This window comes from Salvelinus alpinus, chromosome 8, assembly GCF_045679555.1.
Source record: "Salvelinus alpinus chromosome 8, SLU_Salpinus.1, whole genome shotgun sequence".
Taxonomy (NCBI): Eukaryota; Metazoa; Chordata; class Actinopteri; order Salmoniformes; family Salmonidae; genus Salvelinus; species Salvelinus alpinus.
Genome location: NC_092093.1, coordinates 41,417,421 through 41,532,098, shown reverse-complemented (window position 1 = coordinate 41,532,098; position 114,678 = coordinate 41,417,421). Strand labels below are relative to the sequence as shown.

Below are 114,678 nucleotides of genomic sequence, written 5' to 3'. Positions count from 1 at the left end.
TTCATGCCGTCCCTAGGAGGGGTGCGTCACTTGAGTGGGTTGAGTTACTGACGTGATCTTCCTGTCTGGGTTGGCGCCCCCCCTTGGTTTGTGCTGTGGTGGAGACCTTTGTGGGTTATACTCGGCCTTGTCTCCGGATTGTAATGTTGGTGGTTGAGGATTTCCCTCTAGTGGTGCGGGGGCTGTGCTTTGGCAAAGTGGGTGGGGTTATATCCTTCCTGTTTGGCCCTGTCCGGGGGTTTCTTCGGATGGGGCCACAGTGTCTCCTGACCGCTCCTGTCTCAGCCTCCAGTATTTATGCTGCAGTAGTTTATGTGTCGGGGGGCTAGGGTCAGTTGGTTACCTGGAGTACTTCTCCTGTCTTATCCAGTGTCCTGTGTGAATTTAAGTATGCTCTCTCTAATTCTTTCGTTCTCTCTTTCTCTCTGAGAACCTGAGCCCTAGGACCATATGTCAGGACTACCGGGCATGATGACACCTTGCTGTCCCCAGTCCTCCTGGCCTTGCTGCTATTCCAGTTTCAACTGTTCTGCCTGCGGTTACGGAACCCCTACCTGTCCCAGACCTGCTGTTTTCAACTCTTAATGATCGGCTATGAAAAGCCAACTGAGATTTATTCCTGATTATTATTTGACCATGCTTGTCATTTATGAACATTTTGAAAATCTTGGCGCTCTCTAATTTTCTCCTTCTCTCTTTCTTTCTCTCGGAGGACCTGAGCCCTAGGACCATACGTCGGGACTACCGGCCGTGGTGACTCCTTGCTGTCCCCAGTCCGCCTGGCCTTGCTGCTATTCCAGTTTCAACTGTTCTGCCTGCGGTTATGGAACCCCTACCTGTCCCAGACCTGCTGTTTTCAACTCTTAATGATCGGCTATGAAAAGCCAACTGAGATTTATTCCTGATTATTATTTGACCATGCTTGTCATTTATGAACATTTTGAAAATCTTGGCTCTCTCTAATTTTCTCCTTCTCTCTTTCTTTCTCTCGGAGGACCTGGGCCCTAGGACCATGCGTCGGGACTGCCGCCCGTGGTGACTCCTTGCTGTCCCCAGTCCGCCTGGCCTTGCTGCTATTCCAGTTTCAGCTGTTCTGCCTGCGGTTATGGAACCGCCACCTGTCCCAGACCTGTTGTTTTTCAACTCTTGATGATCGGCTATGAAAAGCCAACTGAAAATTATTCATGATTATTATTTGACCATGCTTGTCACTTATGAACATTTTTGAACATCTTGGCATAGTTCTGTTATAATCTCCACCCGGCACAGCCAGAAGAGGACTGGCCACCCCTCATAGCCTGGTTCCTCTCTAGGTTTCTTCCTAGGTTTTGGCCTTTCTAGGGAGTTTTTCCTAGCCACCGTGCTTCTACACCTGCATTACTAGCTGTTTGGGGTTTTAGGCTGGGTGTCTGTACAGCACTTCGAGATATTAGCTGATGTACGAAGGGCTATATAAAATAAAATTGAATTGAATCTGATGTCACCTATCCTGGGATAGTGATTGACCTAGAGGCTCACTCCCCACAGTGAGCTTGTCTTAGGAGTGTGGTCAAGGAGGGGTTTTACTTGAGATGGGCGTATCTGGAGTTGACAATTGATATATGCCATAACGTTTGTTGGTTTTTCTGTGCTATGAAGTACCAGGAACGAGATCAGAGCCTCGTCTTGGGGGCCAAACTCTGTCAAATAAGAACAGTCTTCAAAGCAGATGATATCTGGCTGGGTGATACTCCTTTCTCATTTATCAAGTCTCACCTTGTGACCCATTCCACAGTTCTGTTGTTTGTCATGTAGACTAAAGGGGTGTATCTTGGCTATAAAAGATCTTTGCATCCTTTGTCTCAGGACTCTCAACGAATCATCTGAGGTTGTTTCGTTGACCAGCCATCGCTATTGCAGAGCTCTCACTAATAAAGATGCAGTTTAAGTATAACTCTGACTTGTGTGATACGTTTTTCTCTCCTCAATTGATGATACAGAAATTAACCACCACACCCCAAACAGCCCCAGAACAGCAACACAATTAGACCCATCCAAATCATGAGAAAACAAAAAGATAATTACTTGACACATTGGAAAGAATTAACAAAAAAACTGAGCAAACTAGAATACTTTTTGGCCCAAGACAGAGAGCACACTGTGGCAGAATACCTGACCATTGTGACTGACTCAAATGGAAAGCTTTGACTATGTATAGATTCAGTGAGCATAGCCTTGCTATTGAGAAAGGCTGCCATAGGCAGACCTGGCTCTCAAGAGAAGACAGGCTGTGTGCACACTGTCCACAAAATGAGATGGCTACTGAGCTGCACTTCCAAACATCCTGCCAAATGTTTGACCATATTAGAGACACATATTTCCCTCAGATTACACAGATCCACAAAGCATTAGAAAACAAACCCAATTTTGATAAACTCCCATGTCTATTGGGTGAAATATCACAGTGTGCCATCACAGCAGCAATATGTGTGACCTGTTGCCACAAGAAAATGGCAACCAGTGAAGAACAAACACCATTGTAAATACAACCTATTTGTATGTTTATTTATTTTCCCTTTTGTACTTTAACAATTCGCACATGATATGACATTTGACATGTCTATTCTTTTGGAACTTTTGTGAGTAATGTTTACTATTAATTTGTGTTAATTTCACTTTTGTTTGTTATCTACTTCACTTGCTTTGGCAATGTTAACATATGTTTCCCATGCCAATAAAGCCCTTAAATTTAATTAATTAATTAATTAAGAGAGAGAGGGAGAGAGAAAAAAGTCCAACGAACATGGTCCATTAGGGAGTGGACAGCAGGTGTGAGATGGAGCATATTGCCTTTTTTCTTCTCTTATGTATTTTTATCTTCATTTTTCCCCCTCCTTGTTCGGTCCACATTTAATGAAAGGGGTTGTTACAGTATATCTAAAAAATAATGTTAGCTAGCTGATTTACTGAGTGTGTGGTTGATAATGGGTACTGTGTGTGTAGAGGCAGTGTTCTTCAACCGCAGCGTGTGTAGGCTTTTGTTCCAGCCCAGCGCTAGCAAACTCGCCTGACGCCTGCACACCCTGTGGGTTCCCCCGGGACCAGGGTTGAAGAACATTGGTTTGGTTCTATTGCAGTTCTCAATGGTTTGATCACTGGCTTGCCTGTTGCACTGTGGTTGACTGTTGCACTGTGGTTGACTGTTGCAATGTGGTTGCCTGTTGCACTGTGGTTGACTGTTGCAATGTGGTTGCCTGTTGCACTGTGGTTGACTGTTGCAATGTGGTTGCCTGTTGCACTGTGGTTGACTGTTGCTGACAGTAGTTGGAGGGGACAGAGCTCTTCACTCCTCTTGACATGAATGACGTCCGACTCTTTTAGAAAAAGCACAAAGGAAGAAAAGGATTAAGGAGGGTGGGAGAAGGACGGATGGAAAAGAGGAGATGGAGGAGAGAGAGAGAGAAAAGAGAGGCTAAAGAGACAGGCAAGAGAGGAAGGGATGGGAGAGAAGCGCAGGGGAGGGAGAGAAGTGAAATGGAAAAAAGGAATGGTGGTACACTCTTAGAAAATGAGGGGCTTTCTAGAACCTAAAAGGGTTATTTGGCTGTCCCCATAGGATAACCCTTTGAATCATTATTTTGGGTTGCAGGTAAAACCCTGTTCGATTCATGGAGCCCGAAGGTTATACATAGAACAAAAAACGGTTATCCTATGGGGATAGCAAGATAATCCTTTGGAACCATTTTTCCTAAGAGTGTAGAGTGAGAGAGTGAGAGAGAGAGAGATACACACTGACAAACAGGTGCAGCAGGGAAACAATACAGTCAGCAATAAAATGCTTAATAAAAACACATTTTCAAAGCCTTACACAGACCTTGTCTATGGCCCAAATGTCACCATATTCCCTATTTAGTGCACTACTTTTGACCATAGGGCCCTGGTCAAACGTAGTGTACTAAATAAGGAATAGGGTGCCATTTGGGATGCAGCTATTTTCCATTGGCTTTCAAACTGAATTGGACTCAACATGAGAAACATTACTATTCAAATGAGAAACGAGATCAAATTACTCACAAGAGCGGAGGCACAACACAAGCTCTTTCATGATTGTAAGTGAATTCCCGTTTTTGATTCCATTTAATTATAAATCGATTATGTCAAACAAAGCTACGGTGGCGATTTAGTCATTCAGCCCGTTGCCCTTTGAACTCACCCGAGAGGAGGCAGGGACTATTTGCTCTCGGTGCTGAAGTCGTTGTCATGGAAACAGGAGAAGGCTGGAGATTGGGGTGGTACACTCGTCTAGTATAGGGCGGATAGAGGGAGATAAGAAATGTGTAAGAAAAACAATACAGTATCTGGAGAGCAGCAGGTTGCAATATGCTACCTTTTCTTGTTACTACACTCAATAACAAAAAAAGGTGCTAGTTATTACCAAAAAACGGTACCTTTTTTTTCTTCCTTACATTGTTAAAAACTTCCTGGCTACTGATTGCAGTGGAAGTATACAAAAATGGTAAGTATACAAAAAGTAACTGTATTTTTGGAGCTGGATTGAGGAATTATTCTTGTAAGGGACAGTATGCTGCTTTATTCTGATTACTTGGGAGAGAACCTCACTTGGGATTTGAACTCACTACCTCTCGATTGCCAGCTAACTGAATTTCCAGCAGCGCCAGAGAATGAGTTTGACACGTGCTGTAGGGGAACCCTTTTGAGTTCCATTTAGAACCCTCATAAACAACCCTCTGGTTCCAGGTAGAACCAATGGAAGGTTCTACAGTTATACCCATAGGATACTTCAGATGTGCTAATGGCACACACTGTTAGGTACTCACACGGTACTGGTCAGTACATTTAAGGGTACTGACCAGCGCAAAAAAATGATTTTTTAAACCTCCCGTCTTGGTATTGATGTGTCACTGTGTAGTTCATACAAGCATAATCTATGAGCAGAATTACTGTTTTATCTCAATTAGCCAATATATCCCTAGTTTGAAAGCAACTGTTCTACTGGAAGCTGTGCTGCCCCATTTTCACCCATGTAGGCAAGCCCCCTAGCAATTTGAGTTCTAGCCAATAAGCTTCAGCCCCTGAACACACCATCACACCTCCTCCTCCATGCTTCACGGGGGGAACCACACATGCGTAGATCATCCGTTCACCTACTCGGTGTCTCACAAAAATACGGCAGTTGGAAACAAAAATCTCAAATTTGGACTCATCAAACCGAAGCGCAGATTTACACCAGTCTAATGTCCATTGCTCGTGTTTGTTGGCCCAAGCAAGTCTCTTCTTATTATTGTTGTCCTTTAGTAGTGGTTTCTTTGCAGCAATTCGACCATGAAGGCCTGATTCACGCAGTCTCCTCTGAACAGTTGATGCTGAGATGAGTCTGTTACTTGAACTCTGTGAATCATTTATTTGGGCTGCAATCTGAGGTGCAGTTAATTGCCAATTTCTGATGCTGGAAACCCTAATGAACTTATCCTCTGCAGCAGAGGTAACTCTGAGTCTTCCTTTCCTGTGGCGGTCCTCATGAGAGCTAGTTTCATCAAAGCACTTGATGGTTTTTGCGACTGCACTTGAAGAAACGTTCAAAGCTCTTGACATTTTTTGCATTGACTGACCTTCATGTCTTAAAGTAATGGACTGTTGTTTCTCTTTGCTTATTTTAGCTGTTCTTGCCATAATATGGACTTGGTCATTTACCAAATAGGGCAATCATCTGTATACCAACCCTACCTTCTCACAACACAACTGATTGGCTCAAACAAAGGAAAGAAATTCCACAAATTATCTTTTTACAAGGCACACCTTATAATTTAAATGCTTTCCAGGTGACTACCTCATGAAGCTGGTTGAGAGAATGCCAAGCGTGTGCAAAGCTGTCATCAAAGCAAAGGGTGGCTACTTTGAATAATCTAACATCTAAATATTTTGATTTGTTTAACACTTTTTGGGTTACTACATGATTCCATAGGTGCTATTTCATAGTTTTGATGTCTTCACTAGTATTGTACAATGGAGAAAATAGTAAAAAATAAAGAAATTAGTAGGTGTGTCCAAACTTTTGACTGGTACTGTAAGTATTCACACCCCTGAGTCAATACTTTGTAGAAGCCCCTTTGGCAGAGTCTTTCTGGGTATGTCTCTAAGAGCTTTCCACACCTGGATTGCGAACATTCAACCATTATTCAAGCTCTGTCAAATTGGTTGTTGATCATTGCTAGACAACCATTTTCAGATCTTGCCATAGATTTTCAAGCAGATTTAAGTCAAAACTGTAAGTCGGACACTCTGGAACATTCACTGTCTTCTTGGTAAGCCACTCCAGTGAAGATTTGTGTTTTAGCTTATTGTCCTGCTGAAAGCGAAATGAATCTCCCAGTGTCTGGTGGAAAGCAGACTGAACCAGTTTTCCTCTAGGATTTTGCCTGAGTTCCATTCCGTTTCTTTTATTTATCCTGAAATACTCCCCAGTCCTTAACAATTACACGCATAACATGATGCAACTACCAATATGCTTGGAAATATGGAGAGTGGTATTCATGAATGGGCTCTATTGGATTTGGCCCAAATATAACACTTTGTATTCAGGACAAAACGTTAATTGCTTTGCCACATTTTTTTGCAGTATTACTTTAGTGCCTTGTTCCAAACAGGATGCATGTTTTGGAATATTTATTTTCTGTACAGGCTTCTTCCATCTTTTCACTCTGTCAAATAGGTTAGTACAATGTTGTTGTTGATGTTGTTGATCCATCTTCAGTTTCTCCTATCACAGCCTTAGCATGAGGTTGTAATAACAAGAAACTTTACCAGGACATAGACATATCTGATATTGGCAGAAAGCTTAAATTCTCGTTAATCTAACTGCACTGTCCAATTTACAGTAGCTATTACAGTGAAAGAATACCATGCTATCATTTGAGGAGAGTGCACAATTTTGAACATGAAAAGTTATTAATAAACAAATTACAGTGGCTTGCGAAAGTATTCGCCCCTTGGGCATTTTTCCTATTTTGTTGCCTTACAACCTGGAATTAAAATGGATTTTGGTGGGGATTGTATCATTTAATTTACACAACATGCCTACTACTTTGAAGATGCAAAATACTTTTTATTGTGAAGCAAACAAGAAATAAGACAACATTTTTTAAACTTGAGCATGCATAACTATTCACCACCCCAAAGTCAATACTTTGTAGAGCCACCTTTTGCAGCAATTACAGCTGCAAGTCTCTTGGGGTATGTCTCTATAAGCTTGGCACATCTAGCCACTGGGATTTTTGCCCATTCTTCAAGGCCAAACTGCTCCAGCTCCTTCAAGTTTGATGGCTTCCGCTGGTGTACAGCAATCTTTAAGTCATACCACAGATTCTCAATTGGATTGAGGTCTGGGCTTTGACAAGGCCATTCCAAGACATTTAAATGTTTCCCCTTAAACCACTCGAGTGTTGCTTTAGCAGTATGCTTAGGGTCATTGTCCTGCTGGAAGGTAAACCTCCGTCCCAGTCTCAAATCTCTGGAAGACTGAAACAGGTTTCCCTCAAGAATTTCCCTGTATTTAGTACCATCCATCATTCCTTCAATTCTGACCAGTTTCCCAGTCCCTGCCTATGAAAAACATCCCCACAGCATTATCCTGCCACCACCATGCTTCACTGTGGGGATGGTGTTCTCGGGAGGTGCTGGGTGTGAGCCACACATAGCTTTTCCCTTGATGGACAAAAAGCCACATTTTAGTCTCATCTGAGTACCTTCTTCCATATGTTTGGGGAGTCTCCCACATGCCTTTTTGGCAAAAATCAAATGTGTTTGCTTATTTTCTTCTTTAAGCAATGGCTTCTTTCTTGCCACTCTTCCTTAAAGCCCAGCTCTGTGGAGTGTACGGCCTAAAGTGGTCCTATGCTGTGGAGCTGTGTAGGTCCTTCAGGGTTATCTTTGGTCTCTTTGTTGCCTCTCTGAATAATGCCCTCCTTGCCTGGTCCGTGAGTTTTGTGGGCTGCCCTCTCTTGGCAGGTTTGTTATGGTGCCATATTCTTTCCATTTTTTAATAATGGATTTAATGGTGCTCCGTGGGATGTTCAAAGTTTTTGATATTTTTTATAACCCAACCCTGATCTGTGCTTCTCCGCAACTTTGTCCCTGGCCTGTTTGGAGAGCTCCTTGGTCTTCAGGGTGCCGCTTCCTTGGTGGTGCCCCTTGCTTAGTGATGTTGCAGACTCTGGGGCATTTCAGATGTGTATATATATACAGGTGTATTGTTAAACGGGTACAACAACTCCACTGACAGTTGGCACAAATACACAACAGTCAGTAACTTGTTGTTGTTTACCATACTTTCACTGCAACTAGTAGCCTGTAATGTACCGTACAATTACAGGAACTTTTTAAGAGTGTAGAGTGTCATGGCATAACGGAAAACATGGTGGAGAGTGAAAGGACAGGATGGTTATTCACAACCAACACAGCAGCAAAGAACACTCCCAGAAAAATGTGGTGAAAATGGTTACACATATCACTCTCAACCCTGAAAAGAACTCCTCAAGAACCACAACTGTCTTTCTGGATAAAAGCATCTTGGAACTGACAAAAATTAAACTGTAAAATGAACGTGTCACTTGATCTTCTACTTCAGGTGTTAATTGTTCAGTATTTTTGAGTGTAGAGGTGGTTGCTAGAACAGACTATGATGGACAGGGTGCAAAGTAGTGTACTGATATACTGTAGGGGGTTTAAAGAAGGAAGAGTATTGAGAAAGGAAATTAAAATGAGGGAAACATGATGACAAAAGCAACAGGAGATCCATCTATCTTGTTGGTGCGTATGTGTGTGTGCGAAGGGAGGGTCTGAGTGCAATGTGCAACACAGACATGAACACACACATACACACACACACAGTTTTGTATTGCTATCCTTGTAGGGAGCAAATAATTTATTCCCATCCAAAGTCCTATTTTCCCTAACCCCTAACCCTAAATCTAATTCTAACCTTAAACCTAAATCTAACCTTAACCCCAAACCCCTAACCCTAAAACTATACCTAACTCTAGCTCCTATACCTAAACCTAACCATAACTCCTAACCATAACCTTAATTCGAACCCTAATTGCAACCCTAACCCTAAACCTTAACCATATGCCGAAAATAGAGTTATCCTCATGGGGACCGGCAAAATGTCCCCACTTGCCTGAATTTTCCTTGTTGAGGAATTATGGTACCCACAAGGATAGTTAAACAAAAACACACACACACACACCTCCCCCCAGACATGATCCCGAGACACCTAATATAGAATAACTGATCAGTGAGAAGCACACCTTGGGACAGACAAGTGACAGCAGTTTCCTTCCGTACACGTCCATATTCAGAACCCCGGCGCAACCTAGCAATTCTCGTTAAAAATATCCTCTGAGTAATTTTGGGCCACAGTGTCTTGGCTTCGTCAGCACCACAACACTGTTCAGACAGCTCACCCACATAAATGAAACTCAATCTCAATTCATTTGTCTCCTCAGTTGAAGTGTGTGCGTTCACGTACAGTTGAAGTCGGAAGTTTACATACACATAGTTTGGAGTCAATAAAACTTGTTTTTCAACCACTCCACAAATTTCTTGTTAACAAACTATAGTTTTGGCAAGTCGGTTAGGACAGCTACTTTATGAATGACACAAGTCATTTTTCCAACAATTGTTTACAATTTCACTTAGAATTCACTGTATCACAATTCCAGTGAGTAAGAAGTTTACATACACTTAGTTGACTGTGCCTTTAACCAGCTTGGAAAATTATGTCATGGCTTTAGAAGCTTCTGATAGGCTAATTGACATCATTTGAGCCAAACTCAAACTCAGTGCCTCTTTCTTAAAACTCAGTGCCTCTTTGCCTGACATCATGGGAAAATCTAAAGAAATCAGCCAAGACCTCAGAAAAACAATTAAAGACCTCCACAAGTCTGGTTCATCCTTGGGAGCAATTTCCAAATGCCTGAAGGTACCATGTTCATCTGTACAAACAATAGTACGCAAGTATAAACACCATGAGACCATGCAGCCATCATACCACTCAGGAAGAAGACGCATTCTGTCTCTTAGAGATGAACATACTTTGGTGCGAAAAGTGCAAATTAATCCCAGAACAACAGCAAAGGACCTTGTGAAAATGCTGGAGTAAACATGTACAAAAGTACCTATATCCACAGTAAAACGAGTCCTATATCGACATAACCTGAAAGGCCGCTCAGCAAGGAAGAAGCCACTGCTCCAAAACCGCCATTAAAAAGCCAGACTACGGTTTGCAACTGCACATGGGGAAACAGATCGTACTTTTTGGAGAAATGTCCTCTGGTCTGATAAAACAAAATAGAACTGTTTGTCCATAATGACCATCATTATGTTAGGAGGAAAAAGGGGGAGGTTTGCAAGCCGAAGAACACCATCCCAACCGTGAAGCACGGGGGTGGCAGCATCATGTTGTGGGGGTGCTTTGCTGCAGGAGGGACTTGTGCACTTCACAAAATAGATGACATCATGAGGGAGGAAAATTATGTGGATATATTGAAGCAACATCTCAAGACATCAGTCAGTAAGTCTCAAAAGGGTCTTCCAAATGAACAATGACCTCAAGAATTCTTCCAAAGTTGTGGCAAAATGGCTTAAGGACAACAAAGTCAAGGTATTGGAGTGGCCATCACAAAGCCCTGACCTCAATCCTATAGAAAATTTGTGGGCAGAACTGAAAAAGCGTGTGCGAGCAAGGAGGCCAACACACCTGACTCAGTTACACCAGCTCTGTCAGGAGTAATGGGCCTAAATTCACCCAACTTATTGTGGAAAGCTTGTGGAAGGCTACACGAAACGTTTGACCCTAGTTAAATAATTTAAAGGCAATGCTACCAAATACTAATTGAGTGTATGTAAACTTTTCACCCACTGGGAATGTGATGAAAGAAATAAAAGCTAAAATAAATAATTCTCTCTACTATTATTCTGACATTTCACATTCTTAAAATGAAGTGGTAATCCTAACTGACCTAAGACAGAATTTTTACTCTGATTAAAATGTCAGGAATTGTGAAAAACTGAGTTTAAATGTATTTGGCTAAGGTGTTTGTAAACTTCCGACTTCAACTGTACGTGTGTGTTTATGTTGAAGGAGGGGTCTTCTGAGTCCTTGTGAAATATTTGAATATGTCTTCTGATTTTATTGACATGTGATTTCATCCAAAGAAAAGTGAATATCTAGTGACCTGTGCTTCATTGGGTTTCTGTTTTGTATTTGTCTCTTGAGGGCTTTTCGCACTAAACCAAGGCGAGCCAAACCATGCATTACTGAGCTACCCTGGTTACGCCTCCAACATAATTGCTAATAAGCACAATGTCAGCATGGTAGTGTGAAAATGTTATGAGATTCTTTCTTGCCTTTCAAATTGTGCTTGTAGCAAAATGTGCACATTTTGTGTAGAGGAGACAAAATAATCCTCAAAACAATGGCCTGAGCATGCAACTGATCTTGGAGAAGAGGCTTTTGGTCAAAATAAGAGATATGTTATGTGGCATGTGTCATCTATCTGTTAGTCAGAGATGGATTATGAGAGACGTGTGGCCTTAGTGAAAATCTCTGGGTGAATCTTATTTCAGCCGAATGCTCGTCGACATTACAGTGGAGTTCTCAAAGTGTCTGCAGTTATGAATCTCTCTGGCAATGATTCTAAAAAGCTCAAGTCGTCACTCGTTTCAGCTAACTGGCATTCCTCACTATACCCATGTGTCACATACCCATGTATTCCATGTCATGTTCCAGGTCCGCATTCATATGAGTAACACTGAGCAACTCATATGAATGAGTGACAGCCCCAGTACTCACCGTGCCAACCAAGGGGTAGAGAAAACCAGCACCCAAATTGGCATGGATGTCCCTGATGGGCAAGGTAAAGCCGGTGGGCACCCCTTTCCTCTCTGGGTCGTGGGACAGGGACAGGTGGGTCTTTGCCATGCAGATGGGCAGGTTGCCCAAGCCCTGGGGGAGAGACGGAGAGACAATGTGGTTAAGTTGCATTCACCCTGGTATCAGTTTATTTGCATCACATCGTGAAGCTTTCATCGGCGTACAATGGCCAGTCCAGTGAAGTCTTAGCTAGGAATTCACCATTTGTTGTAGATGGCATTCATACAGAATCACAGCCTTTCTTGTAGGGCAGTCTATTTTTTGTTTATTTTACAGTACCAGTCAAAAGTTTGAACACACCTACTAATTTTTCTTTATATTTACTATTTTCTACATTGCAGAATAATAGTGAAGACATCAATACTACGGAATAACACATATGGAATCATGTAGTAACCCAAAAAGTGTTAAACAAATCAAAATATATTTTCGATTCTTCAAAGTAGCCACCCTTTGCCTTGATGACAGCTTTGCACACTCTTGGCATTCTCTCAACCAGCTTCATGAGGTAGTCACCTGGAATGCATTTCAATTAACAGGTGTAGGTTAAAATTTAATTTGTGGAATTCCTTTCTTTCTTAATGCATTTGAGCGAATCAGTTGTGTTAGGGGTGGTATACAGAAGATAGCCCTATTTTGTAAAAGACCAAGATCAAGTCTCTTCAAGTGCAGTCACAAAAACCATCAAGCGCTGTGATGAAACTGGCTCTCATGAGGACCGCCACAGGAAAGGAAGACCCAGAGTTACCTCTGCTGCAGAGCATAAGTTCATTAGAGTTAACTACACCTCAGATTGCAGCCCAAATACAGTGGAAAGAAAAAGTATGTAAACCCTTTGGAATCACCTGGATTTCTAAGTCACAACAATAGACACATTCAGTGTGCTTAAAATAAAACACAATTGATTGTATTTTTCTTGTCTATATTGAATACATAATTTAAACATTCACACTGTAGGTTGGAAAAAGCATGTGAACCCCTAGGCTAATGACTTCTCCAAAAGCTAATTGGAGTCAGCTAACCTGGAGTACAATCAGTGAGACGAGATTGGAGATATTGGTTAGAGCTGCCCTGCCCGATAAAACACACAACATTTGAGCTTGCTTTTCACAAGAAGCATTACCTGATGTGAACCATGCCTCGAACATAAGAGATCTCAGAAGACCTAATATTAAGAATTGTTGCCTTGCATGAAGCTGGAAAGGGCTACAAAAGTACCTCTAAAAGAAAGTCCACGGTAAGACAACATCTCTGTTGACGAGTCTACAATACATAAAACACTAAACAAGAATGGTGTTCATGGGTGGACACCATAAAAGAAGCCACTGCTGTCCAAAAAACCATTGCTGCACATCTGAAGTTCGCAAAAGAGCGCCTGGATGATCCACAGCACTTCTGGCAAAATATTCTGTGGACAGATTAAACTAAAGTTGAGTTGTTTGCAAGGAACACACAACACTATGTTTGGAGAAAAAAAGGCACAGCACACCAACATCAAAACCTCATCACAACTGTAAAGTATGGTGGAGGGAGCATCAGGGTTTGGGGCTGCTTTGCTTCCTCAAGGCCGGGTCAACTTGCTATCAACGGAAAAATTAATTCCCAAGTTTATCAAGACATTTTGCAGGAGAATGTCAGACTATCTGTCCGCCAATTGAAGCTCAACAGAAGTTGGGTGATGCAATAGGACAATGACCCAAAACACAGAAGTAAGTCAACAACAGAATGGCTTCAACAGAAGAAAATACGCCTTCTGGAGTGGCCCAGTCAGAGTCCTGACCTCAACCCGATTGAGATGTTGTGGCATGACCTCAAGAGAGCGGTTCACACCAGACATCCCAAGAATATTGCTGAACTGAAACAGTTTTGTAAAGAGGAATGACCCAGAATTCCTCCTGACTGTTGTGCCGGTCTGGTCCGCAACTACAGAAAACGTTTGGTTGAGGTTATTGATGCCAAAGAAGGGTCAACCTATTATTAAAATCAAGGGTTCACATACTTTTTCCAACCTGCACTGTGAATGTTTACACGGTGTGTTCAATAAAGACATGAACAATTATAATTGTTTGTTTGTTATTAGTTCAAGCAGACTGGGTGCGTCTTATTTTGACTTAAATGAAGATCAAATCAAATTTTATGACGATTTTATGAAGAAATCCAGGTAAGTCTAAAGGGTTCACATACTTTTTCTTCCCACTGTAAATTAATCACAGACTTCAAGTAACAGACAGCTCAACATAAACTGTTCAGAGAAGACTGCATGAAATCAGGCCTTCCCATGGTCAAATTGCCACAAAGAAACCACTACTGAAGGACACCAATAAGAGGAAGAGACTTGCTTTGGCCAAGAAACACTAGCAACATTAGACCGGTGGAAATCTGTCCTTTGAGACCAAATTTGAGATTTTTGGTTCCAACCGCCGTGTCCTTGTGAGACGCAGAGTAAGTGAGTAAGATAAGATGATCTCCGCATGTGTTGTTCCCACCGTGAAGCATGGAGGAGGAAATGTGATGTGTGGGGGTGCTTTGCTGGTGACAATGTCAGTGATTTAATTAGACATCAAGGCACATTTAATCAGCATTGCTTCCACAGCATTCTGCAGCGATACACCATCCCATCTGGTTTGCGCTTAGTGAGACTATAATTTGTTTTTCAACAGGAAAATTACCCAAAACACACCTCCAGGCTTTGTAAGGGCTATTTGAACAAGGAAAGTGATGGTGCTGCATCAGATGACCTGGCCTCCACGATCACCCAACCTCAACCAAATTAAGATTGTTTGGGATGAGTAGGACAGCAGAGGGAGCAGGCAACAAGTGCTCAGCATATGTGGGAACTCCTTTAAGACGGTTGGAAAAGCATTCCTCATGAAGCTGGTTGAGAGAATGCCAAGAGTGTGCAAAGCTGTTTTCAAGGCAAAGGGTGGCTATTTGAGGAATCTAAAATATATTTAGATTTGTTTAGCACTGTTTTGGTTACTACATGATTCCATATGTGTTATTTCATAGTTTGATGTCTTCACTATTATTCTACAATTTAAAAAATAGTAAAAAATAAAGAAAAACCCTTGAATGAGTAGGTGTGTCCAAACGTTTGACTGGTACTGTTGTTATTTTCAGGAAGGAATAAAGCACAAATGGAAGTAAAGGATAGGATGAAAATAGTAGATGAAAAGAATTCTGGATTTCTGGATTCTGGATTTTTTGGAATGAGTGTTTGTCTGGTTTGTCTGGTTTAAGATATTGACGAAGTTGCCCCTTTCCACGGATCTACGATTACCTCAGACCAAGAACCTTAACCAATTGCAGTTTACCTTAAAATATCTGACCCTGGACCAGCGGTTAGAGGCAAATTTTTCCAACTCTGTTGAGCTGTCTAACACAAAGGTTGTCCTGTTGCATTGGGTGTGGACTCACTTGTTTTGAGAACAGTGCCACCTTCTGTTGGGCCTGAGGAAGGAGCTCCACATCATCCGCTCCATACATTGACTTGGCTATTGCTCTGATTTTGTCGTCAATGGGCATCTGAAAAATATACAGATTTTCTCAGTGAGTGTTGTCATGCTACAAGCTATGTGTTGACGACACCAACAAGACACTGACTTTATTTGCAATGGGGTAACCAGCAGTACTGAACAATTAACACCTGAAGTAGAAAGCTTGTGACACATTCATTTTACAGTTTAAATTTAGTCCGTTCGAATATGTTTTTATCCAGAAAGACAGTTGTGGTTAATGCCAATGCTATGTTCTTTTCAACAGGGTCATCATGTTCATCAGGGCATGCAACAAAAACTGTTTTAAAACATGTTGGAATACAATGGCAAGAAAAAGTATGTGAACCCTTTGGAATTACCTGAATTTGTGCATAAATTGGTCATAAAATGTTATCTGATCTTCATCTAAGTCACAACAATAGACATACACAATATGCTTAAACGAATAACAGAAAAACAAAAAACAAATGTTTTCATGTCTTATTGAACACACCGTGTAAACATTCACAGTGCAGGGTGAAAATCCAAGAATGCGAACCCTTGGATTTAATAACTGGTTGACCATCCTTTGGCAGCAATAACCTCAACCAAACGTTTTCTGTAGTTGCGGATCAGACCTGCACAACAGTGCATATTGCTGTTTCAGTTCAGCAATATTCTTGGGATGTCTGGTGTGAACCGCTCTCTTGAGGTCATGCTACAACATCTCAATCGGGTTGAGGTCAGGACTCTGACTGGGCCACTCCATAAGGCGTATTTTCTTCTGTTGAAGCCATTCTGTTGTTGATTTACTTCTGTGTTTTGGGTCATTGTCCTATTGCATCACCCAACTTCTGTTGAGCTTCAATTCGCTGACAGATAGCCTGACATCTCCTGCAAAACGTCTTGATAAACTTGGGAATTCATTTTTCCGTGGATGATAGCAAGCTGTTCCGGCCTTGAGGCAGCAAAGCAGCCCCAAACCATGATGCTCCCTCCACCATACTTTACAGCTGGGATGAGGTTTTGATGTTGGTGTGGTGTGGAACCTCCAGGTGCTCTTTTGTGAACTTATCGTAGACTCGTCAACAGAGATGTTAGCATGTTCCAGATATTTTTGTAAGTATTTAGCTGACACTCTAGGATTCTTCTTAACCTCATTGAGCATTCTGCACTGGGCTCTTGCAGTCATCTTTGCAGGACGGCCACTCCTAGGGAGAGTAGCAACAGCGCTGAACTTTCTCCATTTATAGACAATTTGTCTTACCGTGGACTGATGAACATCAAGGCTTTTAGAGATACTTTTGTAACCCTTTCCAGCTTCATGCAGGTCAACAATTATTTATCTTATGTCTTCTGAGATCTCATTTGTTTGAGGCATGGTTCACATCAGGCAATGCTTCTTGTGAATAGCAAACTCACATTTTGAGAGTGTTTTTTATAGGGCAGGGCAGCTCTAACCAACATCTCCAATCTCATCTCATCGATTGTACTCCAGGTTAGCTGACCCCTGACTCCAATTAGCTTTTGTAGAAGTCATTAGCCTAGGGGTTGTAAGAACATGTTATATAAGATTGAATTTAAGAAATTTTGCATAATAAAATTGGATACATTTTATGGTGTTTCTATTCCAAGAAAAACGAAAAATGAAAACCTCAGGACAATATGGCGCTTTGCAACGTGACAGTCGGGACTAGGCTACAGTACTAAGATCATAACATTTCCACACCTTAATTGTAGTCTAACCAATACCCAAACGGAGATTCAGTGAAAATAAAATTCATTGATTTTTCCAACAGCGTCACATCTGTAATGGGGTAGTTGATGATAGAGTACAGTTTGAGCTCCAGGATGAATGTTCCCAATGGTACAGATGCAGGAACTGGAAAATGCTAAAACTGACCCAAGATCAACATCTCGGGACAACTTACCCCTACGCCATAGCTGATAGTGGGAGCTTTTTACCTCCAGGTCATACAGGAAGTTCATCTGGTGTGGTGTCTCAGCTGCCCTCTGTACCGCCTGACCCAGCGCCACCGCTCCGGCACCCCCTTCAGCCCAGTGTGAGCATGGCACCGCCTCCAAGGCCCCCGCCAGTTTAGCCTGCTCACAGACCAGGCCCAACTCTGCATCGGTGTCGGTGCTGTTATAATCAGGACAAATACACCAATGAGTCTGATGCAAGGCTGGGCAGTAAGAAATGTTTAGCCCGTGACAGCAGGAACGAAAGTGTGCAGGTTCTCTTGAGTTGTGGTAAATTCCATTTAGAATTCCTCTGAGGACCACTGAACTCTGAACTCTGACTGAATTGAAATAGAAATAATCAGATCCCAATCTCGGAAATGACCCCACGGGAAATGGAAATAGCCCAATGGAAATGACCTCAGTCTTCTCGATCAGACGAGGAAATACACGTTTATTGAAAAGGTCTGTAAAGAGTCACTAGCTCTTGAATAAGGTAAAGTCAACTTTTTAATTGGACTGAAAATCCACACCAGACCAATACCCTGAGACCATTCAAGACAGTGACACACACTGTGTGTGTTCAGTGATGTTTTTACAATCCCCTGACAGACACCCAAACAGCAGTCTGGAATAGGAACACTGGAGATAATGGCCTACCTGAAGGTGTTAATGGCTACAACGACAGGTAAGCCAAAGGCCCGGGCATTCTCCAGCTGCCTCTTCAAGTGGTTGCAGCCATTTTCCAGTAACGTCAGGTTCTGCAAACAAACATTGTAGAGACAGACCAACTCAAAGTGATTCTGACCCAACTTCCATTGATGTGTGACTGTCCTAATATGGACACCGTACAGTACTCTTTTTCCTCTTGATGGCTTGAAGCACATCTCAACCACAGGAAACAACGTCAACAGCAATAACAGCAAAAAGTAATTGGAAATCTAATTTCTATCTATCTCCAGTCCAACCACAACAACCTCTTTCCTCTACAATTCTCATTGAGGTTTAGCTCTGACAGAAAATCTCTAAACCTCCACTATATAAATAAGTTGAATTGTGTCAATGAAGGTTGTTTTAAAAATCTCCACAGAGTGAAAATAAATCCTGTATCATTTCGAAGGGGGAGAGCCTGATACATATTTCAGCAGCTTGTCTGTGTGTGTATGTGTGTGGGTTCCGGTGGGTGGGTGAGTGAGTGAGTGAGTGAGTGAGTGAGTGAGTGAGTGAGTGAGTGAGTGAGTGAGTGAGTGAGTGAGTGAGTGAGTGAGTGAGTGAGTGAGTGAGTGAGTGAGTGAGTGAGTGAGTGAGTGTGGCTGGCTGGGAAGCCATGGGGAAATTACCTCCGTTGAGTACTCCTTCGGCATGGCTGAACCTGCTGTGACCTGTGGAAAAGAAGAAGAAAACCAATAGGGACATTACGTTTAGTGTGCACGGCCACTGCACTGTTAGGTGTCTGTCACTTCTCTCTCCCACTCTCTTTTTTGCCTTTCTCCTCGCTTTGATGTATTGGGTTGTTGGGTTGGAAAATGGTCTGGGTTGCTCTCTCACTCTCCTTCTTTCTGCTTCATTCTGGCACCCATAGAGACGTGCCATCAACAGTCCACTGTTTATTTTCTCTCTCTCTCTCTCTCTCTCACTGTATCGCTCTCTTTCGCGCTCCCTCTCGTTTTCTTTCAATCTCTCTCTCTCTCACACCCCTCAAGAAGCAGGCACCACAGAAGCAGGCACAACATAAAACAATTTATCTTAATTGTTCAGTTTAGATTATGAGAACACACATTGACTTTATTTATTCAGGGCACTACCCCTGTGTTTTGGACAATTAGCATGTCAAATGACATTGACTACAACAACTCCTGTACGGCTTTACCTCCCCAGTGTACGCACTCAATGTACCCTGAGCGTCTGTTCAATGAATAAATATCACATGTAAGAATAAATGTGTGACCATGTGTTTCATTAACGAGCGCTCAGTCCTTGAAGAGTTAGAGAGCTCGAGAGACGTTACACGGTGTGTGTGTGTGTGTGTGTGTGTGTGTGTGTGTGTGTGTGTGTGTGTGTGTGTGTGTGTGTGTGTGTGTGTGTGTGTGTGTGTGTGTGTGTGTGTGTGTGTGTGTGTGTGTGTGTGTGGTGTTGATGCTAGAGACATCGATGCCACCCAGTGGTGTCCATTAGCACGTTAAATAATTAGACACCTCTGTGTCGTTGCCCAAAATGGAGGCATGTGTGATCTGTGACAGTAGAGGCTTCATGAAGACTGTATGGGCTTGAAGTTTACATTGTACTCTTAGAAAAAGATTGTTCAAAAAGGGTTCTTCGGCAGTCCCCGTAGTTTAACCTTTTTGGTTCCACGTAGAAACCATTTTGGGTTCCATGTAGAACCCTCTGTGGAAAGGGTTAAACCTGGAACCAAAAGGGTTCTACTTGGAACCAAAAAGGGTTCTTCAAAGGGTTATCATATGAGGACAGCCGAATAACCCTTTTAGCCTCTAGATAGCACAAAGAGTGTATGTGTGGTACAGATGACTTTTCCAATGTGCAAACTCGGTTTTAAGTTCAATACAGTGTCCCAGTTCAATTCAATTATGTTATTTTTAATTGCAACGGCAGCTTCAGGTTTAGTGCACGCTGTCATGAGAGTTCACACCCATCGCATTTATCAACAGCCGATATCTGTGCGAGGTAGGTTGCCCTTATACACAGATCTAGGATCAGATGATCTTTTCCCCAATCTTCATCTAAACCATAAGGGATTGAAAACATATCCAACCTTGTATCAGTGGATAGTGGCAATTTAAGTCTAATCTTATAGTATGTTTGCGGTGAGAAATGATGATGGATGAGGTCGATCAGTCGATTAATCATTGATATCTAATGAATCCTCAGGGCAAGAAACTTTACGTTAAAATGGCACCCTATTTCTTATATAGTTGGCTACTTTTAACAGAGCCCTATGGGCCCTGGTCAGAAGTATTGCACTACATAGGGAATAGGGTGCTAATTTTGGAGGCAACCATATCCAGAAGCCACTTGCCAGATGTTCTTAGATCTTCAAAGGGAGTGCGTGAGAATGAGAGGGGACAGTGTTTAAAAAATAAAGTCTCATTTTTATGTCGTCCATGAAGTGCGTTCAGACCCTGGCTCTTTCTTAATTGCATGAAAAATGTTTCCTCAACTCGCCTCCTGTCCTTCATTGCGCTGATCTAAAAGGACTGACGACAGTAGGTGAGACTAATGATGAGCTTCTAGCATTTTCTTTTCACCTGTCAAGTCTTTTCAAATCAATGCAGATGAAGTGAAAGTGACAGATAGAAGACAGATTTTTAAGCAATTGAGATAGAGCACTTATCCAATTGACTGACTGGTATGTTCTACTCTCCTCCCTTACTAGCACTCCCCCTAGTGGTAGCTCACCGCAGGTCCACCCCCATGCATCTTCAGGGCAGGAACTGAAGCCACCATCACCACCACGTCAGGATGCAGGCCCGAAGAGCGACACTTGATGTCGAAGAACTTCTCCATGCCTAATTCAGCACCTCCTTCTGCCTCGGTGACTGGGGGGAAGTTTTATTTGTGCGTGTGTGTGTGTGTGTGTGTGTGTGTGTGTGTGTGTGTGTGTGTGTGTGTGTGTGTGTGTGTGTGTGTGTGTGTGTGTGTGTGTGTGTGTGTGTGTGTGTGTGTGTGTGTGATGTTACATTGGTAAGGGGATGTAGGGTGAAGAGAGGTGAGACACAAACAGCAGAATCATTATATATTCATAAGTATATGTGACATTTATGTAACATTACAAAAATTGATTATTTTATTGAACAGAAACAAAACCCTGGTCTAATATCCTTTCACTTTACTTTTTCAAACTGACTTTTCTAAACTTTCCCTCTATAATCAGATCTTATGACTTTGTGTCTATGCCAGCTAGTGACCATTCTGCAGAGCTGCCTCCCGTAAACGAGTCATCCCATTTCATGTAAAAAATCACACAAAGTGCATACTAAAGTGCATGATACAGTTAGTGTGTCATATGTGTTAAAGGCCCAATGCAGCTGTTTTTATCTCACTATCATATCTGGGTAACAGTATCTTACTGTAATAGCGATCCATTAAAACTGTCAAAAATAAACAAAAATAGATTAATCGCCCCAAGAACTTTCTCAAGCAATATTTTTGCTAGGACTGTATGGGAGTGAGGGGTCTCATTGGAGGGGCCTAATGCGAGGGATATGTACGCTGAAAACGAGCTGTTATTGGAAGAGAGGCTTGGAACTGTTGATGTCACCAAGCAAGCCAAAACTCCACCCATTCAAAACCCGCTGATTTAGAAGGTCCTGTGTAAAATTACATTTTCAACCATCAGGAAGTAAAACTTTTATTTACACTTTTACAGTGTTTAGTTTCATCACCTGTTTTACAATATGATACAAAACACAGGAAAAACAATCATTTTGGCTGCACTAGGCTTTTAACAGCATTTTACTTACCCACAAACCCCTCTGGGCCCACCAGCTTTAAGGCGATCTGGTCAGCCAGGATGGACGAGTTGCCCTGGGCAATATCTGACAATGGACAGGTGTGGACAAACACAGGTGTCCCCTAGAGAGAGAGATAGATAGAGAGAGGGGGGGGGGGGGGGTGGAGAAGGGAAAGAGAGTCAACAGTAAAAAACCTAAGACACAGAACCTAACCCTCAATCATTTAGCAACAACAATATTAAGAATTTATGAAGCAATTGATATCTGGGCCTCACGGCTGTATGCTCTCCCTCTATCCTTTCCTCTGTCGCTCCCTCTATCCTCCCCCTTCCTTTGTCTGTGTCCTACGTGCTTGGCTGATTTCAAGGTTTTACTGCTAACCAACAAAGCATTACATGGGCTTGCTCCTACCTATCTTTCCGATTTGGTCCTGCCGTACATACCTACATGTACGCTACGGTCACAAGACGCAGGCCTCCTAATTGTCCCTAGAATTTCTAAGCAAACAGCTGGAGGCAGGGCTTTCTCCTACAGATCTCAATTTTTATGGAATGGTCTGCCTACCCATGTGAGAGACGCAGACTCGGTCTCAACTTTTAAGTCTTTACTGAAGACTCATCTCTTCAGTGGGTCATATGATTGAGTGTAGTCTGGCCCAGGAGTGTGAAGGTGAACGGAAAGGCTCTGTAGCAACGAACCGCCCTTGCTGTCTCTGCCTGGCCAGTTCCCCTCTCTCCACTGGGATTCTCTGCCTCTAACCCTATTACAGGGGCTGAGTCACTGGCTTACTGGTGCTCTTTCATGCCGTCCCTAGGAGGGGTGCGTCACTTGAGTGGGTTGAGTGGGTTGAGTCACTGACGTGATCTTCCTGTCTCTGCCCCCCCTTGGGTTGTGCCGTGACGGAGAACTTTGTGGGCTATACTCGGCCTTGTCTCAGGATGGTAAGTTGGTGTTTGAAGATATCCCTCTTGTGGTGTGGGGGCTGTGCTTTGGCAAAGTGGGTGGGGTTATATCCTTCCTGTTTGGCCCTGTCCGGGGGTATCATCGGATGGGGCCACAGTGTCTCCTGACCACTCCTGTCTCAGCCTCCAGTATTTATGCTGCAGTAGTTTATGTGTCAGGGGGCTAGGGTCAGTTTGTTATATCTGGAGTACTTCTCCTGTCTTATCCGGTGTCCTGTGTGAATTTAGGTATGCTCTCTCTAATTCTCTCTTTCTCTCTTTCTTTCTCTCTCTCAGAGAACCTGAGCCCTAGGACCATGCCTCGGGACTACCTGGCATGATGACTCCTTGCTGTTTCAACTGTTCTATGGAACCCTGACCTGTTCACCGGACGTGCTACCTGTCCCAGACCTGCTGTTTTCAACTCTCTAGAGACCGCAGGAGCGGTAGAGATACTCTTAATGATCGGCTATGAAAGGCCAACTGACATTTACTCCTAAGGTGCTGACTTGCTGCACCCTCGACAACTACTGTGATTATTATTATTTGACCATGCTGGTCATTTATGAACATTTGAACATCTTGGTCATGTTCTGTTATACTCTCCACCCGGCACAGCCAGAAGAGGACTGGCCACCCCTCATAGCCTGGTTCCTCTCTAGGTTTCTTCCTTTAGAAAGGTTTTGGCCTTTCTAGGGAGTTTTTCCTAGCCACCGTGCTTCTACACCTGCATTGCTTGCTGTTTGGGGTTTTAGGCTGGGTTTTTGTACAGCACTTTGAGATATCAGCTGATGTAAGAAGGGCTATATAAATACATTTGATTTGATTTGTCAGACAAACATACAGTTGCCTGGTGGATATATACAGTACCAGTCAAAATTTTTGACACACCTACTCATTCAAGGGTTTCTTTATTTTTACTATTTTCTACATTGTAGAATAAAAGTTAAGACATCCAAACTATGAAATAACACATATGGAATAAAAAAGTGTTAAACAAATCAAAATATATTTTATATTTGCGACTTTTCAAAGGAGCCAATTTTTGCCTTGATGACAGCTTTGCACATGCTTGGCATTCTCTCAACCAGCTTCACCTGGAATGCTTTTCCAACAATCTTGAAGGAGTTCCCACATATGCTGAGCACTTGTTGGCTGCTTTTCCTTCACTCTGCAGTCCAACTCATCCCAAACCATCTCAATTGGGTTGAGGTTGGGTATTGTGGAGGCTAGGTCATCTGATGCAGCACTCCATCACTCTCCTTCTTGGTCAAATAGCCCTTACACAGCCTGGAGGTGTGCTGGGTCAGTGTCCTGTTGAAAAAAATTATAGTCCCACTAAGAGCAAACCAGATGGGATGGCGTATTGTTGTAGAATGCTGTGGTAGCCATGCTGGTTAAGTGTGCCTTGATATCTAAATAAATCACTGACAGTGTCACCAGCAAAGCAGCCGCACACCATCACACCTCATCCTCCATGCTTCACGGTGGGAACCACAAATGCGGAGATCATTCATTCACCTACTCTGCGTCTCACAAAGACACGGCGGTTGAAACCAAAAATCTAAAATTTGGACTCATCAGGCCAAAGGACAGATTTCCACCGGTCTAATGTACATTGTTTGTGTATCTTGGCCCAAGCAAGTCTCTTCTTCTTATTGGTGTTCTTTAGTAGTGGTTTCTTTGCAGCAATTCAACCATGAACTCCTGATTCACGCAGTCTCCTCTGAACAGTTGATGTTGAGATGTGTCTGTTTCTTGAACTCTGTGAAGCATTTATTTGGGCTGCAATTTCTGAGGCTGGTAACTCTAATGAACTTATCCTCTGCAGCAGAGGTCACTCTGGGTCTTCCTTTTCTTGTGGCGGTCCTCGTGAGAGCCAGTTTCATCATAGGGCATGATGGTTTTTGTAACTGCACTTGAAGAAACTTTCAAAGTTCTTGACATTTTCCGCATTGACTGACCTTCATGTCTTAAAGTAATGATGGACTGTTGTTTCTCTTTGCTTATTTGAGCTGTTCTTGCCATAATATTTTGACGTGGTCTTCTATATATCACCCCTACCTTTTCACAACACAGCTGATTGGCTCAAATGCATTAAGAAGGAAATACATTTCACAAATTAACTTTTAAAAATGCACACCTGTTCATCGAAATGCATTCCAGATGACTACCTCATGAAGCTGGTTGAGAGAATAGCAAGAGTGTGCAAAGCTGTAATCAAGGCAAAGGGTGACTACTTTAAATAATCTCAAATATATTTTGATTTGTTTAACACTTTTTCGTAGTTTAGATGTCTTCACTATTATAGTACAATGTAGAAAATAATCCAAATAAAGAAAAACCCATGAATTAGTATTTTATTAAATGTTTTACCTTTATTTAACTTGGCAAGTCAGTTAAGAACAAATTCTTATTTACAATGATATCCTACACAAACCAAACCCGGATGACGCTGGTCCAATTGTGCGCCGCCCTATGGGACTCCCAATCACGGCTGGTTGTGATACAGCCTGGATTCAAACCAGGGTGTCTCAAGTGACTCCTCTAGCACTGAGATGCAGTGCCTTAGACCGCTGTGCCACTCGGGAGCCCAAGTAGGTGGGTCCAAAGTGAAGCGCTGAGCCGAAACTCTGACGTCATCTATAGCATGTTACTGTATAGCCACTGCATTCCAATTTAGCCATTTATCAGTGCCCAAATCTGTCATTTTGAACCCGTATATGGGTACGAGTGTAAAGTACTACGATACTCTTTAAAGAGGTATAGATTCAGATGTTTTCGGGGGGACTCCACTGTCCTGACATTAAGGGAAAACTTGTTCCACCATTGGGGTGCACACACACACACACACACACAAAAGACTTAAGGGTCTAATACGAAATATGAATCATACATTAATCTCATAGATCGGTCTGGGTGTCTGGGTCTCTCACCTCCATGGTCTGCATTAGACTGGGCTTCACAGCATCTCTCATCAACGTGGCCAACACTCCACTAATACCCTGTTGGATGAACACAGCAAGAGACTAATAACATGTTATTCACTCGGAAACAATAACAATAGCACTCGCTCCTGTTGCACACCATGATTGGAAATTATATAGAACAAGCGCCATAAGTGGACACATGTTCGTCCGCAAATCATTATTTGCACACTTGCTAACGCATATCGTAAACGCTTTCTCTTCTTTTCAAATACACATGTACACACACACACACACACACACCACACACACACTCTGACCATGTCCTCTGTTGTGACTGGCTTCCCCTTGCGGCTGTAGGCCACCACCATCCTGGCCAGGCGGCGCGTCATGTCTCCCAGACTGGTACTGAGGGCCAACACCGCCATCATCTCACTGGCCACAGATCCACTCAGCTGTTTGGAACAAGTTTATTAGATAGAACCTTAAAAATATACCTATTGGCCTACCTACCCGCAGAGAGGTAAGGTATGTGTATACCTTACCTACCAAGGCAGCAGCTTCTCTTCCTGGAGTCCAGCAAAATTAAGGAAGATATACAATTCTAAAAACATTACAATACATTCAACACAGAATTCACAACACACTAAGTGTGTGCCGTCAGGCGACTACTCCACTACCACATATCTACAACGCAAAATCCATGTGTACGTGTGTGTATAGTGAGTATGTTATCATGTGTGTGCATAGTGAGTATGTTATCATGCGTATGTTATCATGCATTTGTGCCTATGTTTGTGTTTCTTCACAGTCTCCGCTGTTCCATATGGTGTATTTTTATTGTGAAGAGACCTCCGGGGGCATGTCTTGTGGGGTATGGGTGTCCGAGCTGCGTGCTAGTAGTTTAAACAAACATCTCGGTATGTTCAGCTTGTTCACCCCTTACAAAAACAAGTAACGAGGAAGTCAATCTCTCTTCCACTTTGAGCCATGAGAAATTGACTTGCATGTCATTAATGTTAGCTCTCCATGTACTTTCAAGGGCCAGCCATGCTGCCCTGTTCAGAGCCAACTGCAATTTTCCCAAGTCCCTCTTTGTGGCACCTGACCACACGACTGAACAGTAGTCCAGGTGCGACAAATCCAGGGCCTGTAGGACCTGCCTTGTTGATAGTGTTGTTAATAAGGCAGAACAGCGCTTTATTATGGACAGACTTCTCCCCATCTTAGCTACTGTTGTATCAATATGTTTTGACCATGACAGTTTACATTCCAGGGTTACTCCATGCAGTTTAGTCATCTCAACTTGCTCAATTTCCACGTTATTCATTATGAGATGTAGTTGAGGTTTAGGATTTAGTGAATGATTTGTCCCAAATACAATGCTTTTAGTTTTAGAAATACTTAGGACTAACTTATTTCTTGCTACCCATTCCGAAACTAACTGCAGCTCTTTGTTAAGTGTTGCAGTCATTTCAGTCGCTGTAGTATCTGATGTGTATAGTGTTGAGTCATCCGCATACATAGACACTCTGGCCTTACTCCAAGCCAGTGGCATGCCGTTAGTAAAGATTGAAAAAAGCAAAGGGCCTAAACAGTTACCCTGGGGAATTCCTGCTTCTACCTGGATTATGTTTGAGAGGCTTCCAATAAAGAACACCCTCTGTGTTCTGTTAGACAGGTAACTCTTTATCCACATTATAGCAGGGGGTGTAAAACCGTAACACATATGTTTTTCCAGCAGCAGACTATGATTGATAATGTAAAAGCTGCAATGAAGTCTAACAAGACAGCCCCCACAATAATTCGATCATCAATTTCTCTTAGCCAATCGTCAGTCATTTGTGTAAGTGCCTGTAACGGCAGCCTTCCCTCTCTTCACTAGAAGAGAGAGTATAGCAGGGATCGGACCAACACGCAGCGTAGCCAGTGCTCAACATGTTTAATAACACTAATAAACAGTGAACACTTAACACTTAAATAACAAAATAACAAAATGTGGCAGCTCATGACTGAGTGGCAGCTCATGACTGAGTGGCAGCTCATGACTGAGTGGCAGCTCATGACTGAGTGGCAGCTCATGACTGTAGGGCAGCTCATGACTGTAGGGTAGCTCATGACTGTAGGGCAGCTCATGACTGGAAGGCAGCTCATGACTGGAGGGCAGCTCATGACTGGAGTGCAGCTCATGACTGGAGTGCAGCTCATGACTGGAAGGCAGCTCATGACTGGAAGGCAGCTCATGACTGGCTGGCGGCTCTGGCAGCTCCTGACTGGCTGGCGGCTCTGGCAGCTCCTGACTGGCTGGCGGCTCTGGCAGCTCCTGACTGGCTGGCGGCTCTGGCGGCTCCTGACTGACGGACGGCTCTAGCGGCTCCTGATTGACGGACGGCTCTAATGGCTCGGGACAGACGGGCGGCTCTGAAGGCTCGTGGCAGACGGATGGCTCAGATGGCGCTGGGCAGACGGATGGCTCAGACGGCGCTGGGCAGACAGATGGCTCAGACGGCGCTGGGCAGACAGATGGCTCAGACGGCGCTGGGCAGACAGATGGCTCAGACGGCGCTGGGCAGACAGATGGCTCAGACGGCGCTGGGCAGACGGATGGCTCAGATGGTGCTGGGCAGGCAGGCAGCTCAGACGGTGCTGGGCAGACGAGCAGTGCAGGCAGCTCTGGGCAGACGGCCGACTCTGACCTGCTGAGGCGCACAGTAGGCCTGGTGCGTGGTGCCGGAACTGGTGGTACCGGACTGGAGACACGCACCTTAAGGCTAGTACGGGGAGCAGGAACAGGGCACACTGGACTCTCAAAGCGCACTATAGGCCTGGTGCGTGGTACCGGCACTGGTGGTACCGGGCTGAGGGCACGCACCTCAGGGTGGGTGCGGGGAGAAGAAACAGTGCGTACAGGGCTCTGGAGACGCACAGGAGGCTTGATGCGTGGTGCCGGAACTGGAGGTACTGGGCTGGAGACACGCACCACAGGGAGAGTGCGTGGAGGAGGAACAGGGCTCTGGAGACACACTGGAAGCCTGGTGCGTGGTGTAGGCACGGGTGGTACTGGGCTGGGGCGGGAAGGTGGCGCCGGATATACCGGACCGTGCAGGCGTACTGGCTCCCTTGAGCACCGAGCCTGCCCAACTTTACCTGGTTGAATGCTCCCCGTAGCCCGTCCAGTGCGGGGAGGTGGAATAACCCGCACTGGGCTGTGTTGGCGAACCGGGGACACCATGCGTAAGGTTGGTGCCATGTACACCGGCCCGAGGAGACGTACTGGAGGCCAGATATGTAGAGCCGGCTTCATGGCACTTGGCTCAATGCTCAATCTAGCCCGGCCAGTGCGGGGAGGTGGAATAACCCGCACCGGGCTATGCACACGTACAGGAGACACCGTGCGCTCTTCCGCATAACACGGTGTCTGCCCGTACTCCTGCTCTCCACGGTAAGCATGGGAAGTGGGCGCAGGTCTCCTACCTGACTTCGCCACACTATCCTTTAGCCCCCCCCCCCCCCCCAATAAATTTTTGGGGTTTCTTCACGGGCTTCTTACCGCGTCGTCGTGCTAACCTCATTCGCCGGTATCCCTCTGCACATTGCTCCATCGAATCCCACGCGGGCTCCGGCACTCTCCCTGGGTCAACCGACCACCTGTCTATTTCCTCCCAAGTGGTGTAACCCAGATCCGGCTCCTGCTGCCGAGCTAGCTCCTCGAAACGCCGCTTCTCTGCTTTTGCTGCCTCCAGCTCTGCTTTGGGGCGGCGATACACCTCTGGCTCTGCCCAGGGTCCTTTTCCGTCCAGCTCGTCCTCCCATGTCCATTTCTCCTGGTCCCGCTGCTGCTGCTGCCGCTGCTGCCCGTTGCTACGTTGCTTGGTCCGAGATTGGTGGGTGGTTCTGTAACGGCAGCCTTCCCTCTCTTCACTAGAAGAGAGAGTGTAGCAGGGATCGGACCAACACGCAGCGTAGCCAGTGCTCAACATGTTTAATAACACTAATAAACAGTGAACACTTAACAAATAACAAAATAACAAAATGTGGCAAACCGATAACAGTCCTATCTGGTGCAGAACACAAACACAGAGACAGGAAACAACCACCCACAATCCCCAACACAAAACAAGCCACCTATATATGATTCTCAATCAGGGACAACGATTGACAGCTGCCTCTGATTGAGAACCATATTAGGCTGGACACAGAAACAGACGAACTAGACACACAACATAGAATTCCCACCCAGCTCACGTCCTGACCAACACTAAACAAGCAAAACACATAAGAACTCTGGTCAGGACGTTACAGTGCCGTGCTTGTTGAGTGTTCTTCCCTATATGCGTGCTGAAAGTCTGTTGTCAATTTGTTTACTGTGAAATAGCATTGTATCTGGTCAAACACATTTTTTCCCCCAATTTATCTCCAAATCCATTGATCTTTAGTCAATCATGCTTATTCACAGTTGTTTTAAGAGACATTCAGTATCTCTGTGTGTTACATTCAAAATGTCACGGTATACAGTCGCTGATGGAAGAATACTTGTGAATGGATGTTAATGAGGGAATAATTAGTACTCATGTAGCCTGGTCCCAGATCTGTTTGTGCGTTCTTGTCAACTCTTATCATCATTGTCACGCAAATGATCAAACAATAGGAGTTGCCAAGACAATATAAACAGATGTGGGACCAGGCTACACCTCATGATAAGTGACATACCGTCTTGGTCTCTGGATCAATGTCCAAACGGATAAATCGGTGTATCTCCTCTGGTTTCAGGGTTTCTGGTTTCTCTATACCCAGTCTCTACAAACACATCACAAGGCAAACAATCATCTGCAAGAATGACAAGACCCCCTCCCCCCTCCCCCAACAAAAAGAATGAGCCCTTTAAACATGTCCCCCCACGGCCCATTTGTGGGCTGCTATTCGATTTAAACCCTACATTAAACCCTACATTCGAAGTAAACTCTTTACATTAAACTTGTACATTCACTATTCCTTCGTTGTTTTTTCGACAATGGTCTACACCCTTGACATTTTCTGTAAGGCACTTACAGTATTTTTCTTTACAGAGATGGCCCCTTACGCAAATTTGCTTTGAGATGTCTGCTTTGAAACAATACTTTGTAATAACCACATCAATAAAGAGAGGAAGATGTTCCACTTGCCTTCAGCCTATTGAGTTGGGACAGGGAGAACTTCCTGTGACCGTCCCTCAGTGGCACCAGCCAATCAAAGAGAGCCTGTACGGGCAGGGTCAAATTAAAATCGCACCCTGTCACGAATTACACACAACTTGATTAACAGCCATTCCTCCTCCAATATATTTTGGTTTTACAATATGCTACTCATCTTGTATCTACAGTGCCTTCAGTATGTATTCACACCCCTGGACTTTTTCCACAATTTGTTTGGCGGCGTGAAGTGAAGGAGGCTTTGTTGCGAAATAGGAAGCCGAATCTAGATTTAATTTTGGATTGGAGATGCTTAATATGAGTCTGGAAGGAGAGTTTACAGTCTAGCCAGACAAATAAAATAAAATACATTTGGTTAGCAGATGTTAATGTGAGTGTAACGAAATGCTTCTAGTTCCGACCATGCAGTAATATCTAACAAGTAATCTAACAATTTCACAACAACTACCTTATACACAGAAGTGTAAAGGAATGAATAAGAATATGTACATAAAAATCTATGGATGAGCGATGGCCGATCGGCATAGGCAGGATGCAGTAGATGGTATAGAGTACACTATATACATATGAGATGAGTAATGTAGGGTATGTAAACATTATATAAAGTGACATTGTTTAAAGTGGCTAGTGATACATTTATTACATCCAATTTTTAATTATTAAAGTGGCTAGAGATTTGAGTCAGTATGTTGGCAGCAGCCACTCAATGTTAGTGATGGCTGTTTAACAGTCTGATGGCCTTGAGATAGAAGCTGTTTTTAAGCCTCTCGGTCCCAGCTTTGATGCACCTGTACTGACCTCGCCTTCTGGATGATAGCGGGGTGAACAGGCAGTGGCTCGGGTGGTTGTTGTCCTTGATGATCTTTTTGGCCTTCCTGTAACATCCGGTGCTGTAGGTGTCCTGGAGGGCAGGTAATTTGCCCCCGGTGATGCGTTGTGCAGACTTCACTACCCTCTGGAGAGCCTTACGGTTGTGGGCGGAGCAGTTGCCGTACCAGGCGGTAATACAGCCTGACAGGATGCTCTTGATTGTGCATCTGTAGAAGTTTGTGAGTGTTTTTGGTGACAAGCCGAATTTCTTCAGCTTCCTGAGGTTGAAGAGGCGCTGCAGCATCTAGGTATTTGTAGTTGTCCACATATTCTAAGTCAGAACCGTCCAGAGTAGTGATGCTAGTCGGGCGGGCAGTGATTGGTTGAAGAGCATGCATTTAGTTTTACTAGCGTTTAAGAGCATTTAGAGGCCACGGAAGGAATGTTGTATGGCATTGAAGCTTGTTTGGAGGTTTGTTAACACAGTGTCCAAAGAAGGGCCAGATGTATACAGAATGGTGTCGTCTGTGTAGAGGTGGATCAGGGAATCACCCGCAGCAAGAGCAACATCGTTGATATAATGTCAAAGTGGATTTTCGTTTTTTGAATTTTGTACAAATTAATAATTCATTAAAACTGAAATGTCTTGAGTCAATAAGTATTTAACCCCTTTGTTATGGCATGCCTAAATAAGTACAGCAGTAAAAATGTGCTTAACAAGTCACATAATAAGATGTATGGACTCACTCTGTGTGCAGTATTAGTGGTAACATGATTTTTTAAAGACTACTCATCTCTGTACCACAAAGACCATGGAGGTTTTCCAAAGCCTCGCAAAACAGGGCACCTATTGGTAGATGGGTGAAAATAAAAAAAGCAGACTGAATATCTTGAGTATGGTGACGGTATCAATTACGCTTTGGATGGTGTATCAATACAATTCCTAACTCAGTTGCCAAAGACAAAGGACACCACTCGGGGATTTCACCATGAGGCCAATGGGGACTGTTAAATAGTTACAGAGTTTAATGGCTGTGAGAGGAGTAAACTGAGGATGGATCAACAACATTATAGTTACTCCACCTAACCTAAAGGACAGAGTGAAAAGAAGGAAGCCTGTACAGAATAACAGTCTTTCAAAACATGCATCCTGTTAGCAATAAGGCACTAAAGTAATGCTGCAAAAAATGTGGCAAAGAAATTGAGAGAATGCCAAGAGCGTGCAAAGCTGTCATATCAAGAAAACTAGGTGGTGACTAGCGTGACTAGGTGGTGTTCTAGGTCAATATTTCTATGTTGGTGTTTTGTATGGTTCCCAATTAGAGGCAGCTGGTATTCGTTGCCTCCAACTGGGGATCATATTTAGGTAGCCATTTTTCCCACCTGTGTTTGTGGGATATTGTTTGTGTTTGTGCTTGTAGCACCACTGAGGTTACGTTTCGTTGCTTGTTTATTGTTTTGTTTGAAAGTTTCACTCAAATAAAGACGTGGAACTCAACACACGCTGCGCCTTGGTCCCGTCTTTATTACGAACGTGACAGAATATCCCACAAAGCAAGGACCAAGCAGCGTGTGAAGGAGATAAAGGAGTCTTGGACCTGGGAAGAAATCATGGGAGGTTGTGAGACCCGTCCTTGGAAGGAGACACCAAGGAAGGTGGAAGGACAGCGACGACGCCGGGGACCACAGCCACAGACACCCCAAGATTTTTTGAGGGGGGCACATGGAGCTGGCGGCTGAGCAGCGGGAAGAGCCAGAGACCGTCAGGTAGGCGATGGAGAAGTTGGGAAAGAGAGAGAGGAGAGAAATGTTATGTAGGTGTGTTCTGCACGGCATCCGACCTGACGGGCCTGTCAGCAGTCTGGTGAGTCCTGTGCCAGCTCCCTGCACTCGCCCTGAAGTGCTTGTCACCAGTCCGGTGCCACCTGTGCCGGCTCCACGCACCAGGCCTCCAGTGCGCCTCCCCAATCCGGTACGTCCTGTGCCAACTCCCCGCACTCGCCCTGAAGTGCGTGTCACCAGTCCGGTGCGACCTGTGCCGGCTCCACGCACCAGGCCACCAGTGCGCCTCCCCAGTCCTGTACGTCCTGTGCCAGCTCCCCGCACTCTTCCTGAAGTGCGTGTCACCAGTCCGGTACCACCTGTGCCGGCTCCACGCACCAGGCCTCCAGTGCATCTCCCCAGCCCGGTATGTCCGGTGCCAGCTCCCCGCACCCGCCCTGAAGTGCGTGTCACCAGTCCGGTGCCACGTGTGCCTGCCCCATGCAACAGGTCTCTAGTGCGCCTCCCCAGTCCCGCTCTAGGCCGGAGCCTTCCTCTGCGCTGGTGCCCAGTCCAGGCATGGTGTCCAGTCCAGCTCCAGGGCAGGAGCCTTCCTCTGCGCCGATGCCCAGTCCAGGCACGGTGTCCAGTCCCGCTCCAGGGCAGGAGCCTTCCTCTGCGCCGGTGCCCAGTCCAGGTACGGCGTCCAACCCAGCTCCTAGGCCGGAGCCTTCCTCTGCGCCGATGCCCAGTCCAGGCACGGCGTCCAGTCCCGCTCCAAGGCCGGAGCCTTCCTCTGCGCCGATGCCCAGTCCAGGCACGGCGTCCAGTCCCGCTCCAAGGCCGGAGCCTTCCTCTGCGCCGGTGCCCAGTCCATGCACGGCGTTCAGCCCAGCGCCATGGCCGGATCCGGGGTCTGGGCGGGGGCTACGACCTGCACCGGAGCCGCCACCGACACTAGTCATCCCCCCTACCCCCCCATTTGGTTTCAGGTTTTGCGGCCGGAGTCCGTATCTTTGTGGGGGGGGGGGGGGGTACTGTCCCGCCCTGATCATAGAGAGCCCTTGGTTCTTTATGGTGTAGTAGGTGTTCTAGTTCAATATTTCTATGTTGGTGTTTTGTATGGTTCCCAATTAGAGGCAGCTGGTATTCGTTGCCTCCAACTGGGGATCATATTTAGGTAGCCATTTTTCCCACCTGTGTTTGTGGGATATTGTTTGTGTTTGTGCTTGTAGCACCACTGAGGTTACGCTTCGTTGCTTGTTTATTGTTTTGTTTGAAAGTTTCACTCAAATAAAGATGTGTAACTCAACACACGCTGCGCCTTGGTCCCGTCCTTATTACGAACGTGACAGGAAAAGGGTGGCTACTTTGAAGAATCTCAAATATAAAATATATTTTGATTTGTTTAATACTTTTTTGGTGCACCACATGATTCCATATGTGTTATTTCATAGTTTTAATGTCTTCACTATTATTCTACAATGTAGAAAAGAGTAAAAATAAAGAAAAACCCTGGAATGAGTAGGTGTGTCCAAACTTTTGACTGGTACTGTAAATTGGTTTGAAAATCTATGGCAAGACTTGAAAATGGCTATCTGGCAATGATCAACAACCAATTTGACAGAGCTTGAAGAATTTTTATTAGAATAATGGGCAAATATTGTACAATCCAGGTATGCAAAGCTCTTAGAGACTTACCCAAAAACACTCACAGCTGTAATAGCTGCAAAAGGAGATTCTAACATGTATTGACTCAGGGGGTTGAATACTTATCTAATCAAGATGTATTTTTCATTAAATTGTTTTCCACTTTCACATGACATATTGTGTGTGGATCATTGACAAAAAAAGCATAATTAAATAGATTTTAATCCCACGTTGTAACATAACAAAAGGTGTAAAAAGTCAAGAGGTGTGAATACTTTTTGAAGACAATTCTATATTAAAATAAAACATTCTATAATGAATCCCTTTCGTTTTTAGTGTGAGTAATGTAAAGGAGCACTTTTACATGCCATTTTAAATCATGCCGTTTTGCAAGTTTTCCCTTTTGAAGTAACAGAAAGCACACATACCACATCATTTCCTAGTAAACAAAGTAAAGAACAATTGAAATAGGATTTTTGAAATAGAGAGACCAAATAATATCGGGACTAACATGATGTTTTTTTATTACCTTATCTGACTGTGTTGACTCGGATAACACGCGTGCATTGACGGTGTCCACCACCAGGCTACTGGCTGCCATGACAGCTTGTGTGTCACTGCTGAGGTGGAGACTGACCTGGAATCAGTGAGGTAGAACAGATTAAAAAGACTGCACTCAAATGTGAACATAGATGTATCTAAAGGAGGAAGTGCTTACCTCTTCCATAGGAATGACCTGGGAATAACCACCTCCAACAGCACCACCTACATAGAAGTTATAATCAAAGTACATGTTATAATTGTTTAAACATGTGTGTATAACTGTCTTTACAAATAATGGAGTAATTATTAATAAATCATTAACAAACTATTTACATATCCATAAATAATGATTTATGACAAGGGGTATACAGAGTACATTTTGAGGGCCGAAACTAAACATGCAAACACGTGGTTCACTTTAAGTTTTGCATAAATAATGTGCTTTTTATATGTGGAAGATTTGTGCATGTGTATGAGACTACACAACAACAACTGAGTATGCTTTCTTGTGATTATTTTGATTCGTCAGTTAAAGGCTTGTGATTTGTCAGATAAATTAGTTGGATCGATATATTTCTTAAAACAAATTAACAACTGGGTAATCCAGTGGCAAAATAATTTCAAAGACAGAAACACCAAGCAGTATGTTTAGTAAAAAAAACTCACCTTTGACCCCAAAGTCTGAGCCCCGGCTAGGTTGGCGCACACAGGCAAAACTGTTGACATGAAGGTGTGCCCCTAGGGCCTGTGCCAACCCCAGGGTGGTGGTTGTCGTTCCCTCACCCAGTGGCGTGGGTGTGATCCTGCCAGGCGGAAGTCAAAGGACTTACAGATACGATGCTGTGCCATTTGCCATAAAACATTTGCCATTTCCGGGCACAGAGGCCAGGGCATAATGACCTTTCCGTGCCAATGTTAATTGGTACACATACTGTGATGTGACCTAGAGTATTGCATACTGTCCCATTGGGCCCAGTCTTTCAAGTTTTACTACCCTTACCCTTACCCTGTGACCACCAAATATTTCCCATCAGGCTGTGTCTTGAGGCGGTTCAAGGCCTCCAGACGAACTTTGGCTCGGGTCGTCCCGTAGGGCTCCACCTCCTCTGAGAAGAGGCCAACCTCCCGGGCCAGACGGCCAATTGTCTTTGGCGTGAAGGAGTGTGCGATCGCGGTGTCACTGAAAAAGGTCACACTAGCTACAGCATGTAGAGAGCTTCTTTGATCTCATAAATGACATCATACTGATGTAGGCCTACAGTGATGCCAATTCTCCAAATTCTCTTTACTAATGTGGTTGTGTCCTTGTGGCCACTACTGTTAGGACTTGACCCTTAGTTATTGTCAAATTGGCTGACTGACTGACTAAATGGCTGACTGATCGATTCATCATTTAATTTACTGATTATCACGGGGTCACCTATATGAAACATAAATTCATTTGAGAGAAGCGTAAAAGGCACAACTGTGGATGGCAAGTCCTCTAAATTGTGTGAAGATGTAGCAAGGATATCAAGTCTATACCTGGGTTGAGGTTTCTGTGGCTTTAGCTTGGTGTAGGAAATGTTCCACTTTCCTGGCTGGTACGTCTTGAGAAAGCGCTTTGCACTCTCGACAGTGTTCTAGAGATTACAAAGAAAGAAAACACGAGATTAAATAGTTAACAGTTGTTGTTTTTATTTAATAGGGATAGCCCCCATTTTTTCAATTTTCGCCTAAATGACATACCCAAATCGAACTGCCTGTAGCTCAGGCCCTGAAGCAAGGATATGCATATTCTTGGTACCATTTGAAAGGAAACACTTTGAAGTTTGTGGAAATGTGAATTGAATGTAGGAGAATATAACACAATATATCTGGTTGAAGAACATACAAAGAAAAAAAACAACCAGTATTTTTTTACCACCATCTTTGAAATGCAAGAGAAAGGTCACTCTTATAGCCATCACTCTGGTTGTAATTCCGATAGTGTCCACAAGATGGCAGCAGTGTATGTGCAACGTTTCGGATGGATAACTTCAAGTATGACTGAACCTCAAAACTTTTAGTGTGAAGTCACCAGGTACATTTGGGCAAATCGCAAAGGAGACATTCACATTCATATTCCATTTTTATGCAAGAATATCGTCAGATCTGTATACTTGGACTTTGATTTAGCTTCCAAGTATTAGTAGCCGTGTTATAAGTTCCACATTTGCAACACAACCAGTTTTCATAACTACATAACTCTGAATATCCTTATAATTGTCCCAAATGAAAAGGCATGCTGTCGTACAAGGTTAAAAACTACATTTTACGACATATACATGATTTCCCATATACATGATACTCCCGTAAAGCCCAGCTCATTGGCTATCTAGCTAGCTTTGTTTGACCCCGATTGGTGCTTATTTGACAAAGATACAGTCGTTCAAGATATGGCCGCCGCATCACTGGGATGGCGCCATGAAGACGTCGCTCTCTGACCAAATATGGTGTCCTATAGGATATACTACACCCCTAATGAAATAATGAAGTCTTGTTAGCTTCTAGGATCTGTGAGGAATAGATTCGAAAGTGATTTGACTCATTCAAACAACGTTTAGGGTGAGATTTTCACAGATTCCTTTCTTTGCAAAATGAACAAGTGGAAATATAAAAATTAATTGTGCATGCTATATGGACCTTTTTAGGATATGACAAATGATTTTATCTAACAAAACAACACTTCATGTTATCTCTGGGACACTTTGGATGATAAATCAGAGCAATATTTCAGAATGTAATTACACATTTCACCTATCAAACCTATCACGATGAAAAAGCTGTTTTGTTGTTAGGCGCTCTCCTCAAACAACGGCATGGCATTTTTTCGCAGTAATAGCTACTGTAAATTGGACAGTGCAGTTATATTAACAAGAATTTAAGCTTTCAGCCGATATAAGACATTCCGCATTTACCGACATTTGTTGTTTATCAAAAAATCTGTGATCTTGACATAACACGCTGCGTGATTTACAACTGTCCCGTTGACAGGACGCCGGTCCTTAAGGTTAATTTAAAAAATCCCCAAAAGATAAACATCCTCATTTAAAACTACACAGAGAAAAAAGGGCTTTTTTTTGTAACTATAGGTGAACATTGAACATTATAGCGGTGTGATCTTGACATAACCATTACAACTGAATGAGAAAACAAGAATAAAAATACTCCCTCAAAAGCAATGGAGAAAGACAGCGATGTGTTCTAAAATGGCACCTTATTCACTATTTTGAGCACTACTTTTGACCTGGTCCCATAGGGATCTTTTCAAAAGTAGTGCCCCATATAGGGAATAGGGTGCCATTTGGGATGTCGCCAGTAAGTGCATAACTAGGGCCTCCATTTTAATTACATTAACCAATAATAGATTTACTTCTATGTTGTTGGCAACATGACACAAAAGAATAGCTACAAGCAGCCATGGCAGGGTCCAAGCCAAGATATTTATGTGGTAATGCCTATAAAATAGACTGGCAAGGACATGTACGAACAAAAAAAAGTAATATCTATTATTTTGTATTGATTTAGCATCTTTATCGTAGAGAGGAAACTAAAACAATTTAATCAGAAAGGTTCATTGTCCCCCTTGGCTCAAAATGAGTGTCTGTGCATTATAATATAGCCAAAATTTGTTTCAGATACATTTTTTGAAAACCAAACTTATATCTACACAATTGCAAAAAGCCAAAATAAGTCTGTTTGACGTTCATGTGGGAAAGTAAATTGAATGCACTTTTTAGCCCGAAAAACACTCAAAAGTAATATAATTGAATTCATGACAGCCTACCTCCATGAGCATAGCAACGGTCATTGGTCCCACTCCCCCGGGCACAGGGGTAATAAACCCAGCATTCTCCTTGGCAGAGGGGTAATGCACGTCCCCCACCACTCGCATCCCATTGGCTTTGCTGTCATCTGTGGGGGTCAAATGGTCAGGGTCAAAGTTCAAAAGGCTGAAGTCGAGGGTCAGTGAGAACCCAAGCAGTAGCCTGGCTACTGGACTTCCTACATTCAACATCATCACATCGTTACATTAGTGACAAGCTGACTAAAGCAGAAACAGACTACCACCAGACAAGGAAGACAAGCTTCGTTCTAAAAGTGTTAAATGGCTTCCTCTCCTCCTCTCCTCCTCTCCTGTTCTTCACCACCAATGATCGGTATGGACACTGGATGCTATTCAAGACTACTGGGATGTAGCCCATGGGTTGTGATTGAGAAAACAGTTGTTATACATACCTGGGATGTGGTTGATGCCACAGTCGATAACCACAGCGCCCTCCTTCAACCACTCGCCTTTCACCATCTCCGCCTTGCCTGCACCCACCACCAATATGTCTGCCCTTCCTACCTGGAAAAGGGTTCAAATGTCATACATTCACGTAGATTTTGACCTTTTAACTCTGTCTTATTGTTATAGGTTACATCTTTACATCTTATAAAATATGTTTTAACCAGGGGTTGGAACCGAAATTATTTTCCAACCGTTTTGCTCTGAACATAACCATTATTATTTTTGTTCTGTTCCACAGTTCAGACCAGCATGTCACGTGCCTGACCTTATTTCCTTTGTTTAGCCTTGTTTAGTTGGTCAGGATGTGAGCTGGGTGGGCATTCTATGTTATGTGTTTCTAGTTGGGTTCATTGCATTAGCCTGATATGGTTCTCAATCAGGGGCAGGTGTTTTACGTTTCCTCTGATTGAGAACCATATTAAGGTAGGCTGTTCTCACTGTTTGTTTGTGGGTGATTGTTGCTGTGTCTGTGTTTGTTCGCCACACGGTACAGTTTCGTTTCGTTTTGTTTCGTGTCCGTTCGTTCCTTCCTGTTCGTGCGTTCATGTTTATGTTCTCAAGTTCAGGTCTGTTCACGTCGTTTTGTTATTTTGTCAGTGTTCTGTTTAGTTGGATAATTCATTAAAATTCTACATCATGAACATTCACCACACTGTGCCTTGGTCCTCCTCTCTTCCACCGAAAGACGAGTGTTACACAGCAGTTCCACATTTAGCTCAATATTAAATCACTTCACCAATCAGTGTGGATAAAGCAGCTTCTATAGTTGTTTGCATTGGGCAGACAAGTTTAGGGCAAGAGATGCGACTGGAATTGTGGGGGGAGAGCGAGAGAGGGTGGAGAAGGAGGCTTGGTTTGAAGCATTGTGCATCTTGTTATGGTGTGCATTATCTGAAATAGGCTCGCAGAATTATACGTACGGAGGAGCCGCTTCTATGGAGGAATTTTGACTGTCTTTTAACTATCGAGTTTTGGCTTAACGTTGGACCAAAGCAAGCTAACAAGATTGTGTGTGTAAAGCGGCACCCAAATTAAAATAAAGACAGGTATTACCTTTTTGTAATTAATAAATCCAATAGGAAAAGTGTTAACTGTAGTATCCTTAACTAGAATTGAAAAAGTTAATCCATTCTTCTCTAATTACAAATCTCTCCATCACGTTTGTAAAGTGAGTAGGCTACAGTAGTCTATGCTACGGCGGGGGAGGGACAGGAATCCTACATACGCTCACACACTGGCAAAGCTGTTCAGCTGGTAGGCAGACACTGAAATAAGTTTCTGAGTGACAGAATGAGAGCTTTGCATAGGCTCTTTGTTGATTTTTTTTTTTTTTTTTTTTACTACAGCACAACGTATATATGGAGCATAATGTATTTACTGATTTATTCACGTTTTCAAGTTCTGGTGACAAATAATGCATTTAGATTCTTGCCTAGATTGTAATGGACACATACTGTATATATATATACAGTGGGGAGAACAAGTATTTGATACACTGCCGATTTTGCAGGTTTTCCTACTTACAAAGCATGTAGAGGTCTGTAATTTTTATCATAGGTACACTTCAACTATGAGAGACGGAATCTAAAACAAAAATCCAGAAAATCACATTGTATGATTTTTAAATAATTAATTTGCATTTTATTGCATGACATAAGTATTTGATACATCAGAAAAGCAGAACTTAATATTTGGTACAGAAACCTTTGTTTGCAATTACAGAGATCATACGTTTCCTGTAGTTCTTGACTAGGTTTGCACACACTGCAGCAGGGATTTTGGCCCACTCCTCCCTACAGATCTTCTCCAGATCCTTCAGGTTTCGGGGCTGTCGCTGGGCAATACGGACTTTCAGCTCCCTCCAAAGATTTTCTATTGGGTTCAGGTCTGGAGACTGGCTAGGCCACTCCAGGACCTTGAGATGCTTCTCACGGAGCCACTCCTTAGTTGCCATGGCTGTGTGTTTCGTGTCGTTGTCATGCTGGAAGACCCAGCCACGACCCATCTTCAATGCTCTTACTGAGGGAAGGAGGTTGTTGGCCAAGATCTCGCGATACATGGCCCCATCCATCCTCCCCTCAATACGGTGCAGTCGTCCTGTCCCCTTTGCAGAAAAGCATCCCCAAAGAATGATGTTTCCACCTCCATGCTTCACGGTTGGGATGGTGTTCTTGGGGTTGTACTCATACTTCTTCTTCCTCCAAACACGGCGAGTGGAGTTAGACCAAAAAGCTCTATTTTTGTCTCATCAGACCACATGACCTTCTCCCATTCCTCCTCTGGATCATCCAGATGGTCATTGGCAAACTTCAGACAGGCCTGGACATGCACTGGCTTAAGCAGGGGGACCTTGCGTGCGCTGCAGGATTTTAATCCATGACGGCGTAGTGTGTTACTAATGGTTTTCTTTGAGACTGTGGTCCCAGCTCTCTTCAGGTCATTGACCAGGTCCTGCCGTGTAGTTCTGGGCTGATCCCTCACCTTCCTCATGATCATTGATGCCCCACGAGGTGAAATCTTGCATGGAGCCCCAGACCGAGGGTGATTGACCGTCATCTTGAACTTCTTCCATTTTCTAATAATTGCGCCAACAGTTGTTTCCTTCTCACCAAGCTGCTTGCCTATTGTCCTGTAGCCCATCCCAGCCTTGTGCAGGTCTACAATTTTATCCCTGATGTCCTTACACAGCTCTCTGGTCTTGGCCATTGTGGAGAGGTTGGAATCTGTTTGATTGAGTGTGTGGACAGGTGTCTTTTATACAGGTAACGAGTTCAAACAGGTGCAGTTAATACAGGTAATGAGTGGAGAACAGGAGGGCTTCTTAAAGAAAAACTAACAGGTCTTTGAGAGCCGGAATTCTTACTGGTTGGTAGGTGTTCAAATACTTATGGCATGCAATAAAATGCAAATTAATTATTTAAAAATCATACAATGTGATTTTCTGGATTTTTGTTTTAGATTCCGTCTCTCACAGTTGAAGTGTACCTATGATAAAAATTACAGACCTCTACATGCTTTGTAAGTAGGAAAACCTGCAAAATCGGCAGTGTATCAAATACTTGTTCTCCCCACTGTATGTAAAGACAGGGTCTTTCCTGCTAGCTACAATCGGCTGAGATAATTGATGGGCTGGACATGCCGGGAGATGAGTTTAGATTGGTCTGCCATATAGCATGCTTCTGTCTATAATGTGAGCTGCTCAGAATGTGTTGATAGTCCTTTCTACTGTGGTGTCATTGAAAGATATAACATTAACCACTGAGAACTACAAAAGTTTCGCTACTTTTCTCAACAACATTGATGCCCTGAATTTAGCAGGCACTATCGACAAAAGCAGTTAGAAAAAGTGATGGGCCACTTTCTGCACACACCACTGTCAGTGTCAACCGGAGTGACTTAACACAACCATACATGTATGATCTGTGTAGTAATATAATTAGATTCAGAAATACATTTGCATTGCTAGTTATAGCCTAAGGTTAGCTAGCTAACATTGAACCCAGCTGTTAGCTTTAGCTACCTGCAGATTCATACTACAGCTATGACAATGTTTGTATTGGTAGTAGTATGAGTTGGGATTATTCTGGTTCATTGTTTAGCTAGCTACATGTCTAAACAAAAGACCACTTCTCTAGATGATTACATGACCCATCCAGTTAGCCAGGTGTGTCTGGGGGTGATTATGGCAATCTATTGTATTTCATTAACATGTGTACATGTCCAGTTAATAATGACCCATCCACTTAACTAGATGTGGCTGGGGGGGGGGGGGGGGTTATAGCATTTCCTTCACGTGACACATCAATTTAGACAAGTTTCTCACGTAAGTCTCATCTAATAATTAGAAAATATTTAGAAAATATTTGTCTCTGGACACTTAGTTTTTTTTTTTTTTGCAAGTAACCATTTCACTGTACAGTTTACATCTTCTGTATCCTGTGCATGTGACAAATAAACGTAGATGTTATTTGATATACTGTGTGTTTACCAGAGACAGTAATGTGAAGAAAAACATGACCTGCACCAAAGTCAGATTAGGATAAATGCCAAGGACTAGATAAAGTGTATTTTTACTTGGAGTTTTTCCTTATTGTAGGCTACTACTTTTAACACTTTTAGGCTTGATATCTTTGGTTGTTTACTAAACTACTCACTCTGTTTAGCACATGGCCTCAAATGTGAATCCTTAAAGAGATGGTTGGGGATAAGGCTTTGGAGGATGTGAACAATCCTGAATGGGTGTAGACAAAGACGAGCTCTCTAGTAGGTGTACAAAAACATTTAAGGGCCATTTTATAAAGATTGTGGTTACAAGTTTAGCAACTTTCAAAGCAGAATAACTTTCCCATTGTTCCTCAACTGCAGTGTATGATATACCATGTTCTAATACCATTCGATGTAAAAAATAAAATTTCAAATGTTGCTACATAAGACTGAATCGAGGCGGTTGTTCACATAAACAGTGCATTTGGGAAAGTATTCAGACCACTTGACTTTTTCCACATTTTGTTACGTTACAGCCTTATTCTAAAATGAATTGTTTTTTTCCCCTCATCAATCTACACACTATATCCCATAATGACAAAGCAAAAACAGGTTTTTAGAAATGTTTGCTAATTTATTTTAAAAAAAGTAAACTGAAATATCACATTTACAAAAGTATTCAGCACCTTTGACAGCAATTACAGCCTTGAGCCTTCTTGGGGATGACGCTACATGCTACTTTTCTGCAGATCCTCTCAAGCTCTGTCAGGTTGGATGGGGAGTGTTACGTTACCCAGTTTCTGTGTTGTTGTGGGTTTGTATGTATGTGTATGTATTTCAGGAAATGGCTTCCTGGATTCTCCTAAGCAGCTGATTGGTCGGCCCCCATTGCTAATTGGAGCTGACCCCGCCCTCTCGTCAGGGGATACGGCTGTCTGCAATCACAGACTACTTCTCCAGCTGTATAAAAGTCAGTGTTCCTTTGCTCAGAGGGAGAGCTTCTGGGTATGCGCCAGTATTGTTTGGTGCTCAGAGAGAGTGTCTTTGATGCCCTGTGTTGCTCAGACAGTTTTTGTGAAGTATTTTGTAGTCCTGCTGAGGTATGTTTTTGTCACAAGGACTGTGTTTTGATTATTGAAATTGTTCACGTTACGTTAGTATTATTCTGTTTTTGTTCCCAGGGGGAAGGGGAAGGCACCTTGGGAGTGCTTAGGTAAGAGGCCTGCGGGCATACATATACCCGTAGTATGTACTGTCTATGCACACTAGGTAACACCTGGGCGGACCATCCCCTGTATTTTGGTTTGTGCACCAGGTGGTGCTAGTTAGGTAAGTTGTGGTAAGGTAGGAGAGGGGGCTCTTCAACTTTAACTTTCTTTGCTTTGATTCCGTCCAGCCCCTTTTCCCCAAATTACTGTGTGAAGGAATAAATTCCCTGTAAACTGTAATATTCTCTGCCTCATCTTTCATCCTTACCCGCACCTACAGTCAAATACCTCTTTCACTCCACAGGGAGTTGAGTGTAGCAGGGTGTTGCGTTCCCCCCTCCAAGAGGCGTGCGTGACAGGGAGCATTGCTGCACAGCTATTTTCAGGTCTCTCCTGGGATGTTCGATCGGGCTCTGTCTGGGCCACTCAAGGACATTCAGAGGCTTGTCTCGAAGTCACTCCTGCGTTGTCTTGGCTCTGTGCTTAGGGTCTTTGTCCTGTTGGATGGTGAACCTTCACCCCAGTCTGAGGTCCTGAGCGCTCTGGAGAAGGTTTTCATCAAGGATCTCGCTGTACTTTGCTCCATTCATCTTTCCCTCGATCCTGACTACAATGGTTGTTTAACTAAAAGTTGAGATTATGCTGCGGGACTTAGAGGTAATTTGTGGTTTAGTACGGTACCCTGCATCACCACTTCATTGCTCCAGACCAGCGCAAGGGGGAGTTAGAGCACTGATTACACTTTTGGGTCCCAATGCACTACTGTGTCTCTAACTGACAATGAATGGATGACATAAACCAAATAGAAACTGATAATTGTGCACGACTTCAAAATTGAATTTCAGTGAACTGAATGATGAGGATGAAGAAGGTGATTGAATTTAGAACAATTGTGTAAGAGTTGCTATTCCTCTGTCCTGCACGCGCACACCCTGTTTGTTTCTACTCGTCAGTATTACTTACAAATCTGTTGTTACTCAGGTTTTTATTCTAAGAGAAACGAAAATCTTTGATTATATATGTGTTGACTGAATATAAGCAAGTGATGTCTGCTAAGTAATCAAGTTGATGGCGCAGTCATATAGCCTCGGCACCTACATAAAGCTGAGTGACTCACTTAATCATGGCTTTGGATCTAAATAAATAAGTACCAATATTCTTTCTGATAGTCTTTAATAAAGAAATGCTTTGGTTACCCTGACCTGGAAACCATGTATTATAATAGCCCATTATGGGCTATTAGCAGGACAATATACTATATACAATATACTGCCATCACCTCTCTGTATGTTGATACTTTGTGTTTCAAATCCTATAAATCCAAGGCAATTGATCAGCATTATAAACTTTGTGGATGGGCCTCCCGAGTGCCGCAGCGGTCTAAGACACTGCAAACGTTGCTACAGATGCTAGTTTGATACCCGTGCCGGACGCAAATGGGAGACCCATGAGGCTTTTGGTTTTTCTCCCTCTAAAAACAGAAATAAATCATTCTACATAACAAACTGGCTTTATTTACAAATTAGTGAGAATGTCTCACCCCATGTTCAACAATGGCCTTTTTCTCGCTCACTTTAGGTTATTTGAAAATGAAATAATTTCCAAAATATAGTTTTTTTAAACAAATTTATTATTATTAATTAATTTAGAATTATATGAAAGCCACTTAGATATTCTCATTAATGAAAAATGCCTCTTAGATATTAATTTAGAATACTCCAATCCTAAATCTAATTATTTGGCGGAGAGTCACGTCATTGAAAAAAAAAAAATCCGATATACTGGTGGCCTACCATAGGCGACATGAGTCTCACTAGTGTTGAGTAATGTTCTTATGAAAGTGGTGTAGGTCTTATTTATTTAAAGAGCATATTGAAGCTCTAGGATTTGAAGCATTAGTCTACAACTATTTTAGCACCGTTTCGCGCTGTTCAGAGACAAACATGGGGACTGGTCTTGATAAATTATTTTCACTATCTCCATTTGGGCATTGGTTAGACTACAATTAGGGTGTGGAAATGTTATGCTCTTTGTACTGTAGCCTACTCCCGACTCTCACTTTGTACTGTCTCTGAGCTCTACGGACAATTCCTTCGACCTCATGGCTCGGATTTTGCTCTAACATGCACTGTCAACTGTGGGACCTTATATAGACAGGTGTGTGCCTTTCCAAATCATGTCCAATCAATTGAATTTACCACAGTTGGACTCCAAGTTGTAGAAACATCTCAATGATGATCAATGGAAACAGGATGCACCTGAGCACAATCTCATGTAAATAAGGTATTTCTGTTTTTAAATTGAATACATTTGCAAACATTTTTAAATACCTGTTTTTGCTTTGTCATTATGGGGTATTGTATGTAGATTGATGAGGCTGTAACGTAAAAAAAATAGGGGTCTGAATACGTATGTGTAAATATATATATACACATTACTGTTCAAAAGTTTGGGGTCACTTAAATGTCCTTGTTTTTGAAAGAAAAGCTAATTGATCAGAAATACAGTGTAGGCATTGTTAATGTTGTAAATGACTATTGTAGCTGGAAATGGCACATTTTTTATGAAATTCTACATAAGCGTACAGAGGCTCATTATCAGCAACCATCACTCCTGTGTTACAAGGGCACGTTGTGTTAGCTAATCACAGTTTATCATTTTAAAAGGCTAATTGATCATTGTGTACATACTAAACACAACATGTAAAGTGTTGGTCCCATGTTTCATGAGCTGAAGTAAAAGATTTCATAAATGTTCCATATGCACAAAAGCATATTTCTCTGGTGCTGAGGAGTATTTCTGTCTGTAGCCCTTTTGAGTGGAAAAACTCATTCTGATTAGCTGAGCCTGCCTCCCAAACGGGCAGGCAGGCTCAGGCCCATGGGCAGGGCATAGGCCCACCCATGGCTGCGCCCATTGCCCAGTCTTGAAATCCATAAATTAGGGCTTCATTTATTTATTTCAATTGACTGGTTTCCTTCTACGAACTGTAAATCAGTAAAATCTTTGAAATTGTTGCACGTTGCTTTTATATTTTTGTTCGGTGTATAAAGTATATATATTTTTACATACATATTACATCTAAATAAAGGTGCTTAGCCAAATAGAACATAAGTGAGCACATTTGTGGAGTTAGCTGATGAACGGAAAAAAAATTATGACAATTTTGGATCTATTAAAAAATAAGCGCACTAAATGGTGGTCAAGGATTCAAGAGGAGTAGACGATTACAAGAGGGGACCATTTCATGCTTCGACAGATGCAGTAAAAAAAATTCAGTGAGAGGAAGGACGTGAACTTTCAACCAAGTGATTATAGGACGCAGTTGGAAAATTGTTCAAGAAGCGGATGGGATGCTAGCCTGATTCCAGATATGTTTGTGCTGTTCTGCCGTCTCTTTATTTCTATCATTGTCACACCAAATGACAGCAATGCAGTTGGCAAGACAGCGCACACAGATCTGGGGTCAGGTTACACACAGATCTGGGGTCAGGTTAGATGGTGTTACTTGTGCAGCCAGGTCAGTCGTTTTGGAATGACAGGTGGTCACGGTGGCATGGCTCCATAGAAGCAGGTCGTGCATAGGCGCTCCCACAATCTTGCTACGGCCAATCACCACAGCGTTCTTCCCCGCCACTGACATGCCTATACGTGCAGATAAAATTGGTGACCATTACACATTGCTCCATTTCATTCTCACACACACACACACACTTGGCAATTTTTAAGTGATGATTTTTTTTTTGTATAACGTACATTTTTATTTTATAATGTTATATAATGTAAATGTTGTCAGGTCCGGTCATACAGTATGATACATTTGTCAGTAAAGCATAAACCCAATTAAGACCCTGACAAGCATCCTAAACAAGGAAAACTGCCTTTAAGTATCCAGTTTCGTGCTTATGTGTGTTTCAAGGGAAGTGTTTGTGCATCGTTCGGCTACTATACAATCATCTCCATGGCAACAATAAGAGGTGTGTGACCCTCACCTGTCTGACTAATGAGCTTCATGCAGCCTTTAGGAGTACAGGGGATGAAACAGTCCCCCAGGTCCCCCCGAGAGAGCTTCCCCGCGTTGATACTGGTCAGCCTGAGAACACACACACATACAAATCTATACCATCACATTTCACATGCAACGGATGCTAAGGAATAGGTAGCATCTCTCTCTCTCTCTCTCTTGATCCCCCACCCCACACACTCTTTCTCTCTCTACCTCTCTATAAAACACACAATCAAACAAACAAGGCCGACTGTGCCAGACACACACACTTCCATAAACAGAGCTTCCGGAAATGTTCCAAACTCCCAATCGGCGGAAGGTATTTTGGGGACATGGATTGATATTGGGGCCTCCTCTGATTTGTGTCATAGTTTGTACGACCTGCAGAACAAATCACTACTGCCCTAAGATGTGGACAAGGAATCAATTTTACTCATCACTCGCCTAAATTGGATCAGCTTGTCTAAATTGGACCAGCTAAATTTCCAAGCTCTCCCCACAGTGTGAGAAATGACTTGCACAAGTCTGCCTAAACACTATCCAAACACCTTCAAAGGGTCCACTCTGTCGCCTCCAACAAATCTTACTGATGCGCCAGCTCGATCACGTACCCTCAATATATTTGCTCTAGTTACACACCAGTGCTTGAATCAAACGGCTGTGTACACACTAAAACAAAGATGGCCATGACCATAGAAGTTGGCAAGACCGTACAAATCAAGGTGGCTGAAACCAGACCAAAGGGAGTCAGATGGAACTGGAAGAGACCGGAGCCTCAGGGAGTGGGTTGTGGTGTGTGTGAAAGTGTTTTTTTTTTATGTGTTTGGGAGTTGTTTTGGGGGGGAGGGTCGTAGTGGTGGTGGTGTGTGTGTGTTGGGTGGGGAAACGCTTATTATTATTTTATTTATTTATTTAACTAGGCAAGTCAGTTGAGAACAAATTGTTATTTACAATGACGGCCTAGGAACAGTGGGTTAACTGCCTTGTTCAGGGGCAGAACGACAGATTTTTACCTTGTCAGCATTATGACCAATAAACATATCTTTTATATATTTACGGCTGACAGACTTATCTTTTGCTCAGAAACTGAAGAACAATTAAACTAAATAGAGACTGATTTCAGCAGGTCATGTTACTCTCAAGACAGGTCAACAGATTGATTACTTAAAAACCCTGGTGACAAACAGCTCTTCACTGCCACTATGAGCTTATTGTGAAAGGTGTGACCGTGTAAGCTAATAGTAACAGTAGTAACAGAAGTACCAGTAGGCTTACTACTCACAGTATAAACAATAGTAATAGTGATAGTATGTTTCGATGTTAATATCAATAGTAGCATACAGGGGTTGGAACCGGTTCAGGGAACAGAACTGAAAACTGGAAAAGAAAGGCATCAACAAACAGGATCAGAACCCGGTACGAAAGTGATCTATACTGTTCTGGAACATAACTGTTATTTTAAAAGCATGTGAACCGGTTAATAAAGGGTTAGGGTTAGGGTTAGGGTTAGAGTCCCACAAAAAAAACACAACAAAGCACCTATGCAAAGCTCTCCCTTTTGTGTCAATCAGAATCTTATTCCATCGTCTGCCTGCCAGCTGAACTTCTTTGCTAATATGTGTGCGTGTAGGCTACCTACCCATCCCCCTCCGAAACATAGCGGTAGCCTACTGACATTACAAACGTGATTCAGAAGATCCGGAGAGTGAGTTTTAATTAGAGAAGAATTGATTAACCTTTCCAGTGCTAGTTAGAGATACTATAGTTATCACATTTCACATTAGATCGATTATCTACAAAAAGGTAAGAAGGGTTTATAATTTCGGTGCTGCTCTGCACACACACGCTTGTTAGCTAGCTAGCTTCTCTGGTCCAACGTTAAGCCAACTCTGAAATTAAATGACATTCAAAGTTCCTCCATAAAAGCCATTCCTCCATAGGTATAATTCTGTGGGCCTAATTCAGATAATGCATGTCATCACAAGATGCCCGGTGCTTCAAGCAAAGCCTTCTCGTCCAACCCTCTCGCTCTTTCCCCACCCGCAAAATTCCAGCTGCATCTCGCGCCCGACACTTGGTCTTTCCATCGTGCGTGTACACAACTCACTGAGCTATAGCTTGTCTGCTCCTTAGCAAGCTGCTCTATCCGCACTGCGTGGTTGGTGAAGTAATTTAATGTTGAGCTAAATGTAAAAAAATAAAATAAAAAATAAAAAAAGGATTTCAGAGGTTTAAAAAGGACAGAAAGGAACTACATGAAACAATACTTTTTGGGGGGGTTCGAACTGGTTCAGAACTTTATTTTGCTGGTCGAAACATGGGAAAGGAAAAAGAAAAATGGTTTTGTTCAGAACAAAACAACTGGAAAATGATTTAGGTTCCAACCCCTGGTAGCATATGCAGGCTCCCTGTGAGAGTTGTCACTTACCCATCCACATCCTTTTCTGGGGCCACGGCATTAGTCACCTTCTCTGTGTCCATGGGGTTGATAGAGTCCAGGGGCAGCTGGACAACGAGGCCGTGGACCTCTAGGTTCTCATTGACCTCTTCAATTCTACGGAGGACCTGTGCAGGCCAAGGTTTTAAAGTGGTGGTCAGGGATTGGTGAAGAAGTGCTAGTACAGAATAAGAACATAGCCCTATTATTAGAACAATATCATTGTTTAAAAGTTCATATCTGAGGAGTAATCACAGTATCAAACTTGCTTTCAAATGCTTTTCAAGGCCTGTATTTTTTTGCTTAGGTAGAGGATTCAATGCCCCTCTTACGCAAATGTGCTAAAAGTTGTATCCGTATCTATGTTACATTTTAGATGCTCCTTGTTCAGGCTCTTCCCACTGGGCACAAACATCAATTCAACGTCTATTCCACGTTGGTTCAACGTATCTTCATTGAAATGATGTAGAAACAACGTTGATTCAACCAGTTCGTTCCAAGTAGGTTGAAATACACACACTACTCTGGCCGTATAGGGGCATGTACAATACCAGTCAAAAGTTTGGCACACCTACTCATTCAAGGGTTTTTCTTGAATTTTACTATTTTCTACAACTTACAACAATTTTCTAGTAACCAAAAAAGTGTTAAACAAATCAAAATATAGTTTATATTTGAGATTTTTTAAAGTAGCCACCCTTTGCTTTGATGACAGCTGTGCACACCCTTGGCATTCTCTCAACCAGCTTCAACTGGAATGCTTTTCCAACAGGTTTGAAGGAGTTCCCACATATGCTGAGCACTTGTTGGCTGCTTTTCCTTCACTCTGCTTTCCAACTAATCCCAAACCATCTCAATTGGGTTGAGGTCGGTGATTGTGGAGGCCAAGTCACCTGATGCAGCACTCCATCACTCTCCTTCTTGGTCAAATAGCCCTTACACAGCCTGGAGGTAGTCCCACTAAACGCAAGCCAGATGGGATGGCGTATGGCTGCAGAATGCTGTGGCAGCCATGCTGGTTAAGTGTGCCTTGAGTTCTAAGTAAATCACTGACAGTGTCACCAGCAAAGCACCCCCACACCATCTTTATGCTTCACGGTGGGAACCACACATGCAGAGATTATCCGTTCACCTACTCTGCATCTCTCAAAGACACAACGGTTGGATCCAAAGATCTCAAATTTGGACTCATCAGACCAAAGGACAGATTTCCACCGGTCTAATGTCCACTGCTCGTGTTTCTTGGCCAAAGCAAGTCTCTTCTTATTATTGGTGTCCTTTAGTAGTTTCTTTGCAGTTATTCGACCACGAAGGCCTGATTCACTTATTTGGGCTGAAATTTCTGAGGCTGGTAACTCTGATGAACTTATCCTCTACAGCAGAGGTAATTCTTGGTCTTCCTTTCCTGTGGCGGTCCTCATAAGAGCCAGTTCTCATAGCGCTTGATGGTTTTTGTGACAGCACTTCAAGAAACTTTCAAAGTTCTTGACATTTTCCGCATTGAATGACCTTCATGTCTTAAAGTAATGATGGACTGTCATTTCTCCTTGCTTATTTGAGCTGTTCTTACCATAATATGGACATGGTCTTTTACCAAATAGGGCTATCTTCTGTATACCACCCATACCTTCTCACAACACAACTGATTGACTAAACGCATTAAGAAGGAAATACATTCCACAAAGTAACTTTTAATAGGGCTCACCTGTTATTTGAAATGCATTCCATGTGACTACCTCATGAACTGGTTGTGATAATGCCAATAGTGTGCAAAGCTGTTGTCACACCAGCCTTCGCTTTGGCTCCCCCTCCTGTACAACTCAGGCATTCGGCGTCGCCGGCCTTCTAGCTGCTGCCGAACATACTGCTGGAAAAAGCCCTTCACTCATCAACCCTGGACTTGTCTCGTCATCATTACACACACCTGGTTCCAATCCCCACTCTATCACTGTATACCTACTCACTCTGCCATTTGTCTTTGTCGGTCATTGCAAATGTTCATTGTTTTCCTGAGAGGAATCGCTCCTACTATTTCCTGAATGCTTTATTTTTGCACTTTGGGTTCGCCCTGTGCCTTTTTGTTTATGAAGATATATTTTTAACACAACAGCATTTAGGTTTCTTCCCGCTTTGTTCTATGGCGCTTAAATAAACTCAGTAGTTCTAAACCTGTGACTGCCTCCTGCCTACTCCTCTCTACTACCACAGTGACAGCTGTCACCATGGCTACTTTGAAGAATCTCAAATATAAAATATATTTTAAAAAACATTACGCTTTTTTGGTTACTACATGATTCCATATGTGTTATTTCATAGTTGTGATGTCTTCACTATTATTCTACAATATAGAAACGAGTAAAAATAAAGAAAAACCCTGGAATTAGTAGGTGTATCCAAACTTTAGTCAAAACATAACATGGATGTAGTAGCTGTACTTCTTACCTCATCCTCTGTTGCAGTCTTTGGCAGTCTGACATGGTTGGCATTGATTCCAATCTATAGAAATGGTGGCAGTGATTAGCATTAGCATTCTCATTGCAAGTATACATCAAATAGCTAGCATGTGTTGCTATCGACGCTCTGCTGCCACAGTGCTTACCTCAGCTGCGGCTTTTAGCTTCATGCTAATGTAGAGGTTAGAATCCTCTCTGTCGCCCACCTGAAACACACACACACTCCTGTATAACTAACCTTGTGCGGACACACAATTCAGTCCCATTCAAAATCCTATTTTCCCTAACCCTTACCCTAACTTTAACCTAGCTCCTAAAACTAACCCTAGCTCCTAACCCTGACACTAATTCTAACCTTAACCCTTAAACCCCTCGAAATACTATTTGATCTTGTGGGGACAAAAATGTCCCCAGTTGGTCAAATGTTGGTTTGCTTAAAATAAGTCTAGTTAGACACGTCTAGAGATGCACACACCAAATAGGATTTTACGAACAAAACTAGAATATACTGTGTATGTATGTTGTTTTATCAAGTTGCACAGCTTCAAATGCTAAACATGGAGCTAGAATGCTCTCCAGTTACACATCAACAACAAACAAAGAGCATGTACCATGTTCCCAAGTCTGTATATCAGCTATCCTACCACAGAGTAAGCTGAGCACAAACTGATGAATCAGTGTAGAAATTAAATGAATTACTAAATGCGTAACTAAATGCAAATGATTCATTGTAGTTGATAAAACAGACGTCATACCTAAGGAAATAGAAAACAACAATCTACTTGTGGTGTTGGGATACATGTACTCGACAAAACAGTGTTTACAATTTGAAACAAAAAAGAACACTGAAAACGTGTCATTATTCACTGAGTGCACAAAACATTAGGAACACCTGCTCTTTCCATGACATAGACTGACCAGATGTATCAAAGTAGAAGCCATGATCCCGTATTGATGTCTCCTGTGAAATCCAGAAGGGGTTGAAGCGAAGGATCTTTCAGGCTTGAGACAACTGAGACATGGATTGTGTATGTGTCCCATTCAAAGGGTGAATGGGCAAGACGAAATATTGAAGTGCCTTTGAACAGGGTATGGTAGTAGGTGCCAGGCAACCCGGTTTGACTGTGTCAAGAAGTGCAACGCTGCTGCATTGTTTACACTCAACAGTTTCTCATGTATATCAAGAATGGTCCACCACCTAAAGAACATCCAGTCAACTTGGTCCAACTGTGGGAAGCATTGGAGTCAACATGGGCCAGCATCCTTATGGAATGCTTTCAACACCTTGTAGAGTCCATGTCCCGAGAATTGAGGCTGTTCTGACGGCAAAAGTGGGCGCAACTCAATATTAGGAAGGTGTTCCTAATGTTTTGTACACTCACTGTATACTCTGTTATTTTGAATGAATTGGGCCTCTGAATATTTAAGCAAGGTTATTTAAGACTTAGAAGGGTTACAGAGAGGAAACCTCACAGTTAGAAAACTAATCAACAGTAAAGTAGCCTAGCAAAGAATTACACTCACACCTTCTAGCGAGGAAAACAATCAACACATTTACCCAAAGCTCATCTGAAGAAGTGTGGGATTAGAAGAGAAGAAAAATAATGAAGAAGTAAAGAAAAACAGCTCAAAAGAACACACTCTGGTAATTAAATAAGGAAGCATACACGGAAGGGCCTTTCACACTACTGTGCAGAGTTGAGCCAAACTGAAGCCAGCTGTACTGAGCCAGCCCTCATTAAGCCTCCACCACAGTTGCTGGAATTGTGCTGGAAAGGACAAAGTGAAGAGAAAACATCCAAGCAAGCACGATACAGTTGGCAGAATGATGTGAAAAGGGTAAAAGACACACCTGCAACACTACCAGACCTGGCTGGAAGCCAGGGAACTGGCCCGTCATCTTGTCCAAGTCCTCTTTCAACTTTTCCCTCACCAGCCTGTGTTGAACAAGAACAACCACATTGTAACGTTAGTTACACTTTCTATGAAGCTGATATAATGCATTGTAAACACACTCGTAGAACGAACAACCACATTGAAACATTGGTAACATTTTCAATGAAGCCCATGCCCATAATACCTTATAAACACACTCATTGTCTCTACCTTCTTGCCCTTTGTGCTGTTGTCTGTGCCCAATAATGTTTGACCCATGTTTTGTGCTGCTACCATGTTGCGTTGCTACCATGTTGTTGTCATGTTGGGTTTCTACCATGCTGTGTTGTCATGTGTTGCTGCCTTGCTATGTTGTTGTCTTAGGTCTCTATGTAGTGTTGTGTTGTCTCTCGTGTCGTGATGTGTGTTTTGGCCTATATTTATATATCTTTTTTTAGATTTTTAATCTCAGTCCCCGTCCCCACAGGAGGCCTTTTGCCTTTTGGTCGGCCGTCATTGTAAATAAGAATTTGTTCTTAACTGACTTGCCTAGTTAAATAAAGGTCAAATAAAAAAATAAGAAAGAACAAACACAATATAACATTCAGCACTCATCAAACTCCATGAGGCACCTTCACTCCTACATACTGTAATATCACAGTGTCATAGGCTACTCACTGAGACGTCTTGTTGCCCGAGACAACTGTCGCCAGGTTGCGCCTGCCTCCTCTGCATCCCGTGGACCCTAGACGGAGGGTGAGGGCAGCGAAGGAAAGCATAGCTGACAACTGGAGAAAGATGGATGGATGGATGGCTGAAGAAATGAAGAGAAAGAACAATGGATAGATGGTAATGGGAGTTTAAGAGGCCCAAAGAACAGAAAAAGGAACTGCATCCACCACAACTACAGTGCAACAGATATCCCATGATGAACAATAGAAAACATCACAAGTGCCATTTACAACTATAATAATAATAATAATAATAATAAATTACATTTGTAGAGCGCTTTTCATTTACAGATGTAAATCACAAAGTTCTTATAGTGCAAGCCAGAACACTGCAAACCCATACAACAACTGGCTCAAAAGATACTACTACTGACTACAACCATGACTACTTGCAGAAGTTGTTAAAAACATGCAATGATGCAATATCTTATAATAATGTAATAATAGATTACAACTATATTATTATACAATAATTGTATTATTTTTGTTATTATAAATATTTGAAAAGTAAGAGACAGAAAAATTACTTACCAGAGTTAATGCAATGTCCAGAAGTGGATCTAGTCTCTTGAGGACCAGGTCAGCCACCAAGTGATCCACACTCCAACATAGTGGTCTAGGCAACTCCTCCTATCAGTGTCTGTGTCTGTGTCTGTGTCTGTGTCTGTGTGTGTGTGTGTGTGTGTGTGTGTGTGTGTGTGTGTGTGTGTGTGTGTGTGTGTGTGTGTGTGTGGCGCCCACTCTTTCTCACTCTCTGTCAGTGCAACTGGGGAGGATTCCAGCAGTATCTTATCACAGTCTATGGACTTTTCCGTGGCATTCCTGCCTACTCCGGATTGAACGTGAACTAGGTACATACATTTCTCCCTTTCAAGGCTATTGGGTTAGAGAGAGGGTATAACATAGGGAAAGTTGCAACTCGTAGGCTCAAACCAAAAATCCAGGAGGAATGGAGTTTGGTTAAACAGAAACCCAAAGGTTAGGAAGTGTATTGGGCCGTCCCACTACTGGGTCTACTCCCAGCCAATCAGAATCCATTCTGACAAGACAGTCTGAAATGTTTTTGGCAACCAAGCTTGTTTTTTTCCCTCCTTTACTTCCAAAAGTCGCTACTTTTCCACAGAGTAAAAGCAATTATTTGTATCCAAGGAAGATTAACTTAGGTTGCTTTCTCTTCGGGAATGAGCCTGCCCCTCTGCTTTCTCGCTCTTTCTCTTTCAGCCATAACTTTCTTTCTCTGCCCCTCCTTCTTCTGCATGCCAAAGACAGCAAAACAAACTCCCGCGAGAACTCAGCTTTGGACGGCGTAAGAGGAAAGGCCTGGGACATGTTCATTAGGCACCAAACAGGAAAAAAAATGACTGGAACAGGGAGGGACTACCGCGGCTTGTCCAGTAAGTAACACTTCATTTCATGTTCCATTGCAAAGCATTTTGAAACATTTTCCATTGTATGCACTAACGAACACAACCTCTGCTAACCCTGTTCTTTCTCTGCGTGTACATTGCAATAAATGAGTCAGTCTGATTTAGGTTTGTACAGTTTCACAACATGGCATAACCAAAGCCTCAGTGTTGACCACAGTGGGTGTTATGCTGTGGGAATAATCTCCACTACTACAACCAACACATTCAATAACCAGACTAGACTTACTGGAGTGAGTGCAAAGGTCCTTTTGAGTTAGAGAAACAGTTGCTGAAAAACAACACGATTTACCAACGGCAAGAAATCTGGAGAAACAAACTTATCAACAGTTTGCATTTGGGTAGATGAATCCATGACTTGAAAAATAAAAAGCTCCATTGGGCATTGCCTTAGTGTACATGTGTACTTTTCACTAAACCTATTTGACCCCAATTTTTTATCTCTTTGACGAACTCAGTCAGAGGAACCGAACAGAACACACTTACAAAATGGAGCCATGATGTGAATTGAGCATTGACGCCAGAATACTTTAATTACATATTGTTTAAAAATGTATTTTCAATTATTATAAATATTATAAAGGACATTAATGTCAATGCTTATAAATGTTCACAAACAACAATGACCGCTAATCTTCAACAGAGACACAATTAGCCTACCTGTAAAAAGTGCGTTCAATCTGCATTTTACATATTTATATCACTTCATTGCCTCTGGTTTTGCTTGGTTGGTTTTAATGCCTTTTTTCTCATGTAGTCTCCCACTCCTCCAGCTGTTTGATAGAGATAGTAGCCCTCTTAAGAACCATAGCGCCCTCTAGTGTTTACTTACTGAATTACAGTGGTTTCGAAAACAGTACCACCATACATGTGGACAACCTTGGTCATTGCAAAAAAACAGGCATAATTTAACGTGCTCCTACAAGGATTAAAATGATCCTGCAGGTTGTCTCTAGATTTCTTAAAACGTTACTAACGGGAGATTACATCCGCCTGTTAAAACACACTTGATTGAAACCAAAACCCCACAAGAATAATCCAATAGATCTCTTGCTGTTTCCATGTCAAGTGATATGATACTAGACAGCTGCGTCTATGTTCTGTACTCCCGCCTCCAATGAAAAATCAAACTATCAGGACTATGGGAAAAATTATTAAACTTCTATAGTACTTTTCATAATACAAATTGTAAAGCGCTTCATAAGCAAACAAACAAACAATAATGCAGGTAGATAAACTAGCTAGCTGCATTAGCTAGCTAGCTGCAATATATAACTTTTTGGGCGACGCAACCAAATTCAAATAGAAATGTGTGTTATAGATCTGTCATTATCATTGTAAACAAGTCTAAGAAGCGTTAGATCTGTACTATGTGCTCTATTTCTATGCTTTCCTTAGATTATTATTTTTGCATATTTTATTTTCAGTTTTGTACACCAGCTTCAAACAGCTGAAAATACAATATTTTTGGTTATGGGAAATATATTTCACAGAGGTTTAGATGGTACAGTGATTCTCTACATGCTTGTTTTGTCACAATATGAAATTAAGTGAACTATTAGAATTTTCTACATAGTGCATATTTAAGTGTTTTTTTTTTTTTTTTTTTATATACTACGAAATACAGCTCTCTCCATTTTTGAAGAAATTAATTTGTTGAAAACTGTTCAACTATTGTCTTTTTCTCTGAGTCAACTACTCACCACATTTTATGCACTGCAGTTCTAGCTAGCTGTATTTTATGCTTTCAGTACGAGATTAATTATCTGATCCTTTGATTGGGTGGACAACATTCATGCAGTCAATTCATGCAGCAAGAGCTGTGATAGGTTGGATGACGTCCTCCAGAAGTTGTCATAATTACTGTGGAAGTGGGTGAGAACCATAAGCCTCCTAGGTTTTGTACTGAAGTCAATATACCCAGAGGAGGACAGAAAATAGCTGTCTTCCAGCAACACCATGGTGCAACCCCAGAGAATACTTTTGAGGCTACAGTAGACATTCATTGCAAAACAGTGTGCTTTAATCAATTACTTTGTGACGTGATAATATTTAGTATATTTTATATAAAAATTATAACTTTTTAAATGTGGTGTGGGTGCGCGTAATGATGGTCACAGGTGTGCGCCATAACGATCAGCCTGGAGACCTAGAGGCCGGAGAGGGAGCACACGTGACAGTACCCCCTCTCCGACGTGCAGCTCCAGCCGCATGACGCCGTCCAAAATGACGATCCCGGGGATCAGGAGCGGACCGGTCACCTCTGCTAAGGCGCGGGAAACCTATCAGTCCGGCTGAGACGTGGGAGCATGGCGAACTAGAGCGGCGGAGAGAGCATAGGTGATGGTACCCCGTCCCTGGCGCGTTCGGCTCCAGCCGCAGGACGCCAACCAAAGGGACGTTCCCGGGGATCAGGAGCGGACCGGTCACCCCTGCTGATGTGCGGGAACCTGACAGACCGGCTGAGGCATGAGAGCCTGACGAGTCAGTGGAAGCAGGGGAGCCTGGCGATCAGGCTGAGGCATGAGAGCCTGTAGCGGCTCCCGGATCCGGCGTCATTCCCACCGAAACAACAAAAAAATACTCCCTGTTGCTTCCCTTAGGTGAGGTGTCATTCTGTGATGAGTGCGCTGAGAGTCGGGAACCAAGTTCAGAGAGTGAGTGTTTTAATAGATAAACGTAACATAATACAAAACAAGAACACACGAACAACGCACAGACATGAAACTGAAACAGAAACAACGACGCCTGGGGAAGGAACCAAAGGGAGTGACATATATAGGGAAGGTAATCAGGGAAGTGATGGAGTCCAGGTGAGTGATGACAAGCAGGTGCGTGTAACGATGGTGACAGGTGTGCGCCATAACGAGCAGCCTGGTGACCTAAAGGCCGGAGAGGCAGCACACGTGACACACAATCTTGTAATTATTCTACCATACTGCCATAGGAGTTCACCCTTTTCATTTAATTATGTTAATCTATTATCTATTAATTAAATCTATTAATATATATTAACTCATCTATTAATGCCAAGGTGATGTTTCAAAATTTCTACTTTAGATTGAAGATCATAAACTAGTCACAACAATGATAACGTTTATTGACTTATTAATGAACTGCTGTTACTGTAAATGGTTAGCTCACTGATATATCCTAGCTGCCTAGTTAACGATTGGCAAACCAAGCATTTTAGACTATATCATTTCTGAAGAGGTGTCATTTCAGAATGAGTGGAGCTGTAGTTCTGCTGGTGTTGCTCCTCTGTCAGTTGAGTGCATGGGCTCAGGAAAGGAGGAGAGTGGAGGGGTCAGAGAATGACATCACAAATGACTGGCCAGGTCACCACACACACTCCTGTTGTAGACTCCTCTCCCTGCCCCCTTCTCCTGCCTACCACTTGCTCACTCACACACATAACATTTAGGGAAGATCTAGGCCTGTATTCACAAAGTGTCTCAGAGTAGCGTTGCGGATATAGGATTACTGATCAGGTCCCCCTTGTCAATGTAATCAGCAGATACAGATGCTATCTCAGCACTGTTCAGCACTCTGGACCAGCCCCCTGGTTGAGTTATCATTATAGGAAAAGGTCAATTTACAAATGATCTTCATATTGAATTGTTGTGTCCATATTTGACATTTTATTATGGGGAACATCATTGAAAGTCACTGATATATCCTGTTGTACAAAATGTGCAAGAAATTTAATTTCTTTTTCATGCTCTTACCTATGCAGACCTTAAACTCATCAGAATTGGCAATCAGATACGTGCTTTGATTGATAGAAACAATGGTTTTAGGGGTTCTTATCAATAATTTCCGAAAAAGGCCTATTTAATTCATTTCAATTGTATATAATATTATGTTAAATTCTACTAGATGGCTGTAATGAGCAGCAATTAACCCTGGACGCTATTTGAACCCTGTTGGTATCTTGTGTCAGACTTTTGTATCACTATGCTTACGTTATGGTTATTTAGCATTTTACCCATGCACCCACTAGCCGTCAAATCCTTGCTTCCTCTGTCCTTGTTTCCTTCATTCCTCGCTGCTCTTTCAAAGCGCATTGGATGAGGAAGAGGACTGAGGGGATAAACCTTCAATCCTCTCTCCCATTGTGGTTTCAGAGGGAGGCAAGGAATTAAGGAAACAAGGACAGAGGAAGCAAGGATTTGACGGCTAGTAACATTTTTAGACGGTGCATGAATGAGTGAGTGAGTGAGTTGCCGTGATACCCAGGCCTGGTCTTGACACAACCGCTAGGCTAGCCCCTACTCTCTAGACACTTGTGGAGATATGAGAGGGATTGATATGTGGTTACATGGTAATAGCTCCACTTTGTCCTCTGATAGACTTGCTGGAATTTTGTCCATATTGCTTACACCTGTCCAATCCTTTCAGACCTCCACAAGAGTCTAGGGGTAGGGGCTAGGGGCTGTGTCTGGAAAGGACACCAGAACCCTGTGGGTTTGTGGGGACCTTTAGCACCAGTGTTAATTTTGGCAACAATAACTATGACAAAAAACATTTGTCAATAACCTACTTTTCCTGACGAAATCTAATTTAATTTAATTTGTATTTCACCTTTTTTTAACCAGGTAGGTTGAGAACAAGTTCTCATTTACAACTGCGACCTGGCCAAGATAAAGCAAAGCAGTGCGACACAAACAACAACACAGAGCTACACATAAACAAGCGTACAGTCAATAACACAAAATAAAAATAGAAACATCTATGTACAGTGTTTGCAAATGTAGAAGAGTAGGGAGGTAGGCAATAAATAGGCCCTAGAGGTGAAAATAATTACAATTTAGAATTAATACTGGAGTGATAGATGTGCAGATGATGATGTGCAAGTAGAGATACTGAGATGCAAAAGAGCAAGAGGGTAAATAATAATATGGGGATAATGAGATGCCCTGAATAAAACGAGAACTATTACAAATTATTTTTCATTTCAGTTGACGAAAATGTAATGAAACGAGTAATAACATGTTTGACTAATGGACATTCAATCTCACATGAAACTCTTTTTGATATCCTTTAAATCTGTTTTGTCCGATCATAATCATGCATGCCTTTGCAGAATATAATGCAATCTATCCCTGGTCTTTTAGCTGGCGGGCTGATTGAGCTGATCTGCCTGGCTCTCCAACACACACATCTACTAGGTGGTCACTTTAGTCACTCGTCTCTCCTTTGAATTGATGCGCAGCCAGGACACTTCAATTGTAACTTACCTCAATTAGAAACAATAACGTCTTTGATCGTCTTTGCTTTCAGAAGCTCTATTTTGCCACGTGCTCTGTCTTGTCATCTGGGTTGCCGCTCTCATAGTCGGCAAATGCGAGTGCAGTTGCTTTTTTCCCCAATTGGAAATACTATTATACTACTATACTATTATACTATTACTATGCTGTTTGCTGAACATTAGGAGCACAGTAATCATTCCAGCATTGTTGGACAGCTCATAATCTCCACTTTTAAAAGCCAGACTCCAAAATAAAATAATGAATTTTCGATTTTAGTTTTTCTCTCTGAAGTAAAGAGATATTAAGTCTTGATTTGAACTATTCAATGCTTTGACGGCACAGCACTTGAAATACCGGAGTTTTTAAGTTCAAGATTGTTTACATTTTGCAGCTGATGTCTCAGCCAGGCGAAGTGATGACGTAGGGTTTAGCCAAGATGTAATCTCGCCCACGAGCTGAGTGATGTTTACAACTCAACTCTCACCCTGCCGTAGTGCCGATTAGCCTTACAGTTAATCCCATCCAACTATAATCAAAGACATTTGTAAGAGTACTTTTTAGAATAAAACATTCAATTATCTTTTGTAATTAGTCATCATCCATTATATTGTACACTTTGTTCTGTTCTGGAAAATAGCTAGAATCTGCCAACCTGTTCTGCATGTTCCGAAGTGTTTTGCCTGTTGGCTAGACTAGGCAGCTAGCTGGCTAAATTAGCTAGCTAGCTAGCATGCTAACAGTTAACTAGGCTCATCGTAATCAAAAATGCTTGTTTTCATTTAATCTATTAGCAAAATATTTTGAGTATATTTGTGTTTGCTAATTAAATATGTTTTCTTTCCACAACAGAAAAATCCAAAGTGATCGTGATTCTTGAATGATTGCTTTCAGGAGAATCTGCTACCTGAACATGGCACACATAGGTCTACACAAAGAGGGAGAGCCAACAACTGGTTCCATTAATGCTAGTTAGTGCTAGTTTGACCACCAGAGGGCATCTTTAACAAGCATTTTATAGCCTTCAATAGTGGCTGTACTAGAGAATTTAAACATTTTTTTGTAAGAACATATTATATGGGACCGATTCTAAGAAATGTTGCTTAATTCATTTGATTAAAATGTTGGTGTTTCTATTCCAAGAAAATTGGAAAACCCTCTGGGTTTCTGTTAGGCTGGAACGGAAATATGGCGCTGTACAATGTGACGGTCGGGAGTAGGCTACAGGGCTGGGCTATTTAGCTAAAGAATCCCCATGTGGTGCGGGCAGGCCACGCGGGAGACCGAGGTTCAATTCCCCGATGTGGAGGAAGGAGTAGACTGTCCTTGTAAATAAGAATTTGTTCTTAACTGACTTGCCTAGTCAATAAAGGTTATACTAAAAGCATATCATTTCTACACCATAATTGTAGTCTAACCAATACCCAAACAGAGATTCAGTCAAAATAAAAGACCAGTCCCAATGCCTGTGCGAAACGGTGGTAAAATAGTTGTAGGCTAATGCTTCAAATCATATTGCGTCTAACTTCAATATTCTCTTTAAATAAGACCTACACCCCTTTTAACAGCACATTACTCAACACTAGTGAGACTCATGTCGCCTACGGTAGGGTTACAGTATATCGAAAAATATGACGTGACTCTCCGCCAGTCAATACACATAGAGGATTGGAGGACTGGAGGATTCTAAATTGAAACCAAAAGCCACCTCATGTGTCGCCCGGCACGGGTATCTGTAGCAACGCATTTTGCATTGCGATGCAGTGACTTAGACAGATGCGCCACTGGGTGGCGGTAAAGGTATATTGTCCTGCTAATAGCTTATAATGGGCTATTATAATACTGTACATGGTGTCCAGGTCAGGATAACCAAAACATTTATTTATTAAAAACTATCAGAAAGAATGTTGGTACCTTCTTATTTTGATCCAACGCCATGAATGAGTCACTCAGCTTTACGTAGGTGCCGGCTATATGCCTGTGCCATCAACTTGATAATATACAAAGATATTTTGGAGGTTATTTCATTTTCAAAAAAACAAAAGTGAGCGATTGTAATCTGAATAAAGGCCAAAATATACATGTATTTCTGTTTTTAGAGGGAGAGAAACGCTGGGCCAATTGTGCGACTGCCAAACACGGTCGGATGTGATACATAATAATAATACTTAAACTTAGAACCTAACTTAGAAATACATTTGATGATAGAATTTTCCCCCAACCCTCCTTCTAGGCAAGTCTATTGTCCAGCTACCTGCTAGAACAGTGGGAACGTTTCGCTAGTCAGCGCCATTATTAGTGCAATGCCCCTTAAAGTGTTGATCTGTGCTACCCAGTGTGGCGGGGTGGGGGTCCACTCCCTCCTCCTCCGTTCCCCATGGGCTAAGTCTGTCTTCTGTGCGCGGCTCTGCGGCCCATGCCTTGAACCTTGTACGCTTTCAGTGGAGAACTGCAAGGCAATTCCATTGTGCGCCACTCGGGAGCTATGACCTGCTATTAACGGTTAATAATATATCTGTGAGAATATCCAAAGGGCTTTATTATAATCCTAAATGATTTATTTATGTTTTTAGCGGGAGAGAAACCAAAAACCTGCAGTCACCTCATGTGTCTCCCAGTTGAGGACAGCACAGGTACTGAACCAGCATCTGTTGAAACACAGCTTGCACTGCAATGCAGTGTCTTAGACCGTTGCACCACTCAGGTGCTGTACAACATGTCCGGTCGGGAGTGGGCTACAGTACTACAATAAGAGCAAAATAAAATAATAAAAACCTTAGTGTAACAACAGTTTTAGTAAGTAATACTGAAGTCGTGCACAATTATCATTTTCTATTTAGGTTTATGTCGCCCTTCATTGTCAATTAGAGGGACAGTAGGACCCAAAAGCATAATCAATGCTCTAACTCCCCCTTGTGCTGGTCTGGAGCAATGAAGTGGTGACGCAGGGTACTGTACTAAACGACAAATTACCTTTATGTACCGCAGCATAATCGTCAAACTTTTAGTGGAGTAAGCACTGTACACTTACTGCCTGGAGCCTGGAAACCTGAGGAACATAAGGGTCTATAGGAATGATCTGTTAGTCCTGGATGAGAGCGAGGAACAGAGAGAAGACAGTACAGGTATGTTGCCTAACGGCAGTTCATCTGTTGGCAGCATGGCACGCTTCGGTTGGGCCACAGAATTGTTATTCCAAACTGCTGCATGTAGTGCAGGATGTCCACGACAGAGAGTTCAGATGACTGCCGTGAAGCTTGTGGAATGTCGTAGAGCCAAAGTGTTCATGTTTTACAAACGATTTCGGGATGATTCTCTTGTCTGGATCCTCGCATGTTTAGAAAAATACTGCTTTCATAAGCCCCATATCAGGGAATAGATGCAAACTTTATATCGGCGGAAAGAGGGGAATGAGTTGCAGCCACTCCAGGAAACGAAAAAGTGTCTAGCATAAACACACAGGCAGTCATTCAATAATCAAAATGAAGTCACCATGTGAAGCACGGGTGCATCAATCGACTGCATTTTGCTCATTAATCATTTCTTAATGTTTGCTGTGGAACTCCTTAGCATAAGAATGGATTTTACATTTTTGGGGGTTATTTGGACTGTCTTTTTATCAAAAAGGCTGAGTTACATAGACCTACCTAAATAACCAATGATGTTTCAGCCATTGAATAGATATTAACGATTGCTTCAGTAGAGAAATAACTGACTCATCGTGTGACACAAACAATGCAGTACTGTAGGTTTATGTACACACACTACAGTAATGGGAACAGGAGAGTCACACGATTCCAAATAAAGTCAAATAAAATGTTGATGTGCATGAATGTGAAAAATGATCAAGTTCCATTTCAAATAGATAAATTCACTCCAGTATTGTTTCTCTAGCAACAGACGATTGTTGTCAAGTTCGTTATTCAAAAGGAGCCCACTAGGTGGAATCCAAATATCAGAAATACTCCTCAGATGTAACCACAAAAAGGTGTAATCAGGTCAACAAACACACACAATAGAGACTTGACTGTGATCAATAATTCTAAGCATAACATAAATAACAGTAAAAGTTTTACAGATCTTTTGATTTAATTTGAGATCTAAATAGTCCAATGTACCCTCCAGGTAAAAACCTAGAGCAAACACCCGTGGCTGCCATTAATACTTCCAAAAGTAGATTCCTCACCCCTGTGGCTTTACTGGAGTGCTGATAGCCCATCCAATACCAGGGTTTGACAATCTTCTTCAGGCAAGGGACTACACCAAGCATCTCAACATCAGCCATATACTGTAGGCTAAGTTGTTAAGTTACTCCAAGCAATGTAAAGCATTCTAAGATCGAGGGAAATTGCAACCTGAACTCATCAACTGGATGGAAATTGTGTTGTAACATGTATTGTAACATGGTAAAACAATAACAATGTGTGCTGTGTGTGACCTGTAAAACCAAGACCAAGACCAAGACCTGTAAAACCAAGTCAGTTAAGAACAAATTCTTATTTACAATGACAGCGTACACTGGCCAAACCCAGACAATGCTGGGACAATTGTGCGCTGCCCTATGGGACTCCCAATCACAGACGGTTGTGATACAGCCTGGAATCGAACTAGGGTGTCTGTAGTGACACGTCAAGCAATGAGATGCAGTGCCTTAGACGCTGCGCCGCTCGGGAGGCACAAAGAACCCCCAGGTTCTCTTCTGCACTGTTCAACCAATACAGTAACTGTGGAGGAGGAGTTAAGAGGGTAAGGGGGATACCTATTCAGCTGTACAACTGAATATATTCAACTCAATCAGAGAGGTTAACGTCCAAAAGCAGATGTCACGTCACATTCTCTCTTTCCATTTCCCCTAAAAACCATAACATCCGGTTGTTGGGGGCTCGGCAGAAGCTCCTGTAGCGTGAGGCAGCTTAAAGCAACGGTGCACCCATTTTGAATGTTATATTGTTTTTGTGCATCTCTATGTTCTATCGATTCCCTGGGTCATTTCATGTGTATCTGAGTTATTGGCATTCAAGCAGGCAGAAGGCCGGTATGATGTAGCACCGTGATGAAGTCCCTCTCACTACACTAGAAGTTAATTGGATTACCACTTTAAGATCGAAAACATCTGTCATACATGTCAGATTTCAATACTGTCTGATGTCATAACTCAGGACGATGTATTCTCTCGAATGAGCCATTGATCATATTTTTGCAATATTCCTACCTCGAGAAATGTGTAATTTAACAGAGGGTCAAGCACATTTTTCCTATTTGTCTGCCTCTTTAGTCCTGGGTGCATTGCATGGTGTCGTTGCCAGAGTTTCCTATCTCCTCAAAAGTATATATGCCGTTGCGAATGTTAGACTCCACTCCGTGAGGCACATCGATCTGTAAGTTGAAAATGGTGAGAATGTAGACCCCTAAATATATAGTGTTTGTTTAGCTGATTTTACAGTTAACAAGCTACGTTACATGCTGATATTGTATTTGGTATTATTGTGCGTAGCTACGGTTGCTAGCTAGCCAGCCAGCCCATAGAGAGAGCATTGCATTGTGGATTTTGTAGTCAACTTTAGCTGCAGCAGATTTCCACAACAATGTTTCATGTTGCTACCAACACCAAAATGAAACCTTATTTCACAAAAAAATTGTGTTATTTAACACATAAATTAAAAGGAAACAGTGGTTTTGGGTGGATTTTTCCTTTAATGTACAAGTACACCCCCTGGACAGAACACTAGTCTGTCACAGGACCCCCATTCTATCTACTTAATGCTGAGTGCCAAACAGAGACGCATTTTGGTATGTCTCTACCGGGGATCAAACTCCCAAATTCCCAATCTCTGAGAGTACACTCTAACCACAAGGCCACCGAGTTGGTATGCAGGCCTATTTTCTGTAATCAGTATGTTGATGATTCCACGCAGTACCATGTCTCTGAAACACAAACATGGATGATTCTGATTCCCGCTACCCCCAAGAATGTCTGTAAGTGAATCAACATCATTAGTATAACCTGGGTTGTGTTCATCAGGACACACCGTAGCAAAACATTGCAATGAAAAATGAAAACGGGTGTTTCTTATTGGACAAATTCAGATAGTACCTCCCTGTTTCACTAATTTTTTTTAGTGTTTTATTTCGTTTAGTGCATACTGAACACAACCATGTATGTTGAAATATATCTTCTTAGAAACATGAGGAAGTCTTAGTTAATGGGAACACCTTATTTGCTCTTTGCTGTCCTGTCAGGGCGGTTTGTTGAAAAGGAATTTGAGGTGCGGTCTGTGGCTTCCTCGCACTGTTGCCGCCGAGGAGCACTTGAAAGCTACTCGGCGTCACACAGTCACACTATAGGGCCGAAACCAAGCCAAGCCATGTCAAGCAGACCTGCACTGGGCTGTCCTACATGTAGTTGCTGGACTGGTGATGGAAAGGACAATGGGAAAATAAAATGTTAGAGCCAGCACAGTATGGTTCAGATCAGTATGGTTCAGATCAACGAGGCACTGGAGAGGACTATAGTGCCACAGATATGACATCTAGAAAGAAAAAGAAGGTAGCCACACATACAATCGCTATACATTTATACATCCCAACAGTGAAGCACAGGGGTGGCAGCATCATGTTGTGGGGGTGCTTTGCTGCAGGACGGACTGGTGCACTTCACAAAATAGATGGCACCATGAGGATGGAAAGTTATGTGGATATATTGAGGCAACATCTCAAGTCATCAGTCAGGAAGTTAAAGCTTGGTTGCAAATGGGTCTTCCAAATGGACAATGACCCGAAGCATACTTCCAAAGTTGTGGCAAAATGGCTTAGCTTCTTATGGGCAGGTGGGACGGTAGCGTCCCACCTGGCCAACATCCGGTGAAATTGCAGAGCGCGAAATTCAAACTACAGCACTATAAATATTTAACTTTCATAAAATCACAAGTGTAATACATCAAAATAAAGCTTAACTTCTTGTTAATCCAGCCGCGGTGTCAGATTTAAAAAAGGCTTTACGGCGAAAGCAAACCATGCGATTATCGGAGGACAGCGCCCCGCATACAAACACATTGTCACGTTCCTGACCTGTTTTCTGTTAGTTTTTGTATGTGTTAGTTGGTCAGGACGTGAGTTTGGGTGGGCAGTCTATGTTTTCTGTTTCTATGTTGGTTAATGGGTACCTGATATGGTTCTCAATTAGAGGCAGGTGGTTTTCATCTCCTCTGATTGAGAATCATATTAAGGTAGGTGGGGTCACATTGTTTGTCGTGGGTGGTTGTCTTCCGTGTCTGTGTCTGCGCACCACACGGGACTGTAGCGTTTGTTCGTTCGTTTGTTATAGTCTGTACCTGTTCCTACGTTCTTCGTGTTATATGTAAGTTCTCATGGTTTAGGTCAGTCTACGTTCGTTTTTGTTATTTTGTAATCCTTCCAAGTGTTTGTTTTCGTGTTTCGTCATTTGCTTTAATAAATCATTATGTATTCACAACCTGCTGCATTTTGGTCCTCCGATCCTTCTCTCCTCTCCTCGTCCGAGGAGGAGGAAGATCTAGACACCCGTTACAGAACCACCCACCCCAACTCATTAACCAACATAGAAACAGAAAACATAGACTGCCCACCCAAACTCACGTTCCTGACCTGTTTTATGTTATTTTTGTATGTGTTTAGTTGGTCAGGGCGTGAGTTGGGGTGGGCATTCTATGTTTTGTGTTTCTATGTTTAGGTCACTTGTAATTAGCCTTATATGGTTCTCAATCAGGGACAGGTGTTTGACGTTTTCCTCTGATTGAGAACCATATATAGGTTGGCTGTTCACACTGTTTGTTTGTGGGTGATTGTCTTTTGTGTCTGTGTTTGTTTGCACCATACGGGACTGTTTCGTTCGTTCATCGTTTTATGTAGTCATTTTTCCTGTTCGTGCGTTCTTCGTGTTATATGTAAGTTCGTATGTTCAGGTTTGTCTACATTCGTTTTGTTGTTTTGTAAGTATTCAAGTGAAGTTCGTGTTTTTCGTCTACACTTAAATAAATTCATTATGTCTAAATACAACGCTGCAGTTTGGTTCAATCCCTCCCTAAATGGAAAAGGTTGCTACACATGGGAGGAGTTCCGAGCTGGAAGAGATCGCCTTCCATGGGAACAGCTGGAGGCGATTAGGAGAGCGGAGGCAACGGGAGAGAGAGACCGGATTTATGAAGGTACACGGCTAGCACGGAAGCCCGTGAAGAAACCCCAAAAAATTATTGGGGGGGGCTAAGAGGTAGTGGGCCAAGGGCAGGTAGGAGACCTGCGCCCATTTCTCAGGCTAACCGTGGAGAGCGGGAGTACGGGCAGACACCGTGTTACGCAGTAGAGCGCACGGTGTCTCCTGTACGTGTGCATAGTCCGGTGCGGGTTATTCCACCTCCCCGCACTGGTAGGGCTAGATTGAGCATTGAGCCAAGTGCCATGAAGCCGGCTCTACACATCTGGCCACCAGTGCGTCTCCTTGGGCCGGCTTATATGGCACCAGCCTTACGCATGGTGTCCCCGGTTCGCCTACATAGCCCGGTGCGGGTTATTCCACCTCCCCGCACTGGGCGGGCGACGGGGAGCATTCAACCAGGTAAGGTTGGGCAGGCTCAATGCTCAAGGGAGCCAGTACGCCTGCACGGTCCGGTATTTCCGGCGCTACCTCCTCGCCCCAGCCTAGTACCACCAGTGCCTACACCACGCACCAGGCTTCCAGTGCGTTTTCAGAGCCCTGTTCCTCCTCCACGCACTCTTCCTATGGTGCGTGTCTCCAGCCCAGTGCCTCCAGTTCCGGCACCACGCACTAAGCCACCTGTGCGTCTCCAGAGCCCTGTACACACTGTTCCTTCTCCCCGTACTCGTCCTGATGTGCGTGCCCTCAGCCCGGTGCCACCAGTGCCGGTACCACGCACCAGGCAAATAGTACGCTTTGAGAGTCCAGTGTGCCCTGTCCCTGCTCCCCGCACTAGCATGAAGGTGCGTGTCCTTAGCCCGGTGCCTCCAGTTCCGGCACCACGCACCAGGTCTACAGTGCGCCTTATCCGGCCAGAGCCATCCGTCTCCCCAGCGCCATCTGAGCCATCCGTCTCCCCAGCTCCATCTGAGCCATCCGTCTCCCCAGCGCCATCCGTCTCCCCAGCGCCATCTGAGCCATCCGTCTCCCCAGCGCCATCTGAGCCATCCGTCTCCCCAGCGCCATCTGAGCCATCCGTCTGTCCCGAGCCATTAGAGCCGCCTGTCTGTCCCGAGCCGTCAGAGCCGATAGTCAGTCAGGAGCCGCTAGAGCCATTCATCAGACAGGATCTGCCAGAGCCGCCAACCAGACAGGATCTGCCAGAGCCGCCAACCAGACAGGATCTGCCAGAGCCGCCAACCAGACAGGATCTGCCAGAGCCGCCAACCAGACAGGATCTGCCAGAGCCGCCAACCAGACAGGATCTGCCAGAGCCGCCAACCAGACTGGATCTGCTAGAGCCGCCAGTGAGCCATGAGCGTCCAGAGCCGTCAGCCAGCCATGAGCGTCTAGAGCCGTCAGCGAGCCATGAGCGTCCAGAGCCGTCAGCCAGCCATGAGCGTCTAGATGAGCGTCTAGAGCCGTCAGCCAGCCATGAGCAGCCAGAGCCGTCAGCGAGCCATGAGCGTCCAGAGCCGTCAGCGAGCCAAGAGCGTCCAGAGCCGTCAGCGAGCCATGAGCGTCCAGAGCCGTCAGCCAGCCATGAGCGTCCAGAGCCGTCAGCCAGCCATGAGCGTCCAGAGCCGTCAGCTAGCCATGAGCGTCCAGAGCCGTCAGCTAGCCATGAGCGTCCAGAGCCGTCAGCCAACCATGAGCTGTCCCTCAGCCCAGAGCTGCCATGTATCCAGAACTGCCCCTCAGTCCAGAGCTGTCTCTCTGTCCGGAGCTGCCCTTCAGTCCGGAGTTGCCCCTCTATCCTGAGCTACCTCTCTATCCTGAGCTACCTCTCTATCCTGAGCTGCCTCTCTATCCTGACCTACCTATCTGTCCTGAGCTACCTTGTCCCGGAGCTGTCCCTTATTTTGATGTTACCCGGTATATTAGGTGGGTGGAGTAAGAGGGTGGTCATTCTGAGGGAGAGACGTAAGCTGGGATTGACTATGGTGGGGTGGGGACCTCGCCCAGAGCCTGAGCCACCACCGTGGTCAGATGCCCACCCTGACCCTCCCCTAGACTTTGTGCTGGTGCGCCCGGAGTTCGCACCTTAAGGGGGGGGGGTTATGTCACGTTCCTGACCTGTTTTCTGTTAGTTTTTGTATGTGTTAGTTGGTCAGGACGTGAGTTTTGGTGGGCAGTCTATGTTTTCTGTTTCTACGTTGGTTAATGGGTGACCTAATATGGTTCTCAATTAGAGGCAGGTGGTTTTCATCTCCTCTGATTGAGAATCATATTAAGGTAGGTGTTGTCACATTGTTTGTCGTGGGTGGTTGTCTTCCGTGTCTGTGTCTGCGCACCACACGGGACTGTAGCGTTTGTTCGTTCGTTTGTTATAGTCTGTACCTGTTCCTACGTTCTTCGTGTTATATGTAAGTTCTCATGGTTTAGGTCAGTCTACGTTCGTTTTTGTTATTTTGTAATCCTTCCAAGTGTTTGTTTTCGTGTTTCGTCGTTTGCTTTAATAAATCATTATGTATTCACAACCCGCTGCATTTTGGTCCTCCGATCCTTCTCTCCTCTCCTCGTCCGAGGAGGAGGAAGATCTAGACACCCGTTACACACATGAAAAACACATTTTAGCGTGTGTGCCCACTTTCCCCTCTAACTATCAAAAGGTTGGCTTGTCCTCATTGAAGTCCCGTAGATCACTTAACCCTTGTATGGTGTTCAGGTCGGTGGAACCCATTTTCAAAGTTTACTAAAAGAAAAATGATACAATACATTTTTTTCAACCTGAGACTCATTGGCCTTGGCTCATTTTCTGTGAAGAACATGTAAAATAAGAGATTTTCATTGAGTGCACACTGTGCACTTTCCTACACCTTTATATTACATATGTGGTTTTTGGGTCCACTGGACCAGAGGGTAATAGAAGTGTGGAAAAGTGTGGGTGTAGATGAAAACAAGTAAAAAATAAACAAAAAGGTTTGCTGTGTGCCTCCACTCTGTCTACCTCCTTCCTGGGCCTGCTGTTTCAACATAGCACCCAGAACCTCTCTGTCTCCCTGCCTGGCTGCCTGTCTCACACTTTTCTCGCACTCTTTACCCTTTGTAGTGTGTGAAACTACACAACACTTTGTCTTGCGGGATCCTGCACAATGTTATTACAATACATTATTTCTATATATTGTAAAAAAAAATGCTGTATTTTCCACACACTACTCCAGCGAGGTGCAAATTGGGGGAGGGACACAACAAATAAATAGCTCTGCATGTGTGGCTCAATCAGTATGGCAAGAATAATCTCTGCACAGAGGGCCTTAGACATTTTCTTTGCAGAGAGAGAAGCTAGTGTGGAAGGAGCGCCTTCCAGTTTGGAAGATGAACAATTTTCAGAATATGAGGATCCTGTGTATGTCAATTCGGAGTCTGACAGTGAGTTGAAAGAAGAAGATGAGATTGACCCTCAGCCAGCCCCAAGACCAGCCCATCGGCATCCAGCTCATCAGCAGCCTGCAGGAGGAGAAATATGGATGTCAAGAAATGCATCAGTTACCTGATGTGGAATAGAGTTCCATATAGTACTGTGCGCCTCCCATAGAATGTTCTGGACTTGGGGACTGTGAAGAGACCTCTGGTGTGTCTTGTGGGGTGTGCATGGGTGTCCAAGCTGTGTGCTAGTATTTTAAACATACAGCTCGATACCTTCAGCTTGTCAACACCTCTTACAAAAACAAGTAATGAGGAAGTCAATCTCTCTTCCACTTTGAGCCATGAGAAATTGACATGCATGTCATTAATGTTAGCTCTCTGTGTACTTTTAAGGGCCAGCCGTGCTGCCCTGTTCTGAGCCAACTGCAATTTTCCCAAGTCCCTCTTTGTGGCACCCGACCACACTACTGTAGTTCATGCACGACAAAACCAGGACCTGTAGCACCTGCCTTGTTGATAGTGTTATAAAGAAGGCAGAGCGGCGCTTTACTATAGAAGGCTTCTCCCCATCTTAGCTACTGCTGCATCAATATGTTTTGACCATGACCGTTTACAATCCAGGGTTACTCAAAGCAGTTTAGTCACGTCAACTTGCTCAATTGCCACATTATTCATTACGAGATGTATTTGAGGCTTAGGGTTTAATGATTGATTTGTCCCAAATACTAACCATGTATGCTGTCTATATTGCTTGTAACTGAAATAAGTCAACATCTAAGTATTACAATTTTTTTACATAAATTGTTATGGCTGTATTATTTGAAAAAATAAATAAAATGTTGTTCAAACCCACGAACATTGGGTGAATAACAAAAACATGAACACCTCACAAGGATGAATTATTGTTTCGTCCGTTGTTGGAAGGAGACCAAGGTGCAGCGTGGTAGGCGTACATTTTGAATTTATTAAATGAACACAAAAGAAAAACAAGAAAGATAAACGACAGGCTAACACAGCAACTAACAAAAAAAACAAGATCCCACAAACTAAAGGTGGAAAACAGGCTGCCTAAGTATGATCCCCAATCAGAGACAAGCTGCCTCTGATTGGGAACCATACCCGGCCAACAAAGAAATAGAACACATAGATTTGCCCACCCAAGTCACACCCTGACCTAACCAAATAGAGAATAAAAAAGGCTCTCTAAGGTAAGGGCGTGACAATGATTCCCTTTTTCTTTACAAAGCTCTACTACACAAGCTTCCAACGTATCTAACTGGTTAACTCTTGAGGTCCCTCTGGTCTCGACCAATTTAGGTAAATCCTCCCATTGTTTCAATAACTTGCATCTTGATTCCCTGGTGCCGTTTCAATTGATTGTAATGGTTTATTTGTTGAAATTGTAGTATTGTAATTGTACCTTTTTTTAAATTCTTGTTTTATTTGAAGTGTTTGTAGTCAGGGCACTATTGTGAATGAGACCCTGGTCTCAATTGGGCTCCACTGAATGAATAAAAGTCAAACTGATGGGGTTGTTATTGTGATAAAATGCTGGGTTCGTTGTCTGCGTCAGGCGCAGGACACAGGTTTGAGAAAAACACAAAAGTCTTTACTCAAAATATTATACAAAACCGGAATATCTCCAACAAGGAAACATAACGTATAAAGAGAACCCTCCAACACACACGGTAACACAAAACAATCACGGACAAAACAGAAAGGTAGATAAGGAACATAAAAAGGGAATAGAAATCAGGTGTGCGTAATCAAGACAAAACAAAAGGAAAAAGGAAACATGGATCGGTGATGACTAGAAAGCCGGTGACGTCGACCGCCGAACGCCGCCCGAACAAGGAGAGGCGCCGACTTCAGCCGAAGTCGTGACAGTTTATTATCAATGGACAATATCCTTTCAATGTACTAACCATTTCACTAACCCAACAGGTTCAAGAGTGCCAGAACAAGGAAATGGGAAACTGTTGTGTGTAAATTCAAATTCACAATCAAACCTACAATACACAACATATTCCCACCTAGATTGATCACGTCCCCTGCCAATTTGGGCTGCCACAGTTACCACCATCACCCACCCTTCCAATTCCCCTAGAAGATATAAACCCTCCATCCATTCTGTCGTACCACTTGAATCACTAATTAAAAGAGGCAGTAAAATGGCGGCCATAGAGCACCAGTGGTAGAGGGAGACAGATGGGACATAATCCAGCTTTAACAAGGTCAATATAAAAACGCAGTTAAAACCCAAAACTTTTCCCCTTTCATCCGGTGCCAATTTGGTTCCGAATCGTTAAATTGGCCACGCAGGTACAAATGGGGTATATTCATTAGTGCACACCGTAGCAAACTGTTGCAAAACATTTCACAATGGAAACAAGCGTTTTTGGGGGGGAAAGTTCAGGTTACTCCCTCCCCGTTTCAGCTCATTTCAGTCCATTTGCTTCCATTTAGTTCCTAGTGAATACACCCGTGATCTCCTCAAACAAGCACAGGTGGCTTGGAGAATGCAATTTTTTTCAAAAGTCAGCGATTAATGGTAGATACCATCGGTGTCACTCAGAATCTGTTCAACCTGTCTGACATCTGGCACTTGTGCTGTCAGAAAAATAGAGACATGTACACTACCGTTCAAAAATAGAAATGTCCTTGTTTTCCATGAAAACATACATGAAATGAGTTGCATAATGAATAGGAAATATAGTCAAGACGTTGACAAGGTTATAAATAATGATTTTTAATTGAAATAATAATTGTGTCCTTCAAACTTTGCTTTCGTCAAAGAATCCTCCATTTGCAGCAATTACAGCCTTGCAGACATTCTAGTTGTCAATTTGTTAAGGTAATCAGAAGAGATTTCACCCCATGCTTTCTGAAGCACTTCCCACAAGTTTGGCTTGATGGGCACTTCTTACATACCATACGGTCAAGCTGCTCCCACAACAGCTCAATAGGGTTGAGATCCGGTGACTATGCTGGCCACTCCATTATAGACAGAATACCAGCTGACTGCTTCTTAACTAAATAGATCTTGCATAGTTTGGAGCTGTATTTTGGGTCATTGTCCTGTTGTAGGAGGAAATTGGCTCCAATTAAGCTCCGTCCACAGGGTATGGCATGACGTTGCAAAATGGAGTGATAGCCTTCCTTCTTCAATATCCCTTTTACCCTGTACAAATCTCACACTTTACCACCATCAAAGCACCCCCAGACAATCACATTGCCTCCACCATGTTTGACAGATGGTGTCAAGCACTCCTCCAGCATCTTTATATTTTTTCTGTGTCTCACAAATGTTCTTCTTGTGATCTGAACACCTCAAACTTAGATTTGTCCAATCTTCCTCTGTCCAGGTGATTCCGAGTTGCTGGCCTTCTAGGCAGAGTTCCCCTGTCCAGTGTCTGATCTTTTTCCCATCTTAATCTTTTCTTTTTATTGGCCAGTCTGAGATAAGGATTTTCTTTGCAACTTCGTTGAGACTGGTGTTTTGCGGGTACTAGTTAATGAAGCTGCCAGTTGAGGACTTGTGAGGTGTCTGTTTCTCAAACTAGACACTAATGTACTTGTCCTCTTGCTCAGTTGTCCCACTCCTCTTTCTATTCTGGTTAGCGCCAGTTTGCGCTGTTCTGTGAACAGAGTAGTACACAGCGTTGTACGATCTCTTCAGTTTCTTGGCAATTTCTCAGATGGAATTGCCTTCATTTCTCAGAACAAGAATAGACTGATGAGTTTCAGAAGAAAATTCTTTGTTTCTGGTCATTTTGAGCCTGTAATCGAACCCACAAATGCAGATGCTCCAGATACTGAACTAGTCTAATGAAGGCCAGTTTTATTGATTCTTTAATCAGAACAACAGTTTTCAGTTGTGCTAACATAATTGTAAAAGGGTTTTCTAATGATCAATTAGCCTTTTAAAATGATAAACTGTGATTAGCTAATACAACGTGCCCTTGTAACACAGGAGTGATGGTTGCTGATAATGAGCCTCTGTACGCCTATGTAGATATTCCATTAAAAAATCTGCCGTTTCCAGCTACAATAGTCATTTCCACATTAACAATGTCTACACTGTATTTCTGATGCATTTTATTTTAATGCACAAAAAAATTTGCTTTTCTTTCAAAAACAAGGACATTTCTAAGTGACCTGAAACTTTTGAAATGAAGTGTATATACTCTTATGTAGTATGTTAATAAATGCCAGTACTGTTGTAACGTCTACGCTGCGAGTCGGGAAGCAAGTCCAGGGAGTGACTTTAATATTACATAACACAAGGAACAACACAAGAAACATGAGTACAGACATGAAACACTGAAACAGAAACAATAATGCCTGGGGAAAGAACCAAAGGGAGTGACACATGTAGGGAAGGTAATCAGGCAGGTAATGGAGTCCAGGTGAGTCTGATGACGTGCTGGTGCGCATAACGATGGTGACAGGTGTGCGTAATAATGAGCAGCCTGATGACCTCGAGCGCCAGAGAGGGAGTATACGGACAACTGTGTTAATATCAAATAGAACAAAAAGGTTTGTCTAGGTGTATTTTTACAGTACAGGTGTTTTGAAATGTCTCCAGTTAAAGAAGCATTTTATGCATTGGTGAATTTCATCAAGTGACGACAACGATTATGGACTTGTCATTGTTATATCACTTGCGATAAAGATGAATCTTCGGCACACAATCCCTTTTTCTTCACTGCAATTGTTCTTTGTCCACACCCAGTGCCACATTTGAATGTAAATTGAATTGACCTGTGAATTTCATCCCCACTACTCCACTGTAGCTTCTTATCCAGGGCGACTTACAGTATGTGCATTCAACTATAGTAGGTAAGACAACTCCAAATCGCAGTCAACGCAAGTATACATTTTCCTAAATCAGTGCTAGTAAGAAAATAAAGAAGTATGAGTGTTAGTGCGAGAAAGACAAGTACAACAGTAAGGTGTTCATTTTTTGTGAGGAGGTAGTCACGCCAAAGGGCCGGTTTTCATATCCTGTTTAACCACCTCTCTGTGTACCTTCAAAAAGGAATGAAGTTAGTACTGCGTGATACTTTAGCATTTGGAACAAAGCTTTGAGCATAAAGAAGATAATTGTTCCACAAATATTTACACAATTCTAAGTATTTATTTTTATGTTGTAATGGGTTAATAAGTGGCGTCCAGGCTATCCCCAAAATTATCTGTCAAATAGACATGTTTCCATATTATAGTAAACATTTTGCTCACTTTCTGCACATCTGAAATTCAAAATAATAACATGCAAATGTTTTGGGGTTTGACAACCTGTGCCAAAGCACAAAAGAATAGTATAACTTTGTGAGTAACCAGTGTGCATGTTTGAAGCAGGGATATTATTTGTGTGAATTATGTTTAATCCTCAAACAAACCAGTAACCTGTGTTGTGCATCACTTGTCAAGCATATTGGCCCGATTCAGAGTTGAGAAAAACACATACTCTGACTTCATTGATGTCAATTGGAGACTTGAACATTTGAGTTAGTTATCCCAAGTCAGAATATTGCCCATACAAAATTACCAAATATTATTCGGAAACCTCTCCCCTCACAAATGCCCTCTCTTCCCTGCTAGTGCCATTGAAGCAGGCCTGGCATTGGTTGGTGTTGGCAGTCCTTAGCGGAGACAAAATGATCGAGGTTACGAAGCACGCCTAATCCCAGACAAAGGGGAGCTGTAGCTAAAACCTGAGCACTCGCCCCGCCATCCGTTCAAATCCAAGAGGGATCGTTTAAACTTCCTGAGTTGGCAGCATGCCAGCATCACTCTAGTTACGGTTGCCCAGGTCTTCACCACAGAGCGGTAATGGGCCTTGAAGGATTAAATAGACATCACTCTTGTTACGCTTGCCCAGGTCTTCACCACAGAGCGGTAATGGGCCTTGAAGGATTAAATAGACATCACTCTTGTTACGCTTGCCCAGGCCTTCACCACAGAGCGGTAATGGGCCTTGAAGGATTAAATAGACATCACTCTTGTTACGCTTGCCCAGGCCTTCACCACAGAGCGGTAATGGGCCTTGAAGGATTAAATAGACATCACTCTTGGCCTACTTTTCCCGGTCATTTTTGGGATTGATATTTGGCATTTTATCTTCTTGAGGATGAAGAAGCATACAGATGCAGTCTGTTTTTTCACGTTTCGCAGCACAGCATGCCTCACTCACCTGGGTCACAATTCCTGAGAGAAAGGCAGACACAAAATGATTTCAATTTCGTGGTGATGACGGGGACGTGTGGCATTTGTTAGTTCAATTTAATGCATTTAAATACTTTTTTCCCATGCTGTGCTGTGATGTGTGCAAGAAAAAGACTACATCTGTATCTAATGGTGAATACAATTACAAAGCCGTGAAACACTTCCTCCCATCATGCATACCATGCACACCTGTCCCCATAAACCACCACCAACATTCATTATGGCCTCCGTGTCCGATTCTTCATTTCCAGATGGCAGCTCCCATGCTCTGAGACGAACTGGGGGCTTCCATACTGGTGGATTACCCACAGTCCCTTGGGACACGCTGGGCTGGTGCCTGGTGGCATGCGGGATGTTAACGGGTGACACGGTTTGCTTAAAACTGATATGTGCATTATGTTCGTCCAAAAGGCGAATTACATTTAGCGAGCCAGAAAATGGTTTGGGATGGGTAAATGGGGTTGGTTGGTTCTTGATGTAATGTTTCATGTGGGTTGATTTGGATCAGAGGTTTCTACACCACATAGCTGTGACTGGAGTGTGGGCGCCTTGTTGGCTCTGCATCACACACACACACACACACACACACACACACACACACACACACACACACACACACACACACACACACACACACACACACACACACACACACACACACACACACACACACACACACACACACACACACACACACACACACACTTACACACACTTACACACACTTACACAGTATCACTTCAATCAGATCTCCAAACTGGTTTTGTTACCAAACCCTATTGGCAATCTTTACAGCTCCCAACTGTCTTCACATTGCAAAGAATGGGTGAACTCTCAGGGACATCGAAAGCTAGTTACAAGGTTTCCGGGATCAGTCCAAAACACCACTCTTAGAATGCAAATTTGGGTTCATGTGCGCAACAATATAACGTACAGTATACAATGTGAAAACAAATACCTACCTCCTTCGTAGTGTAAGAGCTACAAAGAGCTAAATATGGTATGAATCTTCCTACAGATTGCTCAGCAACACATCCGAGTAGACACCTATTCTACCTATCAGGGGTATGGCTGAAAACAAAGGAATCATCGAGGATGCCATACAGTAAATATTTGCTCTAAGAGACCGATTATAAGCTGATCTAGAAGACCAAAGAGAAAAGGAAAGCATTGCGGAGAAAAAGCTTACACTTTACCATTTTATCACAGTAATTACAAGGCATGATATAATAGAAGTACCTGGTAATATACGAATAGACTAGTGGTTAGTTGCAAATGATGTGTTTGAGTTGGACATACTATGCATCTACATCAACATCTGTGACTTCATTGTAAAAAAAGCAAGAGAGACTAGGCCCTAAATCTTAACAGTTATCAAGATTTGGGCAAACTGAAAAGTTCAAGACGTTGCACTTACCACAGAGGTTTTCTGTGAGACACCTGTCTCACAAATCTTGATTGTACAACTGGTGATCACTAATGAGAGGACAGATTTACGTAGGCCTGCTGCTCCTAGATATGGGGTGAGCAACGACTCAAACGGAAATGATCATAACCTAGCTAGTAAGCACTTATTGGACCACTGGTGTCTTTCATAGGGGGGAATCCTTCTTATATGAAACATGGGATAACACAAACCCATGATAGTCTCCCTCATGGCCACCTATACTTTCATCATTGTGAATTTAAAACCTTGTCTCCATGCTGCTGTGCGGTTTGTTGCTACTTTGTTGCTACTTTGCTATCTGCCAACTTTTTTTACTTTTTAAAAAACGTTTAATTAACAAAAATGTACCAACGTCTTAAGTTTTAAATGTTTTCCTCGCTCTACTTTTTTCATTCATATTTTTCACCCTGGACGCTTTATCTGGACATGGTTCTACAGGACCTCCACCAGCCAAAGGTAAGTAATAACATTAACATGATACCTTCTAATTGCAGTCCCTGTACTCGTATAATATATAGGAAAACTATCGCCTTATGGTGAGGATAGCCGTGCTGCAAGCCCAGCTTCAGACGCAATCTTTAGGCAAGGGTCATTTAAGTGTAGGAAAGGATGAAACAGCGTCTGTGCCACCTGTAAGTACAGAGAGTAGTATGAATCCCCTCGAACGGTCCCCGCAGCCGGACAACTTTCTCATGCCTTCTGGAGGGAAATGCTGTTGGAATGCTCAACCGGTGTCGCTCATTCAGCCGACAAACTTTCAACCGGTTCTCCCCATTAAGCAACGAGTCGGAGTCAGAGGCCGAGCATTCTCTGGTCTCTCCTCCACCCTTTACGGGATCTGAGCCGCCGAAGCCTCCCACCATTAGCTCTGACAAATTGAAAGCCTTAGTCATTGGCAACTCCATTACTCCATATTAGACTTAAAAATAATCATCCAGCGATCATACACTGTTTACCAGGGGGCAGAGCTACTGAGAATCAGAAGTCACCAAGCACAACATAGCTTCAGCGTGTAAATTAGCTAGAAAGATGTGTTGGCATGAAGTAATTGTCTCTGACTCCCTCCCAGTTATGGGGAGTGATGAGCTCTACAGCAGTCTCACACCTCAATCGCTGGTTGAAAACTGTTTTCTGCGCCTCCCAAAAGATAGAATTTGTAGATAATTGGCCCTCTTTCTGGGACTTACCCACAAACAGGACCAAGCCTGGCCTGCTGAGGAGTGACGGACTCCACCCTAGCTGGAGGGGGGCTCATCTTATCTATCAAATAGACAGGGTTCTAACTCCTCTCACTCCACAATGAGATAGGGTGCAGGCCACTATTCAAAGTTTTTGATATTTTTTATAACCCAACCCTGATCTGTACTTCTCTGCAACTTTGTCCCTGACCTGTTTGGAGAGCTCCTTGGTCTTCATGGTGCCACTTGCTTGGTAGTGCCCCTTGCTACGTGGTGTTGCAGACTCTGGGGCCTTTCAGAACAGGTGTATATATACTCAGATTATGTGACACTTAGATTGCACACAGGTGGACTTTATTTAACTAATTATGTGACTTCTGAAGGTAATTGGTTGCACCAGATCTTATTTAAGGGCTTCAAAGCAAAGAGGGTGAATCCATATGCACGCACCACTTTTCAGTTTAAATTTTTTTAAACAAGGTCTTTTTTTTCATTTCACTTTACCAATTTGAACTATTTTGTGTATGTCCATTACATGAAATCCAAATAAAAATATATTTAAATTACAGGTTGTAATGCAACAAAATAGGGAAAACGCCAAGGTGGATGAATACTTTTGCAAGGCACTGTAAGCATGTCTGACGTCTATCTGGGTGTTTTGGGTTGGGTTGGGTGTAGGAGTTGGCACACGTCATGACATGCACTGTCAACTGTGGGACCTTATATAGACAGGTGTGTGCCTTTCTAAATAATTTCCAATCAATTGAATTTACCACAGGTTGTAGAAACATCTCAATGGATGATCAATGGAAACAGGATACACCTGAGCTCAAATTCGAGTCTCATAGCAAAGGGTCTGAATACTTATGTAAAATTAGGTATTTTCTGTTTATTTATTTTTAATACATTTGCTTAAAAACATTTTTTAACCTGTTTTTGCTTTGTCATTATGGGCTATTGTGTGTAGATTGATGAGTAAAAAATATAATTTAGCCCATTTTAGAATAAGACTGTAACGTAACAAAATGTGGAACAAAATGTGGAAAAATGGAAAAGGGAAGGGTCTGAATACTTTCTGAATAACACCTGACTACGTGACTGTAATTTCCTGAGATCATTCTTTCTCGATAACTGACAACTATCACAAAGGGAATGCTGTCGGTACAGTTCCATGTGAAACGATCATCTACGAGCCAAATACTTAGATTCCGATTGGACGGAGGCAGACAGGAAGGTACCTGTGATTGGCTTAATCGCAAGTTTCGTAAGTGATTCAGGCACCACGTTATATCAGATTAATGATGGATTGTTTGATATGAGATGCCATGGCAGGGGTTATATAAAACATTTCCAATTCAAATGAAAAGCTGCAGTCCAATGAGAATTGTGGTGAGATTAAACATTCCATTGAATGTGGCTAGATTAGATCCTTGTGAAAGCTCACCTAACATTTTGACCTTTCAGCCATCTATTTCCTGTGTTTGAGGGGTGCAAAATCCACTTGTCACTTAAATCTCGCTGGATTGATTGCTTTCATTTGACTCCTGCGATTCTTTCATACTCTTGCTTGTGCCTGTTGTGTTTTTCTCGTTATTGTTACGACTGCGAAAATGTTTGAAATGACCTGTCAAACACACCCGGTCATGGCTGAAATGGGAAAAATGGAAAACACTAAAGCTTTGGAGATTCAACAGATCATCTTGACACATACACTACCGTTCAAAAGTTTGGGGTCACCTAGAATTGCCATGCTGGCCTTCTAGGCAGAGTTCCTCTGTCCAGTGTCTGTGATCTTTTGCCCATCTTAATCTTTTCTTTTTATTGGCCAGTCTGAGATATGGCTTTTTCTTTGCAACTCTGCCTAGAAGGCCAGCGTCCCGGAGTCGCCTCTTCACTGTTGAAGTTGAGACTGGTGTTTTGCGTGTACTATTTAATGAAGCTGCCAGTTGAGGACTTGTGAGGCGTCTGTTTCTCAAACTAGACACTCTAATGTACTTGTCCTCTTGCTCAGTTGTGCACCGGGGCCAACCACTCCTCTTTCTATTCTGGATAAAGCCGGTTTGCGCTGTTCTGTGAAGGGAGTAGTACAAGGCGTTGTACCAGATCTTCAGTTTCTTTGCAATTTCTCGCGCGGAATAAGAACAAGAATAGACTGACGAGTTTCAGAAGAAACTAATTGTTTCTGGCCATTTTGAGCCTGTAATCGAACCCACAAATGCTGATGCTCCAGATACTCAACTAGTCTAAAGAAGGCCAGGTTTATTGTTTCTTTAATCAGAACAACAGTTTTCAGCTGTGCTAACATAATTGCAAAAGTGTTTTCTAATGATAAATTAGCCTTTTAAAATGATAAACTTGGATTAGCTAACACAACGTGACATTGGAATACAGGAGTGATGGTTGCTGATAATGGACCCCTGTACGCCTCTGTAGATATTCCATAAAATATCTGCAGTTTCCAGCTACAATAGTCATTTACAACATTAGCAGTGTCTACACTGTGTTTCTGATACATTTTATTTTATTTTAATGGAGAAAAAATGTTATTTTCTTTAAAAAACATTGACATTTCTAATTGACCGCAAGCTTTTGAACTGTGTTTTCATTTTTGGTGGAAAAGAAACAATGTGGTACAGTTGAAAAGTTAACAAATTAGATGCACCAAAATGAAAGCAACTTCTGCAAATTAACACTCAGATTTTAGTGATATTATGTCTGATGTCGCAAACAATATAAAGTATGTATAGATAGGTGTAATCTAGAGCCAAGATTTTTTCATCTGCGGGTATTCTGCTATTGACACACTTGTTGAATTATGAAATAGAACATAACAACAACAGTAATAAATGAAGCAGTCTAGACAGTGCATGTGAGTGCAGGTAGGTCTAGACCAGCGGTTCAAAAACTCGGGGTCGCAACCCCATGTGGGGTCGTGTGGGGTCTAAATCACTACCAACCCGTAGCACTCAGTCTGTAGCCATGAAGTGCTTTGAAAGGCTGATCATGGCTCACATCAACACCATCCTCCTAGAAACCCTAGACCCACTTCAATTTGCATACCGGCTCTACAGATCCACAGATAAATCAATCTCAATTGCACTCCACACTGCCCTTTCCTACCTGGACAAAATGAACACCTACGTGAGAATGATGTTCATTGACTACAGCTCAGCGTTCAACACCATAGTACCCTCAAAGCTCATCACTAAGCTAAAGACCCTGGGACTAAACACCTCCCTCTGCAACTGTATCCTGCACTTCCTGATGGGCCCCAGGTGGTAAGGATAGGCAACAACACATCTGCAACGCTGATCCTCAACATAGGGGCCACTCAGGGGTGCGTGCTTAACAGGGAGTGCAGTCAACTCCTGCACTCCCTGTTCGCCCACGACTGCGTGGCCAAGCACGACTCCAACGCCATCATTTAGTTTGCTGACGAGATAATGGTGGTAGGCCTGATAACCAACAACGATGAGACAGCCTATAGGGAGGAGGTTAGAGACCTGGCAGTGTGGTGCCAGGACAACAACCTCTCCCTCAATGTGAGCAAGACAAAGGAGCTGATCGTGGACTACAGTAAAAGGAGGGCCGAGCACGCCCCCATTCTCATCGACATAGCTGTAGTGGAGCAGGTTGAGAGCTTCAAGTTCCTTGGTGTCCACATCACCAACAAACTATCATGGTCCAAACACACCAGGATAGTCGTGACGAGGTCATGATAATGCCTTTTCCCCCTCAGGAGACTGAAAAGACTCGGCATGGGTCCTCAGATCCTAAAAAAGTTCTATAGCTGCACCATCGAGGGCCTCCTGACTGGTTGCATCAACACCTGGTATGGCAACTGCTCGGCCTACGACCTCAAGGTGCTACAGAGGGTAGTGCGTACAGCCCAGTACATTAATGGGGCCAAGCTTCCTGCCATCCTGGACCTCTATAGCAGGCGGTGTCAGAGGAAGGCCCTAAAAGACTCCAGGCTCCCTAGTCATAGACTATTCTCTCTGCTACCACACAGCAAGAGGTACCAGAGCGCCAAGTCTAGGTCCAAAAGGCTTCTTAACAGCTTCTACCCCCAAGCCATATGTTTGCTGAACAGCTATGACAATGGCAACCCGGACTGTTTGCAATGATCCCCCCCTTTTGTAACGCTGCTGCAACTCACTGTTTATTATCTATGCATAGTCACTTTACCCTCACCTACTCGTACATATTACCTCCATTACCTCGACTAACCTGTACCCCCGCACATTGACTTGGTACCGGTACCCCCTGTATATAGCCTCTTTATTGTTACTTTCATTTTTTTTTAAACTTCAGTTAAATGAGTAAATATTTTATTAACTGTTCTAATTCTTAAAACTGCATTGTTGGATATGGGCTTCTAAGTAAGCATTTCATGGTAAGGTCTACACCTGTTTTATTCGGCGCATATGTGACAAATATGATGTAATTTGATTTGAAGCATACAGGGGAAATACAAAAACAGTCCACAGATGAGTGACGGAATCAGTGGATTCGGAGGAAATAATTCTTATTGGAGAGAGTCTTTCAAAAGAGCCTCAAAAGCTGTGCATATTTGTAACAGAAGACAGCATCAGTAAGTGTCCCACAAGAGTAATGACTTCTCGTCTCCAACTCTTGGAAGAACACTTTAGGACTTACTTCCCAAACCGTTTGACTCCAATCCTGGCTCAGTTGACATGCTGGTAAATGAAATCATGTGACAGAATGCATGGAGGATTCTGATTACTGACGCAAAGGGAATAGTCTGCTGTCTGCCTCTGAGAAATATCGCCGCATTCAAAACATCTGGGAACTCGGAAATCTCTGACTTCCGACTTCAGTGCATTCAAAGACAACTGGGGAAAAATTGTTTTGCAATTGGGAACTCTGGCCTTTCTAGAGCTCCGACTTTCCGAACTGAAAATCACTGACATTTTCAGAGACCCCAGTTGTCTGGAAAGCATCTTAAAACTCATGGTACCCTTCGTCAGCTCATATCTGTGTGAAGCTGGATTAAGTGCTCTTGTCTCCATTTAAACCAAATACAGATCCAGGTGGGATGTAACAGCAGAGATGAGGTGCACACCACGCCCCATGACTTTGAGAAGTTCCAATACGGCATTTTTTTTATTTTAACCAGGTAGGCTAGTTGAGAACACGTTCTCATTTACAACTGCGACCTGGCCAAGATAAAGCAAAGCAGTGCGACACAAACAACAACACAGAGTTACACATGGAATAAACAAACGTACAGTCAATAACACAATAGAAAAAGTCTATATACAGCATGTGCAAATGAGGTAATGAGGTCTGATACCAACAGGCTCAGAGGCAGTTTCCATCTACAAGCCATCAGACTGCTGAACATTTGAACTAGACTAACCACCTGCACTAACTCTACGCACTCATGCACACACTCATCCACACAGATATACACTCATCCACACACACACACACACACACACACACACACACACACACACACACACACACACACACACACACACACACACACACACACACACACACACACACACACACACACACACACACACACACACACACACACACACACACACACACACACACACACACACATACTTTCATGCAACACACACATCACAACACACAGCTGCTGTTACCAGACTCTTATTATCATTGCTAAATACTGCATGACTCTCAATCCTCCCCCAAAACACATGTATATATTGAACTATAAATTGTGCTTTTGTGTATTATATTTACGCTAAAATGTTTATTCTATTCTACTGAACCATTTTCTATATGTTTGTATTATTTTCTTTATTTCTTTCTTATTATTGTTGCATTGTCGCGAAGGAACCTGCAAGTAATCATTTCATTGGACGGTGTATACCACATGCACCCCGTACATACTACCAATAAAACTTGAAACTAAGTTAAGAGATGAACCATGGGCCTACATACCGAAATTGGTGTTGTTTGGACTAATGGTTCACGAGAATACCTTTTTCAAAGATTTTCAAAAATGTCCACGATGGAGGAAAACGTATCCTGATGGACATTATGGGTCCATAAGACACATAAGACGCATAAGGAAATATACCTACATACAAAGTTTCAAGTCTCTATGTCAAACTGGGCGGCGGATATGAGGGTTAAAGTGAGACTTCTCTTAAGAGTGAAAACTGCTAGGCCAATCATGCTTTTTTACGTTAATCGTGGCCTTTAGTTTCAGTGTGCGAAAGTTACCAATCAATGCTTGACTTATTTGACCATATCAAGGGAAAAATATATATACTATGAATAACAATAGGCTTTGCTGTGAAACCCTAATATATTGTAATCATGCAGAAGGGAAAGGCGTACACCATGGCAGGGGGAAGATGTGTTGGGTTAAATTGGATTTATCTGGGGGTGCTGCAGCACCCTCAGCACCCTTACTTTCTGTGGCTATGGCCTACACTAATCTGCTCCCTGACATGCTCTCCTAATTAAATAATTCATAGAACCTAACTTTTGGGACACTACAGTATCAGTCAAAAGTTTAGACACACCAACTCATTCAAGGGTTTTTCTTAATTGTTTTACTATTTCCTACATTGTAGAATAATGGTGAAGATATCAACACTATGAAAAAACACATATGGAATCATGTAGTAACCAAAAAGTGTGAAACAGATCAAAATATATTTGAGATTTGAGATTCTTCAAAGTAGCCACCCTTTGGTTTGATGACAGCTTTGCACACTCTTGGTATTCTCTCAGCCAGCTTCACCTGAAAGGCTTTTCCAAAAGTCTTGAAGGAGTTCACACATACAGTTGAAGTCGGAAGTTTACATAGACCTTAGCCAAATACATTTAAACTCAGTTTTTCACAATTCCTGACATTTAACTTCTTGACGCTAGGGGTCAGATTTTTTAATAAAAAATAATAATAATAACGTTCCCAGGGTAAACGGACTATTTCTCAGGTCCAGATCGTAGAATATGCATGTAATTCACAGATTAGGATATAAAACACTCCAAAGTTTCCAAAACTGTCAAAATATTGTCTGTAAGTATAACAAAACTGATTCTGCAAGCAAAAACCTGAGAAAATATAACACGGAAGTGATATTATTATTTTTGTAATCTGTGTTTCCTGGCCAGTCTTTCTTCCATTTAAAGGGGTATCAACCAGATTCCTTTTCCAATGGCTTCCTCAGGCTGTGACCAGGCTTTAGACATAGTTTCAGGCTTTTATTTTGAAAAATTAACGAGATTTTTCAAAAGTAGTCAGGTGTCCTCTGAATAGTTCCTGCGCGCGAGAGGGGAGCTCTCCATTTTCCTTTTCTCTCTTATTGAATAGGTTACCGTCCGGTTGAAATATTATCGATTATGTTTGTTAAAAACAACCTGAGGATTGATTATAAAAAACATTTTCCATGTTTCTACGACCATTACGGATACTTTTTGGAATGTTCGTCGAACGGAACGAGGCTGTAGTTTTCTGAACATAACGCGCAACCCAAACAGCGTTTTTTTCTTATAAAAGTAATATTTATCAAACAAAAAGAACATTTGTTGTGTAACTGGGAGTCTCGTGAGTGCAAACATCCGAAGATTATCAAAGGTAAGTGATTAATTTTATTGTTTTTCTGACTTTCGTGACCAAGCTAACCAAGCTAATATAAGGCTAACTGTTCTAGCATTGATTGATACACTCACAAAAGCTTAGATTGCTTTCGTTGCAAAGCATATTTTCAAAATGTGACACGATAGGTGGATTACCAACAAGCTAAGCTGTGTTTTGGTATATTTCACTTGTGATTGCATGATTATAAATATTTTTTGTAATATTTTTGTATCTGATACGTTTGGGAATTTTCTTCTGCCTTTCAGCACCGGAACGAGGCTGTAGTTTTCTCAACATAATGCGCAAACACAAATAGCGTTTTTTTGTTATAAAAGTAATATTTATCGAACAAAAATAACATTTATTGTGTAACTGGGAGTCTCGTGAGTGCAAACATCCGAAGATTATCAAAGGTAAGCGATTAATTTTATTGCTTTTCTGACTTTTGTGACCATGCTAATTTGGGGCTAGCTGATGTAGCATTGATTGATACACTCACAAAAGCTTGGATTTCTTTCTCTGTAAAGCATATTTTCAAAATCTGACATGATAGGTGGATTAACAACGAGCTAAGCTGTGTTTTGGTATATTTCACTTGTGATTGCATGATTATAAATATTTTTTGTAATAGTTTTGAATTTGGCGCCCTGCAATTCAGCAGTTGTTTAGGGAAATTATCCCGTAAGCGGGATCTGTGCGCAGAAAGGTTAATCAGAGTAAAAATTCCCTGTCTTAGGTCACAACTTTATTTTAAGAATTTGAAATGTCAGAATAATAGTTGAGAGAATTATTTTTTTCAGCCTTAATTTCCTTCATCACATTCCCAGTGGGTCAGAAGTTTACATAAACTCAATTAGTATTTGGTAGCATTGCCATTAAATTGTTTAACTTGGATCAAATGTTTCGGGTAGCCTTCCACAAGCTTCCCTCAATAAGTTGGGTGAATTTTGGCCCATTCCTCCTGAAAGAGCTGGTGTAACTGAGTCAGGTTTGTAGGCCTCCTTGCTCGCACATGCTTTTTCAGTTCTGCCCACATTTTCTATAGGATTGAGGTCAGGGCTTTGTGATGGCCACTCCAATACTTTAAATCTGTTGTCCTTAAGCCATTTTGCCACAACTTTGGAAGTCTGCTTGGGGTCATTGTCCATTTGGAAGACCCATTTGCGACCATGCTTTAACTTCCTGATTGATGTCTTGAGATGTTCCTTCAATATCTCCACATAATCTTCCTCCCTCATGATGCCATCTATTTTTTTTAAGTGGACCAGTCTCTCCTGCAGCAAAGCACCCTCACAAAATGAAGCTGCCACCCCCGTGCTTCACGGTTGGGATGGTGTTCTTCGGCTTGCAGCCTCCCCCTTTTTCTTCCAAACATGACGATGATCATTATGGCCAACCAGTTCTATTTTTGTTTCATCAGAGCAAAGGACATTTCTACAAAAAGTACGATCTTTGTCCCCATGTGCAGTTGCAAACCGTAGTCTGGCTTTTTTATGGCGGTTTTGGAGCAGTGGCTTCTTCCTTGCTGAGCGGCCTTTCAGGTTATGTCGATATAGGACTTGTTTTACTGTGGATATAGATACCTTTGTACCTCTTTCCTCCAGCATCTTCACAAGGTCCTTTGCTGTTGTTCTGGGAAAGATTTGCAATTTTCGCACCAAAGTACATTCAGCTCTCGGAGACAGAAAGGGTCTCCTTCCTGATCGGGTATGACGGCTGTGTGGTCCCATGGTGTTTATTCTTGCATACTATTGTTTGTACAGATGAACGTGGTACCTTCAGGCATTTGGAAATTGCTCCCAATGATGAACCAGACTTGTGGAGGTCATACATTTTTTTCTGAGGTCTTGGCTGATTTATTTTGCTTTTACCATAAAGTGAAGCAAAGAGCCACTGAGTTTGAAGGTAGGCCTTGAAAAACATGCACAGGTACACCTCCAATTGACTCAAATGATGTCAATTAGTCTATCAGAAACTTCTAAAGCCATGACATCATTTTCTGGAATTTTCCAAGCTGTTTAAAGGCACAGTCAACTTAGTGTATGTAAACTTCTGACCTACTGGAATTGTGATACAGTGAATTATAAGTGAAATAATCTGTGTGTAAACAATTGTTGGAAAAATGACTTGTGTCATGCACAAAGTAGATGTCTTCACCGACTTGCCAAAACTATAGTTTGTTAACAAGAAATTTGTGGAGTTGTTGAAAAACGAGTTTTAATGACACCAACCTATGTGTATGTAAACTTCCGACTTCAACTGTACATGGTAAGTTAATATTTTTGTCATTTTATTGTTAATCTGTTATCATATGTACACATATTTACACTTTTGAGGTTTAATGATTTAGCTGAAATGCAGCTTTAAATATTTTGTGTGTTTTTAACTACTGTATTTTGTATTTGAGGGAATACTGTATATTTATTTTTATAATTTGCTAATGCACTTTTTTTCACTTCAGTGTTGTATGTGGCATTGCAAACATTGTGTCGCCAGAGAGGGTAGTAGGTACAAATTCCTTAAACATTTTAAACTACATCATCCTCATGGAAGAGGCCAACATTATCTGTGCATATATGTAAATTGTCCATGCACATTCAAGACGTGGAGTAGACTCAACACCCATGTCTATAAAGCTAATTTATCTCAGTTTACACAGACAGCTTCCAGTTCAGTAACTTTTAAATGTGAGTTATGTGAATGTAGTGACCTCTCCACAGAGAGAGATTATTTTTGTTCATATTGGAACACATCTGCGAAGTAACGAGACAGTTAGTTCTGTGTTTCTTGGTTGCCCTTTCAAGACAAATATTTACAGTACATTTTATTCACACTAAAAGAGGAAGCATCATCCACACACACAGAAAGATTTAAAAGCCAGTGTGGTTGTGTTTGTGGAGCTGGTGCTGGTGCAAGTGTCAGATACCTCTGATAATGTGAGGGCTGGCTGTTCTGCTGACGTATCATATGGTGAAGTTTAAACTGAGTCAGTGACAGAAAGTGATGACGGTGCTGTTGAAAATCTGCCAGAACTAATTAAGGGGAAAATAGCAGTAATATTGTTGAAATTGGAACATATATTTCATATTCCAGCAATAGGAGTAGATGAGTTATTGGAAGAGCTGCATTTTTTGTTAAGTTCAGCTTGTGAGCCTGTCACAAAGCATACAGTTACAGAAATGTTCAAAAGCCATAACCTCCATATTGGTCAGGCTGTTATTGAAGAACTTGCCAATTCTGTGTGTGTTTCTAACCCTGTGGCAAAAAATTGGGAAAGTGTGGCCCTCTTGCCACTTCTTATAAAAGAAAACAATACTACAAGCTACATTTTAGAGTTGTAGAGCCTATTGAGTATTTTTTATCTGTAGACCAAAGGAGGTCATTTCAGCACATCCCTTTATTACAGTTATTGCAGGAAATACTGAGTCACAATAAATTGCTGGATAAAGTTATGAAGAAGAAATAGCTCAAGAAAATAGAGAGGATTTGCTTTGTGATCAGCGGGTTTACAGGTCTTTTCTGGATGGTGAGCATTATAAAACAAATAGCTTTCTAGCTATTGAGGAATTGAACATTTCCATAAAACTTTACATTGACGATTTTGAGGTTTGAAATCCTCTTGGGACCTCATGCAAAAAGCATAAGCTTTGTGGTGTATATTGGGTCTTGGACAATTTGCCTCCTGGCTCTCAATCTGCTCTCTCATCCATTTATTTGTCTGTTCTTCGTAAAAGTGAAGATTTGAGGACATTTGGGTTTGAAAAAGTGTTGGATCCACTTGTGAAAGATCTGGTAATTTTGGAGCCACATGGTGTGTTCATCAGTCAGTCGAACGAGTGAATCAAAGGCACTGTGAACTGCGTAATAGGTGACAACCTAGGAGCCCATGGTTTTGTCGAAAGTTTTTCTGGTGAATACATCTGTAGATTCTGCACAGCTAAGAAATCAGAAATTCAGTCATTGACTGCTGGTGTTTTTGAGAGTAGAACGCAGGAACTTCATGAAGCCCATTTGCTAGATGACCAGCATCCCGGAGGCGCCTCTTCACTGTTGATGTTGAGACTGGTGTTTTGCGGGTACTATTTAATGAAGCTGCCAGTTGAGGACTTGTGAGGCATCTGTTTCTCAAACTAGACACCCTAATGTACTTGTTCTCTTGCTCAGTTCTGCACCGGGGCCTCCCACTCCTTTTTCTATTCTGGTTAGAGCTAGTTTGCGCTGTTCTGTGAAGGGAGTAGTACACAGCGTTGTACGAGATCTTCAGTTTCTTCGCAATTTCTCTCTTGGAATAGCCCTTTCTCAGAACAAGAATAGACTGCCAAATGTCAGTAGATTATTTTTTTGTTTCTGGCCATTTTGAGCCTCTAATCAAACCCACAAATGCTGATGCTCCAGATACTCAACTAGTCTAAAGAAGGCCAGTTTTATTGCTTATTTAATCAGCACAGTTTACAGCTGTGCTAACATAATTGCAAAAGAGTTTTCTAATGATCAATTAGCCTTTTAAAATGATAAACTTGGATTATCTAACACAACGTGCCATTGGAATACAGGAGTGATGGTTGCTGATAATGGACCTCTGTACGCCTATGTAGATATTCCATAAAAATCTGCCGTTTCCAATGTCTACATTGTATTTCTGATTAATTTGATGTTATTTTATTGTACAAAAATGCGCTTTTCTTTCAAAAACAAGGACATTTCTAAGTGACCCCAAACTTTTGAATGGCAGTGTGTGTTAGTGGTAATGTAATTAAAATTAATTCTTACTAGTACTAGCAATGAAAACAACGCTAATTGAACCAACAAGATTTACATTAGTATAACAGGCAACCTATACTAGTTCATACACAAGTCTGAATTTTGTTGTACTAAAGTGTTTGACCAATGTAAACTAAACTTAAATTAATTTGACTAGACTAAGTAAAAACATTTTAATTAAACCAAAGGCAAATTCATTGAATGTAAATATTAAGATGACATTTCACCCACAAATCTATGCGGTGTTCGAACAACACAATCAAGATTGACTGATTTTACTTGATTTGTTTAGATGGAATATAGGTGTCATGATTAAATTACGTTCATCCAATAATTTATTTTCTTGAGTGTAGGTCCTCCCTTACAAACCTTCTAGGACTACAGCTAGACCCAGGTGAGATTAGCTGAAGCCTACAGGTGTGTCGTCTCTCTCTTCAGACCGGTTGGACAGGTAACACAAGTCGATCTCCGAACGCCCCCGCTCACGTGAATCGACCTTGGCTTGACTGGTCGGACCGGTAAGAGCTTCCTTTCTTACGGGATCGTAAGACCTGTTTGAGCTGCCATTTACAAAGTTCTGTATATATATATACAGCACCTTGTTGGTGAAAGAGGCTCAGTCGGGATTTGTGTGCTTGGAACTCACTGTCTCCCGATGAAGATGCCATTTATATTTTACTAGACTACAGGATGCCAACTTTGGAAAATCTGGATTTGCGTTCAATATATTTTCCCTCTCTTTTTCGTGCCTTTTTTTGGGGGGCTGAATAATAGGAAAGATTGTACCTCTTTGGTCCAGTGGTTCTTAATAGTTCAACAGTCTTTACCGAAATTGTGAAATGTTTAGGACCACTTGATCAGCGCAAGGGAACTTTCTACCCCAGCCGCTGGACTTCCATTACTCCACAAAGGACGCTTCCCAAAGACAAGTGGGAAAACAGAGGTAGACTGCTGTAGGCCTATCTGTGAATTGTATCCTTTGACACTGACCACATGTACATGTTTGTTGGTTTATGATTGCAATGGTCACTGTTTAAGACGTGCTACATCTATTTGAAAATGCATGATCAGAATACGTTAGGTGGGTATGGGCCTATCGATATACCAGTAGGCATATAAGCTACCCAGTCTTTCCCCCCCCACGTTAAAATAGGCCTAGTCGTATAGGAACATAACCCTATATGTTTGAATGCTTATATTTTTTTTATTTACAACGTTATTGTAACCATTGTGAAGTGAATCTGTGAATTTTCTTAATAAATATATTCAAATTTGTCAGTCAGCCTAAATTACGTTCATTTAGTTTTCTATTGCGTGGTTGAAGCCCAATGAAATCTTTGTCTTTCACCTTTTCCCTCATAGGCTACCGATTTTATCTCTGCACATGCATCTAATGTTGTCCAAATACTCGGGGCCTTTTAACATGTCCATATGAGACTTTCTGACACAACAAAAGCCTAATTTCTTATAGACAAGTGATGGCCAATTGGAATAAGGTCCGCTTCCCCCATCATGTCATTTGGTTAAAATGCCTATGTGGATCAGCAAATATCGAGCATTTGAGTGCCGATTATCAGGTGGGTTAAACCCGGCATGCGGCTCTGTCCATGGTGCTGAACAATGAAAAGCTTTTTGACCACGGGCCTTTCGTGATACTGCAGGCAAGCACGCACACACACACACACACACACACACACACACACACACACACACACACACACACACACACACACACACACACACACACACACACACACACACACACACACACACACACACACACACACACACACACACACACACACACACACACACACACACACACACACACACAGGTAACCTAAAGATTCACTTTTTTACGTTTAACAACATTGGGCAATCTCACTAGACTAACAGGCTTACTGTTGGGAAAAAAATAGAACATTCTAGATTGTTGTACCCTATTATCGCCTAAGCCTACGGTTGATACAGAAACCACAATCCTCAACCATATTGCTTTCGTCTTTACTGTCTGACGTCAAGCACTCATTGTAGATAGACCGATGTTTTTTTATGTTTAAATGGATTTAGTCAAGCACGGCCTTCAACAACCGAAACACTAAGGGTTAAAACCAATACATTAGAATGCAAAGTAGCCCAACCTTCCCATTTATCTCATGCCTTGCATATAGGAATTGGGACAACCTAAAACTCCCAAGTTCTGCAACCTTTACACGGGACACGAAGCAAAATTATTGCACCCAATTATTTTTTCTTTTGTACACGTCAATCAACTGTCTCGTGGTCCTCAGCAATTATTTTGCTGAGTTCCAAATTGCTTTTCTGTGATCGGCTGACTGGTGTGAATAATGGTCCATATCATAGATGGCTTCCAGAGAAATGTAAGAAATAATTTTGTTGTCATTTCAACGCACCAAGTGTGATTATTCAACTGGTTTGTTTGTTTTTTCCCCATTTTTTTTATACCTCACTTCATCTTTCCTATTATCTTTCCCACTGGTTCCAGGTCATCTACAAGACCCTGCTAGGTAAAGTCCCCCCTTATCTCAGCTCGCTGGTCACCATAGCAACACCTACCTGTAGCACGCGCTCCAGCAGGTTTATCTCTCTGGTCACCCCCAAAACCAATTCTTCCTTTGGCCGCCTCTCCTTCCAGTTCTCTGCTGCCAATGACTGGAACGAACTACAAAAATCTCTGAAACTGGAAACACTTATCTCCCTCACTAGCTTTAAGCACCAGCTGTCAGAGCAGCTCATAGATTACTGCACCTGTACATAGCCCATCTATAATTTAGCCCAAACAACTACCTCTTTACCTACTGTATTTATTTATTTATTTTGCTCCTTTGCACCCCATTATTTCTGTCTCTACTTTGCGCTTTCTTCTACTGCAAACCAACCATTCCAGTGTTTTAAGTTTTATTTTACTTGCTGTGTTGTATTTACTTCGCCACCATGGCCTTTTTATATTTTTATTTATTTATACATATATTTGTTTGCCTTCACCTCCCTTATCTCACCTCACTTGCTCACATTGTATATAGACTTATTTTTTTTTCACTGTATCATTGACTATATGTTTGTTTTACTCCATGTGTAACTATGTGTTGTTGTATGTGTCGAACTGCTTTGCTTTATCTTGGCCAGGTCGCAATTGTAAATGAGAACGTGTTCTCAATTTGCCTACCTGGTTAAATAAAGGTTAAATAAATAAATAAAAAATTACACTTTGGAGAAAATGTGACCATGTAGCTTATATAGGCTACCAATGCCTTAAAACTATGATTAAATTCTGAATAAAACATGAAATGCAAAATCTGCGGACACTTTCGAAACAGGTTATCAATCAAGGGTAGCTTAGTGACCACATAGCCTATGCAAATACATAGAGATTAGTTTTTGGGCAGACAACAAGCTTTGAATTTTCCCATAACTAGTGCAACAAAAAGCCTACCTTTAATCTTAGGCCTACGGCACTGTAATATATTTCGATGACGCGTTAGTGTTGTCTAAAATAAGGGAAACAGCCAAAATCTACAGAATCAAACTTGGCCTATGGCTTTATATAGCCTACTGTTTCCTTGTGTGTGAGGGGGTTATTTAACGGGGACAAGCTAAAGGTTAAGAAGTTAGACAAAAACATTTCTATCCAGAGCTAGTATTTGTATTAATTAAAGAGTTAACAGCTGAGAAGACCCGTTGGATGCGCTCTTTTGGGAGTTTCATTAGCTTTCGGGCATGTTAAATCATTTTTACAATGGCTCATAATGATTGCCTCTGGAGCGGAAAATGCCTTTAAATTTAAATTATAACTCCTCTTGACAGGTGTAGTTCTGGTCGAAATTGTGTTTATCCAATGGTCTGAGGGAGAGAGGTGCCATCCACCGGCACTTGGAGATGGAATTCAATCGTCTCTGTCGTTCTCCTCTTATCTGCTTTTTAAATCAACGGATGCATAAAATTGTGATTGGGAGCCCTCTAGGTGCATCTTAATTATATCTCATGAGGGAAAGGCCTTTAGCCTCGTACGAATCATCCTGGTGGTGATCTGGGTGCGTTCTATGTTGATACCGATGGCTGTCCACATGGCTATATATTTGGATATACCAGTCATTTTATGTGAAGAAAATCTCAGGTAAGTAGCATGAAGTAAACTGCCAAAATAAAAAACATAATTGCAACTAAGGTATTAGTTGCAATTACAGTGTGATTTGATGTTGTTTGAACGGTAAAGAAGTCTATGTGTCTTCATCAGAGAAGTTCACGTTTGTTTGCTTATTACTCGCGGTAGCCTAGATCAAGATTCAGCACGCTGAACAGCGTCCGTGCTTCTGTGGCTTATATATCACATATTCATTTCTATACTGTGAGCCGATGTCAGTAATCCATGACGAATTATTATGTTTCAGATAATGGTCAGAAGAGGGCGCCAGAGTAATAAAAACCAAGGTTGTCTTGTTACAACAGGTGGTGTAGCAGCCTACCCAACCCACGTACAGTAAGTAGCCTACTACTGAGGGAGGGATGTCTTCACTATGAATTGCCTAGTTATTTCATGAAAAAGACATGAGATCACACAGACGCACAAAATAAATTAAAACGCTTCCTGATTACATAGGTGAGTTGACTGTCAACGAGTAGCTTCAATAAACAGACCAAGCTCTCCACATCCCCACTGTAGGAGATGTGCTTATAAATTATGAATATATACCCACTGATTCTTGAAGAATTGAACTTATAAAAGCCCCATGAGCTTAGTTCAACTGTCATATCCCATCGTAACCCAATATATATATGTTATTGTTTGTTATTGTTTGAATTAAGGCTTCCAGCTTTAAAGGTGCAATATGCATAAATCGCTCCACCATTTCCTGTTTGCTAAAAATCTAACAGTTGGCCTAATTTCAGTTTATATGACAAAACAAGAAGTTATTGTGTAGAGAATCATTGTACCATGTACAATCATTGCCCCCGACCATGACGGATCCTCCACCTCCAAATCGATCCCGCTCCAGAGTACAGGCCTCGGTATAATGCTCATTGCTTCGACGATAAACACGAATCCGACCATCACCCCTGGTGAGACAAATCCGGGACTCGTCAGTGAAGAGCACTTTTTGCCAGCCCTGTCTGGTCCAGCAACGTTAGATGGCTGGCTCGCTAGCTAACATTACGTGTATGATCTGTGGAGTAATATTTTCTCGAAAGCCATTTGCATTGCTCGCTAACTAGCTAACATTGAACCTATTTGGTTAACTTTAGCTATCTCTGATAATCGGTTTGTATTGTTAATACTCTATGGATTGGGATTATGGTTTAGCTATTTAGCTACATGTCTAAACAAAAGACCCCAAGTTAAAGTTAATATTTATGATCTGTGGAGTAATATTATCTCAGAAACCCATTTTTTTTTTATTATTTATTTATCTATGCAAGTCAGTTAAGAACAAATTCTTATTTACAATGACGGCCTACCCCGGCCTCTAAACCTGCATACTAGACCCTATTCCAACTAAACTATTGATAAAGCCTCTTCCTGTGCTTGGCCCTCCTATATTGAACATAATAAACAGCTCCCTATCCACCGGATGTGTACCAAACTCACTAAAATATAAAAAACTATCGGCCCATATCGAATCTCCCATTCCTCTCAATAAAAAAAAGAAAAGCTGCCTTCCTGAAGACAAACAATGTATACGAAATGCTTCAGTCTCATTTTAGACCCCATCATAGCACTGAGACTGCACTCGAAGGTGGTAAATTACCATTTAATAGCGTCAGACCAAGGCTCTGCATCTGTCCTCGTGCTCCTAGACCTTAGTGCTGCTTTTGATACCATCGATCACCACATTCTTTTGGAGAGATTGTAAACCCAAATTGGTCTACACGGACAAGTTCTGGCCTGGTTTAGATCTTATCTGTCATAAAGATATCAGTTTGTCTCTGTGGATGGTTTGTCCTCTGACAAATCAACTGTAAATTTCGGTGTTCATCAAGGTTCCGTTTTAGGACCACTATTTCACTATATACACTGCTCAAAAGAATAAAGGGAACACTTAAACAACACAATGTTGTCAGGTTTTGGCCAGGACTGTTCAGGTTTTGTTCACTAGATGTCCCCCTTGCACCTTTTTTGTACCTTTTGTTTTTTCTTGCCCTAATTATTGTTTGCACCTGTAAGTCATTCCCTTGTTAGTATTTAACCCTGTGTGTTCCTCAGTTCCTTGCTCAGTGTTTGTATGTTAGCACCCAGCCCCAGCCTTTGTGAACATTTTTCTCTTGTTGAATTTTCCAGAGGTTCTCTGGTTTTGTTCTCGTGTATTTTTGGATTGATCTTTTGAGGTTTGTTTTTTCCCTTGCTGTTTTTACCACTTTGTGGATTTTCTTTTGTATTTTGGAAGATATCTATTTTTTATTAAACCACCATCTCTAGTACTGCTGTGTCTGCCTCATCTTCTGGGTTCTGCCAATTATTAGTGACTGTTTCTCGCACCGGGTCCTGACAGAAACACTGAGCCATTAATATGAACCCAGAGGCAGCCAGTACCCAGGACTTTTTTCCCATGCTGTCCCACCACGAGGGGACTGTCCAACGTCACGAAGCTGCTCTGGTTCAGCAAGAGGCCTTACTGGCTGGACATTCTCAACTTCTGTCGGAGATGATGACTTCCATAAAGCAGATTTCTGATCAACTTTCTCCTGCAACCGCTTATGCTCCAGTTCATCAGATTCAAGTGCCCGTGGCAGTTAACCCCCTGGCTGAACCTCGTCTGCCGCCTCCCCAACGGTTCTCAGGTGATCCGAGTGTTTGTAAGGGGTTTTTCACCCAATGTTCTCTCTCCTTCGAGCTGCAACCCTCGTCGTTTCCCACCGACCGGTCCAAGATAGCATATATCATCACCCTGCTGTCGGAAAAAGCCCTAGCCTGGGCTACTGCTGTGTGGGATGCCCAAAGTCCCTGCTGTGCCAGCTACTCTACCTTTGCTGAAGAATTCAAGCGAGTGTTTCAAGGTCCTACCAGCGGTCCTGACTCAGCCAAACAGCTCCTGACTCTCCGCCAAGGTCGGCGCAGCGTGACGGACTATGCCATCCAGTTCCACACGGTGGCAGCAGCGAGTGGCTGGAACGACGAGGCGCTCACAGTGTGCTTTTTGAAGGGTCTTTCCGACACCATCCAAGATGAACTGGCCACTCGGGAACCACCAGACAACCTCGAGTCCCTGATCAAGTTGGCTTCACGCATAGACCTGCGTCTGAGAGAGAGAGAGCTCAACCGTAGATCTCTCACCCTAGCTCCTATCGGTCCCAGCTCCGAGTCTCCACCTTTATCCTCGCTGACTCCACCGGAACCCATGCAGGTTGGACGCATCTCCCAGGCTGAGAGAGACCGCCGGATGAGGGAGCGATGCTGTCTATATTGCGGCAAACCGGGCCATTTCCTCTCCACGTGTCCCGGGCTCCAGGGAAAACGCACTCTCCCGTGCAGGCCTGGGAGGACTGTAACGGGAAACATAACCTCCTCCCATCCATCCAACTCCCGCCTGCTCATTCCAGTTACCCTTTCCTGGGACAACCACGAGCTTCCCCTTCAAGCCTTGGTAGACTCTGGAGCCGCAGGTAACTTCATGGAGGGTGTCTGGGCGAAGGAAAATGGCGTTCCCTCTGAACCTCTAAGTGATCCCATAAGGGTTACTACGTTGGATGGAAGCCCTTTGGGATCTGGACTTGTCACTCGTGTCACTACCCCCTTGCGACTTTCAGTTTCCCAACACCAGGAAGTGATGAACTTTCATCTGACCTCGTGTTCCGAGTTCCCTCTCGTCCTTGGATACCCCTGGCTTCACAGCCATAACCCTCACATCGACTGGTCTGTGGGCACTATCAAGCAGTGGGGTCCTACGTGCCAAGCCACTTGTATCTTCCCAAGTTCCCCGAGTTCCCCTCCCGAGTCTCTAGAATCCATCGACCTGTCCCGAGTTCCCGAGTGTTACCATGACCTCAAACCGGTATTTAGCAAACAGAGGGCCACCAAACTACCACCCCATAGACCTTACGATTGCCCCATCGACCTGTTTCCGGGCACATGCCCCCCCAGGGGTCGGATCTTTTCCCTATCTCCTCCCGAACGAGCTGCTATGGATACCTACATCAAGGACTCTCTGGCAGCAGGCCTCATGCGTCCATCCACCTCGCCGGCGGGAGCAGGGTTTTTCTTTGTGGCCAAAAAAGACGGGGGATTACGTCCTTGCATCGACTACCGGGGACTTAATGCCATAACCGTCCGTAACCGCTACCCGCTACCCCTTATGGCCACAGCCTTTGAGCTGCTCCAGGAAGCAGTGGTCTTCACTAAGCTTGACCTGCGGAACGCATACCATCTTGTGCGGATCAAACCCGGTGACGAGTGGAAGACCGCTTTCAACACGCCTACTGGTCACTACGAATACTTGGTGATGCCCTTCGGCCTGACCAACGCTCCAGCTGTGTTCCAAGCGCTCATAAACGATGTGCTTAGGGATATGCTTAACATCTTCGTGTTTGTTTACTTGGATGACATCCTCATCTTTTCGAGCTCCCTTCAAGAACACACTAAGCATGTCAGACAAGTACTCAAACGCCTCCTTGACAGCCATTTGTACGTTAAGCCGGAAAAATGTGAATTCCATTCCTCCCGAGTACAATTCCTGGGATTTGTAGTGGAACCCGGTCGAGTCCAGATGGACCCCACGAAGGTAGGGGCGGTAGCGGATTGGCCCACCCCCAAGTCCGTTAAGGAAGTTCAGCGTTTCCTGGGCTTCACTAACTTTTTTACCGCAAGTTCATCAAGAACTTCAGCTCGGTGGCAGCCCCTCTCTCAGCTGTAACCAAGGGTGGCAACACAAGGTTTCTGTGGGGAAGAGAAGCTGAGACGGCTTTCCAAGGACTCAAGCAGCGCATCCTCTCTGCTCCCATTCTGACACTACCAACGGCGGATGAACCTTTTGTGGTGGAGGTAGACGCATCAGAGGTTGGGGTTGGAGCTGTCCTGTCTCAGAGGGGTGAAGACAAGAAGCTTCATCCTTGCGCCTTCTTCTCTCACCGGCTTACCCCGGCCGAGAGGAATTACGATGTGGGGGATCGTGAACTCCTAGCGGTTAAGATGGCATTGAAGGAATGGAGACACTGGCTCGAGGGGGCTTCTCAACCGTTTCAAGTGCTTACGGACCACAAAAATCTGGAGTATATCCAGCAGGCGACGCGGTTGAACTCCAGACAAGCTCGATGGTCTCTTTTCTTCAGCCGATTTCAGTTTATCCTCACCTATAGACCCGGGTCGAAGAATCTCAAACCGGACGCCTTGTCACGAATCTACTCTCCTGCCATTCGAGAAGATACTGACATGACTGTCCTTCCGGCCGCTAAGATCGTGGCTCCGATCTCGTGGCAAGTGGAGGATACCGTGAAACAAGCCCAAGCCATCGAACCGGACCCTGGAGGAGGTCCTGCCAATCGGTTGTTTGTTCCCAAGGCAGCAAGGTCCCAAGTCCTTCTGTGGGGGCACTCCTCTCGCCTCACCTGTCACCCGGGCGTAGGTCGCACCTTGGAGTTCATCCAGCGTAAGTTCTGGTGGCCCACCATAAAAGAAGACGTTTCCACTTTCGTCAAGGCCTGTTCCGTGTGCTGCCAGGGCAAATCTTCTCACCTCCGCCCTCAAGGACTCCTTCACCCTCTATCTATTCCCCACCGACCCTGGTCCCATATCTCATTGGACTTTATTACTGGCCTTCCTCCGTCCCATGGTAATACAACTATCCTAGTCATCATCGACAGGTTTTCTAAAGCGGCCAGGTTCGTTCCCTTGACTAAGTTACCTTCTGCCAAGGAAACGGCTGAGTTGGTGATTAACCATGTGTTCCGAGTCTTCGGCATTCCGCAAGATATGGTTTCCGACAGAGGTCCCCAGTTCGCCTCAAGGTTTTGGAAGGCCTTCTGCCAACTCATAGGGGCCACTGCCAGTCTATCTTCAGGGTACCATCCGGAGTCCAATGGCCAAACCGAGAGGATGAATCAAGAGCTGGAAACCACCCTCAGATGTATGGTCTCCAACAACCCGTCCACATGGTCGTCCTTCATGGTTTGGGCCGAGTACGCGCACAACACCTTGTGCTCCTCCTCCACTGGTATGTCCCCGCACGAGTGTCAGTTTGGCTATGCTCCTCCATTGTTCCCGAACCAGGAGGCAGAAGTCAGTGTGCCTTCAGCCTCGAGGTTCATCAGACGCTGTCGGCTTACGTGGAAGAAGGCCCGTCTTAATCTTCTGCGTTCCTCACAGAGGTACCAACAACAAGCCAACAGACGTCGCCGTCCCGGGCCTACCCTGCGCCTCGGCCAGAGAGTATGGCTCTCAACCAAGAATTTACCGCTACGGGTGGAGTCTCGCAAACTGTCCCAGAAATTCATCGGTCCCTTTAAGGTTGCCAGAAAAGTGAACCCCGTTACTTTTCGCCTGCACTTACCCAGATCCCTTAAAATTAATCCCACGTTTCACATTTCTTTATTAAAACCTGTTGTTTTTTCTCCCCTTATCCCGGCAGGCAGACCTCCCCCTCCGCCCCGTATCATCGGAGGCCAGTCGGCTTATACCGTCCATCGGATACTGGATTCCCGCCGGGTGCAGCGGTCCTGGCAGTATCTGGTGGACTGGGAAGGCTACGGTCCCGAGGAGCGCTCCTGGGTTCCTGCCAAGGACATACTGGACCCTGACCTCATTCGTCAGTTCAGGGTCCTCCACCCTGAGAAGGCTGGTAGGAACGTCAGGAGCCGTTCCTAGGGGGGGGATTCTGTCAGGTTTTGGCCAGGACTGTTCAGGTTTTGTTCACTAGATGTCCCCCTTGCACCTTTTTTGTACCTTTTGTTTTTTCTTGCCCTAATTATTGTTTGCACCTGTAAGTCATTCCCTTGTTAGTATTTAACCCTGTGTGTTCCTCAGTTCCTTGCTCAGTGTTTGTATGTTAGCACCCAGCCGCAGCCTTTGTGAACATTTTTCTCTTGTTGAATTTTCCAGAGGTTCTCTGGTTTTGTTCTCTTGTTCTCGATTGATCTTTTGAGGTTTGTTTTTTCCCTTGCTGTTTTTACCACTTTGTGGATTTTTTTTTGTATTTTGGAAGATATCTATTTTTTATTAAACCACCATCTCTAGTACTGCTGTGTCTGCCTCATCTTCTGGGTTCTGCCAATTATTAGTGACTGTTTCTCGCACCGGGTCCTGACAAATGTAACTCCAAGTCAATCACACTTCTGTGAAATCAAACTGTCCACTTAGGAAGCAACACTGATTGACAATAAATTTCACATGCTGTTGTGAAAATGGAATAGACAACAGGTGGAAATTATAGGCAATTAGCAAGACACCCCCAATAAAGGAGTGGTTCTGCAGGTGGTGACCACAGGCCACTTCTCAGTTCCTATGCTTCCTGGCTGATGTTTTGGTCACTTTTGAATGCTGGCTGTGCTTTCACTCTAGTGGTAGCATGAGACGGAGTCTACAACCCACACAAGTGGCTCAGGTAGTGCAGCTCATCCAGGATGGCACATCAATGCGAGCTGTGGCAAGAAGGTTTGCTGTGTCTGTCAGCGTAGTGTCCAGAGCATGGAGGCGCTACCAGGAGAAAGGCCAACCCAGCAGCAGGACCGCTACCTCCGCCTTTGTGCAAGGAGGAGCACTGCCAGAGCCCTGCAAAATGACCTCCAGCAGGCCACAAATGTGCACGTGTCTGCTCAAACGGTCAGAAACAGACTCCATGAGGGTGGTATGAGGGCCCGACGTCCACAGGTGGGGGTTGTGCTTACAGCCCAACACCGTGCAGGACGTTTGGCATTTGCCAGAGAACACCAAGATTGGCAAATTCGCCACTGGCGCCCTGTGCTCTTCACAGATGAAAGCAGGTTCACACTGAGCACATGAGCACATGTGACAGACGTGACAGAGTCTGGAGACGCCGTGGAGAACGTTCTGCTGCCTGCAACATCCTCCAGCATGATCGGTTTGGCGGTGGGTGAGTCATGGTGTGGGGTGGCATTTTCTTCGCCAGAGGTAGCCTGACTGCCATTAGGTACCGAGATGAGATCCTCAGACCCCTTGTGAGACCATATGCTGGTGCGGTTGGCCCTGGGTTCCTCCTAATGCAAGACAATGCTAGACCTCATGTGGCTGGAGTGTGTCAGCAGTTCCTGCAAGAGGAAGGCATTGATGCTATGGACTGGCCCGCCCGTTCCCCAGACCTGAATCCAATTGAGCACATCTGGGACATCATGTCTCACTCCATCCACCAACGCCACGTTGCACCACAGACTGTCCAGGAGTTGGCGGATGCTTTAGTCCAGGTCTGGGAGGAGATCCCTCAGGAGACCATGCTCCACCTCATCAGGAGCATGCCCAGGCGTTGTAGGGAGGTCATACAGGCACGTGGAGGCCACACACACTACTGAGCCTCATTTTGACTTGTTTTAAGGACATTACATCAAAGTTGGATCAGCCTGTAGTGTGGTTTTCCACTTTAATTTTGAGTGTGACTCCAAATCCAGACCTCCATGGGTTTATAAAATGGATAGTTTTTGTGTGATTGTGTTGTCAGCACATTCAACTATGTAAAGAAACAAGTATTTAATAACAATATTTCATTCATTCAGATCTAGGATGTGTTATTTTAGTGTTCCCTTTATTTTTTTGAGCAGTGTATTTTACCTCTTGGTGATGTCATTCGGAAACATAAATGTTAACTTTCACTGCTATGCGGACGATACACAGCTGTACATTTCAATGAAACATGGTGAAGCTCCAAAATTGCCCTCCCTGGAAGCCTGTGTTTCAGACATAAGGAAGTGTATGGTGGCAAATGTTTTACTTTTAAACTCGGGCAAAACAGAGATGCTTGTTCTAGGTCCCAAGAAACAAAGAGATCTTCTGTTGGATCTGACAATTAATCTTGATGGTTGTACAGTCATCTCAAATAAAACTGTGAAGGACCTTGGCATTACTCTGGACCATGATCTCTCTGTTGACGAACATATCAAGACTCTTTCAAGGACAGCTTTTTACCTTCTTCGTAACATTGCAAAAATGAAACTTTCTGTCCAAAAATAATGCAGAAAAATTGACCCATGCTTTTGTCACTTCTACATTAGACTACTGCAATGCTCTACTTTCTGGCTACCTGGATAAAGCACTAAATAAACTTCAGTTAGTGCTAAACACACCTGTTAGAATCTTGACTAGATTCCAAAACTTTGATCATATTACTCCAGTGCTAGCCTCCCTACACTGGCTTCCTGTTAAGGCAAGGGCTGATTTGAAGATTTTACTGCTAACCTACAAAGCATTACATGGGCTTGCTCCTACCCATCTCTCCGATTTGGTCCCGCTGTACATAACTACACGTACTCTGCGGTCATAACACGCAGGCCGCCTTATTGTGCCCAGAATTTCTAAGCAAACAGCTGGAGGCAGGACTTTCTCCTATTGAACTGACTAGGGTCAATCTGTTATATCTGGAGTTTTTCTCCTGTCTTATCCTGTGTCCTGTGTGAATTAAAGTATGCTCTCACTAATTCTCTCCTGAGGTGCTGACCTGTTGCACCCTCTACAACCACTGGGATTATTATTATTATTTGACCCTGCTGGTCATTTATGAATATTTGAACATCTTGGCCATGTACTGTTATAATCTCAATCCGGCATAGCCAGAAGAGGACTGGCCACCCCTCAGAGCCTGGTTCCTCTCTCAGTTTCTTCCTAGCTTCCTGCCTTTCTTAGGAGTTTTTCCTAGCCACCTTGCTTCTACATCTGCATTGCTTGCGGTTTGGGGTTTTAGGCTGGGTTCTGTACAGCACTTTGTAACATCGGCTGATTTGTATTTGATTGGTCCATGAGATCAAAATTATAGTTTCAACAATGTCTTGACAATGTTTGTTAACAATTTCATTTTTCCCCAAAACATTCAGTAAAACCGTCTTATATGTTGGGTTCTGATGGGCTATGACAGTTGAAATAAGCACATGAGGCATTCCTATGTTATATTCTCTCTGTTTCAACTCGCTCTAACTTTGTGATGGGATAGTTGATGGCTAGGGGATATGGGGCGCTCTGTCATGCAAGTTCAGTTTCACAATTCGGCTGCACATAATAGAGATTAAACAGTTGCTAATTTTCCTCAAACATCGGACACCCCTAATTCCGAACACTCTCTAGTGGTTGGAGGATTAAATCATCTTGAGCTCAACATTTAAATGGCCTGGAAAATAACTGTACGTTTTGCAACTAAAGACACCCTTTTCATTGCAATTTATGTAAGTTAAGTTAGTTTTTGAGAGTTAAAAAAAAGTGTTATACTGTATATACACATTTTGTGGGACAAGCTGTATATTGTAAAACTCAACTGCGCGACAGACCACACATCACTTAATATCCAACTGTTTACCTTAATTATTTATATGTTAGTAATAAACTGTTGTCTACTTTCTCAAAACATAAGATTAATCTGTAAAACAAATAATAAGACATTATTTGGTTACAACACTTAAGATGTTGGTGAAGAACCATTTTTAAGAGTCTACCGGAAGGTGTACCAGGCTACGCAATGAAAAGTTGACAGGCAGGTCAACTAGTTGACAGGCTAGCCAACTAGTCATCTATCTAGTAAACACTTCCGATACGAGGTTGGTGTCTCTTTTTTGAAACCCCCCCCAGATATATCTTATAATTGAACAAAATAGGTGGCCAATAAATGGGGACCGTATGCCAATAATGCAGGATGTAATTTTTTTGTTAAACCGCTTATCAAAAAGCTGATAGTAGCAAACTCAGCAAAAAAAGAAACGTCCCTTTTTCAGGACCCTGTCTTTCAAAGATCATTCGTAAAATACAAATAACTTCACAGATCTTCATTGTAAAGGGTTTAAACACTGTTTCCCATGCTTGTTCAATGAACCATAAACAATGAATGAACATGCACCTGTGGAACGGTCGTTAAGACACTAACAGCTTACAGACGGTAGGCAATTAAGGTCACAGTTATGAAAACCTTAGGACACTAAAGAGGCCTTTCTACTGACTCTGAAAAAAACAAAAAAGAAAGATGCCCAGGGTCCCTGCTCATCTGGGTGAACATGCCTTAGGCATGCTGCAAGGAGGTCTGAGGACTGCAGATGTGGCTAGAGCAATAAGTTGCCATGTCTGTACTGTGAGACGCCTAAGACAGCGCTACAGGGAGACAGGATGGACAGCTGATCATCCTCGCAGTGGCAGACCACATCTAACAACACCTGCACAGGATAGGTATGTGAAGTGTAAAAGTGTGTGTGTCTGTTCGTGCGTCTGTGTGGTGTCAATATGAATGTGTGAGAGAGAGTTTGTGTGAAAGTGTGGGTAGAGTCCAGTGATTGTGCAAAGAGTTAGTGCAAGAAAGTCACTGAACAATTCAATTCAGCACAATCACAATCACTTTTACATTTTTTAAAAGGCTTCACTTTTAACACAGGCTTAACACCTACAGTTGAAGTCGGAAGTTTACATACAGTTATGTTTGAGTCATTAAAACTCGTTTTTCAACCACTCCACAAATTTCTTGTGAACAAACTATAGTTTTGGCCAGTCGGTTAGGACATCTACTTTGTGCATGACACAAGTAATTTTTCCATCAATTGTTTACAGACAGATTATTTCCCTTATAATTCACTGTATCACAATTCCAGTGGGTCAGAAGTTTACATACACTAAGTTGACTGTGCCTTTAAACAGCTTGGAAAATTCCAGAAAATGATGTCATGGCTTTAGAAGCTTCTGATAGGCTAATTTACATCATTTGAGTCAATTGGAGGTGTACCTGTGGATGTATTTCAAGGCCTTCCTTCAAACTCAGTGTGTAGACCTCCATAAATCTGGTTCATCCTGGGGAGCAGTTTCCAAACGCCTGAAGGTACCACGTTCATCTGTACAAACAATAGTACACAAGTATAAACACCATGGGACCACGCAGCCGTCATACCACTCAGGAAGGAGACGCACATATATATATACATATATGTGTGTGTGTGTATATGTATATGTGCCTCACCTCCTGCATTCAGTCCAATGTAGAAAAAAATGAAATGGTGTTTTTTACAATGGTAAAAAGTGGAGAGACTCAGAGCTACAGAATGGTATATCATACACTGCATTTTTTCAGGAACAATGGGAAAGTCATTCTGCTTTGAAAGTTGATAAACTTGTACACTTACTTTTGAGAAAAGGGCCTTTGAATGTTTTGGTACCTACTGGAGAGCTCTCCTTTGTCTACACCCATTCAGCATTGTTCACACCCTCTTAAGCCAGCCCCACCCATCTCTTTAAGGATTCACATGGGAGAACAGGTTAACAGGGAAACAGAAAGTGTCCAGATAAAAATATGTTAGAAATATTAGATGACGCTTACCCAGTCACGCTTACCCAGGAAAAAGTACTAAATTGTCATACTTGAGTAAAAGTAAAGATACCTTAATAGAAAATGACTGAAGTAAAAGTCACCCAGTAAAATACTACTTGAGTAAAAGTCAAAGTATATTTTTTTTTATTGAAGGATAGCCAGGGGCACACTCCAACATAATTTACAAACTAAGTACCATTCCACAAATTTCTTGTTAACAAACAATAGTTTTGGAAAGTCGGTTAGGATATCTACTTTGTGCATGACAAAACACATTTTTCCAACAATTGTTTACAGACAGATTATTTCACTTATAGTTCACTGTATCACAATTCCAGTGGGTCAGAAGTTTACATGCACTAAGTTGACTGTGACTTTAAACAGCTTGGAAAATTCCAGAAAATGATGTCATGGCTTTAGAAGCTTCTGATAGGCTAATTGGCATCATCTGAGTCAATTGGTGTACCTGTGGATGTATTTCAAGGCCTACCTTCAAACTGAGTGCCTCTTTGCTTGACATCATTGAAAAATCAAAAGAAATGAGCCAAGACCTCAGAAAAAAAAATTTATGACCTCCACAAGTCTGGTTCATCCTTGGGAGCAATCCCAGAACAACAGCAAAGGACCTTGTGAAGATGCTGGAGGAAACAGGTACAAAAGTATCTATATCCAGAGTAAAACGAGTCCTATATCGACATAACCTGAAAGGCCGCTCAGCAATGAAGAAGCCACTGCTCCAAAACCGCCATAAAACAGCCAGACTAGGGTTTGCAACTGCACATGGGGACAAAGATCGTACTTTTTGGAGAAATGTCCTCTGGTCTGATGAAACAACATGGAACTGTTTGGCCATAATGACCATTGTTATGTTTGGAGGAAAAAGGGGGACGCTTGCATGCTGAAGAACACCACCCAACTGTGAAGCACGGGGGTGGCAGCATCATGTTGTGGGGATGCTTTGCTGCAGGAGGGTCTGGTGCACTTCACAAAATAGATGGCATTATGAGGAAAATTATGTGGATATATTGAACCAACATCTCAAGACATAATGTTATTTTGTTGTTTGCAGGTGCACTATCCTTCTGACCCTATGCAACCAGGCCCCATCTACTTTTTAACTCCTCGCAAGTGTGGCTTGTTTGGTGTCTGCTGTGAAGGAATACCACAACAAGTCAACTACTTGACTGATGAAGGCACGTCATCCAGCAAAGACCGCAGCGCAGTCATCAACTACATGCACCATTTCTTCACCAACTACGGAGTTGGGAAAACACGTGTGGACCTGAATTGTGATATCTGCAGTTGCCAAAACAAGAACAAGTTTGTGCTCTGGTATTGTGCCTGGCGGACCATGCTCAAGTTTCACCACAGTCTGGACCTTCACTTCCTGATCACAGGCCACATCAAGTTTGCCCCCGACTGGTGCTTCGACTTCATCAAGCAGCGCTTCAGAAAGACCAGAGTGAACACTTTGTCTGAGATAGCTGGTGTTGTGAAGGACAGCACTGTGACAGGGGTCAACATTCCACAGCTGGTTGGACTGGAGGATGGTACGGTGCTGGTGGAAAGCTATGGCTGGCAACAACACCTGACTCTGTACTTCAGGCCCCTGTCACAGATCAAGCAGTACCAGCACTTCAGGTGAATATAATTTTCATTGCATTGTATGACGGTATTCTTCTTATCTAAACATGGGAGATTAATTTATGTTATGCAAGGTTGTAATGTCTTGTACATTTTATTTGTTATTTCCTGTTTAACAGCTTCGATGCTGTGGAGCCTGGTGTTGTCTCCAAGGAGCGTTCGGACTCAGTCTGGACCAGGTTTCAGCTGCTGCGCAACGCTGACATCCCTCCTCCCATTTATTTTTTTATATTTCACCTTTATTTAACCAGTTAGGCAAGTTGAGAACACGTTCTCATTTACAATTGCGACCTGGCCAAGATAAAGCAAAGCAGTTCGACACATACAACAACACATAGTTACACATGGAGTAAAACAAACATACAGTCAATAATACAGTGAGAAATAAGTCTATATACAATGTGAGCAAGTGAGGTGAGATAAGGGAGGTGAAGGCAAACAAAATATATATAAATAAATAAAAATATAAAAAAGGCCATGGTGGCGAAGTAAATACAATATAG

The 114,678-nt window shown here is 42.8% G+C and overlaps 1 protein-coding gene across 5 annotated transcripts; it reads right to left on the bottom strand.

Annotated features, from left to right (window-relative positions):
- Positions 1-2,516: 2,516 nt before the first annotated feature.
- mthfd1a (methylenetetrahydrofolate dehydrogenase (NADP+ dependent) 1a, methenyltetrahydrofolate cyclohydrolase, formyltetrahydrofolate synthetase) lies at positions 2,517-58,870 on the bottom strand. Of its 5 annotated transcripts, none has more exons than XM_071413926.1 (28): positions 57,421-58,870; positions 56,617-56,726; positions 55,916-56,000; positions 54,210-54,269; positions 54,053-54,106; positions 51,602-51,738; positions 49,160-49,260; positions 48,676-48,812; positions 39,921-40,032; positions 39,469-39,596; positions 37,185-37,282; positions 36,667-36,840; positions 36,327-36,463; positions 35,836-35,882; positions 35,647-35,754; positions 30,870-30,944; positions 30,418-30,504; positions 26,028-26,162; positions 25,717-25,785; positions 21,849-21,960; positions 20,785-20,924; positions 18,711-18,752; positions 18,031-18,131; positions 17,374-17,551; positions 15,350-15,457; positions 11,852-12,004; positions 4,193-4,281; positions 2,517-3,353 (listed from the first exon to the last, which is right to left on the bottom strand). In XM_071413926.1, exons 2-27 carry the CDS (start codon positions 56,715-56,717, stop codon positions 4,210-4,212), a joined length of 2,751 nt encoding a protein of 916 aa, XP_071270027.1. In that variant the 5' UTR covers positions 56,718-56,726; positions 57,421-58,870; the 3' UTR covers positions 2,517-3,353; positions 4,193-4,209. The 5 variants fall into 5 exon arrangements, with proteins under 5 accessions (XP_071270027.1, XP_071270026.1, XP_071270028.1 ...); XM_071413925.1 differs by lacking the exon at positions 57,421-58,870 and adding an exon at positions 57,201-57,411 and having other exon boundaries at positions 56,617-56,752; XM_071413927.1 differs by lacking the exons at positions 15,350-15,457; positions 57,421-58,870 and adding an exon at positions 57,201-57,412 and having other exon boundaries at positions 56,617-56,752.
- Between the last annotated feature and the right edge of the window lie 55,808 nt (positions 58,871-114,678).

Excerpts from the sequence above, each read along its gene's own strand:
- mthfd1a (XM_071413926.1), bottom strand. The coding sequence starts at position 56,717 with ATGCTTTCCTTCGCTGCCCTCACCCTCCGTCTAGGGTCCACGGGATGC. Across the intron at positions 21,961-25,716 it reads GTCTAATGCAGACCATGGAG|GGGACACCTGTGTTTGTCCA; the intron begins GTGAGAGACCCA and ends CTCTCTCTCTAG. Across the intron at positions 20,925-21,848 it reads GGGCCCAGAGGGGTTTGTGG|TCACCGAGGCAGAAGGAGGT; the intron begins GTAAGTAAAATG and ends ACTTCCCCCCAG.